The sequence below is a fragment of the Pelecanus crispus genome, chromosome 1, assembly GCF_030463565.1.
Source record: "Pelecanus crispus isolate bPelCri1 chromosome 1, bPelCri1.pri, whole genome shotgun sequence".
NCBI classification, from domain to species: Eukaryota; Metazoa; Chordata; class Aves; order Pelecaniformes; family Pelecanidae; genus Pelecanus; species Pelecanus crispus.
In genome coordinates this window covers 2,245,680-2,388,442 of record NC_134643.1, presented here as the reverse complement: position 1 = coordinate 2,388,442, position 142,763 = coordinate 2,245,680, and the positions used below count along the sequence as shown (strand labels likewise).

The 142,763-nt window shown below is 47.8% G+C and overlaps 1 protein-coding gene across 1 annotated transcript; it reads left to right on the top strand.

Annotated features, from left to right (window-relative positions):
* The first annotated feature begins 29,230 nt into the window (after window positions 1–29,230).
* LOC104037235 (uncharacterized) lies at window positions 29,231–140,087 on the top strand. The gene is made up of 89 exons (XM_075727586.1): window positions 29,231–29,296; window positions 29,725–29,824; window positions 33,306–33,486; window positions 33,925–34,084; window positions 35,628–35,721; window positions 36,803–36,976; window positions 37,961–38,121; window positions 39,281–39,410; window positions 40,890–41,006; window positions 41,516–41,671; window positions 42,202–42,318; window positions 44,488–44,634; window positions 44,845–44,964; window positions 45,602–45,760; window positions 46,938–47,066; window positions 47,378–47,527; window positions 48,233–48,370; window positions 48,815–48,961; window positions 49,921–50,040; window positions 54,317–54,463; window positions 54,618–54,821; window positions 55,159–55,298; window positions 56,476–56,599; window positions 57,935–58,078; window positions 58,390–58,580; window positions 59,071–59,202; window positions 60,396–60,470; window positions 60,763–60,843; window positions 60,944–60,970; window positions 63,189–63,233; window positions 63,974–64,042; window positions 64,159–64,245; window positions 64,926–64,952; window positions 65,123–65,176; window positions 66,486–66,557; window positions 67,146–67,205; window positions 67,404–67,439; window positions 70,782–70,817; window positions 72,199–72,231; window positions 73,488–73,559; window positions 74,388–74,447; window positions 76,377–76,412; window positions 77,540–77,620; window positions 78,503–78,538; window positions 79,095–79,139; window positions 79,418–79,489; window positions 80,172–80,207; window positions 80,333–80,368; window positions 82,459–82,500; window positions 82,776–82,829; window positions 84,207–84,245; window positions 84,428–84,463; window positions 85,228–85,362; window positions 86,004–86,123; window positions 87,574–87,702; window positions 87,977–88,093; window positions 93,424–93,504; window positions 93,616–93,666; window positions 94,672–94,707; window positions 94,820–94,864; window positions 95,605–95,649; window positions 96,297–96,332; window positions 96,690–96,725; window positions 97,283–97,342; window positions 98,019–98,144; window positions 98,732–98,803; window positions 98,983–99,018; window positions 99,321–99,380; window positions 101,264–101,308; window positions 102,810–102,845; window positions 104,012–104,047; window positions 106,520–106,576; window positions 106,752–106,823; window positions 108,224–108,295; window positions 108,768–108,803; window positions 115,483–115,563; window positions 116,752–116,805; window positions 117,176–117,229; window positions 117,988–118,050; window positions 118,497–118,559; window positions 119,987–120,103; window positions 123,222–123,299; window positions 124,510–124,563; window positions 125,928–125,976; window positions 126,841–126,879; window positions 129,434–129,601; window positions 132,483–132,554; window positions 133,190–133,360; window positions 139,930–140,087. Exons 1-89 carry the CDS (start codon window positions 29,231–29,233, stop codon window positions 140,085–140,087), a joined length of 7,755 nt encoding a protein of 2,584 aa, XP_075583701.1.
* The last annotated feature ends 2,676 nt before the right edge of the window (window positions 140,088–142,763 follow it).

Genomic DNA, 142,763 nt, shown 5'->3' with positions numbered 1-142,763 from the left:
CTTGATGCTTCTTGCAGTGACATAAGCCTGTGGTCAGTAAAAGCCCAGAGGGAGCGGGGACAGGACAGCTGGACAGTGGCGTGACTGTGTCACATGATGTGTTTGCCATGCTGGCCATCAGTAGTGGTTGGGGTAAAGCCCGCTCCAGGGCTTTCCAGGTAAATCTGTGACTGAGTAAAGTTCAGTGGGTATTGTCCATGACACCAAGGATACTAATTGCAAGCATGCTAATTACCAATTTGTGGGGTTGTATTTAGCCCTGTGACTCCTGACGCAACACCTCTGAAGGGTGGAGGGTTCTGTTCCCTGCCCCGCTTCAGGTGAAAAAGATGCTCATTTCTTCTATGCCTGTTCTCAAAATTGCATAAACTTCTGGAACGAACTTAAAATTCAGCTGAGACACAGGATTTTTAAAAAGTCTGCTCTAAATAATGAAAAATATGATCAAATTACACATGGCTTGTGTGTGAGGCAACTTGGCAGTGTATCCTGCTGCCTTCCAGGCTTGGACTGCTGATAGTTAATTTTAAGCTGACAGGTCCATTTTTGAGTGACCAGGCATGCTACATTCATTTCAACATCTGCTCATGTTAGAAACAGGGTTTCCTTCAGCCACCATTCATTTTGACATCTTGATGGAAAAGGCCAAACAGTCAGAGCTCTTACTAAAATTTGGGGCTAATTTGGTGATCTTGGTAATTGGTCCATATCTGGCTGGAGATGTTTAGAAGTTGTTTCTTTGTTTTTAATAAACTCATGAAAGTACTTCCCAGGCAAGCCATGACCTACTGCGTATTTTACCCCCTACTCTTCTGATCTGCCAGTTGCTATCATTTTTAAGACCCATGGAGCTTTGTGGATGGTGACTGCTGGGAATTGAAAGACAGTGACTTTCTAGACTTGAGGCGTCTTGCAAGATTGAGACAAGCATTTGTATCTGAGTTAGAAAGGGTCTTACTTCTGCTTCTACCAAGTGTGTCCTCCTTGCCTTGCTAAAGGCTGGATGAACAGAGTAGGTGCATACCATAACTACATCCTCATCTGGTGAAAACAGCCCAACTGCTTTCGATTAGATGTCCCTAACAGAGCACAACACCAGGAAGCACAAAATGCTGCCATCACGTGAGGAAACATCGTGTTATGCTCCCTGAATAGCTGTCCCTGTGTAGTCTTGGGATTTACCACCTCTTCACTGCTGTGTTTCTAATTTCTAACATCTGCTGTGTGTCTGATTGCTTGACGTGAGAGTGAACGGGGCTACCAAATCGTGCCAGTAATTGAAATGGGATGTGTGACCAGTACAACAGAGACTCCAGCCCAGCTTTCCCAGTCCCATCTTGCTGTGGTATCCTGATGGCAAGGCAATATATCCCGGCAGGGTATTTCCCTGTACCTCCTGCAGAGCATTCAGCTACAGTCAGTGAAATGTGTTCTGTATTATTTCCAAGGGGTAGGCATGGGGGAGGCCTCTGCTTCTTTTGATTGGGCTTAATTTCATTTATTTAGTAACCTCTTGTTTAAAAGATTTTTTTTATTTTAATCTCAAGGCGTTTTCTCCAGCCAGCATAGGCACATGTGCTTTCCACATTGTGGGATTTAACTGAACAAGTAGTTCCTAATTCATCTGGAACTTAATAAGGGGTATTTCCCCTCCATGGTGTCCCAAGTGATATTGCCTTCACTGTTGGGTTTTCCCTTCTGTCTGGTTTCTTTGGGAGCTACATGCTGATTTTTCCTGTAGGTGAGATGTTTGGGCTGAGACACTTACAGGCAGGCTGTTGATTACTGTGAAATTTGCCTTGGAATTTTGTAGGGAAGGTGGCAAAAGCCCAAAGATATAGATGTATAGACAGACTGACCATATTTGCTTTGTTCCCACAGGCAAATCATGCTGAGACTGTTTTCAAAGATTGTGGTACTGAGGAAAGACTTGGAGCCCTTTACAGCAGGAAGGGATGGATGAGACACATGAAGATGTCTTTGCAGGTGTCTTTAACAGAAAGCAAAGGGATGGTCCCTTCAGCTCCAGGTGACACTGCATGAGAAGGGCAGAGGTTGAGACAGCAAGGCTGGGATGGGGAGGGAAATGCAAGATTGCCTGTGGGAAGAGGGGGATCATGCTGGGATAGGAGCTGTAGAGCATCCTGATGGCTTCCAGGCAGCATGTGGGTACTCCAGAGAGAGCTGTGTGCCAATCTGGAGGTCTGGCTTAACATCACAAGAGTTAAATGTCCTCTTCTTCCCAACAGTAAACTCAGCAGCACCAAGAGATGCTCCAAATTGTCACTCCAGGTAATTCTCTGGAGGCCCATTCAGGCCAGTGGCCCTTCACACTTGTCATTTCTTACCTTTCCAGCAAAAGGTGTGCTTGTGGTGACACTAGTTTGAAGGCAGAAGCCGTTTCCAGATACTTCATATATGGCTCTAAGGATCTGCTTTGGTCATTCTTGGTGGTCAGTGCTTGCTGGGTTGGTACCATGGAATACCAGGCAGGGGAACATCAGTGCCCAAAGGTGTGGCCCTTTGTATCTGTGTAGGGCAAGTCTGGCACCCCGTAGGTCTGGCACTGAGAAGAAAGTTTCTTTAGCTGGGTAACTGATGAACCTGATATGCTCTAAGGAGAGAAAGTTTGCGTGTGAAGCCTACCCACAACCCCCCAAATGCTGTGTTTTAGACAGAATAAAATCTGTGCTGTGTGGTGTTAGCCTGGATCCAGAGGTGACAATCCGTCAGAGTCACTGATGTTTCACAAAGGTCTGCTTTGACCCAGCACACACTCTACTGACATGATAACACTTTTGTCTCTTCACAAGGTGCTGCACAGCCACCTGGCTCCAGACAGCATTTAGAGGGAATGGCAGGGTGAGCTCTCTTTCCCTTTGAGTGGCCCTCCTATCAGATTGGGGGACCATTCCTCCTTGGTCCATCACCTATGTGCAGGTGATTATCTTAGCTACTGGATTCCCCTTGCATGGAGCATCAAATACCTGATAGGTGCCAATGGATTTCAGTTTTGAGCAGAGATGAACTGGAAGTCCAGGGAGGAGATATTTCATAACCCCTTGGCAGCCCCCAGAGCCACGCTACAGTTGCTTTAATAGGCTGAGCCAAGCAGAAAGGTTACAAGAAGAAAGTATGTACAGGCTGTGTTTTGATCACTGCCTGTTGAAAACATCTCAGCTAGCCTGTGACCTGGCACAGGCTGGAAGTGGTTGATTTGGTTCATGTGCTCCAAACAATGCACGGGGAAGATGTGAGATATTAAAATGTTGAACCTTACATTTTTTGCTGGGTTTCATTCTTCTACTTTCAGCCATCATTTTCACTCACCTCCCTTGCTGTGCAGCTTTGCTGTGGACCGGAAGACGTGGTGCATTGCTCTGAGGTGGGGTGGGCTGTGATTTCAAACATCTGGTGCCTCCAGCCCTCTCTCCCTCAAAAGCAGAGCTCTGGGCAGGGGTTACCATGAAACTTGGCAGAGGAGTGGTAGACTTTTTGGTGTTGACGATGAGCAAAGTGGGACATGAGCAGTTGAACCTGGTGTAAGTTGCTGCTGGGGGAGGTGTGCTCAGATGCTTCCAGTGGGGACCATACCCTCAGCTGGTGAAACCTTAACATCTGTTGGTTGCAATCAGGATGCACCAGGCTGCGGGTGCTGGGTTGAGTATGGATTCATTGCATGAATTTGAGGGCAAACACAGCTGCCCTCCCCATTCCATAGGGACTGGCTTCTTGGTGAGTCACTTTCCAGCCCTTCTCCAGGGTATATGTGAAGACATGTATAATGCTTCCCACCGCTTCCATCCATATGTCTGAGAACACAAGGAAGCTCGGAGGTCTTGGAGTGATCAGGTGTTTAATACTTTCCTTTTGGGTGTAGGAATGGCAGGGTTTGCATGCTGGTGAAATGTGCGGTTTGACAAGGAAGATAAATGGACTTGCTGAGCAACATTAAATATAAAAAAGCCCAGGAGCTCCTCTGTTTTTCCCTGCATCTCCAAATTGAGTTTCAAAGCTGTAATTTTAAGCTGGCGTGGGACAGGTATGGATGGAAAGATTGTCAAGTACAGGCAGCATCTGCTGCTCGAGGGGGAAGGAGCTGATCTAAAATGTGATCTCTGTGAATGGGGAGCCCTGGGCTGAGATATAACACACCAGCACATACCTCCTTTACAAGAAATACACATTATAAGGTTAAAAAAAACCCCACCCCACAAAATGAGCAAGTAGGGGTGGATGCTGTGCTTAGCAGGGTGTCCTTGAAGCAAATAAGGCTAGTTGCATATTGGGCTGCATTAGTAAAGAGGGAAGCCAGCAGGGCCAGGGATCTGATCCTTCCCTCTGGCACTTGTGAGATGGCATTTGGAGTGCAATGTCCAGTTTCAGGCTCCCCGGTGCAGGAAGGTTATTGATATACTGGAGTGAGCCCAGTGGAGGCCACTGAGATGGTTGGGGGCTGGAGAGCATGATGTACGAGGACGTGCTTGGAGATTTGGGTCTGTTCAGCTTGGAGAAGGGGTCAGACAGTCGGTCCTCTGGGGCTCCTTTCCCAAGCTGACCTGTGATTTTTACGGTTCAGTGACATCTGACCAGTCCTTCGGCTGTGCCATATTGCCTATCAGAGCAAGCACTGAGCTCGCAGGGCCCCATACAGAAGATGAGCTGCTTGTCTGTCTCCTCTCCCACCAACTCCTTGGGCAACTTGTGCTAATGGAGTCTAGCAGGACCCCCAGCACATCCAGTGCCCTGGGTGAGAGCCGTCCTTCTCTGCCCTATAACTCCGTCTCTTACCAGCTCCCAGGCATCCCAAATTGTAACTCAGGCCACCAGAGATGATGATGTTATCTTTAAAATGATGCTTTTTTAGAAATGAAAGTGGATCTGTAACACCTCCGAGCATTAGGCTCAGGAGTTTAGATGCTGCAAAGGGAAAATTGAGAGTGCGCTGTGTGGCTGCTTTCTGAAAGGATCATTTTCATTTATTTGCTTAAAAATGACTCAAGTTTGAAGTATTTTATCAGATAGGAGAATTTCCTGGATGATGTTCTTCTTTAAGAAAAACTGAAATGTTTCAAGCTGGGTTCTGTATGCATTTCTTTTGGGAAACTCTGGTTTGCAGGTGTGGAAATTTTGAAATGGCTCAAAAGTTGAAATCCTCCCAAGGAACAGGGTGGGATACCACTAGGTAAAGAGGCTGTGGACACTGCTCCTGCATCACACACGTACACGTTTGGGGGCACCAGTGGGCCACTGCTGCCTTGCTGCTTTCTGCCGGAGCTCTCGTGTGTCGCAGCATCTGCGGGGACAGTCCTTGTGGCTGCTGCTTGGTCATTAACATTCAAGAGCCAATGGTATGGGCTTCTTGTTTTTTATTTGAATGACTTAAAGAGAAATAGTGCCCACAGCAACGTGACAGACGCCTGTGATGCATCCTGTGGCGGTCATGTAGGACATGCCAGACTGGAAGATTAGCTGTCAGCAATCCCAGCACCGCAGGGGTCAGATATGGGGATGGTTTCAGTGGCCTGAACATGTAAATATTTACTGTATTTTCAGATTCTGGATTATCTCTCTGGGCCTCCAAAAGGCTCTGCAGGAGGGCGGACATCTGCCCTAATTCCTGAGACATAACTGCAAGCCATGTACACATCTCAGCTGCCTGGTGGCACCTCTTACGGCACTAAACGCCTGTTTTTAGGCAAAGGCACTAAACCCCCTGTGTCTTAGCAAATTGTTGGGCATCAGCCAAGCCTAAATAACCGTGTGGGTATTCCTGTGTGCATGATCCTGCACTGCCCATGGCCAGTACTATTTAAAGCAGATAAGCTTGTACCTCTTCCTCTCTGCCTAAAAAATAACATTTTTTCCCCTGCATGTTCACTGGCCTAGGAGCATTTTCTTACTGAAAGGCTTCCTCTCTGCTTGTACATCGTGTTTTGTTAAACCACGGTAATTTGCTCATGGAGCTAAGCCTTTAATCTCCCCATCTGTACAACATATATCTATTTGATGTTATTTTGCTTAAAATACATAACATTTCTGCATATTTAAAGCAGATAATATTGCAGTGCTTGCATAAACGTGGGCAGAGTCAAGGGGAAGTTTTTGGCTGGGTCTCTGCACTTCATTGTCTGGCTGGTACTTCTAGGCTTAACTTATAGGTACTTACAGGCTTAACCACAGTTGAGTTCTTTGAAGGCTTTTTTTTGGTTTATTTCCTCTTTTATTTAGTAAATGGTAAAAAGGGAAGAGGCAAATTTTGAACAACATTTTTGACTAACTGTAAATGGCCTGAAATAAACGGCTACACGTGACTTCATTCTATTACAAAAGCAGGACAGGCAAAATTGCTGCTGAATTGTAAGCAAAGGGTCACCCTGCTCTGCAATTACCGTGGTCCCTAATGCACTGAATTGCAAATCATATCCGTTCCTGGAGCGTAATACTATCTGGCTCTGCGTGCCAGACTGAAATGAGCTCATAGAGCAAAGCAGCCTGAGAAAACAGCTTTCAGAAGAGATGGGAAAATGGTCTTAATCTCCAACCTGAGTGGGAAAGTAATCAGCCTCAGTTCCTTAACTCTGCAAGGAAGACCTTTGTACAACAGCACGGGGCAAAGGTACCACTTGCAAATAGTGCTGTATTAACAGCTTCTCTGCTGGGTGTTGCTGTGCTGCTGGAGGATGTTTTTGGGGACTGGTATACTGTTGGTTTCAGGATGGGAACATCTACAAATGATAGATTTCCCTGTCCTGGACTCAAAAGTGTGCTTTGAAATGGCAAGTGGAAATGTATCACGTGGATAAAACTTTAAATATTTCAACTTTTCTGATTTTTTCTCCAGCCAGAGTTACATTTTTTTTAACAGCAGAATTTTGCCCAGATTTGTCCTGCTCCCATGATGGAGTTGCCCAAACTGAACAGCAGTCCTGGCAGCAACTAGGCTCCTGAACTGGACTCCTCATTGAAATGGGATGAGTCCAGACCTCACTGCCACAGTCTGGCAGCATCAATGGTTTCTGCAACCACGATGCATAGCTGTCTCAAGAGCATAATTTTTCTTGAACTTCTTTTTTTTGGCATTTTGCTTCCCATAGGGGCCATCTTTGCTAGGAGGACTCCACTGGGAGCATGCACCAGGACTGAGGCCAGGACCTCTTGGTCTAAAAAGCATTGCATGGTGGAGAGAAGAGGGCATGACTGTTGGCTTGGAGATTTGGAGCTCAGTCTGCTTCTGTGCTCAGTTACCAAAATGAGGTCACTTTTTCATCCCTGGCAATATTTTTGCCACCTGCCCACCATGCCTACTGGGACCGTATCTCTGAATTGCAATGCAGCTCTACACCAGTATCCCCAGTTAGGTCTGGGACTGGCAGCAACATATCCCAACCTGGCAATTAGTGATGCAGATGTGCTGCTCCTGTTTCTGGAGTCAGTGTTTCTGGAGTCAGTGTTTCTGGATGCTACACTGTGATATATCCACTGGTTCAGAGCTACCAGGAGATTTGCCCTCCGGTTCTGCATGGTGTGATACAGATTTGCCTTTATTTTCCTGGACACGCATGTTTAAAGATCCCCAGTGAAGTACTGTAACAGCTATTTCTGGTTTTTAAAAAGAAAAAACACTTTTCCTGTGAGATTTATGTCATCCTAAATTTAGAAAACCTAAAAGGTACTAATGGTCAAAAGGAGATCATTTGCATGATTTTTCTTTTTCTTTTTTTTTTTTTTTTTTTTCCCAGTTGATGAATAATACCGAGTGGGAACATTTAAAGTTGTTTGCAATATATCCTGTACAGGGCACAGAATGAGGGTCACGCTTTGATAAGTACCGGTGTCACATTCCAAACCTCTGTCTCCTTTAACTAATCTGTCTGTGCACACTTGCCCTGATATCCCATGGTGAGTGGCTGCACTTGGTTTCACGCTGGAGATCAAATGCGGCTCATTGCTGCCAACTGTGCAGGGAAGTAGGTTTGGTCATATCTTCTTGTTCTTTAATTACTTTTCCAAAGAATTGAAACAATCCCTTTCTCCTCTAAAACCACATTGCTGCTTTAAGGGGGGGCTGCTTTTTTCTCCCTGGGTACTGGTTCAATCTTTCATGTTGCTACTGGCATTTTTCTTTGCAAAATGAGCAAATCTTAGCACGGTAATAAATAAATGAAAGGGTGAAACGTGTCTGCAGGGAGAACCAGTTAAAACTGCAGTGGTCAGGATGACCCACTTCATGTAATCCCATTTACAGCTGTATGTGTGTGTATTTTGTTCTCTCTGAGCAATGCTCCATGTTTCACACCTGTGTTTTTCATTAAGAGACCTTGGTGTGCGTCCAAAGGAGGCTAAATCATCTTTGTTCCACCCCTGGAGAAATCAAGGTGCAGCAAAATGAGATGGTTTGCCCAAGCTGAGACAGGGCAGGGAGGTAAAGGTAGGCTCTGCTGTTTTCCTAGCGCTTTCCCTCCATCCCCATGCTGTGTACCAGTGGAGCAGGCGCCAGACTGGCTGCAAAATCCATGGCTGTCATGACCCAGTAGAAGATGGGCATGGAGAGGAGCTGGTGCTTTCCTTCCTCTCCACCCAGCAACCCCTTCACCCCACACCGACAGTCAGTCTAACCCCTATCTCATATTTTTTGCCCTTGAGCCCCTGCCTGTGGCTCTCAGAATCTGCAGGGCGTTGTGGGACAGGGTGCATGCAGTGTCGTCTCCTGGTGAGGTCACTGTGGGCTCACTATGAGGTCACTGTGTGGTTGCAGTGAGGTCAGGCAGCTCCCCAGGCTTTCCATACACTTTTTTCAGCCTTGGTACAAACTCCAGCGTTAACACTGGGGTTATTTGCAAAAGTACATGGGCTTAGGAAAGCCACCACAATCATCATTTGTCAAAGATCTGTAGAGGTGCCCCATCTTCACCACCCACATCTGCTCAGCTGTGGACATCTGCCTCTGCTGGCTGTGTTATGCTGGCTAGTGAGACTATCACTTCTACTAAGCTGAAATAATAGGTTTTTGCTGCCCAGACTGGTTTTGCTTGAAAAGGGTTAAAATTTACTCCTATATTAGCTCCTCTGAGAGGCTGGGGACAAAGAGGACTGGTGAAAGCAGCTGGAAATTGTTCAAGGTAACAGCTCTCCCCAGTGCTGGTGGAAGAGGATGGGAGCTGAGATGCAGCTACCCTGGGCATGGTCACTATAAAAGGGCCATAACCCTCCTGCTAGCTTTGCTGATGGTATTGAGTGTCTGTGGGGTATTTAGTGCCTCTCTTGCAGAAGTCCTGGGTCACCTTATGCTTTGGAGGTGATCCCACAAGGCTTCATCCAGAAAGGAGCAGACATGTTCTCTGCAAGGTCAGATTTTCTCCATTTCTATGTCCCTCTTCTTTGCCTAGTTTTTGTTGGCCGTTCTGGAGAGAGGAGTTGAGGATGAAATAAGAAAAAGGTTTATTTCTGTCCAGATGCTTCTTAAAAAGTCTGGCTGTGCAGAGGTACAAAGAACCATGAAAGAAGTGACCAAGTCAATGTCCCAGATAGCTGAAGGCATCTCAGGTGTCATTAGATGCCACTGTGCTTTCATTTGAATCAAGCTCAGCATGCCTGATTCTCAAACAGGTGAAGTCAGTGGAGATGAGTCTCAATGTTTGCAGATGTTTTTCTCCTCATTTGGAGCTATGACATGCCATCAGTGTCCTTGTCCTGGGGAGCTATCTCTGCTGAGTTCAATGGACATGGGATCAGGTTAAAATATGATGGGCCTTTCTGGAGAACCATGCGGTTGGATGGAGATTTTGAGGTGTCCTAGGAACCTGGGGAAAGGCAGTTAGAGAAGGGGAGGGAGAGGCCAAAGAAATGAAGATGTTAAGGACCGTCATGCAAGGAGAGCAAAGTGGCAGTTAAACAGGAATGGAGGAATGGAGGGGAGATCTGCAAGGGGTGGTGGCAAAGTGGGAAAGCTCAGCAAGGAAAACAACTGGGAAGCTAATTTTGGTCAAGAGAAAAAGCTACTCCGGTGATTTTGGGGCTGGGTTTATCAAATGAGAGCATTTATCTTGAAGTGGGAGTGATAAGAAACATCCTGGGCACTGTAAGTCCTCAAGGCACAACTGGTCTGAATGAGACCTCACATAACATCTTTATTCAAGCTCTTGTTTGCCTCCAGGGACCATGTCCAGGCTCTCAGCACCATGAGGGCACTGCTGTGTCTGCACTGGCCCTGTCGCTACTTTCTAGGCCTCAGGCTAACAAAGGACAAGGGCATGAGAAACAAGGGCTGGTTTCCTTTCTATAGGTTTTTCAAGGCAGAGGTGGTTGGGGATCAGAAAATACTGCTGAACCTTTCCCAGCTTTTATCTGATGAATTATGTGTGGGTGCCAAGACATTTTGCTAAATATTAAGCCTGAACTTTAGAAAATGGAAAGTCTTTCCTCTCCAGGAAGGTTGGCATTAAGGCAAGTGACGATTGCACATGAATGATCCCCTTTGTTTGCCTTCCCTTACTCTCACTTGATTGCTTTAAAATATTGCTGATTGCTTGAGTAGCTGAGAAGACTCTCTTGGAAATCTACCAAATATGCTTCAACGTAGTTTATTTTTATGATTTGCATTTGGCTTGGGTTTGATATTCCCCGCCCCCACCTTTTTTTTTGACAATTAAAGAACCAATTTCATTCTTCACCCCTGCCCTATCCTTTTGATGGAGGCTGTTTGGCTCTAGGGTTTCGTAACAACATACAGCACCGTTCAGCTCCAGGTGTTCACATCACACCCATCTGCTGCTCAACAACGTAACATGAAACTACCATGTGGCCTGAGACTGGATCCTTGGGGAAAGGTGGCCCATCACACAAACAGGTTATGGCCTAAATGGGTCTCATCTCAACAGCCCCAACACTGAGCTGGAGATTGACCAGCCGGGTTAGCTCAGTTGGTTAAAGCATGGTGCTAATAATGCCAAGTTCACAGGTTCAATCCCTGCTTACCGCAGGGGGGTTGGGCTGGATGATCTCTCAAGGTCCCTTCCAACCCAAAGCATTCTATGATTCTATGCTGGCCACCTTTGGTTTCGTCTCATTGCTCAGGTTGGTCATCTTTGTGGATTAGGATGGAGGACCTGAATGTGGATGTGATGCAGGCGCCTGCAGAGATCCCTGAGCTAGTGCCAAAAAAATTAGGCTTGAGAATGGGAAATTTCAGCTGTCCTGGTGCAGTGCTGTGTTGGGGTTATTAACTCAGCAGTGCAGCTCTGCCACCTCAGCTAGCATCTATACATAGAGGTGTTACAGGTTTATCATAGAATCACGGAATGGTTTGGGTTGGAAGGGACCTCTAAAGGTCATCTAGTCCAAACCCCCTGCCATGAGCAGGGACATCTTCAGCCAGATCAGGCTGCTCAGAGCCCCGTCCAACCTGACCTGGAATGTTTCCAGGGATGGGGCATCTACCACGTCTCTGGGCAACCTGTGCCAGTGTTTTACCACCCTCATTGTAAAAAATTTCTTTCTTATATCTAGTCTGAATCTACCCTCTTAGTTTAAAACCATTACCCCTTGTCCTGTCACAACAGGCCTTGCTAAAAAGTCTGTCCCCACCTTTCCTATAGGCCCCCTTTAAGTACTGAAAGGCCCCGATAAGGTCTCCCTGCAGCCTCCTCTTCTCCGGGCTGAACAACCCCAACTCTCTCAGCCTGGCCTCATAGCAGAGGTGCTCCAGTCCTCGGGTCATTTTTGTGGCCTCCTCTGGACCTGCTCCAGCAGGTCCATGCCCTTCTAGTGCTGAGGACCCCAGAGCTGGACGTAGTACTCCTGGTGAGGTCTACCCAGAGCAGAGCAGAGCAGCAGAATTACCTCCCTCGAGCTGCTGGCCAAACTTCTTTTGATGCGGCCCAGGATACGGTTGGCTTTCTGAGCTGTGAGCACAGATTGCCAGCTCATGTCCAGCTTTTCATCCACCAGTACCCCCAAGTCCTTCTCTGCAGGGCTGCTCTCCTTCCTTAGCCTTGCCATGCTTGAACACCAAACACACTGATTAAAGCCAGGGTTAAGGCATGTGAGTTTTATGGCTCTGCTCCTGTGTTGAGTGCAGACTTGTATATCCAAAGCACTTAACTGGGTCTCTTTTGAGGTGTCATAATCAAATATGAGTTTACATATGACACTTAATTGTCACCCCCCCTTGATCCCTGCTGTCATAGCCTCATGGGTTAGTTAGGCTGGGAGTTCTCTGGCTGCTTGAAGGAACAAGGTCTATCTGATCAAGTTGGTGCAGTGGTGTGGGGATATGTCTGTTTAAGAAACTTCATACTTGCATGATTCTGAGAGAATAAATTGCCTGGGTTTGAGGAGAAAAATCCCGTAACTGAGGGAAAGCTCAACACTCTGCATGTTGAAAAGGAATCTGCTGTGAATGGTGCAATACAACATTGCACTGAGTGTTCACTCTTCACTAGACGACTGAGAAGCCGACCATGAGGTCTGGACACATAGGACAGCCAGCCTCATCAGCACCATGACTCTTGTTGCAGGTTGACCTCCATCATGCTGCAAACTGCCTTATCGTTAGTGATCCTGGAGACAATGAGGGGCAAGAGAACCCTTGGGGTTGCTCCTGCATTTCTACTGAACAACAAGAAGCCAAATATGCCCAGGAGAAACCCCGATGGACCCGGATTAAAACCACAACTTGGTGGCCTGCCATCACTTTGGGCACCTCCAAATGGCAATCGGAGCCCTGCTCGAGCTGGAAATGCATTTGAGCTCTGTGGCACAAACATCTGATTGCCCGGCTCTGGGGTTGTGAATAGATTTAATTGCTGAATGCAGATACAATTGCAATTAAGCCTATTCAGCCCAATAACGAGGCATTCAAGGAGTTAGGAGTTTTATATGGTTCAATTAGATTCAATTGTTAAGCCTGAGCCTTATGGAGTGCTCCTGTGAAGTCTGCGATCTGCAGGCAATCCTACTGCTTAAAACTGCAGCTTAATCCTGGAGGGCTTTGGGTGATGTTTTCAGGCAGGAATGATCTGCGTGGGGGGAAAAAATTCTGAGTGTATATGGACACGAAGCAGTTAATTCCTGAGATGTTTTGCTGGTGGGGGGAAACATCAGCCTAAGTGTTCTCCCTGCAGGCTCAAGCTGTGCGGAGGGATGGGAAGAGCTGCACCGCACCTATCCTTACTTTTAAGTCTGTGCCTAAACACCTGGAAGCAGGGGCTGGTTAATAATTTGAATATTTTTTAGCAGCCATTTGAGACTACTCTTATTTATTAATGGGGCTGTGATGGTCCCATAAGCAGTAATAAAATGTGGAGCCCTGAGGACACTTCGTACATCCTATTCGCTCCCCCATCCCTTTTGGCTTCACCTGGACCTCCAGGGTCAGGATGGGGCTGGGATTCACTTGCACTTTGCATCTCAAGCCAGTGTGCTCCTGTTCACCCTGGGGCCTCCTGTCTTTCACTCTTCCTTTCTGTCTTTGACCTTTTTGGCCTGTTTATCTCTTGGCCAGAGTATCACTAGCTGCAGGAATGGTTAGGACCCACCATGGTGAGACCTGCTGTTCGTCAGGTCTGGAATTCCTAGGACCCCCGGCACTGCAAAATAACCAGCGGTGTGGGCAGGAGGCCCAGGTGACCCCCTAGTTTGAGCAGCAAAACTGCTTGTTGTTTGGGATGTGGGGTCCCTGGTTCTTCCTCTGATTTTTTTCTGATCTGAAATATCCTCTGTGTGGTGTAAGCTCTAGGGGTGGCTGGAGGGGTTTTTCACCCCACTGCTGGGCTGCAGGAGGTGGTTGGAGCAGGGGGTCCCTGTGCCCCTGTGAGGGTGGGATGTCAGATGTGCTCCTGTGACACTCTTTGGAGCTGATCTCCCTCCCAGTAGCAGGGGGCCTCATCCTGCAGTGTCTCACCCATTCCCAGCCCCACGAAGGGATTCTGCCCATCTCACCCAGAGCTTCGTGGTCACCCTACTGTCCCTGCACCAAGGAGGCAAGTGTGGCACTTGAGTCCCTTTTGGGATCATTTCCCAGATGTTCGAACCTGGGAATTGGACACCAAAGATACCTGCATCCCCTTCACCGGCCTGTGCCTCAGTTTCTTGATGCCTGTTAATATCAATGCTAACGTCCTCCATCTAGGAGACCATCTCTTAGAAAGCTCTGTGGTGTTGTGAGATGACACAAATAAAGAGCAATCATGATTTCATTTGAGATGTCTTGACTCATGCCCCTCCATACCACTCCAGCGCCCACACAGCAGTGTCAGACCCCTGTATTTGAACCATAAATTAGTTTTGCACCCAGCTTCTGGTGTTTCCCATCCTGTCCAGGGGCTGATAACCAGCCTAGACCCTTTGGCCCCCTGGAAACAGAGATTTTGTCTCCCCCTCCCAACCCTTTCCCCAAGCTGGCCCCTTTCTTTGCAAACATCCCAGTTATTTTATTATTATTTTGTGCCCACAAGGTAAAGATTTTCTTTTTCCTCCCCTCCCTTTCTCCCCCCTCTTCTCTCCTGCATTCCTGCCAAAAGCATACGGGGTGGCATCCCCTGTCCCAGCCTCCCCTCCGCCGCCCCGGTCCCAGCTGCCGGCCCGCAGAGAAGGAGTTGGAGGTGGAGGGGGGGGATGCCCGGAGCGGCCCCTCCTCCTGCCTCATAACTTCTTCTTCCAAGCGTGTGCGGAGAGTTTCACTGCAGCCCAGCCGACGCGAACGCCCGTTTCTGGGGCCGTGGGACCCTCTCGCCCGCGGGGAGAAGCCAACGTGTGGCAGCTTTGCCCAGGTAAGCAGAACCGGCTGCCTGTAGCTAGCTGGCCATCTGTCCGTCTGCCTAGGCATCGGGTTTTGTATGCTCTGTTGTGTTTTTTTCACTCTCCCTATTCTCGGGTTGCAGTTAAATGAACCGCGGTGCAAAAAGCGTGAGAGTGGGCCATGGGCAATGGGGAGGACGAGGAAGTGGCATCCCCCAGGGCTGCAAATTGCCTCCTGGCTTCCTGGTGCATTGCACAAGCAAACCACTTGCCACTGTCTCAGAAGTGCCAGAGATGCCCAAAACCTGTCTGAAGTCTGAATTTTGGGGTGACTTTGCACATCCCATGCTGGGAGGTGGCTCAGGGGCATCAGATGGTCTCAGAGGCAGGGAGAGGTTGTGAAGAAGTGCTGTCATGTGCAGCACATGGTGGGTTGTTTTGGGGTTTTTTTAAGGCTTTCCAGGAGGAAGCGAGTTCCTGTTGCCTCTCTTGTGATGCACCCAGGAGGTCCGAGCATTGCAATGGGCAGAATCTGGCCCCAGTAAACTTCCCACCAGTGGAATAAGGAGCTAATCTTGTTCAGTTGGATTGTGCGAGGTGGATGCTGGTAAAATAGCAAGTGCTGAAAGCAAGTCCTGGATCAAAGCTGTAACAACAACAGAGCCGACCACCCTGGGACTGGTTATAACTCCAGACAAAATGAATATTTCAGCGGGTTATGGGAGAAGCAGCAGAAAGGGTTGGTCTGGAGCCATTCCTGGCTGGGGAAGTCAGATGATTTCAAGAGGAGAAGTTACATACTTCAGGGTGGGATTCTGCTTTCCTACAGCTGGGCCAGACTGGGTCTGCAATGGTTGTAGCATTGCAATGAGTGCAGTGACAGCTCAGGTGCAAACCATGTGCATGCAGCTCTGAGTTGTGGGTCTGCTCCTTTCCCGACCCAGCAACAAGTCACACAACCCAGGTTTTCCTGCCTCAGTAGCACCAGTGGTTACGGTGACTGAGATCCTTCAGCATCAGTCCACCCATTCCCTCCTCCTCCTGTAGATGCTGAAATGATGTCTCGCAGGGAACAGCGGTGATTAGCAATTTTGTTTGGCTGCTATCCATCGTAGGCCCAAAATAATGTAATTTCTGCTTACAATCAAGAATTACAAGAAAGTGCCTTTCTTCCGGGGAGAGAGAAAATTAGCCACCAGGCAGATGATTCATGGGGTGTCTGAAAGGTCTTTGTGGCTCTGACAAAGACATTGGTTTGTAGGATGTAGTCTGCAGAAGTTGCTCCATGCATCGCATTATTGCCTGCATCAGGAGGAGCAGAAGGGGGACGGATGATGCTGTTTGGACTCCCCAGTGCTTCCGCAATGTGACCCCTTCTTCTCCAGTGCCCCAAGCAACATCAGGTCAGGTTGTGCATGGGGAGATGTCTTGGGCCAGGAGGTGCTTGAGGTTGTGTTTGAAGGGTTGGCACATGAATATGGGGACAATGTCCTCACCTGCAAGTCCTGGCACTGTTCTCAGCCTGGCTGAGGGTGTGAGGTTTATACAGTGCAGGACTGCGAATTGTTAGGGTGATGTTTCCTCTCTGGAGGCTGTTTGAACAGCAGTTGCTCAGGGGTTTCTCACTGGAGCAGCTCTGTCAGCTCTCCCTGGTCTTAAATATTGGTGCACTGGAGCTCACAACTGAAAGAGGGTTTATGTGCATGAAAGCTCGTCTGCCTTTTCCGCCTAGCTTTCCCAAGCACAGCTTGTCTCATGTTTCAGCTGTTCTCAGATCTTCCTGTCCCAAATAGTGCCTCACTGCCAAATTTGTTCCTCTGACCCTGCTCATTCCAGATAGTGGACAAGGGAAAGAGGAGAAGTGCAGCAGGACATCTCCAACTCCCTCGCTGGCCACATGGACCCCTGCCCCAGGCAATGATGCAGGCATGATGTCCCCTTGCCTATAGGAAAGGTCACCCTGTCGCCACCCAAGCCTTTGCAGCCACGGTGGGGAGCAGACCTGCAACCACTGCCAGAAGGAGCCAGAGCAAAGATAGAATTTGGGGACACATTTCAGGTCTGTGCTTTGGAAAAGGGCTTCCCCTGGGAAGACCATTTCATAGCTGGCAGGGACCAGGGCTGCTCAAACAGGCAGCGCAGGTCTGTGTAAATGGGAAAGCCCGTCAGGCGAGCGAGGGAAGGATGGATGAGTGTAGCTGCAGAGTGTGACTGTTTGCTGGGATGAGTGATGTTTCAAGCTTGCTGCAGTGCCCTGGAGGTAGTGCAGGTGGTGGTGAAAGGTGGGTGATATGTTCATCTTGGGCCTCACCTTTGAGTGGAAGGAAGGCAATAAAGAAATTCATGTAAAAAGTGAGAGATTTGGGTTCAAATCCTCCCACAGATTTGAACCTGTTGGTTGGCTGCTGAGGACTCCAGCTTGGGGACTGGGTGCTCTTGCCCCTGCCTGGGGGAAGATGCTCTTGCCCTGGCTGTGGAGTAGGTGCCTCTGGCTCAGCCTCTCCAACTCGCTGTCCATAAATCCTCTTTCCCTTGTATCTTGAGGGAGCACAGATGCAGCAGCAACTTCTGGGAGAGTGTGAAGAACAGAGAGAAACATCCAAAATGGGTTTAGCTGCATGCACAGGAGCTTCGGTGGGAGCATCCTGCTGTGCCCCAGAGGAGTGTGTGGTGCAAGTGGGCCAGAGTCACCAAGACATCCTAGGGCAGGGGCCAAGTTGTGACCTTGTGCCATGGATAAGTGCTTCCTGGGAAGGTTCCACTGCTGCCATGGCCTGATCCCTCCTGTTTGTACAACTTGCCTATCAGCATACCCCTCAGGACATCATCTCTCTTCCTTAACCATTAACACCAGTTTATGGCGGGTATAAAATGTGATTGCACCAGAGGCAAGTTCGTAGAGAGGCAAAAAAAAAAAATGGCATATAGTAAAATGGCAAGTTATGCCAGTGCTGTCTGTTTAGGGAGATGTCTGTCTGTCACAACACACTTGCTTGAATGCCCCAGCAACTCAGCCAGTGCTGCACATGAGACCTGGGAGACAAAAATAGTCCAAATCAAGATGCCTATCTAGTTGCACCATTTCAGCAGCATGAAAATGCCAGGGAAATATGGGAAGGTGCATTGGGATGGTTTCACTTGCTCAATAGAAACTGAAGCTCAGATTTATGGTGGCTCCATCCCTTTCAGCGGGGACTGTCAACACAAGAGGGCAGCTGGTATTTGCATCACGATCATGTCAAGAAACTACAGGGGAGATTTATGGCCCATCCTCATCATAGGAAACTTTGTACAGGCATAGCCCCTAGGAGTCATCTTTTATGGTGGGCTTGTACGCCACTGAAGTTGACTTCTGACCAGGGCAGGGGGCATAGACTTAGGCTATAGGTCCTGGGGGGGGTCTCTGTGGGGTTGCATGGGGTTGGAGGAGCAGATTGACAGGGTCAGGCTGCCTGCAGGGGGTTCTGAGCAGGAGATGGGGGCATGCAAGTTCCATGCAGAAGCCCTTCTTCCCTTGCTCACGCCTGCCGTGCTCAGCCATGGTCCTTGTTCCTCCAAGAGTGAAGCAAATCAGCTGGGGGCAGTGAAATGGCATCAGCCCACCAGCAATGAGGATCAGCTTGGAGAATTTATCCTGCCACAAAACCAAGAGGCTCCCAGGGGATGTGAGACCTCAGGCTGGGATCTTTGTTTTCTTTGTCCCAGCTCCCAGTCCCCTCAGTCATGCTAAGGAGCACTTTGCAATGTGAATAACCTCCTGGAAAACATCCAGCCTGAGTGTGAGTAACCTGAGAAATGCAGACATGGCTGCCAGCCAAGCAGTCAATCCGTTGATCAATCGACTTCCTAACCCTTTTTTTCCACCACTCCCCCTGGCTCCATCTATTGATCTCCTTGTCTGTAGCATCCGCCTGCCCACCTGGAAATATTGCCTTTGACTCCGTCGATACATAATCCTGCGGGGCAGACCTTTCACTTTCGTTATGGGAAGACAGATTAACAAGCACTATCTCATGAATGCCCAGATGGCAGTAGGGTGAAGAAACTGCAAATATCCTTAAAACCAAGAGACCTATTCAGTGGGCAGCTCATGTCTCTGTGCCACATGTGGTGAGGGATCCCCCCTCGCCTTGCAGGCAGAAACCGGGTGGCTTGTTTCAGAGCTGAGCATTAAACTGAATGGAGGTGGCAGAAAGAAGTTGAAGTTGTTTTTGAGGTGTTCCCTGTTTCTGGGAATGTGCCAAGTGACTGTTTGACCATTATTACTTGTCTTTCTTTTAGCTTTTTCACTTTCAAGTGTATTATTCATTTTTTAAGTAGGATTCACATAGTGATGCTTCTCAGCTGGTGCATGCCCAGGTGATGCTATGAAAGGCTGTATTAGGATCAGAAGCCCAGTGGGGAGGCCGCTGGGGTTGAAGCAGAGCCATTTGTTCCATGTAGAGCTCCGACAAGCAGTGATCTCCAGCAAAACTCTCCTTCAAAGTTATCCACCCCAAACCTTCACTGCGCTCTTGGCATTTCTTGCAAGAAGGAGAGATTAGGGGTGGGCAGCAAACCCACCTTTGCTGTTTGTAACAGCTACGCAAGCAAAAACATCAATCCCCCCCAAACTGGGTCTCTTGGAGAAGAAGAAAGAGACTGGCTGGAGATGACCTTCACAACCGCAATCTGACTGTAACCTTCTGCTTGGAAACGTTTCTAAGTTTAGCTAAGAAGGTATTTTTACTATTGTTAATGTGAAAACCTGATGTGTGGGGAGTCACCGTGGTGTGGAGGAAAGGAGAGGAGGGTCTGGCTTTTGTTTCCAGGACTCATAAGGTATTTTTCTGCTTTTCTCCTTGGTGCTTCTAAGCTGAAATGCTCCATCCAGCGCTCCCAGATGCTGCTTGGATAGTTTCTGCAGGATGCGGAAGATGGCAAAACAAGTCCCGGTTGGACATGACTCTGCAAGTTGTCCCATACCAAGGGAAGAGGTGTCACCTACCAGTTATGTCCAGCTACTTGTCACCTTTTCATTGGCCTTGCTGCCCTCTCCCCAGTGGGGAATGGCCAAAAACCCAAGGAGGTCTCTCCTCCATTAAGTTTTGCCCTTAACTGGTTGTTTCCATCAGATCTGAGCAAATCCTAACCTGTGCTTTGCTCCATGTTGTATGACCCCAATGTGAACAAATGCAGGAATTGTGGAGGAGGATATTGGAGCTGTGCTGGAGCCTGATGGATGAGGAAAGGGTGGGGCAGAAACCTCCCCATGCCACATGTCCCACCCAGGAGGAGAGTGGCAGCCAAACCTTGCCATGCTCTCAGACCTATTGAGATGTTAATCCAGCTGCTTTTATACATGGCCCCCGTCTCCCTACCATGCTTCCTGGGGAAACAACAGCTCTGGGGTCTAAACCTCGAGTTGGTGGGACTGGGAGGCCAGCAGCTCTTGTGGGTCACTGCCTTTGAACAAACCAGGCACGTCCAGCTGGGTGCCGAAGCAGAAAATAGGCTTCCTCCAGCTCTCACTTCATCTTCTTTTATTGAGCAGCCTCACAAGATTTACCCCCCTTCTCTCCCCATCATTTCTGTTAAACATTACTACACAGTGCAACCCCTTTAAATCAGGAAATCAATGGTATTTATTAAAAAAAAAAAAAAAAAGACCCAACAAAACACTTTCTCAAAGCTCTTGCTCCGAGAGAGGGAGGGGAGCCATTTACCCATTCTGCAAGGAGCAGCAGTTTCTCATGATTGCTGACGCTGCTGTTTAAACAGGCTCCATGCTGCAGCGTGCGGGTAAAAATGCTTCTTGGAAAAGGTTTCCTTGATTTAAAATCCTTCCATTTCATGGCGGAATTGCCTAGAGCTGAGAGGGAGGTCCTTCAGGAGAACAAGGTGAATCAATGCATCTTCAGAAGCAGGGGGGAGCTGCAGCCCCGAGGATGTGGTGTTTGCTGGGCCTCCAAGCAGGTCTGTTGGCCACCAGAGCTGTCACCCCTTGTCTCCAACACTGTCACTGCACCACTGCCAACAGCTTCTGCTGTGTGGGCGCCTGCATGAGGGACACCCTAACCCATGCTCATCTAGCTTCTTCCTGGCTCTTCTGGCTTCTTTCTGGGATGTTCATTTTGGGCACACTTTGACCCAGGATGGTGCTGGATCAGAATTCAAGCTTTGGTCTAAAAAGTACACACAGCCAAATGCAGCCACCTGGGACATCAGGGGATGGTTGTCATGTGGGCAAAATCACATTTAGCCCCTCATGGAGAGAACTGCAACCAAAAGCCTAGGGGTGTTTGAATGTTTCTAGGGATGGGGCCTCCACTACCTCTCTTTTTTGTGGTCATCTTTGCCATGCAGGGACCATTGGCACTTTCTCCACCAAATCTGCATGATGGCTGAATGGCAGAGACCCAGCATGTAGACGACACCAAGCTGAGTGGTGCGGTTGACACACCAGGAGGACGAGATGACATCCAAAGGGACCTGGACAAGCTGGAGAGGTGGGCCTCTGTGAACCTCATGAGGTTCAACAAGGCCAAGTGCAAGGTCCTGCACCTGGGACGGGGCAACCCCCGGTATCAGCACAGGTTGGGGGATGAAGGGATTGAGAGCAGCCCTGTGGAGAAGGACTTGGGGGTACTGGTGGATGAACAGCTGGGCATGAGCCGGCAATGTGCGCTCGCAGCCCAGAAAGCCAACCGTATCCTGGGCTGCATCAAAAGAAGCGTGGCCAGCAGGTCGAGGGAGGGGATTCTGCCCCTCTGCTCTGCTCTGGTAAGACCTCATCTGGAGTACAGCGTCCAGCTCTGGGGCCCTCAGCACTAGAAGGGCATGAACCTGTTGGAGCGGGTCCAGAGGAGGCCACAAAAATGATCCAAGGGCTGGAGCACCTCTGCTATGAGGCCAGGCTGGGGGGGTTGGGGTTGTTCAGCCTGGAGAAGAGAAGGCTGCGAGGAGACCTTATTGTGGCCTTTCAGTGCTCAAAGGGGGCCTACAGAAAGGATGGGGAGAATCTTTTTAGCAAGGCCTGTTGTGACAAGACAAGGAGCAATGGATTTAAACTAAAGAAAAATAGATTTAGAGTGTATATAAAGAAGAAATTTTTTACAGTGAGGATGGTGAAGCACTGGAACGGGTTGCCCAGAGAGGTAGTAGCGGCCCCATCCCTAGAACCATTCCAGGTCAGGTTGGACGAGGCTCTGACCAACCTGATCTGGTTAAAGCTGTCCCTGCTCACTGCAAGGGGGTGGGCTAGATGATCTCTAAAGTTCCCTTCCAACCCAAAGCATTCTATGATTCTATGATTCTATGATTTGGGGAGCTCAGCTTCCTTCCCCTCTTCTGCCCAACCTACTAGCCCTGGGCAAGCTAGTAATGGGCAGAACTGGGCTGTGCGTTGCCCAGATGTTATGGCAATAGGGGACACGGGGAGGGAAACCGTGGAGGCTATGCAAAATGCTCTCCTTAGTGCACTGAGGATGCCTGTGTCCCTCTCTTAGCTGAAGTGAAGTAGGTTCTTGAATCCAACCTGCATCACTGTGTCATTCCTAGGGCTAGTGAAGGTGTAGATACAAAGATATCCTGGAGATGGAGCTTAAATTACCCAAAGTGTTATCTACATAGGGTCTGGAAAGCCATGTGGCAGCTTTGAGACTGGATGGGGGTTTCTGGAGGATCCATCTGTCCTGGTCCCTCCTCTCAGCAACCTGAGTGAGAGTCCAGCTGCAGTACTGTGCTCCATGGTGCTAGCACCGTCATGTGCCAGCAAGGGACTTCATGGCTCTGAGCTCAAGCTTGCTGCTCTTTCCTCTCCTGAGAGGTCCATGCGGCATGTCCTGGGCAGGGTTGCGAGTGGTCCCAGGGGACAGAGGTGCCTTGGGTAGGGAACACCTATCTGCAGGGCTTGCAGGTTGCTTTTGGGAGCAAACAAAAATTAGATCACTTCTTGGCAGCCCCTTCTACTAGATGGTCTGATGTTAGGGATCTCTGGAACCAGTGCCACCCAGCAATGCACCCTGCCCTGACTCCTTGGAGAGCCCAGTGCTGGGGTCAATGCACATGAGGCATCTGGCACCCAAGACCTTGGAGCAGGAGAGTTGCATGGTGTGGAGGAGAAACCAGAGATGGGAATTAGCTGGGTAAGCATCATGTTGAGATAGATGAACCAAAGGCCCACTGATTTTTCAGTTATCTGTTCATATAAGAGTTGCATGAGACGGTAGCTTGCTTTCACGGTGTTGCAAAGTTGCTTACAAGTGCTGGGCTGAATCAACTGACTCAGTGATGGGGGTATAGACCCCAAAGCATCGGCGGGTGGGCAGGAAAGACAAAACACATTCATGCACCACCTAGGAGCTACCAAAATCTCTTCTGACTACAGGACTGCTGGCTGGAGCCTGGTTTGGATGTACTGTCTTGTTGTTTTGATATCAGTTACTGGTATTTTTAAGAATTTAGGAAATCCCATTTTTCCTTTCTTAGTCATGTGGCCAAAACTTCACTGTCACTGTATAGTGAAAGGGATCTTCCAGAAAATGGTAAAAATCCTATATGAAAATGGCCCCAAAGGGGTGTGAATACCCACACGAGGGGAATGGCATGAAATGGGTGGACGTGGCCATTCCCAGCTCACACCAGCTGAAGGACCTGAATATGTTCAGCCAGAGTTAGTGCTCCTGATCCACGTAATTAATTCTGAATGGTTTGGACTGTGTTAACGTAATCCTAGTTCAGCCTGAGAGAAGGTGTCCAAGGGGCTTCCAAAAAGTCTGGGGACAATCCCAGCCCCTTTGGACTTGGTTTGGGCTCTGGTTTTCGGTACCATTTTGCACCTCTGCTTGCAAAGGGAGCATCTCCTCCCTGTGGATCAGCCCCTCCGGCTGCTCCTGGAGAGTCCCACGCAAGGGATTTAGAGAGAAATCAATTACCATAAAAATCTATTAACTCCATTAAAAAAGAGACTGTAAACTTTTGATCCCCTGAGGCTTATTTCTGTCAAGCAAGGAACAACCGGTGTTTAACCAGATTTTTCAAAGTCCAAATCTACCATTTTCCTTGAGGTTTGACAGTGTCTTTAACTCCCCTGCAGCAAATGGTGCCTAATCACAGGAGAGGAGCAGCAGAAATGCCCCGACCAGGCTCTTCCGTGTGAACATTTCAAAGCCAAAGGAGAGAACCGGCATTTCCCCAGCAGAAAATTATGAACATATTTGCTTGCAAAATGGACAGACCTTCTAATTGACACCATCTTCATCCTGTCTCCTGAGTTTTTCTTACGTTGGTGACAACATGCTGCTTTTGGATGAGCTGTCGGTACCTTTTTGGAGCTGACAGTGGTTATGACCTTTGCTCTCCACCTCTGTGAGCTGTTAGGATTTTCTCCATCCTTTGCCTCTTTGCTGGTGTATTAAACCTCGAGCCCTTGTTTTTATTTTTCATCTTGCCACCAAAATGCAATGGTTTGAATCCGTCCTTTGCTTTAGTCAGTGCAGTCTGTGCCTTGTTTTTCCCCATCCAAATACCGTGCAAAATTACATGTAGATGTGCTGGGATCTTGGTGACCTGTTAATGCTGGTACCATCAATACCTGGACCATCTCCATACCCTTCTCCTGCCAGTCTCTCTGGTGCTTCCACATCCTGAAGTTCCCATTAATTCTCCATTCAGGCCAATCTCTATATTTCAATTACACATCTCAGCGTGATCTCTTTGTGGGGCTGCTGGGAACTCTCTCCATAGGATTTGTCATAGAATCATCAAATCATAGAATGGTTTGGGTTGGAAGGGACCTTTGGAGGTCATCTAGTCCAACCCTCTCCTGCCATGAGCAGGGACATCTTCAATGAGATCAGGTTGTTCAGAGCCCCGTCCAACCAGGCCTGAATGTTTCCAGGGATGGGGCACCTACAACATCTCTGGACAACCTGTTGCAGTGTTTCACCACCCTCATTGTAAAAAATTTCTTGCTTATATCCAGTCTTATATCTATTCTGATTTTGTGATGTACCTGGCAGTGCTCCATGAACAGGAGCCGTGGGGTGCTGGGCTGTGTACAGTGATGTCTAGTAAAGGTGCGATGTAGCTGAAGCCTTGGCTTCAGCTGGAGCGTTCATAAGAAGGCACCCCTGTGGGTTCTCTGCTGGCTAAGATAAGGTTGTGCTCAGCCTGCAATCTTTCAGAGGGATATCTTTCCTCTGTCCAGCTGGCTGGTTTTGGGAGACTTGTACAAAAACATCTGAGACCTGCTTCCCTCTGTCAGATTTGGCTGAAATTGTCAAGATTTTGCTAGGTCATGAGGCAGAGGGTCTGTCTGCTTGTGTGATATGTGCTATGGCACAGTGGTGGCTGTTGGGATGTGGACCTGCACGGATCCCCTGGGAAGGCTATGCATGCCCAGACGCAGCTCTGTAATGTAGTTTTTGTGTCTGTATGCAACAGGGATAGTTATTTGGTGGATGGAGTTAGCAGCATCTGGCATGGGTGATCCTGGGGCAGGAGATATGTGAGGTCCAGCTGGAGCCACAGGCAAATGGGAGGCAGATACCAGCCAGATGAGACTGCAAATCCACTGGGTCCCATCCCTTTTAGACAGACCTTGCTGACAGGGGTTAGTTATTTATCCCAAAATTTGTTGGGAAAAAAAAAAGGAAGAAGAGTTTATTGCAAACATATACACAGGAAGAATAAAGGGAAGGGAACAGCCCAGCCTCTGGCACTACTGCAAGTATGTAAGACCTGTTTTTTTTCCTCTCTTTGCCCTCTTGCATCTTGCCAGGCTTCCCACAGCCCTGTCATCTGATCCAGGTGAGGTAAAGGGAGAACCTGGTCCGTCAACTTTATGAGATTTGGAGGCAATTTGTTCAAGGAACTGTAAAACCCATAGAAGTTGCCCCTATAAATAATTTACCAGGGGGCAGTAAAAGATCAAGTGAATTTCTGGGATTCCTTGCAAAACCCTGAAGTTTATGGGGTTTTTTCCCTGCCCCTACCAGGTTTCTCTAAAGCTCTCTGTAGCACTTTAGGAGGTCTTTGACAGGGACTGATGGCAGCCGGTGTCTGCAAAGATCAGTTAAGAGTCACTGGATTGAAGTTTTCTAATATGTAATGTATATAATAAGCATTGTGGTGGCACCTAAGTGAGCTGGTGGCTCTAAGTGAACTGAGCTGCCCTGAGTTGGGACAACAATGGTAGAGCAAATGGCAGTCCTCCATCAGCCTTGGTACCCAAAATATCATATCCTGAAAGATGGAGCACATGGAAGGAGCAAACCCAGGTGTGATCTTGGCCTGTTGGTAGGCTGTGGATGGAGGGAGATGTGGGAGTGAGTGTCTGGAAGCTGCAGAGCAGCTCTTCACCCTGATATAAATGGCCCACACTGCCTTTTCTCACCTAGGGTTGGTATTTCATACCCAGGTGAACTCTTAAATGTAGTGGGCTTTTGGAAGGAATCGGGAAGGGGAGAAACAAGAGAGAAAACAACTCATTTTCCTTGCAAAGTCAGAGAATAGTGCCCTTGAATTGGGGATCATCTGTAATCTGGATGTGCTGCAGTCATCCGTCAAGGACCCATGCTGGCAATGCAGCAGAAGGAGTTGGGTCGGTTTTCACCCCGGGTGAGCATCTGCAGCTCGCTGCTAGAAGGCAGAGCATAGCTTAAACTACAATTTTAAAAATATATGTAATAAAAATTAGAAATATTCAACATGTTCACAAATTTAACATGTAAACATTCAACATGTATGCACGTGTGCATATATGAATTAACGTCTGCCAGGAAATGTCCTTAGTTTGTGGCACCAGATTATGAAACCTTTTGCATATTTTTCCTCACCTTTGCAATGTGAATTCAAAGTGTGACTGTTCTGAGCTCAAGCCTTTCTACACCTGCAGGGTCTTTGTGTTTGCGGATATTAACATTTACTCACTGGAGGCCTGGGGCTCGCTGTGTTTTTTCTTTGCCTCTGCAGAGTCTTCTAGGATTTATTCCTTATATGACTATTTTTCTATTGCTATGTTAATGTGCATTTTTTACTGTATTTATTCCGTGCTGAAGCATTAAACAATACCAGAGCTGGAAAAAAAAAAAAAGAAGAATCACATGTCAAATATTTGTCTGCAAAAAGTGTGCTTTGGCTTAGCTGCCTGAAGTAACTGCAGAAACTTAGACCTACTTTTTGTTGCTTAGGCCTTTTTTTATTTCCTGCATATGTGTGAACTTGGGCAACAAATGCTAAAGATTCAGAGGTGCTTTTTCTTCTGTCCTTTGTCCCTTGCTGGTTCCATATCGCTCTCAAGGCATCACCACGGCAGTACGTACCCCTGCCCCATGGGTCAGCAGTCTGGCCAGTGGTGCAAGGATGCCAGTGCTCTGGAGTAGACCTGCTGTGGGATGACGTTGGCACATGCCTTGTCATAGAGGGACTTTCTTATTCTCCTTTTAGAATAAACCAGTATTTCCTTGGAATTACAAAGAGGAGTGGAGATTTCTGTTAGCATTTAAGCTTTTTCTGAATGATTCTTTTGCCATGCGTTTTGGGCTCAGTCTATCCCAAGGGTTCAAGCAAGGGTTCATCCTTGATTTAGGGCAGGAATGGAGAGGATGAGGTGGGAGAGGAGAAAATGTCATATTTGGAAAGGCAGGCGGTATGATTTAGCTTGAGTCCGACATCAAGCCTCATGTCTGAAGGTAGAGGATACTTACAAAGCTGCTCTGAAGGCAGTTAGTTTGGAGCTTGTTAATTTACTGCCTATCTTCTCTTAATTAGATGGGATGGATTAGTGACGGTGCTGAAGGCGATGAGGGCCACGAGCACTCCTGGCCTCCAGGGATGGTGTGTGTGCTAGAGGACCTTGACACCAGGCAGGACCCCATGGGGTGACACGTGGCAGTGGGCATGCTAACACATGCAGGTTCCTCTGCCCCGGGGACAGCACTTACGAAAATCAGCATTTTGGAGGATGTTCTGCTGTCTCAATGTGGCAGCTGGTATTTTTGGGGCAGGATTGGGTGAGCTGGTCACAGTGCCGTTTGCAGGAACTGGGGAGCCTTCCCTGTACAGACCAGTAAGACCATTAGGGCAGGCTTCAGTGCCAGCTGTTGTGATGGACACGTGCTCATGAAGGATCTACATTAGCTATCTCAGTACATATTATATTGCATTCCTGCTGTTATTTTAGCTATGGAAATTCTCAGAACAGTGTGTTGTATTTACAAGCTAAATTATCCTTCACTTGGATTGTATTTTGGGCAGGAGGAAGTGTAGAGGTGTGGATGATGGGAGGAAGAGGAGGAGGATGAAAGGATGCACTTTTTGAAAAACATTGAAATAAGGGTCTCGGCAGGAACATTTCTGGAGGGACATATATTTTTAATAATATTATCACAGAGCTCAGAAACCCAGTCAAAGGTTTTGCTGCCTTGCTGCTCCATGAAGGGTTTGTTATAGTCCAGGACAGACCCTGCCCTACGGAGCTGAGGATTAAATGGGAAGGGAAAACGGGATGCTGCCAGGTTGGCATTGCAAGAAGGGTGCTGGGATCTGAGGGGCGATAGGGTGATCTTGCCAAAACTCGTAACACAACTCTTGCAAAAGAGGTGGGGGTAAAACTTAGTTTTCTTGGGTCTCAGCTCTGCAATTCTCCTCCATTACTTGATTTTCTAGAAGCTTGTTTACTTCTGTTATTAAAAAGCCTTCATTGCCTTGTTTTGGTTTTTTTCGGTTTGGGGTTTTGGGGGTTTTCTTTGGTGTTTTTGCTTTGAAGCCATCTCCACAGGAACTAATGGCAGCACCACACAGAGGGTTTGACAGGAGTTACAAAGGAAGGACACAGCACAGGTTAACTGCTGCACAGCCAAGATCTTGATTACATCCAGGTAAACCCAGCAATTAGGAGAAGAGAGAGTAAAAGTAAGAAATAGAAAGAACATTAGGGGGACTTAAGTCCTGAGGGTCTCAGAGATGGGTGTAGCTACATGATGGGCAAGGTGACCACAGCCCTGGTGCCCCTGCAGTCTAGACAGGCTGCTCTAGGTGCCTGACCTTCACCTTGCTTATTTGGGAATTCTTTTGGTGGGGTTATTCCAGGCTGTGCACAGGAACCCGGCCTTGTTTTCCAAAAGGGACCTGATCTATAATGCAATGTGATTTTGAGGTTGCATGTTGTTAACTGGAAGGAACAATCCAGCCCTGGCAAAGAGCTAGGCTGGATGAAATCATCAAGCTCATCTCACATCTGTAATTTCCACCCTGGAAGCAGTCCATGTCTCCCTGTGAAATCTGCTTAGCCTGAGATGAGCAAGTGAGGCTCAGAACAGAAAAAACTTTTTATTGCCCATGAAAAAAGAATAAAACCCCTTCTGGCAATGCCACTTCTACTGCAGTTGTTGCTTTGTAGAGAGAAGTCCCTGCTTCACAGAAGGAGACTTCTGTAGCAATTTTGGGGAGTCACTAAACTGTCCATAGGCAGTAACCAGAGCTTTCAGCCCCCTTTGGCTGCTCCACAATGGTGGGCTGGCTCTCCAAGGGCAGGAAGTACAAGACAGTTGACCCTGGATTTAGGAACCTGAGGGTTAGTCGCAAAACAGGGTAATAAAGACTTGAGCACAGGTGATTGCTGTCTGCAGCCATCTTCAAGTGATCTTTCCTCCCTGTGTAATTGAGGCAGCAGATGTTTCCCTCTCTCATCACACTGCTAATATTCACATTTAGGCTTAATTGCCTAAGGTTGTTGTTGCCTGAAGAAGGGTGCTGTTAGGGAAAGGTGCTGGGAGAGCGAAGCTGAGCTCTGCCCTGTAGCCAGCATCAGAAAAGAGATGAAGGAACTAGTGGATTTATGGACTTTAATGCCAGTTGCCTAAGCCAAGATGAGCCTTTGTAGCTGGAGAAAAGATTCTCTTGTCACTGTAGGCAGGTGGGAGTGTCATACTCGGATGGTATACGTTAAAGCCTCTTTTCTCCTGCAGATGAATGACTCTCCAGGCTGTGTGTTGACTCCAGGAACCAAGAAGGAGCTTCTTCCCAAGGAAAATGTTGTATGCCCAGATCCTTGCCCTGGCAGTGGCTGTGGTGCAATACAGAGCTGTGGCCATTCATGAAGGTATGTGACAAGTGGGATACCATGAATGCGACAGCTGGGGGTGATGCTGAGACACATCAGGGAGAAAAAGACCTTTTCCAAGGATCTGTTTCTGCTAATGTCATGGATACACACACAGATGCTGTCATGGTGGAGCTGTGCTGCTGATGCCTTTAACTTCTGCATAGGGTCCTTTTAGTTTGGGATCATGTGGCTAACAGAGCATCTCAGCTGGCCCCGAAAGGCAGGCAGGACCTGACTTGTTGCACTAGGGTTTATGGGGAAACCAGGGCTCTGCTCAGTGTCCTGCCTCTAATACTGTTCCATTTCAGCTGCTCCAGAGGAAGGTGGGGAGAAGGGGAAAATGTGTCCCCTCATGATTCTTCTTCTGATCTCCAAGACCTGGTACAAGCCACCACACAGAGGATATGAGAGAAGAGACTTCAAGGAAGCTTTAAAGCCTCCTGCTACTGTTTAGAGAGTTGAGATGGCACAAGGGTTCACCTCCTCTCTGGCTCCCTGTTGCCTGTGCAAACCCACGAAGAGCTTTTGGGGAGGAGGGGCTGGAGCCAAAAGGCAGGAGACAAAAGGACCCCAGAGAAGAGTCTCATGGAGTTACAGCACAATCCACAGCATGTCTCTAGCCTCAGGGTCCTGCAGGAGGGGGAGGCTCCTTGTGAGCATCCTACAAAGCTAATCCAGAGCTCCCAGGACTGTCATGGGTCTGGGTATGAGGCAGTGGATCCTCCCTCTTCAAATTGTTCTGCAGCAACAAGCCCCCAGGCTTTGAAGGTGTAAATTCACCTGGACTAAGTTCAGTAAATTCAACAAGGAGTTAATGGAAGCTTTGGCATCAGCTACAAAATTAACTTGATTAAGTTCCTGTCCGTCAATTAAGCCAATATACTTGACTATAATGCTATTTAATTCAAAGCTGGGAACAGTGCAATAAATCAATGTTTACAGATGTCTCTGGCAAACCTGTGATTGATGAAACGTGGTAATTTTGGAGGTGCATGGAAAATTTCAAATAATATCATATCCCCCTGTGATTAATATAGCTGTCTGTGTTGGTATTTTCTCCAGAAGGTACCAATCCAAATATGCTTAACATCACATGTTTCCAATGACAGCTTCAGGTACCTGATCCAAGGAGCAAACACTCTTGGATTTCATTGCCAAGCTGGGCCCCCCTGGAAAGGTGCTGAGCTCCTGGCTCAGCATCTCACAGAATGGGCTCTGGTTGCCCCTTTATAGAGAAAGGGGCACCATCCTGCCCTTTTTAATCCCATGGAGCTCTTGCTTCTTGTCTTTCTCCTCATTATCTCTGGATGCAAATGAGGGTAGGAGCATTGTGCAGGGTGAGCAAGACTCCCAGGGGCCAGGCATGGATGGAGGAGTCTCTCTGGGGATTTGGGATGTGGAGAGATAGGTAGCAAAGGTCCCTCTGATACCAAAGGCATTTTGAGCATGTTTTCCAGATCAGGGCCAAAAATACAGATCTCCTAGGAAAAGCTGTCTGCAGTGCCTTGAGTAGCTCCACAAGGTGGATGATTTTGGGAGGGCTGGTGGATGGTCTTCTCCATCTTGTCAAACCTTTGTTGGGATTTTCTTCTGGTAATACAGGTTGTGGTTACCCTAGGAAGCTATTGGATAATTTCCACCAGTTCTGAGGTTGGAGCCAAGGACTGGCATTGCCTTCCCTCCAAGTCCTGGGAGAACAGGGCCATCAAGGTCAAAGCTAGGGAAAGGGGGTAGATCCAAAATAGAAGTGGCAGCTGGGAAAAGAGCTTATGGTGATCTGCTGTTAGCAGCTGAGCTGCCTCCAAGACACCCATGACATCTCAGCTGAAAAGCACTTACAGAGGATTGAGAAGGGAAGGGAGATCTGAACAGAGAGCTCTAGGAAGGAAAATTGAAATAATTGTCTCCCATTTTTGTCAAGGGAAAGTGCTTTATATTCCCAGCTGGGTACAAGTTAAACCAAAAAGAGCCAGTCATTATTTTTCTGCAGTAAACAGAACTGTTAAGTCATGAAGAGCTCAGTGTCAGGAGGCACAAAGAAAGATGAAGAAACCAAAAGCCTTCAGTAACAAAAACCCTTGGACTACCATCCATCCACAGCCAGCAAATGATCCTCTGTCCTGCTGTGTGGCCAAAGGGGATTGATCAGGGACACAGCAATGAAGGAGAGCATAAAACCTGCATCTTTTCAAGCCCTTTCGGGAACCTGCTTATAGAAATAGGGTAAAAGTCAGGTAAATTAAAGAGGTCAAGCTGAAACAGGATTTCCATTGCAGCAGAAGCATGAGAAACCCACCTAGCACATCTTCCCAGCAAACTGGAACAATTGCTGCGGCCTGGTTGGGTGTGAGTTGATTTCCAGATCTGCAGCTGAAAGTCAAGACAGTGCCTGGGTGAAGTCCAAAGCAGTAGTGACACAAAATGGGGAAAAAAAAAAAAAAAAAACCAAAACCAAAAAACCAATCAAAGGCGAAGAGGTTGAGCCCAGTCCTGGTGAGTAAGTCTGCAGTACAAAAAACCCTCCTCCAGCAGTCAGTGTGGTCTACTTTTTAGCAGCCCTACGGTAATAACTCAGCATCTATCTGCAAGGGAGAGAAACACTGAAGAAAATACAAATTTTAAAGTTCCCTTGTAGAGCCTTCATTAATTTAAGCATCCCTAAAAGTCATCAGATTTCTGTCCATGAAATATATTTATTGGATGCCTAAAGAAAATTTAATTCAATTGAGACTAAACACAATAAAGGGAAATATGCCTTGATGTTCGTTAAACAAATTTCCCTGTACACCTGTCCCTTTCCTGCCAGCTGTCATCAGATAGCTCTGGCTTGTGCAGAAAAAACACTGAAATTTTTCCTTCTTTGCACAAGATACTTTTCATGCTCGGGGCTGCTGGGAGCTCGGCAAGAGGGGAGCATTGCCGAGCTGAATGCATGGAGCGTCCCGAGCTCTCTCCATGCAAGACTGGAAGACTTGGTTGTTTCAGGGCTGGCAAAGCATGGAAGGCCAGATGGCCCCATGTCTGCATGGGTGTCTCACATTAGCTCTGGAGACCCTGGTGCAAGAAGTCCAGGATGATTGGTGGGGTGCCAGAGCTGCCACATTCCCAAAATTCAGTTGTGCGTGGCTCAGGTGTTGATGTCTGCCTCTGGGCATATGAAACCCCCAGGCATCCCCTTGCTTCCAGCATGTCCTACAGACCTGCATGCCTTGATGGATCTGGATCTCAGTGTCTGTGCTTCAAATGAGAAACTTCCCCTGGGTGAAAACAGAAAAATGGGGAATTAGGAGGAAATTAAAGAGAACAAAGCAGCCTGTTGCTCTAGGAAGCCTGTGATTACCCTCTTCATTGGGCCTAAGCATGATCTGTCTTCCTTAGCTGCAATGTCTTGGGGGTTCACATGACTCAGAGGGGTTTATCTCCTGGCTGGCTCATTGCATTGTGTGGGATGAGCATTCCTGCCCCTCTTCTCCCTCAGCATGCAGGACAGCAGAGGTGGCCGACATTTTGTTCCTCGTGGGGCAGTCACAGGCCATGGGAAGGGAGAGCTCCCGGCTGGCCAAGGACTTCATCAGCAGCATGGCACGTTCCTTTGAGAACGTGGTGATGGGAAAAGGAGGCATCCGGCTGGCAGTGGCACTCTACGGGGAGAAACCAAGGTGGGTCAGTCCATCCTCTACTACCACCACCTGGATTTTTATAGCTCAGTAGCTCTAGATGGGCAACCATGTCCCCATGGTTAAAGAGCTCTTGCTGCTCTGCTGAACCCCCAGCAGTGTCACCAGAGTCTAGCGGTGTTTGGCCATGGGGAACTCTTTCAGGGCAGGGAGGCTGGCATTTAATGCAGCCACAAGAAATTCCCTGCCATCCAATTTTAGATAGTGTTTTGTGGTAACAGGGCTCCGGGGCTCATAACCTGGACTCCCTTGACTCCCTTGACCACTGTGAAGAGGAGTCCTTGCCTACATACAAGCCTAGCGTGACCAGCTAAAAGTCAACATTATTGCTGGTCATTACTATTAGCAATGCGTCCTTGCTGTAACAACAGTGTTTTCTTGCTCCTTATTCACCCATATTCCCCCATTTCTCACTCCCAGGATGAGTATTGAGCTCACGGATTACGTGACCATTGAAGAAATGCTGGTGGCAATTCAGGATCTCTCCCTCAAAGGCAGCAGCTTAAAAACAGGGTCAGCTCTGGCATTTGCAGCTCACACCATGTCTCGTCTGGATACACTGCGAGAGGATGCAGCAAAGGTAAGCGACCCTCTGTGATGACTTCCCTTGTGTCATCCTTGGTAGGGATCAGACCTCTAACTTCTTTACCTGAAGGCATGAATGAGCTCGTTGGTTTTTATTCATTCCATCTGATTTTTGGCTTCCAGTTGAGGTACCTCGTTTTAGGAGCTCATTCAGCTTCAGGTCACTTTATTGATGATAGAAGGAGACAGGCAACTCCAGATTTTCAAAGGACTGACTCACTTTTAAAAAAAAAGTTCATATTTCCCCATGGATTGCAGAGGGACCCAGAACTCTAGTCTTAAATGCCTCCAGATGAGTACCCAGATTCGGGGCACTTACTGCACTTACTAACTGAGCAGGCTCAAGGCGTGATTAAGACAAGGAGACAAGTTGTGGTGCTGGTGCAGGTAGCTGTTGCTCATAGCCTGTGCACATCCGCTCTGGTTACAGAGAGTGGCAGTACAGTTAGCATCGTACTCGAAAAGCAGACACATTGCAGTGTCTTTACCTTTCAGACATCAGTTCTGGGTCATTGGTTTCTTCAGATCATTTTTTTTTAAATTACTTTCTTTGTAATTTCTAAGGGGCTCTGAGGATGCTGAGGATGCTAAAGAGAAGGTGCTGCATTCTGGTTTGCTCTGCAGGCTGCATGAAACCGTTCACTCTGCTCTGCTCCGATGATAGACAGTCTTGAAATCAAGAAGGGGGCAGCTGCATGGGGAGTGGATACACCCCATGAATCGAGTCTGAAACTATCACAGCCAGCTTTCGCCTCCCGTGGGCCTTCCAAATTTGCAGTGTGGTGCTGCACCTTCTCCTTTGCTCTGAGATCCTGCATGCCAAATGTGGTCTGTGTGATCCATGCGATCAGTGTGGTCAATGAGAGCTATTTTGAGCCACAGAGCAGGAGGGAGAACATGATGCTACAGGTGGGATGTGTTACCCACCTCAACCACCTGCTTAAAGGTGTTGCAGCAGGGTGTGTCTTCATTGTAGCATCTCATGCGCCAGCCATATCTCCTGCTACGTGATCTGACATGGGACTGCCCAAAAAGCTTGAAAGGTCTGGGGTTGCTGAGTTGACTGTCTTTTAAACTCAGGCTGTTGCTGAGAGAGTTTCTTACCACCTGATAGCACCAGCCAGGCGCCATTGGTTAAGTGTGTTCTCCAATGTGCAGCTGAGTCGTTCTTTAAGAGCTGCTCTTACAGACTTTTAGAGGTGAATCTTCTCTCTGTGCTGGCATTAATCTCCTTCTGGAGCCAGAGTTACTGCCCCAAGCAGAGGTAAGACACAGCCAAGCAGGAGGAGACATGGAGAGAAGATGCGGTCATGAGCAGCAGCATTTAATGCTCTGCTCTTTCCCAGCTCATGCTCATGAAAGCTGATTTCATATGAGTTACCCCAGAGGTGTGGGTTATTGAAGGATTTACTTTCAAGTGCCCATCCCTTTAGAGGGAGGGACTTCATCCAAGGTCAGTGTGAAAATGGTGCAACTGTCTCTGTGACCTCCTCATGTTGTGCTTTTTCATTCTCTGGGTCTTATGCCAATTCTTGTAGGTAGTTGTTTTGATCACAGATGGGAAATCCAGTGACTCAGTTGAAGATGAAGCCCGGGTCCTGCAGGATGGGGGGGTGACGGTGTTTGCTGTAGGTACGTATGGACACGCTAAGTTACGTGGAGCATTGCCACCAAATACTGTGTGTGCACCAACACACAGTCTATGCACTGGGGAAGATTCCTGATGCACGACACTCCCCTCCTCTAAAAACTGCACCCATCCCAAGGCTCAGCTACTAGCAACTACTGCAAGTACAGGCAAATCACATCTGTTCTGTGCTTGGATATTTTTTGTTATTGTAGATAGCTGATTTAGTCAGTGGAAATCTGCGGGTTTGCATCTGTCAAAACTACTTGCGAATTCAGGAGTTGTTCAATAAATAGTTCTATAAAAGTCAAAATGTTTTGATGTGACATTTTCAAAAATGAAATGTTTTTACTTTTGAAGCTTTCTTTTAATGGGATTCAGAGACCAACTTCAGCTACGTTAAAAACGTCCATCAGAATAATTCCATGGGCAAGGAAAAGTTTCAGCACCTCCCTGCCCCCAAGAGCTAAATACAGCCATTTATTACAAGTCAAATCCTTCCCTTCACCAAACATTTTAGGGGAGAAGAAGGGGACAGTGGTGGTATTTCATTATAGAGAGCAACCAAGTCGATTTGGACAAATGCGAGGTGAAAATTTGGGGGGGGGGGGCTGTTTGTTTGGGTTTTTTCCCCCCGTGTTTTTCATTCAACCACAGGAAAAGCCTGCAATTTTCACAGAGCCTCCCAAAGTCCCATTGTCTGCTTATCCATCAGAAGGGCAGAAACGCCTCTGTATCCAACAGGAAAGATGAGGCCAGATCCTGCCCTGCTCCTTTTGACTCTCCACCCCAAGAGAGCTTTCCACCTTTTGGCCCATTAGCAGCCAAATCCCCGGGGTCAATCTCTAACATGTCTCTGGAGAAAACCTTGACATCTTTTCCTTGGTGGCTTTATCTGCTTCACCACTGCCCATCCAGTTTGAGTCTCCATTCCTTGTTTCATCCTTCACCATGGGCAGCATGACTGCAAAGCTGATGTAAAACTCAAAAGCCAGCACATTGCTCCCGCTTGCTCTTGAGAGCCCTTGCCAATGCCTGGCCTGCCCCAGGGATGGTGTTTGATGACCTGCTTTCCTCTTCTTCTAGGAATTAAGGAAGCTGACAAGAATGAACTGAACAAAATAGCTTCAGAGCCCACTGCAGAGCATGTTCTTTACATTGAAGATTTCCACCTGCTCCACAACGTGGCCCCCAAACTCTCTCGAAGGCTCTGTTTCACTGCCTCAGAGCCACCACGACCCATCAAACAGACTGTGCGAGGTGTGTCAGGGCTCTCCCTTTATCCTGCTTTCCACCTGCTCAAACCAACCCCTTCCCAGTCCCTGGATGTGCCAGCCACCCAGGGAGATGGACCTCCCACATCCCCTCTGACCATCACAAGGGAGCTTTAGGGGTTGGATGACCCTAGAGGAGTAGCCAGCTCATGGAGCATCTGTTGCTCAGGGGCAGTGGTCCTGTGTATTTTGCTTGTGTCTGCATCTCCATGGTTTGTCTGGAGATACCAGATCCTGAAAGTCTTGCTGCTGGTTCAAAGAAAAGGAGCAGCAATGGGCTGTGGCTGCGTTTCTGCCCCTTGGGGGCTTTCATGATGGACCTTTCATGGTGAACTCCAGCAGCAGAGCTCAGGATCTCAGGAAGAACTTCATTCCTTGCAGAAGATGCAAGAGCAGCCAAAGAGATTTCCAAAGACATGTAGATCTCTCCCCAAACAGATACTGATGTTGCAGCAAATCCAGAGGTGGTGGCAATGAATTCCTGCCCCCTTCTTGGCACACAAACTCATGAGAAGATGAGTTAAAAGCTTGGGGCAGAGCTTGGGGGAACTTCATCCAAGTCATTAGAGGGTCTTTTTTTGCTTTCTCTGTGGTTCTGTGGCACTTCAGGGCTTCCTGTGATGTTTCATGGAGAGTTCAAGCTTTCTGGCAGACTCTTCTCTGGTGGCAGTAAGGAGAAAGGCAGGAAGTAGCTGATGCCCTATGCATTAAGCAGGGAAATGTAGCCAGAACCAGTTTTGTTTTCCCTTCTTGTGCTGTCAAGCAATTTGCCAAAAGGAAACCTGCTTGCATGGCTCTGGCCAGGAAACAGATCCCAGCTGCCCCTGTGCTCTCAACCTGACTGAGTGCCACTATACCCAAGGCTTTCTCTGCATTGAATATGTTGACTGCATCAATGAACAGCTTGCACATGTACAGCACTGGTACCATCATGGTCCAAACCAAAGGCCTTTCCTTTCTATTTTTGCAGCTGAGAAGATCATTGGCCCCCAGGATTTGCATGTCAGCGAGCACAGCCACAGCTCGCTGCGACTCACATGGATGCCAGCTACAGGGAGGGTGATGGGGTACCGTGTCCATCTGCATCCCTTGCTGCCTTCGGGGCAGCCGGTTTCGGAGGACCAGCAGCAGGTAGAGTTGCATTCCTATTTTGCAGAGCACCAGCAGGTCCCAATGTTAAGGGTTAGTCCTCTGCTGAGGCTGCTGATGGCACAGCCTGGTTAGGAGATGGCACCATGTCCCTCAGCCATCCTGATCACAGCCCAGTGCATTAGCATAAATTCCTGAAGCTGCTTGCTTGAAGTGAAGGTCTATAGGTAGACCATGAGATTTGCAGGTGTGTCGATTGCTCATGCTAACTTTGTCATGCTGTTGTGCTGAGATGGAGTTTCTGGGAGTGATAGGGGGAAGACAGGGTGGAAGAAGGATGTGGCACAAACTGGCACAAACTCCATTGGGATTGATAAGAACAGCTGAATGGGAAGAACTCTTTCTCTCCTTACCTCTGTTATACCACCTGTCAAATAAGCCCATCCAGCTTCCCTAGCGACATCCCCTGTTCGTCTTGCTGCCAAGATTTTTCACCTTGGTAAGATCTCTGAACATTTTGGTTTTGGATTTGCTATGTCCTTGTGTGAGGGATGCTGCCATGCGTGCCAGCTCACTCCAGTTCAGTTTGGTCACTGCACAAAGTTTGAGAACAAGATTGAAGGATAGAAGATGTATGCCTAAAAGTTTTGATTTCTAATAATAGAACAAAGCTATGAAAGCATAAATTATTAAGGTTAAGATTATTAATTGTATTAATTATTAAGATTGTATTTAACAAGAATGATCATCCTTGGCTGCTTCAGAAACTCATAAGAACATAGTGAAAACACAGAAGTTGTCTCCACCTCTCTTGCCCTCAGGTTACATTGAAATCTCCCTCTATGAGCTTAAAAGAAACTTTCTTTGCCAAAGATGGTTTCTTTTCCTCCATTTTTTTTAAGGGGATTGGCGACCACGCTCACCCTTATGCACACTCTTCTTTTCATGGAGTTTTTTCTGGACTAACTCATGAAACGCACCCTTGGCACTGTCTTGTGTCAGTGCTATGTCCAGTGTGAACCCAGATATCATTTGAGGATCACAGTGTTCTAAGTTAGTGCGTTTTAAGAGTTTTCTACTTATGGAACTCACCATCAGTGTGCATCAGATGTGAAGCCTTGTGCTCCTAACTTATTGCAAACATGGGGGTCGTCTACTGTCATGGAGGTGCAATGATGTCCTTTTTCCCCCTGTGTGACAGATTGTGGTGGATGGTGACAAAAGTACCGTGCTGGTGACTGATCTGAAACCCAACACCAAGTATATCTTCACGGTGAGGGCTGTCTATGCAGATGCCCTTGGGGAGTCAGCAGCTGTCAAGGGGAAAACAAGTGAGTGCTTCTTCTGCAGTCATCCCCATGTGTCCCTTGTCTGCGTGGGCACAGGAAAAAACACACCCCAAAACCATACATGCAAGGAGTGAGGGATGGATGGGTAGGAATGGGTAGGAGGAATATCTGTACAAACGTCCATGGTGTGGGGTGCAGGGTTGTGAGTGGATGCAGAGTAACCCATGTGGTTAACCCACTTCAAAGCAGAGGGTGCAGCCTGCTGGGTAGGTCACATCATCTCATTTAATAACCAGCAGGATTTAACAAATCCAGACTGGGATTCAGTTAATGTAACATCTGTGTACCTGGGATGAGAAAGCTTTTGGAGGCCATGGGTTGAGAAACACAGACATGAGTTCTATGGAGAGAAGTATATTCTAAACACCTTGTTTCAGAAGTGGATGGTCCAAAAGGTTTGGGTTGGCACTATGCATGTGCTTAGTGGTTCATTTCACTCAAGATGAACACCAAGGTGGTATGATCATGGCCTTTAGGAAATGCTCCAAGTAGTGATCTGTGGTCCCATGAAATGATCTAGGCTTCCTCTGGATTGCAGTCTGCCATGCCAAATTCCTTTGCTGTCACATGGCTGTCTGTAATGTCAAGGTTCTTGGAAACAAAGGAGCAAATTCACTCTTGGCCAAACCCAGGAGTGCAAGACAGGGGGTCAGGTGTGATGGATGGAGCACGTTTTGTCCCAGAAGTCTCTGCACTACTTTAAGGAGTTTTAAGTGTTTAAGGGGTACACTAATTCCACTTCCCTCCCTCTTTTGGATGAAGCGCCAATTCTGCTTTGCCCGAGGTGTTTTGAAAAGAATTATTCCTTTCTTCCTTGTCTTTTGTTTCTTTCCCCACCTCCCGCAATGTCTTAAATTGTTTGTCTTCTTGAGGGAAGATCTCTGACAGGATGAATAAATAAAGCTCCTCAATGAGGTTGACTCATATGTACTTGCCAGGAATAAGATGGAATGTCTTTATGGGTGGAAATAAAGTCATTTGATCTCTTCTCTTATTATCCCCAAACATGAAGCCAGAGGCAGAAGCTATAAATCTGTCTGCCATGGCTGGCTGGATCAAAATGGGCTCCTCTTTGTAAGAGTTGCATCCATAGGCACAAGTAGTGTTTGATTCATGTGTCCTTGCTCAGTCTGCATGAAACCGCTGCAGAGTTTTCTCTACTCAGGAGGAAATGTCTTGTGGGGAGATATTTCACAGTTCCCAACACCATTCAAAGAGGAAGCCCACAAGCACTCTGCCTTGGGGGTTTTCAGCTCACTTTTCAAGCAGACAAGGGTTTGACAGGGGCGGGGATGGTTGCTTTTGAGGGTTTAGATGACAAAATAGGGAGAACTGTTGCTGCTCACCTTTGTGTCTCTTTGTCCTTGAAAGCAAAAGATTTTCCAAGGGTCTTTGCCATGGCACTTTATTACAGCACTGTTGTGTGTGTCACACAACACACAATATTTTTGTACCCTAAAGCACCCGTGCCTCCAGTCACTAATTTCCGTGTGATAGAAGAAGGACTTTTTAGCTTGAAGGTGGCTTGGACACCTCCACTGGGCAAGCTGGAGGGCTACAAGATCTACATCCCCAGAGGTGAGTTCAGATTTTAGTAATTTTTCTTGGAGTTTGCTTTAAAAGGAGGAGTGACCCAAGGACAAGAAAGGTGCCATTTTGTCCAAGGAACAGTACACCACAGAGCTCCTGGCATTACTCTGGAAGGAGGCCAGGTTAGCGTCTTCCAGACAGTGTGGTTCCTCCAGGACAGAGAAGGAGAGTCCTTTGAAGGACTTGCTTTTGAAGGACAAGATGGGGATGATGCCGTGGGTGCCTTGTACCCATTTGCACTGTCACATCCAGACCTGCCCTAGATGTTTTTCATACCCAAGTGCCTACTTTGGTGTGGATGTGGGGTGAGTTCAAGCCTTCAGTATGGCTCACACTTACCTCTGTGTGATCTGGAGGGCTGGGGACAGCATGGATATGTCAAGCCTTAGCTACAGATGTAACACTCAGCAACATCACGTGGGTTGGGAGACTTCAGCCATGGGATGTGGACCTCAGGCAGTGGGAAGGCTTCACCATCACTCTTCTTGATTTTGCAGCCAACAGACCAGGAATGATGTATGAGCAGGTTCTGCGGGGCGACGTCTCTTCCCATGTGCTGGATAACTTGCAGGAGGATAGAGAATACAACATCAGCATCTATGCAGTGTACCCCCAAGGGCCGAGCCAGCGTGTGGCTGCTGTGGGGAGAACATGTAAGAGGCTTGACTCTGTTCCTGGTCCCTTCTTGCCCTGGGCGCTGCATTCACACCCTTTGCTGTTAATAAGCACCTCACAGTTAGTGAGTGCTGCAGCTACCTGTGCATCAAAGGGGCAGCGTTCAACAGGTCCTTCCTAACTCCAACCCTGAGCACTGCTCTTTCCCCATCACATGCATGGACATGGACATCCTCAAACACCATCACGCTGCTTGGGAGGAAGGGTGGGAGACCTGCCAGAGCCTCGCTTGCCCTTCTGTTTTGCACCCACGCTGCATAAAGCAAGCAAGGTAGTGCATTAGAGGCATCGGTCCTGGAAAGCAATGGTCACAGATATGGTTGCTTTCACCACTGCTTTTATGAGATGCCTTCAGGCTGTCAGGGAGGGCAGGAGCCCTTGTAAATCCCTCTTCTGCTAGCAGGCAGGCTGGAGGAACAGCGATGCAGGGAGGGCAGCCAGCAAAGTCGCAAAGTCCTCTGCTGGCAAGTAGGTGCTCTGAAAGGTTTGTTCCCTGTCCTCTTTCCAGTGAAGCTCCTGCCTGTAAAAAGCATCTCACTGCAGAATGAGACTACCAACACGCTCCAGGCAAGGTGGAGCCCCGTCCGGGGAGCAACGGGGTACAGACTCACCTGGACATCAGCAGGTAGAGACTCAGGAATGGGGTGCATGCCAGTGGAGCAGGGACATGGAGAGACAGCAGCTGTGAGATCCCCAAGGCACTGGGTGCACTGACACTTTCTGTGTCCAGACATGCAACAAGAAGCTGGAGGAAAACAGGTTTTTTGGGTCTGTGAATGGTGGAGTTTTCTGCACATGGGGATAAATCAGCAGCTTGCAACAGAGAGCCACACCATGGGTGTTGATGGTAAACTCCACCACGGATGCAAAAATACCTGCTCTGGCTCTGCATAAAGCAGGCTAATGGGTACCCAGCCCTCGTTAACATGGGATTAGTGCCGGATTTACTGGACCTGAGTAGTTCTGGAAAGGATTAATAGCTGGGGAGAAGCTGGTAACGTACTCCCTGCAGAGCTGAACATCCCACAGACCCTGAGCTCTGGGGTTACCCTCTATTTGGGGCGACAGGTACCACATTACAGACTGGAAGCCCCTGTGCCTGTTGCTTTTCTATCTGCAGTGCTAAGACCTGGCTTCGTCCCCCAGCATCCCATAATGCATCCTCATTCTCAGACAAACTTTGGTGTTTGAAGACAGATCTGCATTTGCAGCTGGAGCCTCTCCCCTGCCCTGAACCCAAACATATTTTCATTGCTGGTGTGGGGGAGCAGAAGTTAGAAATTCAGGTTTGATGGCATATTTTGGCCTTGAGAGACGGATGTTTCTGTGGTTCAAAGACTAGATGGGGGATGTCAGGACACCTGGGCTCCATCACAGGCTTTGAATAAATAGTGCACTCTCCTCCGGCTCAGTTCCCCTGGTTATGAAATAAGGAGATATCTCCCACCAGGGGCAGGGGGTTAGTTGGAAAAGAGCTCTGAAGGTCATCAGAATGGAAAATTCTTTACAGGAAAGATATAAAGCTGTTTTTATTGCTTTGTAATGAACGGTGCTCTGGAAAAAATCATGGCATGCCCCAAAACTCAGCTGTTTACCCAGCTCAATACCCCAGCTAGAAATGGAGCGTGCACGTCTTCAGCCTTCCATGTCTTTGGAATGGGGACACCCCTTTTTGAGGGGACAGTGAGGGACATCCTCAGATGATGTGGCAAGGGCACATCACCTCCGCTCCAGGTTTGCTCTTTCCAAGCAGCTCTTTTACCTGATATTGGTTCACCCAAAATCCAAGGGTGGTGAAAATCCCAAGGGGCAGCCCACCCTCACCGCTGGACCCTACGGGGTCCTCCTCCCACGCTCCATCCCATCCCAGGGCCATGCATTAGGGGTGCAGGGGCACTGGGATCGAGATACCTTCTGCCCATCCATGCGCAGCCGTCCCAGGCGCTGGAGGGGTTTGATTTTTTTTTTTTCGCTGACTTTCCAAGACAGAGAATAGATAAACATAAAAGATGTGGAGAGAAGGTCCATGGTGTGGGGTGGGAGAAGGAGGATGGTGTTCAGGGAGCTGGCGGAGCAGAAAATGGGGACATGGCACCCTCCAGTGACCAAACTGCAAATGGCAGCCTCCCCCCCACCAAACCCCGACCTGCTGCTGCCTGCATCTTTCTGCCCTTCTGAAAACGGGGTGCGATCCCCAGGGATTAGGTTTTAACTCTTCGCCTGCCATGCCTCCCTCTAGAGCCATGCCGAGAGGTTTAGCTGAGCAGTTTCTAGTCCACAACAAGGACACAGAAATGAGAAAATGTCTTTTGTGGCATTAGGTGGCTCCAGTGTCCTGCAGGGAAGGCAAGATGACTCCAGCACTGAGTCACCCAGGACTGGGCAGAGTATGGACCCTCTTACAGGACTGCTCTCAGACCCATACGTGGCCATTTGTGTGTTGCTACCTGATTTATTTTCTTTGCCTGCAAAGCCTTGAGTTGCCTTGATCTGTCGGTGATCACTGAGATCTGCCTGAGTGGCTGTGGGTTGTTTCTACCTGCATATACATTAGCTCCTCAACCAAGATTTGTGCTTGTTACACTAAGCCCTATCCCTACCATCTTTGGCTTGAGCACCTTGGCAGCATGCATGCAAGCCAGGAGGATGAAATGCCATTCAACCTCACGCAACCGTGTAGTTATCAAGTGGTTGTTTTCAGGATTGCCCACCACCCTCCCAGACAAGGAGACCCAAGGAGGGTGGTCCTCCTTGGTCTGACCCAAGAGAGCCCAGACATCATTTCCCTTTGCAGAGGGAAGCATCCAAGACGTGAACCTCAGCAACACCTACAACTACTACATGATCCAGGGGCTGCAGCCTGGCACAGAGTACACCATCACCATCAACCCCATCTTTGGGGATGTTGAGGGGCCGGTGGTGAGTGGAAAAGCAACAACAGGTGAGTGCCCTGCAGCAGGGATGGGAGCTAGCCCAAGCAGACACAGATGGGGGTCAGGCTGTGCTGGCAGCACAGGGCTGGTGTCATTTGTAGTCGCCGCCCTGTCTGTCATATGGTGCAGAAAGCACCAGCTCGTTCATCACAGCTTTTGGGGGCCACTTAGAAGCTGCTGGGACCTTGATGCAACTGGTCAACTTTGCTCTCTTGCAGTGGCATCGAGCACCGTCCAGATGCTGAAGGTGAGTGAGATATCCATCAACAGCGCTCTGGTCTCCTGGGATTCGGTTGCTGGGGCCACCGGGTACCGAGTGGCTTGGGGTCCTACACCAGGTAAGATCCTGCTCTCCTCCAGCCTGCATCACCTCCACCTCCTTCTGTAGCATGGGAGATAAGGCACTGGGAACCTCAAGGATTGTGGGTGTAGGGGCAGGTCCAGCTCATGAACTGGTCTGAGCAGCATCTCCCACAACTTCAGGGCACGAACTGAAATGAGGAATTATTCCTGGACCTGACCCACAGTGCCAGTAGGCAGGGTCCCTGCAGCAACTACATTCAGCCTGACCCCAGCCCAATGCATATCCCAGTGTGTGCAATAGTCCTACACCAACTTGCCTGGTCATCCAGCACAGAGGCTTTGCAACTCCCTGGAGACACTGGGGAGGGGTAGAGCACACGTTGGAGCCACCCTGTACTGCACCATGTTACTGTGGGCCCTGGATGTGGGAGGTGATTTGGTTCCTTCGGTTCCTCTCAGCTGATTTGGATCCCTTAGTCATTCAAATTCCCCAATAAATAACTATAGAAAAACCCTCTTCCAGCACACATATAGGTGATCTACAACAGAGATTCAGCTGGGTCAGAGGTGGACTGCCAGAGAAAACATGGTGTCTTTCCCAGTACACAACAGAGCTGCTCTCCAGACTCTTCAGTCTTTATCCTCTCCTATTTTATTTTGTCTCTCCCAAAGAGTTCTTTGGCAAAGACCGTCCTCGCCAGCTGGCCCTCAACAAGTCAATCACAGCCTACCAGCTCCGCAACCTGGCCCATGACACCGAGTATGTGATTTCCCTCTATGTGCTCTTTGGCTCTGTGGAGGGACCAGGGATCACAACCTCAGCCAAGACATGTGAGTACAGGCAGGATGTTCAAGTAGATACCACAACACACAACCCTTGTGTGGCTGGTTCAACCTTGTGTATCCCTACAAAGCCCTTACACCATGCCTTCTCACTCCCATCACCTCATGTGAGGGGCACCATGGTGGTGGTCCTTTGCCCTGCTGTGCCTGGTAGCTAAGACTGTGAATCCAAAAGGCTCTGGCTTTTCTGCCTGGGAGTCTTCAGATGCAAACTGGAGCCAATGGGGTCTGCAGTGGGTATGTTCATGTGCCAGAGGCTTTGGCAGAGCTTCAGATATGAACTGCCCAATCTGTATGCACTGAGCTTCCAGGCATCCCAAAATCCAGACCAATGGCCAAAGTCTTCAACATCGTCAAAGAGTCCAGCTGGAAAAGAGATGAGACCTGGGTAAATTCTGCTGTAGGGAGCCATAGGGAGATAAAGGGAGAGGAATACCCTAATGTGGTCCTTTCTGTGACAAGGGCTGTCCCCTGCCTCAAAGAAGGGGGGACTTCAAATGACTGTGCTGGAAGATCAGGTTGCCTGGTCAAGAGGCAGAAGATGCAAATTCTTCATGTAAAATGGGGAAGGACAGTGTCTAGTTGATGGCCAGAGCTTGTCCTCCCATGGCAAACTTTGAGGTTATACTGCATCTTGGGGTGGGGAAGGCAGCAATGCTGAGCATGGTGATCAGAAAGCAGAGGCCAGATTTGTACATTACCAGATGTGTCCTCGGAGAGGTTTAAAAGTCGCAGGTGACTAAGAACCCTGGAATACAGTATGGAGATGATGGGCTGACCCTTGTGAAGAGTGGCCACAGGCAAACACTGATGTTCAGCACCTGTGGGACCTCTGGGCGGATGTTTTACCCTGCAGGCAGTGTGGAAGTACTGGGATCTGGATTTCACAATTCCCTGGATCCCTACACTGCCTGTCCTGGGCTTGCAGAGATGCTCCCACCTGGATCTAGTGCAGAATACACTCCTCAGTGCTGAGGGAGGTAGGATGCACACACGTGGCCCAGACCTCAAGCAGTGCAAACTAGTGTCTCACAAGGTGAGGATGATCAGACACTGAAGATAAGCAGAGATACTGCTTTTAACTCTTTTACATAATTTTGGCCTCATTATACTGACAATGAGGAGTCCTGTTGGACAGTACTGTAATACTGTCTTCACCTTGCAGCTCCTCTTGGCTATGTCTCCAATTTCAAGGTGATGTCCTACACCAGCACAAGCCTGTCTCTAGTGTGGAGTGCTATGGCAGCTGCCACCAAATTCAAAGTCACCTGGAGCCCTGTGGGAGCAGGCAAAGGTAAGGAGAGAAAGGGTGCACATACTTGTTCCTGGCACAGACACATGCCATGTCCACAGAAGACACCTTTCCAAACTTCTGATCTACTGCCTGGGGTAGGAAAGAGATCTCACTATTGGGAAACATGGTCCTCAGCCTACATCTGTTGGCAATGGCTGCTTTCCTGTTTGCATTCTTGCACTTCTATTTATGAAGATAATCCCCAAAGCTCTGAAATGGTAGTACAGGAAGGAATGGCTATTTCCTTTCGAGTGGATGCTACCAGCCTTGCAGGTGAGCTACAGGCTCTGAAGTATCCCTTCTTTTTACAGAAAAACAGGTTGCCAAGACTCAGTACCTGGGCAGTAGGGTGTTGGCTTACCGGATTGACCACTTGCTGCCCAACACCCTGTATAAAGTCAGTGTTCGGGCTGTCTTCAGCAAGACCGAAGGGCCGGAGGTGACTCTGACTCACCACACAGGTATGTCCTGGTGGAACAACCCTCTTTACGTTGGGAAGCAAAGGTTGCATTCATGGTCCTGTGCATTGCATGTTGATGGTGGAGTGACACGAGTAGCCCTCGTAGCTGGTGGCAATAATCCACAGCTGTTCCCATGGGTAGGAGTGGACACATCCACTGGCACGTTAAACAGGATTGGCATAGGTAGGCAATCCTGGATGTATTAACATGCCCTCCAGTCTTTTTTATCCACAGCCATCTCAGGAAGGTAGGAGCCTCTCTGCAGGCACCACTCAGGCTCAGCTCACCAGCACGCTCTCTTGAGGTTTGCCATTCCCTGATTTGTGGCTCTGCCTCTTCAAACTTGGGGTCCTGCATCCTTTCAGTGTCTTTTTCACATCAGTTCATCTGAACTACAGTTCCCCACGGTGTTTGAAGATGCATCTGGATGATCTGTCCTCCCTTGGCCCCCTCCTTGTGTCCCTGCGTCATGTCACCAGTTTGGTGCAGGCAGTAAGAGATGTGGATGAGATCCCTCAACTTAACTGCACAGTGCTCCTCTCCATGGATTCATTAGGAAATGCAGCCAGGCATCCCTGGATAATGTCTGGAAAGTAGATATTGCATAAATACCCAAATATTTTTTCACTGCCATAGCTTAGAGCCATGAACTCTGCATAACTTGGGCTGTTACTTCAAACATAACATCCTGGTTAATTTTTTCAGCATCTCTTGCAGACTCCAACCCCATCCAGACCATTCAAGATCTGAGGATTACCGACACTGGTGTGAACAGTTTGAAGCTGTCTTGGAGGAGGCTTCCTGGCATAACTCATTATAAGATATCCTGGGTGCCATTCAGTGGTAAGCATCCTGCTCTCTTAGTGAGGTGCGGTATGAGGACAGAGCACAAGGAACCCCAGAAAATAGTAGATTAGCTCAGCTCATTCCTTTTCCCACAGACAGTCGGGGTAGATGGGGACTGTAGTGTCTACGGTAGCAGGTTGAAGCCCTGTAACCGAGCCAGGTTTTAGCTGCTAACAAAGATATCCATTGGATATAGGCATAGCTGGGATTTGGGAAGTCAGAGAAGTTGTTCCCTTCCAGCAGTGTATGTGATGCCTTTGTGACCAGATCTCTCACCTGCCCATGCCTCGGTTTCCCCATATGCAAAATGAGCACATAACATTCCTCCCTGGCAAAGTCCCATAAGATATGTGGGAGGAAACTGCTGTAACAATAATTGTTAATAGCAATTACCCTGCCCTTTCTGTTTAACAGTGGGGTTTTTTGAACGGCTCCTCTTAGGTGGCTTGGAAACCTCCAAGGTACTTGCAGCAGAGACAGTCTCCTTCACGATCCCCAAACTGAAGGAAAGCACCACCTACACCATCAGCATGTCTGCAATGATCGGGGGACGAGAGGGAAGCCCCACACTCCTCACAGCCAAAACTTGTGAGTACAGAACCACTGGGTGAGGACAAGAGCATCTCCACATTAGTGCTGGGGGCTGTCTCTTCCTAGGGGCTCTGATGGGAGTTGAGGATGGAAAAAGAGCAATATTGGCTGTTAGACACCTTACTACTTCTCAGGTGCCATCAGCCAGCATGCCAGAAAACACGCATTGGTCCTTTCTTCTTATTACTGAGAAATGTTGGGACTTTGCCTGTCTTCCCCTGCCAATAATCACTGAGATGCTATTTTTGTGACACATTATCTTGGAATCACCTCTTTAGTTACAATATCTTGACCATTTCCAGTAGATAAAGGCAAACATCATTCATGATGCTGTGGCATCATGTGACTTGACTGATGCTGCATAGTAGGTGGATTTGGAGATCAAGTGGTGGAGAAGATTGGGGGTATGGAGCCAGTGCTGTGGTTTCAGGGAGCACTGTCATCTGGCACAAGTGAGCAGGAAAAAACTTTATTGCCCATCTCAAAGGCTCAAATTTCACAATCAGTTTAGAGAAACAGCCAGCAGTCCAGGTTGAAGATCTGCCAACAGTTATTTGCTAAAACTCCACAATTCCCACCAGCTGAGTATCTGAACTGATTCAGTTTTCTGGAAAACCCCTAAAGTGCTGCACGGACTCCTTCCTTTCACCAGAAACATGGTATTTAAGGAGGCAGAAGATCTCCAAATCTGTTTGCAGGCTAGGGTGGTTTCCTGGCACACACAGCTTTGCACGCTGGGGTAGATATCATCTGAGAGATTCACCAGAAGCTGGAGCTGTGGACAAGTGTAGCAGGGATGTGCTTTATGTTCATCATTTCTATGGACTTTTTGCCTTTGATTTCAGTGGGGCCAGGATTTGGCCTCCCAAAGGATGCGTCAGCTTCCTTTCAGCTCAGGCAAGCTCTCGGTTGTAGCTTCTACCCACCCTAAGATTTGTTTCTTTCCTCTCTAACAGTGGATTTACCCAAAGTGACTGAGTTCACAGTGCAGGAGGCTGCAGAGACCAGCATTTTGCTGACTTGGACGGCTGTTTCTGGGGCATCCACATACCTATTAACATGGCGCTTGTCCTCAGGTAATGTTTTTTTTGGTGGGGGAAGGAAGGATCATTTGTAATTTGGTCTCCTCCTGTGTGAGCTGCCCCGTCACTCACAGGGATTTGAGGATGGAGCATGGACATGTGTGGCTTTCCCTGTGGTCTCTCTGATTCAGTACCTGGTCTTACAGCCAGCTGATGCTGCAGAAGATGCAAGTGGCAGGTATTAAAGAGGAAATGTCTTTCCACCGCCAGCTTTAAGTGGCTGCTGTTTCCTTCAAGTGTCGTGACTTGTGTTTCCAAGTGCTGCCCAGTTTGACCTGGGGTAAATGATGCCATCACTGATGGCACCAACACTGTTCCTTCTTTTGAACCCATCTGGACCCTGTTTAGCAGGAGGACAGAGGGTTGACCCTGGCAGCCTCCATACATCATGTCCCTTCATCTCAACTTCTCCATTTGCGTGAAGGGGAAAAAAATGGAAGCTGGCCCACTGAGGAAGCTCACAAGATGACCCATTTGGCCATTGCAAAATACTTAGGGGAAGAAAAAGAAGATGTGGAAATTGCTTAGAAAAAAGCTTTCTGGTTGGCATTATCAGTGTCTCTTCCCCTAGAGTCACTACCTGCCCATCAGGCATAGTTGCAGTGAACCAAACGAAGGTTGTTTTTTGTCATCCATACAACCTTAATTCTTATCTGTTTAAAAGCTTTGCTATATAGTGAATAGCTTTTAAAACTTTCTTAATAATTGCTCACAATTCCTAGCATGTATTTCTTTTTCCAATTGATTTGGCCTTACAAGGTTTGCCTTTTTAAAGCACCAGCTATATTACTTTTTCCTGGAGTGGGCTTAAACCTCTTTGAATATGGCAAGTTTCCTGTCACTGTTGCTTCAGCCACTAACTTTTTGCTAGGTTTCAGTTCATCTTCACAAGTCAATAAAGAAAACGGATCTGACACAATTCCCCTGCACTCTCTGCAGTGCTTTTTGAGTTACCAGGTCATCAGCTTTAATTTTTTTTAATTCCAAGGACATTTTGGTATTGGCAGCTTAAGACTTGCAGCATATGTCACTCAGGATGAAGTCTCCTGTGGTAGCATCATTTTTTTGCTCTACATATTATGGATAAGTGATCAGGGAACTGAACATTCAGTTCTCTAGGGTGATTTAAGTGATCTAATGCAACTGTTCCCCTCCTGTGCCATGCTGTTAAGATATCGATCCGTAAGTATTCAAAAATCATTGGTTTCAGAGTTGTCAGGGGCTCAGAAATGGATAATACCATGTCTGACAGTCCCCCTGTGCCCTCACTCGATCGATCCTTCTGAAATAGGTTTATAACTATTGATTTAACATTACAGTCAGATGAATCTTGCCACCACATTTCAATAGTACCAACGAGATCAAATTTATGCTCTTGAGTAATTCCAATTTCTCTTGTTTAATTATCCAGGCTGCCAGCATTAGTGTATAAAGGCAATTAAAAATTTTGTCTTTTTTTTTTTTTTGTCTCTTCGTGCCTTGATTAATTTTCTTCTCTGCAACTTGATTTTTTTCTAAATGAGTGCTCATTCATTACCCATTTCCCTTACCCGCCTTTTAAGTTCATTTAATGCCCTCCTCACTGCTGCCTGACTCTAGCCAGCCTGCCCTATAAAAGATTGGGTCCCCTTCTATGCAGCTTGAGGTAGTCCCAGCTGTAGACCTCCTCTGTCCAGTGTTACACAAAATCAAACCCATGTATGTCAATGGGGCTTCATCCAGAGCCAGCCTTACTCCCCCATGTGACAGGAAGGACCTTGGAGAAGTTCAGCTGGACGTTGCCCGCCTCTCTCTTCTTTCTACTTTCTCTTGACTGTTCTTGGAGCACCAAAGTCATGGTTTTCTTATCCACCTAATCAACAGAAGCTCGTTTAATCTTGCATTTGCACCTTGAGCCTCACAGTCTCTTGTACCTTGCAAAAATACCCATCAGCTTCATTCTTCATAGAAAATTGTCCCCAGCAAACACCATCTTCCTTTTCCAAAGGCTGTAGATTTCTTCCTGCATGTGCTTGCCAGTCTTGTGCTGGGCATCCCTCCCTGGGTATGATCCAGAGACCTCCTACCTCAGTCCACCATCAAAGTTTTCTTTCTGTCCCAGAGTATGACTGTGGTAACCATACACTGTTTCTCATTGTGTGAAAGACCCATTATGTGAAACACAGGGGTTTAGTGCTACACAATCATAGAATCATAGAATGCTTTGGGTTGGAAGGGACCTTTAGAGCTCATCCAGCCCAACCCCCCTGCAGCGAGCAGGGACAGCTTTAACCAGATCAGGGTGCTCAGAGCCCCGTCCAACCTGACCTGGAATGTTGCCAGGGATGGGGCCTCTACCACCTCTCTGGGCAACCTGTGCCAGTGTTTGACCACCCTCATTGTAAAAAATTTCTTCCTTATATCCAGTCTAAATCTATTCTTCTTTAGTTTAAATCCATTATTCCTTGTTCTGTCACAACAGGCCTTATTAAAAAGATTCTCCCCATCTTTCCTGTAGGCCCCCTTTAAGTACTGAAAGGCCACAATAAGGTCTCCCCGCAGCCTTCTCTTCTCCAGGCTGAACAACCCCAACTCTCTCAGCCTGGCCTCATAGGAGAGGTGCTCCAGCCCTCGGATCATTTTTGTGGCCTCCTCTGGCCCCGCTCCAACAGGTCCATGTCCTTCTGGTGCTGAGGGCCCCAGAGCTGGACGCAGTGCTCCAGATGAGGTCTCACCAGAGCAGAGCAGAGGGGCAGAATCCCCTCCCTCGACCTGCTGGCCACGCTGCTTTTGATGCAGCCCAGGATACGGTTGGCTTTCTGGGCTGCGAGCGCACATTGCCGGCTCATGTCCAGCTGTTCATCCACCAGTACCCCCAAGTCCTTCTCCGCAGGGCTGCTCTCCATCCCTTCATCCCCCAACCTGTACTGATACCGGGGGTTGCCCCGTCCCAGGTGCAGGACCTTGCACTTGGCCTTGTTGAACCTCACGAGGTTCACACAGGCCCACCTCTCCAGCTTGTCCAGGTCCCTCTGGATGACATCTCGTCCTCCTGGTGTGTCAACGGCACCGCTCAGCTTGGTGTCATCTGCAAACTTGCTGAGGGTGCACTTGATCCCACTGTCTATGTCACTGATGAAGATATTAAACAGCACTGGTCCCAGTACAGACCCCTGAGGGACCCCACTTGTCACCGGTCTCCATGTGGACATCGAGCCATTGACCACAACCCTCTGGATGCGACCATCCAACCAATTCCTTATCCATCGAACAGTCCACCCATCAAACCCATATCTCTCCCATTTAGAGAGAAGAATGGCATAGCTGCAAAAGGAAAAGTAGCTAAACTTGCCCATTTTGGGGTCTAGGCAGGCAGGGTGCGTGGTGGGCTGCCATAGATCGGTGTTTTGGCAGAGCTGTCAGCTTGTGTTTCCTACAGCGAATCTCTTCAGATGAGATAGCATGGCATCTAAACCAATTATTATTATTTTGACTCACCTAACCAAAGGGAGGGGAGCAGAAGAGTTTGAATCAAACTGCAAGAGGGATTTTTTTTTTTTTTTTTTTTTAAAGGGAGCAAAACCTCCGTTCCAACATTTTTGGGGAGCAATTGAGAATAATGAAAATGAAACAGATTATTTACACGAATTTAATTTCTTTCTGTAGAAACTAAGCCTTTTTTTATTTTTTAAAGGGAAAATGCTATTTCAGAATGAAAAGGTGCAAGTTTCACTTTGAACAGTGTCAAAACTCGTCACTCAGTATTTCCAAAATAAGACAATTATGCCAAAATATTATTATGACATTTTCACAGATTTTTCCTATCATTATTTTAGATCAAAACCGTCTATTGTATGCAACCAAATTTCTCAAGTAAGTTTGATTCTACTTTTCAGAAAACTTTCCATTCATTAACAAAAAATAATCTTGTTTCTGTACATGCTAAGTGCTGCAAACCATTGGTCTATCACAGAGCTTAGCCTTGGACACCACCTGGACCAGATGCCCTCTCTAAACACTTGTACAAATTCCCATTTTCTTTTCCTGTTCATGTACTCAATAACTCCCTTGTCAGATGCAACCAACCTTATTTCATCTGGTTTAGGACCTGACCATTGCAGTTTGCAAACACGTCTTGCCAAGAGCCTCCGCTCCAAAGCCCAGGACTCGTCTCATCCCCAAGCTCCTGTTTGCCAAAGGTGGTGTCAGTAGAAGACGGGATGTTTCAGACATGGGAGTTATTTTGAGTTTCTCTGGCTCCCAGTCAATGCATGTTTCTTCCTTTTCACAGCTTCTGATCTTTCCCAGGAACTGTTATCAGCAGCTTCTAGATCATATCGAGTGACAGGACTGAGCACCAAAGAAAAGTACTTGTTTTCTATTAGACCAGTCTTTGGAGATAAGGAAGGACCAGAGACAACACTCCTTGGGAAAACAGGTATGAAGGGTGGAGTCTTATGTTGCAGTTTTACCTAAGTAACTGCTACTGAGGCTAATTTCTTGCCTTCTCTACCCTTCTGATGCTTTGCTAGGTAGAGGCATCATAACTAAAAGAGGTTTCACAAACACCTTTTTTTGTTTGCCTCTTACAGTAGGACCTCACAGAGATTCATCTTCACCAATCACTCTAGTGACTTCTGCAAAATTGGATACGATGACATCCCCATCCATATCTCCTAGCAATGTGGGGACCACTCCTGTTCCACTGGCCAGCACCACAAAGCTACCACCAACCCCAGAGACCCCACTATCAACCACCGTAGTGTCTGCACTCCTGACAACTCTCCTTGAGCCAAGTGAGTGTGTATCCATGTGTGATTTGATGATGATGTAGCAGTAGGTCAAAACCACCAGGGACTATGGTCTTCTCTGATCTCAGGAGCCAAAACTAGTCTTTATTCATTGAGTAGTGAGAGTGGACAATGTCAGGGAAAGGGAAGACACAAACCCCGTAAAATGCAGTGAAGCTTTCAGCACTACCCTGTGTGGTGAAGGTGTTGCCTGCTCACTCACCGACACTTTGCATCGCAAGAGGTATTTGTGCTTGGGTTTGTTTTGTTGCTCTGAACACAAAGAAACATGCTTCTGCTTTAGGAACCTCCAGCTGACGGAGATCTTCTCTTCCCTCCACAGTTTGTGGCAAGTTCAGAGCAGACATTGGGTTCCTGGTGGACGAGTCCTCGAGTATTGGCCAAAGCAATTTCAATAAAGTGAAGGATTTCCTCTTCCGGATCGTTTCCTATTTCCCTAAGATTGGGCCTGAAGGAACACAGGCAAGATTTTGTTATTCTGTTTCCTAAAGGTGTTTTCCTTCCAAGTGTTCACCTTTTCTCACCCCTGCAATGACAGCAGTCCGCTCGCTCACATGTTGTGGCTCAGAGAGGCTAAATGCTTTGCCTAAAGACATATGTGTGTGCCCAACAAAGACATGAATAAAAGCCTCCTAAATCTCAGCCTGCTCATTGGGATATATTTCCATTTCTTGGTTATTTTTCCAAGAGTGAGTCATCAGGAATAAAGCAAATCCCAGACCTACTGAAATGCTGTCTAGATTATGGAGCCCAGGGATGTGTCAGTTGTAGGTCCCCCTCTACGACCCCATTTCTGCCCACATCCAGACTGTTAATGGGTGGAAAACCAAGGTGGGGGCACAGATGGGAGATGCAACACACGCCAGAAGCTGCATCCTCCAGACAAGCAGAAGACCAGATCCCCAGGTTGTGCTGTGAAACACCTCAAGGGCAAATGAGGCCTACAGCATTAAGCAACAACTCAGCAAAGACAATTGGAACACTCAGTAGATAATTTGGTTTGGGTCATTTGTGTTTAATCAATGTAATACCTGAACTAGCCCTTTGAAAGGGAGACCTGCATAGCTTGCTTTCAGTTGATCAGGAAATGGGGAGCTTCTTGCACTCTTTACTTACAAGTAGTCTTGAAGGTGTAGGCACAAGATGAAGTTACCCTGGGGTAACAAATAATTCTGGGGAAACAAAAACATTTTGATTTAGATGGCTATAGTATGAGCTGAGTAGCTGGCCTCCTTTTGCACTCAATGGGAGATCAATGGTTTAATTCAGGAGGGATGGGTGCTGCCAGGGGAGCTGCTGCAGCAGGACATGCTCCCACCCAACCATGAGCTGCTTGAAGTGTGCAGGTCTCCCATCAGTCCTCTGCTGTATCCACCAGCCTGTGCAGAAATCTCTGATGCCCTAGAAAGTCTGAAATAGTACCTCGCCCACGCTTAAGCATATGGATTGTGCCCTATGTGCCTGCCAACCTGACAGACATTTTTGTGCCTGTTTTCAGTTTGCAAGAAAAAACACCTTTTTCCACTCCTGTTGCACCACAACTAGTTGTATTATCTAACTCAAGGCAGTTTATTGAGTGATGGCACATTTGCTGTGTGCCTGAGCCCTCCATGGTTTTTAACCCCCTTTTCTTTGGCAGGTTGCTGTTGCTCAATACAGCGAGGAGCCCAGGGCAGCCTTCCACTTCAATCAGCACCGGGACCGCAACAGCGCCCTGAAAGCCATCAAGGGACTGCGCTATGCTGGAGGCAACACAAAAACAGGTGTGTATGGGTCAGCTGCACACATGGGGTGGACCTTCTGGACAAAGACAGAGGCTGGAGACCAGGGACAGCATTTGTCTGAGTGTTTTGAACCCATTTACCTGGTTAGAAAGTTATGGCCCAAAGTTCTTCAAAACTGGAGAATGGAGGATTGAATTTAATTTTATTTCCAGGGATGGTCTTTCCAACCTTTACATGGTGTCCTTTATCCATGTCCGAGTTTACTACTGGGTTTCTCTTCATTATTTTATAACCTTGCCTGCACTTGAGGGAGTTTTTTATACCCGGCTTGGAGACAAAGCCCATAAACATTAGGTAAGGATAGTTCATGCTGAAGCATCCTTATTGCCCACTGTATGCACATTTTAATCAGCAAATTCCAACAATTATTGCCTTGTTACCCTAACAACAAAACAATGTGGCCCATCATATTTTCATCGTGTGTCATCACATAAGTGTCCTTTGTTCACCTCTGTTGCACAAATAACACAGCTTTTCATTAGCTCAGCATCTTGGAAATTCAGACACTTTTCTTTTATAGTTAAAAAGCTCAGAGACAGACAGCACTTTCCACCTACTTATTCCCAGCAGGACAGTAGGGTATACCCAGTACCCTGAAGGTACTTGAGCAGTAATATTAAATTGAAGGTAGTTAGTTTTAACTTTATCCTTTTTAAATGGCCCACCTAAATGTATTCCCATCAGTCAACATAAAGGGAAGCCTTGGGTCACCCATGTATGTTAATTGAACGCTTATATACCTCATCCTGTCTCAGTGGTATTGGTCAGGAACACAGGAAAATGGGGCTGATCAAAATACAAGAATTTTGATGGGACTGGTTAGGGAAAGCAGGTGTGAAACTGGTCAGATTGCAAATTTCCAGTTAACCTTGCTTCTGATCTTCCTTTTTATGGAGGTTGTGTCAACAGAGGCATTTTACCCCTCATAGGAGTCTTTCCATACTGTTTTGGGGCTTCTTAACCATTTCAGTTCGGGGGAAGTTCTTTGTGAAACTTTCCTGGTCTTTCTAAAGAAATATGGAAATGAGAATTCTGTGGATTTTTTTCCTAAAATGCAAGGAAAATGCTTCAAATCTCCTGAAAGTATTTACTTTTCCTTTCCAAAACTATCTGCTCAATTCAGCCTGAACCATTTCAGCCAATCTGATTTACTGCTGTCTTCCCTCAAAAGACACTGTCCCATGCTAAGGGCTACTATCTATTTATGGGGCCACATTGAATGACCTTTTTTCTCCATCTGTGGAAGAAGACCCACAGTCCCCACCCGCAGACCTAACAGGCAGATTTACACCATCCCTCTCCATGTTTTCTCAGGTCGTGGTTTAGCCTACATGCTAAAGGAGATATTTCAGTCCTCCAGAGGGATGAGACCAGATTTCCCTCATGTCCTGGTCCTCATGACTGATGGGCGATCCCAGGATGATGTGTTGCCACCAGCCAGAGTAGCCCATGCTTTGGGTAAGAGTTGCCCTGTTGCGTTTCCCTGAGGTCTTGGTTCTCCATGAATTTCTAGGGATTGAGGGTAGTACGTTATGCTATGTGTGCACTTTGAGTTGACTTTCTTCACTCCTTTATCCTTTCTTCTTTCTGTTCCTAGCTTGAGTGTCTTAGTTTGCTATAACTCACACATGCTGCTCCAGGTGAGTTCTTGCGTGACTACTGGAGTACCTAGTCCCAGCAGAGGTTATTAATGGGAAGATTGCGTTGAGGGGTTTGGAAACTCTGATCTCAAACATTTTTGCTTCCGTTGAGTGAGCAATGTGTTTCAGGGATCCGCATCATTGCTGTGGGTGTCTCAGGAGCTGACCCCATTGAGCTCAACAGCGTCTTGCTGCAGCAGAACCTCCAGAACGTTTTCTATGTCAGCACATTTGACGACTTCCCCCAGATCCTCCAAGAGCTGATAGAAGTAATTTGTTCTGACCCTCAGCCTTCAGGGGCCCAGCTACCATCCGGGGAGGTGAGCTGCTTCACAGCCCTTTGAATATAAGCCAGCTTGCTTGGTGCAGGTCACACACAAGGGTGATCTTCTTCCCTGAACAAAATTTCAAAGCAAAGTCAGAACAGATTTAGGACACTGGGTCCAATCCTGACGTCACTTACTGTCCAACCCTAGAGATAAGGTACAAAATCTTTGAAATCAAGGGAGTGGAATTGGGGAAGCCAGAATACAGCTTTGAAAGTTTGGTTGTATAAGGCCCCTGCAGGGACAGAGTACTCGAATGTATTATAAACTCATTGCCCTTTTCTAACTCTGGTTGATGGGTCATTGGTACCAATGTGAGCTTATCTGCAGAGTATCTCCAACAGTGATATTATATGGCTGTTTCAATGAGAAGGTTGGTGATATAAAAGTGCAGTGACCTCTTGAGACCTGTTGAAAGTTGGTGTTTGATGTCTGGTTCCAAAACCTGGATGATCACTAATCTAAGCCAAACTCCATGCTGTAGGTTGCCAGACATGAAGCTGACAAGCAATTGCCATTTGGTGACACAGAGAGCAAGCCACTTGTCCCTGATCCATCATCAGCTGAACCACATATCCAAAAAGAAGAGGAGGCTTGTGGTCCCTGGTGTTTAAAGGTGAGAATTAGTTACTGGTGTCTGTTCAGGGGATTATATCTCAAAGAAACATATTGATCACTGCTCTGATTGGGTCACTTCTCATACCTGTGTGGTGTGCAGCGGAGTTGTATCAGTGTCAAGACCTTTAACTTTGGAAACCATATCCATGTTTGGGGAGGTTGTCCTAGAAGCTGCCATTTCAGCATGGGAAATGCAGCAGCCTCCTGTGCTCCTTCCCAGGAAACCAACGAAATGCAGGTCTTCGATAGATCCTGCTTCATATCTGCAGCCCGATGTAGATGTCCCAGATGTTCTGTGGCATCTCAGATAGCTCTAGACTCCATGTGAGCCACTGAACAGACCGCCAAGCTGCCACTACTCCTTACTTCACAAATAAAAATGTCAGGAGGCAAATCTACCCATTCCTCCTACCAAGCAGAAAGCCAGAGGACATGAAGAACAGTAGGACAGCCCCAGAGCCCATGTGCTGGTCTAACAAGTTTACTGATGTGGCTGTGGCCAGTAAGTCTGAACAGTCTATGTTAGCTTCACTGGAGAAAATGAGATTCTCCATAGTAGTTGGTGGACAGCTAGGCAGTGTGGTCAGCAAAGACTGGTCATGCTTCTGTTCATAGGTAGGTGTCCACATTGGCAGAATAGCTCAAATGGTGATGTTTATGCTATGGCAGTCTAAAATTAGGTGAGATGAATGTTGTCCATGGATGGTTGAATCAGGGTCTTTATTTCATCTCTGCCAAACTCCTTTCCAGTTTATCCCATGGGGGAGAAGAATTGCATTGACACTACCCTGAAGTCTTGCAGATACATCACTAAAAATATTTAGAGTCTCTCTGATCCAAAAAGAAGATTCGGAACTGTAGGTGTAACATGGGCCAAGGCTTCATGAGGCATCAATATGCTCCCTGACTGCATTTTGTCCTCACACAACTCTGTATTCTCCATCCTGTTCTCCCAATTTCAAGACACAAGCTGGAGACACAATAAATAATGCATGGCCTCCAAGGGGCTTTAAATAGTCTGAGGATATGAACAAGTGTCCTGGATGGTCAACCTTGCTTCTTTCTTCTGTTGCATAAGCCAAGAGGTGTGCTAGTCTGCGTTTCATGGTCACTCTGGTTTGGGTTTATTTGCCATTCTTTGGCAGATAATAATTTCATTATCATATGTTCTATTTTCGTTTTCCTTTCAAGAGCTTCGGGGGCTCACCAGCTCATGGAGGCTATGACCCATACAGCTTTACTACAAAGGGAGAGAAAGGAGAGAGGGTGAGTCCACCAGCATAAATGATCCACTTGGTTAATTAATATGCAGCTAAATGATTAGAGCCAAGGAAGAGATCTAGCAAAGAAGCATCTTCACGTCTTTTACGTCTGTATTTTGATATATCCTGCTCCATGCTGGTTTTGAAAATCCAGCAAAAGGGAACTGGCACATGTGTGGGTGTGCTGGCAGTTGGGGATTCCCTCAAGCAGTACAGAAGGCTAGTGCTGCATGAAGCTGTTTGGGTTTGCAGGTCTGGGGCCATAACCTGCATGCTGTTATTTTCCATACATTTAGGGTCTACCTGGGAAGGATGGCATTCCTGGGCTGCCGGGGAGACCAGGGCGGACAGGTCCTCCTGGTCCCCCTGGACTCATGGTAAGTATTTCTTTAAACAAACCTCGTCAAAGCGCCATTTAAGAGAAAAGTGAGCATGGGTCTCAAATCTCTCTCTCTCCCCCCCCGCCCTGTTTTGCAGGGTCTCCCTGGCATCCAAGGTGGTATTGTAAGTATTTTGAATGCAGCAAAGATCATTAATACAGTGGGACCCTAAAGCTTTGCTCTTCAAGCCTTTCAAAGGCCAGTTGCGCTGAGCAGGACAGGAGAACCAAGTGACCTATTTTGCCTTTGTGAGGGGCTATTGCTTTCACCGAATAGCTCTGAAAAGGTTTCCTTCTGTTCAGAGATCTGACAAATAATGCAATACAACATGAGCACGTTTCTAGCCAAGTAACCCTCAATGAACCAGAGCTGTCCAGAAAAAGGCCAAGGACTATGAACTCTGCAGTCATATATATATATATAAATATATATATATATTCAGAAAGGGACCTGGGGTTATTGGTCGACAGCCGGTTGAACGTGAGCCAGCAGTGTGACCAGGTGGCCAAGAAGGCCAACAGCATCCTGGCTTGTATCAGGAATATTGTGGCCAGCAGGAGCAGGGAATGGATTGTCCCCCTGTACTCGGCACATGTGAGGCCGCACCTGGAATACTGTGTCCAGTTTTGGGCCCCTCACTACAAAAAAAGACATTGAGGTGCTGGAACGTGTCCAGAGAAGGGCACTGAAGCTAGTGAAGGGTTTGGAGCACAGGCCTTATGAGGAGCATCTGAGGGAACTGGGTTTGTTCAGCCTGGAGGAAAGGAGCCTCAAGGGAGACTTTATCTCTCTCTACAACTACCTGAAAGGAGGGTGTAGTGAAGTGGGTGTTGGTCTCTTCTCCCAAGGAAGAAGCGATGGGACAAGAGGAAATGGCCTTAAATTGCTCCAGGGCAGGTTTAGACTGGATATTAGGAAAAATTTATTCATGGAAAGGGTTGTCAAGCATTGGAACAGGCTGCCTGGGGAAGTGGTGGAGTCCCCATCCCTGGAGGTATTTAAAAGACATGTAGATGTGGTGCTTAGGGACATGGTTTAGTGGTGGATTCAGCAGCGTTAGGTTAATGGTTGGACTTGATGATCTTAAAGGTCTTTTCCAACCTAAACGACTCTATGATTCTGTTCTATGATTCTGTGATATATCAGTCCTACTGCATAATCACCAGCAGCATCATTTGCTCACAGACTTGCCATACACAAATTGTTCACACAACAGTTCATAGCACTGCTTGGAAAACATGCCTCTGACTACACCAGCCAAACCTCATGTGCCCTTGTTTTGCTCTACTAATTGCTCCATGCTGTTGATGTCATTGGTATGGCACAGCTTTGCACACTAGATCAGCAGTCGCAAATGTCCCTCCCCTGCTTTTACCAGGGCTCTGTTAGTAGACAACTGTGTTTGACCAGCTAAATCTCCCTTGGCTCCGAGGGCTATATTGATAAGGGGCTGGTACCAGCTTGCCCAGGTCATTTGAGATGCCCTAGAATTTCCAAGGCAACCATGCAGGGCTGATAAAATATGGGACTTGCTGGACACTTCTGAAGTGAGAGCTGGAGTCCAGGCAGGTATCAGAGAGCATCATGAATGGCACAAGACACCAGTGCATGTGTAATGGAACTGAGACCCTGACCTCTGTTGACTGCAGTGGGTGTAAACAGCCAGCTCTTGTGCAGAAACAACATTTCAGTGGCACCATCTTGAACTTAACTCCATCTTTTGGGCTCAATTCAGTTGCTTAGAGAGTCCTCTCATGTCATTTGAGATGCCCTGTTATCCCACCCATCCTTCAGCTGATGCTCCAGAAGGACACAGGTCTCCTATAAATCCTGTGTCATGTCTGCCAGCCCTGTGCCTGGGTACCTGGGGATATCTCAGATATCCCATGGAACCCATGGTTGGGCATCTGGATCAAAGGTAGCACCTATAACAGTGGTTGTGATGTTTGTGAGCTGCAGTTTGCATGGGGTCCGACACAAACTACTGCAGCCACTGAATGCCCCTTCTGACTCATTTACCTTCTCCTGGTGGATTAAATAAGCAGCAACCCCTCATTCCTCACAGCTTCCCATGGTGCTTGAAGGGACTACACTGCCACTACATCAGGTGTCCATCCTACATGCACCCATCACTAGAGAGGAACATGTAACACACCCATGGGTGACACACGTATTTCTCATCATTGTTGGGACCAAAATCTGCTTCTAGGAACTTATTTTCATTACCACTTTAAAAGTGAATGAAATTTTATTAGAGACTGGTCTGTAACTTGAACATGCCACAATGATGGTCTTGGAGGTGCTTTGCTGTTTAATGCTGCAGGATTTATTTTTAATTCCAGGGATCTCCTGGCTATCCTGGACCAGCAGGGCCAAAAGGAGACAGAGTGAGTTTCATTCCTGGGTTTCATTGGGCAAAAGCTATTGTATAGCTCTGATGTCTAATTTCTAAGCATTTTTACAGTGACCTTTGGTGAATATGAACTTCTGAGCTGTATGTAACTAGCCCTACACTGCTAGTCTTGAGCCTGGGGAGCTGTCCTTCAGCTTTGCTAGGAGGAATCTAACATCTATATGGAGAAAAGTGCTCAGTCTTTATCGCAGGCTCTTGGCACATTTTCAGTTGGTTATTTGCAGAAGGAGGTATTGCTTGGTTGGGCCATTCTGCCTTTCTGAGTTTCCACTATGAACAAGCCTGTTTGCATATATTTAGGACACAAAAAGGTAAGGCTTCAAGATCAGTTGTGGGCACATCCCAGGAGCAATCGTCCTGTCCTTCCCCCATCCCCAATGCACGTTCCTTCTCCTTCCTTGCATCCCCTGAGCTGTCTCTATGGCTGCAGATCAGGGAGTGGATCCTGCTGAAAGCCAACCTCTTTTTTTTCCCCTGGGGTTAATTTTCTGCCATGCCAGTAAGCAGAGCTCATGTCATGGCCATGTGGTTTCTGCCGCCTCTGCAAAAGAGTTGCTGCAAGCAGGTGGTTTGGGTTTGCAGCATAGGCAGGGGCTGTTTGGTTTTAAAGTCACTTACACTGATCATAAAATTGCACCTAAATTATGAAACTGCCTGATTGCATCTGGACTTCCGAACTCAGCTAAGCATGTGTCTTCCTCTCCTTGTGTGCAGGGTGAACCAGGCTATGTCCTGGGAGGAGTGGAGGTGATTCCCGGCCGAAATGGGCAGCCTGGCCCTCCCGTGAGTATCATACCCCAGGTGTGGTGGACCCTTCAGCCTCTCAAGGGCTGGCAGAGAAGTGAAGGGAGCTGGGAGAGAGCCCATGTCCCTCCCTGTGCTGACTTTCATTGTTGCAGGGACAGAAAGGGCAGCCGGGGGTTCCTGGCGTAGCAGGACCACCAGGTTTACCAGGGCTACAGGGGCCACCAGGGATGTCCATCAAGGTGAGCATGGTTATTTGAAGCATGGTTCTGTAATGTTGTATCACAGAAAGAGGAGAGCCGGCATAGTCCAGGATCCCTGGATACTCTGTTCATTCAAGGGCCTGGGAACACACATTTCTTCTCTCCATCATGGGATTCTTCCATTAAGGCATAAAAGAAGGAACTCTGCAAAACATTCCCATCATCAGGGCCCTGCTGTTCAACACAGTGGGAATCAATGATGGAGCTTGAAAAGGTTGCAGTCAGCCTTGTCTGACATGGGACCTGATTCAGTGGCCACTAAGTCTTTTCCAGCTCCAGGTCCCTAGGAAGGTTGTTTGGTGACTGGAGTGAAATACCCAGGATCACTTGTGCTGTGCACAGCCAAAACCAGACTGATGGTTGTCACCAAATGTCTCCTTGCACTGAGGGTGGGTCAAAAAGTCTCAGCAGAGATCAAGACACCTAAACTCCCCTTCTCTACCCTAAGGGAGGGTTGTCATCAGATTTTGCAGGTTGAGGTGTCTGGAGCATGCAAGATAGCAGACACCTCTACTAAAGCTCTGTGTTCCCTTGGGGGTGGGAGTTTTGGTCTCTGGGCTTGTCAGCCTGTAGGATTTTTTTGCTGGGACTAAGTTTAGAGAGGACCCCCTCTCCAAATGACCACCCCATGGTAATTCTCCTTGTCTTTTTTGTTTCAGGGCGAACCAGGGGCTTCAGGTATCAGGGTAAGTACCTGAGATTGGCTTTCACTTTTGCATGTGATGAGAAGTCTCTTTTTTTTATTATTTCTAAGCTGCCCAATAGGGTCTGGTTTCCATACTTACCAGATGTCCATCAAGATCCAAAAGGACTGCTGGGGCACACAGTAAGACGGTCTGTCCTGTGCTTCATGCAGGGCCCTCGCGGGAGGAACGGCCTCAAGGGTGAAAGAGGAGGCATGGGAGAGCCGGTGAGTGGTCTACCGATAGCCAGTTGCTAAGAGCTGCCAGCCACGGTGGGAAAGGGCTGTTGGCCTTGGGATGCCCTCTGCCACTTCGGGTGGTTGTAGAGGGACAATGTCTACTGCCAGTTCTCATTAGTTGACACTTTGGGATGCTTCACTCTGCTGATGAGGGCTGGCAGATTAAGCAGGGCCAATCAAGCATTTCTCACTTTGTCAGCTTCCTCCTGTTGACCCGTCACTCAGGAATTGCCAAAAGGGAAATGTTACAAACCCAGTAAAGACATGAGATAACAGCCTTTTGTTTTGCCAAAAGGAAGGACATGCTTTTCCTCATGGCACAGAGCAAAGCTGTGAGAAGTGCATCCATCACTGTGCTCACCATGATGACAAACTCTGAGGTGTAGTCAATCATGTTGGCAGATGATAACAAATGTCGCCTGATGTAGGTTACTCCAAAGCGACAGTGATTCATCCTTGAGTCCCCACTATCTCCACCACCCATGAAGCAGCTGAGGGTAACCCCTGCTCCTTCTTACATCCCATCCCCTGGTTTCAGGAGGACAGAGAAGAACTGAGGCAGGCCCAGAGGAGGGCAAGAAGGTGGATCAAAATTGTGGGACAGCAAATGGACCAAGCTGACAGCAGATTCGAGACAAAAAAAAAAGGAGGAGGTTCTTCACAGAAGTCCCACAAGGATGTTTAGGGTGTAGGAAGTTTGAGTTCAAGGGGAGATAAGAGAAAATAAAAAGTCCATGGAGGACTACTAGGAATAAAAGAAACCATGTTTGGTTTGGGAAGTCCCTGCTTTACAAATTGCTCAAACCTGAAAGGGACTCAGGGACTATATGTATGTCCTGTTCTTGCATCCTTCCCAAGGTCCCTATTACTGTCCATCGTTATATATGGGTGCTTTTTTTGTTACCTTTGCCATACTGCAGAGCTATATTCCATAGACCAGCCATTTCCATATGTCAGTCTTCACCATTTCTGCACCAGCAGCATTACTATGCTCACACTTACAGCAACACAGCCATGAAGAGCCACTGGAGAAGGCAGCCACTGCCAAATCAACATGGGTACCCAGCCTCTGTCTTCCCTTACTGAGTAAAGCCGGTGATCCATAGCTTATTTGTGGGGTAAAAGGAAATTTGGGAATACATAAACATCTCTAGAAATCCTCAGTTGCAAAGGAACATCAGGGTATACATTTCTCTGCTTGTGTTTCTTGCAGACTTAAAAATAAACCTTTTCATTAGTATGATTGGTAACAAACAGTTTAGAAGAAAAAGATTTGATCATGTATCTTCCTTTCCAGGGGAAACCTGGCTTGCCAGGCCCTGTAGGGCTACATGGTGTTCCTGGACTGCCTGGACCAAGGGGAGAAAAGGTCATTACTCGTATCAGATGCTTGCAGGATCCATCAGCCCAAGGGGGAGCTGAGAATAGCTGAGACAAAGTAATAGCAGGGTAGACAGTGCAAATCAAGTGGAAGCATGTTGGGATTTACCTCCATTCCCCTCCACTCTCTGCTTGTACAGGTTTGAGTTTGTGCATGGTAGAATAGATGCTCCATCTCCATCCAAGCCCTTGTTTTTCTCACAGTCCTTGTGTTTCCACCCAGTGGAAGATCTCTGCAGTTCCTGCTGTCAGGAGCAGTGTTTTCTCCCAAACACAGCCCAAGCCCCTGAAGCTACTTCACTGAATCCCCCACACTGCTTCAAATGGTCACTTTAAACACCCGTAGACCCCTGTTTTTAATTCTGTCCTCCAAGTCAGTTTGCACCTTGCCTGAAGGTTGCTGGCTAGACATATGTCTTAGCTGAATGGTTGCAGAGCAAATTTTTCCCCTCCTGCTTTGTAGGATGGCTAAGAGCTCTGGTTAGGACAGATCATGCAGGTATCTGGGTAGGACATAAAATGCTCTGCAATTTTTGGGATCGGCTTTTTTGAGTGCAATGCTGTGCTTACCTTGCAGGGGATGGCAGGAACTGGCATTCCTGGTACTGTTGGCCCAAAGGGGGAAGAAGGAGAGCAGGTGTGTTGGCAATTTTGCAGTGAGATTTGCAGCTAAAGACCCCTTGGAGGGCTCAGAGTTTCTAAGGTCTCTTCCAATACCTCTTTTCTAGGTTTTCCTTGGAGGGTGTGTCCTGTGGTTACAGATGGAAAGGGTCAGAGAAGGGAAGACACTGGGTTTTAAAGTCTGAGCTTTCACTGTTTCTTCTGGTTTTTTCAGGGGGTGATGGGACCTCCAGGAGTACCAGGTCCAAAGGTGAGTACTGAAATGCTGAACCTTAGTCCCTGTGCATGGTATTCAGGTGCCAAGGAAAGCATCTAGCTCTAACCATCATCATGGGTTGGGAATGTTGACTATGGGAATGTTGACTCCTTACTCAAAAGCAATGAAAGGGAATAATTTCACACATCAGGACTCACTGGTCTGTGGAATTCATTGTGGCAGGGTGTTGCAGAGACCTAGAATGGTAGCAAGATGCAATATTTTAATAAAATAATAAATGGCATTTTTTGTGGCCAGTGAGGCTCTGCAAAACTGTAGTAGTTCACGTTAAATGGGCTTAGATTGTCTCACATCTACATTTTGGACACCTTCCTCTGAACCATCCAGGCCCAGATTCATTCCCACGTTTCTAGTGGAGAAAGACCAGCCCTGTGAAAGATGATACAGCCCATCCTGAAGTTTAAGTTTTCTTCTGGAAGTGTCCATCTTTCTCCAAATGTTGGGGGGGGAAGGAAACCTTGACTTGACCAAATCTCTCACCTTGCTTAAGAGCCTGAGGTCATGGGGAGGAAAGATTTTGGTGTCCTGGTGCTGCCAGAGGAAAGGGACTCGACAAGTGTAGCTCCAGTTCAAATCTGACAACTCTGCCATGAACCCAGGGAAGACATGGCAAGGACTGATCAGAAAGGGACTCATGGCAGGCAGGAAGATTTTCTTGTAGACTTCTACGTATCTCCCAGCTCTCGCTGCTCATGGAGACATGGGAGTTCAACTCCAGGGCTTCTCCATGTGACAGAATACCTGGAAAGCTGCAGGTGCAGGAGGAATCAGCTGATCTTGGCAGGTACAGGGACGATTGCTATAGGAGGAAGGAGACTTTCTCCTGAGCCAGGAGAAATGCCTCTCAGTTCAGGTTTGAATAGATGTTTGCCTCTTCCTGAAGCACCTGGCTTGAGCTTGTGTTGAAGTTTGACACCAGAGAAAGACTCAGGAAGCCTGAATTTTCCCTGGTATCGGGAGTGCCAGGTGGTACATAAGGCAATTCAGCATGGTCCCATGTTGTTACAGCTCTTGGAGGAGCAACAGTTTAGGATTGGGTTGTATGGCTCTCTGCACGCCCCTTTCTCCAAGTAACTCTGGATGTACTCTTTGAGTTACTGATGATGGCCAAATGGATTTGAGTCACTGATTTATTTCATGGGGTCATGTTGACCCCGAAATAAATTATTTTCATACTTTCAAGAGAGGTGTGAAATGAAAGAGAAAATAGTATCCAAAGAAATGCTTCCTTCAGCCCACAACAAAGTGGTTTGCTTCCCTTTGCAGTGGTGCTTTTTTATTTCATAAAACAGAAGAGGGTCTTAAATCTGTAAAGTCTTTGCAAGTGCTAACGGCCCGTTTGCTGCTCATGTCTTGCTCTTCGCAAGAGCAAAGACCTCTTTGAATTGCCCTGTCCCAATCCACACAAATATGGGTCTGGCTGGGTGTTTCACGGACTGCCCATGCAAAGCAATGGGGAGAAGGAGCGAAATTTGGCAGGGTGCTCACTGGTAAGGTAACTGTTGACATTGCTCGTGAGCTCTTCCTGAGTTGACAGCAGAAGGTGCAGGAGGCAATCACAGCTGCTCATTTTCATTTCGGGTGAACCAGGACCACCGGGGGAAGAAGAACGATTGGGCCAAGGGTGTGCCTCTAAATGAACCAAATCAGAATGAAGTTTTAAAGATTAAGATAAAAAAAAAATTAAATATAGAACCCACAGTAATTGGGCCCTGGACCAATATCTCGCCTTGGTCCTCTTGGTTACGCTCAGCCTCTGGGCTAAGCCTGGACCCACCCCGCAACCCCAGACCTGCAGGTATCTATGCTCAATTTTTCCAAGAGACTGTCTCATCTTCAGCTCTCAAGCTCCTTGGGAGCAAACAGTCTGATCAAGCTCAGGATAGTCCATATATACATATAGTAATATGTGTATATTATATTATACAGTAGATGATTATGATATAACTATATAGTAACTATATATTATAATATGCATGCAATTTAATATTAAGCATTATATATAAAGTATTTCTAGTAGTATGTTTGATTATACAAGATATCTTAATATAATATAGATACTATACAGATAATTAATATGCCATATACAGCATATAACCACATGGACTATATATATAACATATGCTATATTCTATATATATGACATATATGTAAAAATCTTCTTTTTTTTTTCTTTTTTATTTGCTCTCCCCTCTGCTTTCACAATCTCCAGTGGAGGGAACATGCCCAGCATGCTCTTCTGCAGCATGTGAGCCTCCAGGCTCACCCAGCTCTGCCAGCGGAGCCTTGTCTTAACTAAAGCATCTTCTGTTTTCCAGGGTAACAAAGGGCAAGGTGGTGTTAAAGGGGAAAAGGTGAGACTGGCCAGCACTGGACCGCAGAGTAGGATGGGAAGAAGCGCTGGCTCTGTTTTCAGGTTCAGGACAGAGCAGTTGAGGTATCTGGTTGGAGATCCAGAGGGAGGGAATTTGAAGTCCCCCCCCAAAGGCTTCTTCCAGTCTGCTCTGATGTAACTGGGCCACGCAGCTACGTGCCACGTAACCACAAGGTTCAGGAGCTCACTGCTGCTGAAGGAGCTCTCGCGCATGCGATAGACCTTGCGCCAATGGTAAATCCCCGGGACAGCCTGCGGCTAGCAAACACTGATGAACAAACCTTGAATACTCTTTGCCAGTCCATACTGAGCATTCACAGGTTGCTTTTATTGCGCTATATTTCATGTTTGCTGTTTTTACAGCTCCCCCAGCTGCACTTGTTCAGCACATACATTTGATTATAACCTCAAAGATCAGAAGAGGCAGCAGCATTTTTTTCCTAAGAATAGCTATGGTAGTGAAAAATGGAAATAGGCTGTCAGTCTTCCTCAAACCAGTGCACCTTGCAGGAGCAAGGCCCTGCAAGCCCAATGGGTATGTGTACTTCCAGCTTCCAGCTCTGAGCAGAGTCCTGGGGCTGGGTTAGGCAGAACATGGACCTGGTCTGGTAGCTCCCATGTATCTCATGGCTGTCTTCATACCTTTTCTTGCTTGCAAAGGCCCATCTGTCATAGCTTTACCTGGGATGAGAGCTTGCCGCTCTGCGCTTGGTCTCCTGGTAGATGGCAACCAGGTGTGCTAGAGATAGGCATGGAGTTTTCCATCTCTCATGCAAGAGCCCTTATAGCTGTCTGGCAGAGCTGTATTGTAGTTAGTGAAAAATTGGGCTGAAGGTCTTCCTCCCTCCCTCACTCTGGATGAGAGCTGCTCACTACAGCAGGGACCAGAAGTGCTGAATCTATTTTCAGTCCAGTGGAAATTCTCTTCTGATGTCTTACAGGGACTCCCAGGACCTCCAGGGCAGAAGGGAGACCAAGTAAGTCAAACAGTAAGAGAACAACATGTTTGACTGCCTCAGGTGAAGGTTTTCTGACTTTCCCCAGCTTATTCCATGTGTGCAGCTCTTGCAAGTGCAGTTGAGTGTGTTTGTGGGTGGCTTATGGAGAGATCAAGGCAGCAGGGATGCACTTGAGCTCAGCATCTCCTCTCTGTTTTGCTCTTGTGCTTCTGAAATGAGTTTTGAGCTGATTTAAGGAATGGATAGGGAGAGCAATGAGAAGAAATTTTTCATTGCCCCAGATTGTTCATTTTATGTCCTCTTGCCTTACAGGGAAACCCAGGATTTCCAGGTGCTCCAGCTATGGGGGTAACTATGCATGGATTACAGCCCTTCTTGTGCTATACCTATGCAGCATCACCACCAGTGGTGCCAGTAGACCAAGGACCAAGAGAGATGTATTCCACTGAACTGCAGGAAGAACTAATGGACCCTTTCCTTGATCCTCCAGACAACTATGTCTTCTGCTCCCTTGCTCCACTTCCTGTATTCCCAGCCCTGCACCACAGTTGCCCACTGGGTCCTCAAAGAACCTTGACTGCTGTGCAGGAAACATAAGGATAAAGCTTTCCCACCACTGAAACCCTGTAGTCCAGGCCTGTCCCCCACTCAAGCTCCCCCTTCACAATGGGGTTTTGCTGGTCCCTGCTGAAGAGGAGCTGCCGATGGGTCTTATTTGCCTCATTTCCATGTGGAAACAGGGCTTCTATAGCCTCCTTTTCATGTCCCTCCAAATTCTAGGGCAGCTTTAAGGAGAAACTTTGGTGGTGGCCATCTCTGCATACCCCACAGCATTGCTGCAAGGGCTGTGGGAGCAGCTGGAGATTGCATTAAGGACTGAGACCCACCACCAGGACAGACTGATGCATCCTGGAGGATGCTTGAATGAGCAGGGTACCTTAGGTTTCTTTCCTAGTAACGCTGACAGAATTGTGTTGGAGACACAAGGTAGGAAGACAGCTCTGTAGTCCCTAAACCCAGCTCAGGGCTGCTCTGCATGGTCATAGTGCAGTCATTAAAGTTCATGGCTGTCCGAAGGTTGGTCCTTGGTGTGTGTTAGCAAAGACGAGAGCAACTATCTGCCAATTACCCCTTGCATGTGAGTGATTGTTCAGTCCCATCCCTGGAGCTAAAACCTACTGAAGTTGGTGGGATTCCTTCACAAGCTTCACGGGGTTTGGGATTTGGCTTGTAGCCCTTGTAGCATTTTATGACCCAGTGCAGGTGATGGGTTTCCTATCCCATAACAAGGCTGAGATTCTCTTGCTTTGGAAAAGGTAACATGAATAGAAACTCCTTTGAAAGGGAGATCTTTTTTCCCAAATAAGAGAGCATTTCTGTGATTTCTTTTTATCTTCAGGTTTTGGGACCTCCAGGCAAGAAAGGTGTCAGGGTAAGTCCATTAATTAGCACTGCTTGAAACTTAGATGAGATCTTCGCCTGAAAAAGTGAGGGCTGGACCACGTTTCACCATCTGAATCATATCTCCCTTGTGATTGACTGGAGAGGAGAGCTTGGAAAAGTAGCAATAGTCTTGCCCTGCTGATACTTCTTTTGCTTTTATTAACGTTTTGTGCCTGTCATTCTCTTTCTAGCCCCAGACCATGGGGAAACTTGCAATTTCCACGTGCTAGTTTTAGAAGGTAGAGATCACTGAAGCACAGATCCAGCCCACTCACAGAAGCTACTTTCCAGCCAAGGGAGGCATTGACATAAAACCAAAGCACAGCTGAGGCTGGAAGGGACTTCTGGAGGTCTCTAGTCCCACCTCCTGCTCAAAAAGCAGCCAACTTCAACGCTGGGTCAGGTTGCTCAGGACCTTGTGTGCTGAGCATCTCCACAGATGGAGTTTTCCCCACTTCTCTGGGTCCCTGACCCAGTGTTTGTCCTCCCTGTGACTGGAGGAAATTGAATTTCTCAAACCAGGGAGGTCTCTGAGGCAGAGCTGTTCCCTGACTATGTTGTCCATATTGTACATCTGCTTTATAAGAAGGTGGATATAGTTCACTCTTGCAGAGGCCTCATGGTGGAACGCGGTCCGGAATATCTTAATTTTTTCTTTATTCTTGATAGCTTATTGCCAATCTGCAGAGAAATAAAAGATCTCCCTTATCCTTGTAAGGAGTATTTACTGCAGGGGTAACTTCTCTTGGCTTTTTGACTGCTGGCATTCATAAAATGCCCTACAGTGCTTCTTATCTCCCTCACCCCTTAGAGACAATGAGGTTTGTCCTTTTCACTGGGCTTGGATGTTGGAGCCAGCTCCCTTCGTTGGTCTTGCTGTCCAGACTGCTTAACACCAGTTAGCAAAAATGTCTCTCTCCTTTTAGCCTGGCTGCATTTAAATAGTGACCAGGGACCTAATTTTATCCTGCTTATACCACTATAAATGCACACATGGTGCTTTATAGTATATAAGTTGCATGGCTGGAGAGGGTGTAACTACTGTGATGGGTCTGGTATGGCAGAAGACCAGGTACTGCAGAGAAAGCTTAAGTGTAAATGCAGAGATGGATAGATGGTTGGATTTGGCAAGGGAATGGCTTTCAGAGTGTATTGAAAGTGCAACGTGCAGGTCTAGGGAGCCACATGAACCAGGCTTGTTTTCCTGCATGATATTTTTAGTTTTGGGGATGTCTTTATTCACAGGGAGATATTGGACCAACAGGGGCCCTGGGACCGCAAGGAGACAAAGGAATACAGGGAGACAAAGGAGAGAAGGTAATGCGCTTTCTTTTCTTGGCACATCCTTTATGGGTAGAAGGGTTTATTTTGTTTGTGTCCACAAAGGAAACTCTGAGGCAGATGGAATTCCTTGTGCTAACAAGAAGCACCCATGTGCTGTAAGCCAAGGGGAGACTTGTCACATGGAGAAGACAAAAGCTCCTTGAAAGGAAGTCAGTGAGAGACACAGAGTTACCAATGCTCAGCTCACCCAGCTGCCCATGCTTGATGAAAATGCTTAGGATCTGCTCGATCCTTTCCTGCTAGCTTCAGATGTGGAGATTTGTGTCCTGAGCTTGGAAGCTGCTCTGACAAGACACTGTATCTCCCTCTGCATCTTGCTTAGCACCAGACTTAGCAGCTAACTCCCAACAGTTACAGGAAGGATGGGGAAGCAGGCTGACCCTTGAGGGGGCTGCAAAATGGTGGTGGGGTGGAGACTGCTACCAGTGAGCGTGGCATAGGACATGTTCCCAAAAGTGAGATAATGAATGGAGCAGGGTCATGCCACCCCAGCTTTTGCATAACAATGGAAAAATTGCAGCCAAGATCTGCAAGACTGGGATGGGGAAACCGAGGCACATCCTGGATTGCCCAAATAACACTCTAGTGAAAGTTGGCTCTCCACAATAACACCTCTCAGAGATGGCAAGGAGTGTTGTTAGGAGGGGAGAGGGACCATGTGGTGGCCATAAGGACACACTGGGAGGTAGTACCAGCACAGGGTTTAGCCCTAGCTGTGTCCCTCTCATACATAGAGTTGCAGAGAGGAAAAGCTTCCGAGACGTTACGCTGATGACATGCATCATCATTGATTTTTTGCAGGGAAGCCCAGGTTTCGGCATTCCTGGTCAACCTGGGCTAAAGGGAGACCCAGGTGATAGGGTAAGTGGGGGAATATGCTGGATGTGGAAAGGGGAGGGCTAAGGAGGCAAATCAGGAGGTTCATAGACAAAAATCTCTCTGTCACCTCCATGCGTGTGAATTTGCTGGCCTTCACCCCTGAGGAAATTAATACTGGAGTGGTGACAAGGAGCTGGGCTGTCACCCTGCGTTTGATGATCCCGTGATGGTCGTGGGTGGTGGGGTAGTTAGCACCGTCTTCCACAGTCAGGTGCAAAGGGTGGGGGGGAGGTGTGCTCCTCCAAAATGCAGAGAGACGATTGCTCATGAGTCTGGAAGAAAGCACAGACGGTCAATGCTCAGCTGGTAATTCTGTGAACAGCAAAGCCAAGGAAGCCCCATTTCCAATGGCTTTGTGTCCTGAAAGTGAACTTGACCTATATCTTCCTGACTCTTGTGTCTAAGAAGGTGCAAGCTTCTGGTGGCTCCCACATGAGTTCCGCAATGTCTAGTAGAGGTTGGGTTAATGCCTTAGAATCATAGAATCACAGAATGCTTTGGGTTGGAAGGGACCTTTAGAGGTCATCCAGCCCAACCCCCCTGCAGTGAGCAGGGACAGCTTTAACCAGATCAGGCTGCTCAGAGCCCCGTCCAACCTGACCTGGGATGTTGCCAGGGATGAGGCCTCTACCACCTCTCTGGGCAACCTGTTCCAGTGCTTGACCACCCTCATTGTAAAAAATTTCTTCCTTATATCCAGTCCAAATCTATTCTTCTTTAGTTTAAATCCATTATTCCTTGTCCTGTCAAAACAGGCCTTGTTAAAAAGATTCTCCCCATCCTTCCCATAGGCCCCCTTTAAGTACTGAAAGGCCACAATAAGGTCTCCCCGCAGCCTTCTCTTCTCCAGGCTGAACAAACCCAACTCTCTCAGCCTGGCCTCATAGGAGAGGTGCTCCAGCCCTCAGATCATTTTTGTGGCCTCCTCTGGCCCCGCTCCAACAGGTCCATGTCCTTCTTGTGCTGAGGGCCCCAGAGCTGGACGCAGTGCTCCAGATGAGGTCTCACCAGAGCAGAGTAGAGGGGCAGAATCCCCTCCCTCGACCTGCTGGCCACGCTGCTTTTGATGCAGCCCAGGATACGGTTGGCTTTCTGGGCTGTGAGCACACATTGCCGGCTCATGTCCAGCTGTTCATCCACCAGTACCCCCAAGTCCTTCTCCGCAGGGCTGCTCTCCATCCCTTCATCCCCCAACCTGTACTGATACCGGGGGTTGCCCCGTCCCAGGTGCAGGACCTTGCACTTGGCCTTGTTGAACCTCATGAGGTTCACACAGGCCCACCTCTCTAGCTTGTCCAGGTTCCTCTGGATGACATCTCGTCCTCCTGGTGTGTCAACGGCACCGCTCAGCTTGGTGTCATCTGCAAACTTGCTGAGAGTGCACTCAATCCCACTGTCTATGTCACTGATGAAGATGTTAAATAGCACTGGTCCCAGTACGGACCCCTGAGGGGCCCCACTTGTCACCGGTCTCCATGTGGACATCGAGCCATTGACCACAACCCTCTGGATGCGACCATCCAGCCAATTCCTTGGTGTTCCTTCCTGCAGGGATATTAATAGTCCATTTCATTTTAAACCAGCAAAAACTTGTAAAACCTAACATCTTTGAGATCTCTACCCCTCTGTCAAAACTAGTCACCAAAGTATTAATGGCTTCAAAAGTGGGGAAGACAGATGCATCTAGACAGTGTGTGCTTACAACAACCGCTCTTCTCTTAGGACACCATCTGTTTTCCCCTTCTCTGCATTTTACTACACTGTTTCAGCTGCTAATACCTGCAATCAAAGAGCAGTTTTGCAGCACTGAGTCTGGGATTTACACCCTTTAGATACAAGAGCGGACCCTCACTTGAAATTATTCTACCCGTATCATTCTTGCCATGTGACTAACAGTCTGTATTTCTGCAGGGAAATGTAGGTTTGTCTGGAAAACCAGGTCAGAAGGTAAGTCTATGCAACGACTGCAACACATAAAGCATTATCTCATGACAGATGTCTGTGTCACCCAAAACATCTTGAGTCAGTGGGGTTTTATCTTTGCCATGGGGCTAGTGTCAAAACATGGGGAGTGTTCAAAAGCTGAGAGGTCTGAACAAATTCTGCTTTGCTGGGTTCTCCATACGACACACAGAGCCCTGCATTCTAAAACAATGAAAAGATGCTCTTGCATTTTTAATGAGGCTTTAAAAAAAACCTGCAAATCCTGGCTTGTGGGATTCCTCCTAGCAAAGGTTCAAAACTGGTCAAGAGAGATCTGGAAAACATCCCAAATGTGGTGTTTGTTCAGTGAATCTGTCTCGCTGTGTACATTTCTCAAACAACATTGCTCCCCAGGCTTGGCTGAAGCAGTGCATGGATTTGGGAAATGTTACAGCATGATACATAGCCAAGTGAACGGAATAGGTAGGCTGGATCAGCTTCATGGGCATGGAGAAATTGGATGTCAAAAGATATAAATGAGATTCATCCAAGACAGGATGTGTTAACAAGATGTGTTAATGCAGTTGCAAGGTACAGAAGGCAGCAAGAGGTATTTTGGGTTGGGAGAAGGCATGGTGAGGCGGTTGAGTGATGAGGAAGGTCTCTGTTGCACAAACATCAAGCAGAGCAGATGTGTAAGTACCCACCCATGAAAGCTCAATTGATTTTACATGGGAATAGAAGTTAAAACATGGAAGGGGAACTGGCCCTGTGTCCACACTGTGCTGTCAAGATTGGACCCATCTCCTGGGTCTCTGCTAATGGGCCACCTCATTTGAGCTGCAAAGCTTCCTGAAGGTGGAGAACCTCAAAAGAGTCTGTCTTGCAGTGTCTGCCAAGGCTGATCATGGAGCCTGGATGGATTACATTAGAGATTAATGCTTTCCAGCCTAGCCCACTAAGCAAATACTGTAAGTGCAGCCCTTCCTAGCACAGGGTAGATGCTCTGAGTCCAAGCTTCAGCCAGGATTGTGGAAGCAATTGCATGGCCATGGGGCCTGGCATGCTGTCTGAATATGCCCCTCAATGTCTAAAACACGGGGACTACAAAATGCAGAAGAGGAATGTAACAACAGTCTTGTTTTCTTTAGGGGGATATAGGTCTGAAGGGAGAGAAAGGTGAACCAGGATTGCCTGGGAAACCAGGCAAGACCGGACTAAGCGGTAAAGATGTAAGTAGAAGCTCACAATCCAGTCAAATGGTCATGCTGAATCCCTTGGTACACCACTGTACCAAGCTAACAACTCCAGGTTATGCCCTTGCAGTAGCAAGTAGGAACAAGTGACAAGATGAGACCAGTCAGAAACATGCATGTTATACAAGCCTAATTGGGGAAAAGACAGGTCACGGCACAGCAGTGGTCAACAAACAAGACTGGACAAACTTCCTTTAATTAGGCGTGATGGTTTGCTCATCAAATGATCTAACTTCTCATTTGCTCTGTCCTTTCATTGCAAGTGAGGAGGTAGATCCTTTGCATGTTGTCATTAGGGCGTGCTTTAGGCTATGTTTTGGGGCAATACTCTTTACCTTTGGTCCAGGTGGAACAAGTGCGTGGCACCGTGGTGTTTGTGTTACACTGCCTGGGCACAGCATTTCTTACTTTTTATTCAACGTCATACTCTTTCATCATTGAGTCACGTCTGTCTGATGTGCAGGGAACTAGCACAGTGCACAGCCACACCAGCTCTGAAGGGCTTGCTCTTGTTTTTAGGGCAGAATAGTTTCCTCTTACAACCAAACAAGGTGGCCCCTCAGAAAAGCATCATAACTGGCTTCAGGAAAGCCTCTCCTAACCAGTCAGTGAAGACCTTTTTTCAGTTCAAAGGGCTGAGCTGATCCCTGAACATCAAGTGGAATAGGATCACCAAGGGGAGGCTTGGAAAAAAAGCAGCAGACACATTTCTGATCCTGAAGCACTGCTGCTCAACACCCTTGACTTCAGAGTCACCAGAGATTTCAAAATAAGACCTCTTAACCCAAGTAGGAAATTAGGGTAAAAAGCTTGGTCACAGGTGGAAATGTAACCTAGCACTTTTGCACTGTGTTGTAGGGAGAACCAGGGAAGAAAGGCACCTCTGGGACCAAGGTAATCGATGGGGAGTCCACACCTTCCAGAGTTAAATAGGTACCAAACACAGCAGGCTCACTCACAGCTGGAGCTCTGGGTACAGCAGCCTAGGAGAAGGGCTGCACTGAGTTAGAGCGAAGGTCTGTCCGTCCCAGCATCTCACCTCCAAGAGTGACCAACTTCTCTGGAGGTCCTGGGAATAACACAAAAGCAGCATGTCCTGCATGAGAGGTGATGTCTTACGGGTTTGATAGCTCTTGGTAGATTTTGCTTCCATTAATTTAGTTACCCCACATAAACCTTTAACACCCTCAAACCCCCTGGGCAAGGTATTGCACAGGTTAGTTAAGCAGCAGCTGGAAAACAACACCCTTTGATTTGTTTTGAAGCTGACCCCTGCTCATTTTATTTCCTGTTTACTTGTCCTTAGGTTAGGCAAGACTATGAAGAATCCTCTTCATCTCGCCCTTGGCTTTTCTTTGTCTTATTTTAACTTTGGTTTCATCTTCCAAAGCTAAAGGCTGAAAAAGAAAGACCAAAAAATCTTTTAGAAGCTCCTACTCCTCTCTTTTAGGGAGAAGCTGGTGTCCCTGGAGAACCAGGAGAGAGAGGACTCAGGGTAATAATTTTTATTATTATAATTTTCTGCCCAGGTGAGTGGTGGGGCATCAGGGGAGGCTGCTGTGCTGCTGCCCGGGCACCCCTGGTCTGTGCAGGAGGGGAGGACTTCCTTCTCCAGCCCGAGAGTTCCCACTTAGAAACATCCATGTGCAAATATTTCTTTCCTGAGTGAAAAATCATAGAGAGGTAGCATTTTTCTTGTTTGTTTTACTTTTTTGAGCTGCTGGATGTGCTCAGAAATAATTTCTGATTGCTTCTCTGAATCCTTGCTTGCAGGGTCCACCTGGACTCCCAGGACGGCCTGGAGAGCAGGGGATAAAAGGCGATACAGGACAGCCTGGAAAGGATGTAAGGCAATCCCTAAAGGAGCAGTTGAGAGAGGGAGGATTTGGGATAGTGCAATGCCAAAGAAACAACCGTATTTTTTTCTGCCTTACAGTCTGCGAGGCATAGAAAGCTCCCTCCCTCTTTCCTGGGGAGGTGGTCTTCTCTTCAAAGGGAAGATTAGGGCTGTTTCTCCCTTCTTATTTGATTAGCTAGAGCACAAGTTAAATAGCAGGACTGTGCCGTGGGGGCTTCTGAGTGTGCAAAAACTTCCCCAGCCCCACGCTGCTGGAAACGAAATGCTTAACACTGTCTCAGTCTGGTGCAGAAAGGGAATGATGCACTTACGCTCTGTCTGTCTGTCTGATCTCCCTCTAATAACTTTGGAAAACACTGGCTAAGATCAGCTACATTGTCAGAGGTCTCAAAGACATGGTGTTTCTACAAACTTTGTGAAACTGAGCAGCTGGCTAGGGGAAAGTCCCTAATGAGCCTACCCACTGAGGAAGAGGCTAATAGTCTCACCCTTTATTAAATATCAGAGAACTCCTCCACAGGAGAGATGTTGAAATCCAGATTTCATTAGCTCAGCTGCGCAAAGACGGGCTTGTTAGTCTGTTGGATGCTGAGCTGGCAAGAAGAGGGGATACTGCTGAGACCCCCTCCTCTAACATGTTCTCATCCTGCCTCCCTCTCCATCTCCTAGGGAATCACTGGAGAGAAGGGAGACAAGGGCGAATCTGTAGGTTTGCACATTCTCATTTATAACCTTGCATGAGAGAAAGTCTTGTTTGGGGACTAAAATGCTGAATTGCACCACTCACTATTTTTTGGGGGTGGGGGTACGGTGGTGTTGTATCTTCATAGGGTGAGCCTGGGCTGCCTGGGACTCCCGGAAGCATTGTGAGTAATGCCTAATTCTGTTGTCTTACACAGTTCTTTGGGGAAGTGGTATATTGAGATTTATCATTAATCCTGGGTACCACAGAGGATGCATTGCCAGAACTTATTGCTCGCAACAGTGCATGTTGTAGAGTGGATTTCTCTTCTAGCCTTATCAAAGGTGCAAAGCAGTGCAGCTACCTCCTCTACAGATATATGCATGAATCCCACCCCAAATGGCTTGTTATTGATGGTGCAAGAAGACTGTGACACAGAAGAGACTAAAAGCTAGCTGTGAACCCTTCTGATACCTTTAATCACTACCTGTTGTGTAATCGAGGCATCTGGGCTCCTTCTATAGTCAAGACAGACAGATGGATGCCTTCTAGGAAAGGTGCTTAGGCAGATGGGATGACTCATGCTCAGGACTCTCTTGTGCCTTTGCATGGAGTTTTCCTTTGGATAAGAGGCCTAACATCAAGGTGGGTCGGATGAATAGCAAGCAACTCAACTGAGGTTTATCAAAAATAAGTCTGGAACAGATTTTGAAAGGTCATTTAGGTGGTCAGGAAAATGTTTTGGTACATAAATGTGCAAGGAGGCATTTTTTCACCCCATTGGCTTCAGTGGAGGTACAGTCACCTCAGTGTAAAACTGAACCACTGCGTTAGGACTGGGAGCCACAGCCTCTTGGGAGAGCTGTGCTAGACTTTATCTTCCATCCCTAGGGATCAGGCATTGGCCGGATCTGCTTCAAAGTGGGCAAAATGCTACGAATCACCTTCAACAGTATTATTCCTGTACAAAACAGTGGTTTCTGCTGACTTCAGAACTCAGGACAAGCCAGGAGCAAGAATCATTGCCTTCTGGTGATGGATGCCTCTCCATATATCACAGCTCTCTGCTCCCAACCCTACCAACATGCTGCTTGAAACCACCCCATTTTGTGGTTCCAGCCCCATTTTCAAAGAATCATAGAATCATAGAATCGTTTAGGTTGGAAAAGACCTTTAAGATCATCCAGTCCAACCATTAACCTACACTGCCAAGTCCACACTAAACCAATCAAGGGTAGACTAGACTAAACCATGTCCTGAAGTGCCACATCTGCCCGTTTTTTGAACACCTCCAGGGATGGTGACTCCACCACCTCTCTGGGCAGCCTGTTCCAACACTTGGCCACTCTTTCCGTAAAGAAATTTTTCCTAATTTCCAACCTAAATCTCCCCTGGCACAGCTTGAGCCCATTTCCTCTCGTCCTATCACTAACTACATGGGAGAAGAGACCAACACCCACCTCACTACACCCTCCTTTCAGGTAGTTGTAGAGAGTGATAAGGTCTCCCCTCAGCCTCCTCTTCTCTAGGCTAAACAATCCCAGCTCCCTCAGCCGCTCCCCATCAGCCCTGTGCTCCAGACCCTTCACCAGCCTTGTTGCCCTTCTCTGGACACGCTCCAGCACCTCAATGTCTTTCTTGTATTGAGGGGCCCAAAATTTTCAGATGTTATTATCTACTGGGGCTCCTGTTCACTTGTCTCTTGTGTGTTCTGCACTACTTGGACACTGGTATGTTTGGGAGTGTGACATGGGGATATCAAGCATCTCCTGTTCTCTTCAAAACTGGGAAGAGCCTTGTTGCTCCAGGTTATGGCAAGATCCTCCTCTGCTAATGCATATATGCTAATGCATAACCATCTCACTCCATCAGCCAGCCAGGTGGTCTTAGGGTTCAAAAGGCTTGTTCTCACTCATGCAGTTACCCAACTGGATACTTAAATATCCCACTAAATGCCCATGTCAGAGAAGGACACAAGCAATGCAGTTCCCTTTGAGAGTGACTTCATTGGAAATGCAGATGCTGACACCAACATCACAGCCACCCTGAATTTCTTACCTGTGAGAGCAAAGATGCTGCACCAGCTCCCTGTTGGTTTGAGTCCAAACATAGCAGGTTTGGGTTGCTGGCTGATTTGGGAGAAAGCAGCTGGCTCTGTGCCCATGGGCTAATGGGAGAAGGGCTAATGGGGATGAAAGACACATGGAAGTGAGAGTTTGTATCAAAGACATCATCATTCACTTTGTGAGCAAAGTTTCTTCCTTTTTTTTGCAGATGTCTTCTCTGGAGCACACCATCACCCTGAAAGGTGACAAGGTAAGATCTCCTCCTTGCTTGAGAAGATGTGTGTTGAAGCTGAATATATGATTATTTAAGCAGGATGTTTCAAGTGGAGCGGAGTTGCTCCAGATTTAACTTAATTATGTGAATGAATGAGATAGTTGCAAGAAAAGGCTGGTCGGTCCCTGTGGAAAAGATGTTGTTAGTCTGGGGCCAGTGTGTGAGAAATACCACAATGCATGATAAAACCAGCATCTCCACTGACAATTTTAGAGGGGATGAAGAACTAACATGCTCCTGCTGGCTTACAGGGAGATTGCGGAAAGGATGGCTTGAAAGGCGAAAGAGGTCCTCCAGGCCCAAAGGTATGTCCCAAATACATCTTTGTGTTGGTGCCATTGTGTTGGGCTGGACAGGGGGGAAGAGCATCCATCTGAGATCTCTTCTACCTGCCCCGCCCCCAAAAAAAGATTGGGTTTTAAAAGCAGAGTTTCTGAGCTGGGCTTGTAAACTTGCCGTCAGCGTGATGCTGTAGTCCTCCAACTTGATTAAGCAGATACACAACATTTAGGCAGGACGATGTTCAGGAGCCAGATGGGATAAATTTCTAAAATGTTCAGGGATGTTTCCTTCCTTTCTTTTCCTCCTGCAAGTTGAAGGGCACATCAGAAAGTGATGGAAGGAGAAAAGGTTTCTGATACCACACACATCTAGAGGTTTTTAGAGGTGGGACCAACTCCTTCACTTAATGGAGAGGAAAATGCCACAGAAGGCAGTGTCAGTGAGTACAGATGGATCTCCTGGTTGGCACAAGATCCAGGTCTTTGCAAAGGCAAGGACTCATCCAGGTGACGTGCATGGGCTGTGCCTCAGATGTACCCAGTTCAGCTAGTGCACCCCAACAACGTGGCTCCTTTGCCCTGGCACACATTGGCATGGACATGCAGCGCACTCAGGGCCTTCCTGGCGCCCTTCATTCCACCGGAATCTGTCGATACAGTAATCAGATTTCAGTGAAATGAAGCCCGTCAGAGAGGCAGGTCAGCCCCCACCTCAGCAGATGTTCCTCGCCCCACCACTGGACTTCCTAAGCCACTGCAGCTCATCTGTCATTTCATCCGTAATGGTGGCCCAGGATCACTCACCTGGAGAGCCACACCATGCTGGGCAAGAAGAGATGGACAGCCCGTCCATGGGACTTGCTGTTGGGAGTCTAACCCATTGGAGATATTTGACCTGGACTGCATGTGGCAGTATGGAGGGCCACCAGGACCACAGCCACCTCCAGAAGGGACCAGCAACCATGGGGGCACCTTGGCCATCCTCCTTCTTGCTGCTACCTCTGCATAGCTGCCACAGCAGCGGCAGCACCAGTGGCATTGAGGGGGCCTCAGAAACCTTTGCTGCTTTATACATTGTGCATTGCCAAGAAATGGCGAAGGGGATGGTGCAAAGCTCTGGTCCAAACCCCACTTTGATGATGCTCATGTCTGGCTCTGGTCGAGGCCTGCCCTACAAAATGCAGCCGGCATCTGTGTCTGATGGAGGAGCAAAGGAGCCCATTGAGCAGGGTGGGATTCAGCCCCCCTCTCTGAGCCCACAGGGGTTTGGCTGGGGTCACTGTGTGGGCTGGTAGCAGAGTAAGGGCCAGATATGTGACTTTTTCCCCTCCTCAGAGCTCCTCTTCTTGCTACTCATCAGGTTAATGACTTAATTAATGAGTTGTTCTTGTTCATCTACAGGGAGAACCCGGTCCACCAGGCAAAGGAGTGGAGATGAAGGTAAATAAAATAAAAATTATAGAGCATATTAATGTTGGAAAACACCTCCCTCTCTGCTGGGGTTGGGATGGCAGAGGGGACCCAGTGTGCGTCCCCAGGCTTAGCCACTGCCACCCCCAGGACCAGCTTCCTGGGCTGGAGGAGAGAGGATGAGTAGTTCTGACCCATCTTTCCTCTTGCAGGACCTGGAGAGGCTTTTTGAAGCAAATGGTATCAAGGTAGGTAACGCTTTGACCTTCCTTCTGACAAGGTGATTGTAATTAAGCTTTTTCATCTATTCCCTCTGGCCTTCTGTAGTCTATGTGTGCTCCCCCAGGTCCAGCACTGGCACGCACAAGAAAGCAGGGTTATTACATTTCCTTTTACAGCTTACCATATATACTTAAATGCTTCTTGGACAGCTTTTCTGCTGCTGTGTTATGGGGTGGATGGTGGCTTTGAGCCCATGTGACATTGAGGCTTGGCAAATACCCATTCAGAGCTTGGTGCTACCACCTCGGTTAGCTTGTACTTCAGCCCTGGGTCTGCACAGCCAACAAGAGGAGACCCACACAGCTTCTGGGTGCTCTGGCCATCCTGTGTGTCCTGTTTAGTGCTAAGTCTGGTTTGGGTTGTTCCTTAGCTTATAACACAAATAATAGTGAATAATCACTGTGCAATACAGCAGTGCTAGACTGGTGGCCTCCCTCTCCACTCTCGAGGTTGCCATCAAGCTCAGGAAGTGTAATGAGGCTCAGCTTTTAGTATCTACCAGGCAGGTACTTATAGTTGTGCTTGTTACCTTCAGCTCCTTTCTGTAAGCTCTGGAGATATGACCAAGGGAGCTGTTGGCTGTCGGAACACATTGCATCACCAGGTGCCCTGTGAGCCCCACTGGAAATGCATCGGTCATTATTTCAGGGTGGCTGCACTTGCACTGCTGTGTGTCAGGAACAGGAGGGTGGCATTGGGCTGCTGCCTTAATGGTCTCCACTGGTTGCAGCTGGCACTGCTGAAGGACCTCTCCAACGCGCTCCTGCGGGATGGGCTGGACGGGTTAGTGCGGCAGCTGGGTGGCTCCAGGACAAGCAAGACCTCCAGGAGAAAGCAGGCACCTCTGCATGCCACCAAGCATGGCGTGAGTATTGTCATCTGTTATCCTCAGGGGGCAGACCGACCTTGAAGGAAATGAGAGACAGAAATGAATCATTGAAGGCTTCAGGGTCACCTCTGTCATCAAGCAGGTTGCAGTGACTTGCAGCCACTGTAAGAAACAGTTAAGCTGGAAGAGGCTAATGGCTCGCACCAGGATCTTGAATCTTCAGCTTAAACTGATGGGATTTCTAAGCACTCTTTTTTTTCGTTGGAAATAAAGGAACCAGTCAACCCTTGTTGTTGATGGAGGTAGTTAGAAGCCATCTTCCAAAGCCATCAGCCTCCTTGTGCCCTTTGAGACCTGCGGGTTGCTGGAGTGGGGGGTGTGCAAGGGGAGCAAAGCAGCTGAAAGCACAAGAAGCGATCACAAGGGCAGCCTCAAAAGCAAGAGGGATCCCAGGGAAACAGGACTAGCTTGGAGAGAAGGCTTGGAGGTGACCAGCAGGGAACTGCTGACTACTTGCTCCATTCTGGTTCATGAAGGCCACCAGGTGGGACAGAGCATGCTGCAGAGATGGAGCAGTGGGCAGAAATAACCCGTCAAGATCCAGCTCTTCACTTATGTGGTTCCTGGGAGCTCAGGTTTGTCATGGCCACACTGACTCACTTTTTTTGACGTTGCAGGATTCACTGGTGTTCGATATTTCTCGTGATGCCCTGGCCAGTACCAAGGTGACAGAAGAAGCACAGAGCCTGGAGGTGGAGGCTCAGTTTAGTGTGCCGATATCTGGAAGACTCCCTAAGGTGAAAATAAACAGCAGAGCTGTTGAAATGCAGTTATGTAGATCTGTGCTCCTGTCCACCTAGTCTGCTGCAGCAATAATATTAAGAGATTGCACAACTGATGCGTACCAGCTTCCTGTGAGCTCCCAGTCCATTCTCCAGTGATGCTTCCTGCTGATCCTTGTCTTCCCTTCCTCTCCACCCAACGACAGCTCTTTCTTGTCTTCTCAGCAAAAACCAGCACAGGTTGGGTCATGTTGGTTTTCTGTTGAACTCGCCCTGCAACTTCTCCTTACTTGGAGGCTGTAATCTAGGTGCGTCTCTCCTGGGCTGGCAGGGACGGATCCAGTCCTGCTGTCAGACTGGATTGAGATTGCCCAAGAGAGGAGTCCCTGCCATGACTCCACAGCTCTCATTTTCTTGAGTAACCAGGCGAATTGTTAGAGATAATCTAATCACCTGCATCCTTTGCAATTACAAGAAATAGTTTGTGGTACAGGAATTAGGAATTTATTAGCAAAGTTAAGGCTTAATCTCCATGCTGAACCCAAGTTCCAATGTGGTACAGCACACCTCCAGAAATAACATCAGAGGCCTGTATCCAGGTCACCTCTCATAGCTGCTGGAGGAGTCATGGTTCTTAATTTGCCTGTACTAGACAGTCCTGATAAGAGATAATCCAGGAAACAGTGCCTGCAGCTGCGGTGGGGCTTTTCTAGTCCTCTTTTTATGACAGCCAAGAAGTGACTCACTCTCCATAAACCCTTGTTGGTCACTGGTAGGAAATGTTGTCTCACACTGGAGCACAAGAGCTGTGGGGGTGTTTGGAGCCAACTCCTGATGATTTTATCTTCCTCTGTGGTTGGTTCAACAATGACATGGTTGCTCAGGCACTTAGACAGGGTGAGACAGGCTCATCCCCTCTCAGTTCCAGGCACTTGCTGTGATCTCAGGTGAGACGTTGCTTTTCTGGATCATTGCAACCTGGATGATAGCATTTTAGGGGCTGAAGAGGGGATGAAGTGCTCACCTGCAGGTGTGTTTGCACCAAGAGACCTAAACTGGCTGTGTACCAGCAACCTTGGAGACAGCAATACTGGGATCTGGGGTACAGAGACACCAAAGCTGTCTCTGTTGGGCTTTGGAAGCCCAACCCAATCTGGCAGAAAGGGTTGGGGACCTCTCTGATCATCTAGGCCAGCCTGTCTAGGCTAGACTTCAACCAGAGAGCTGGCAGCGAAGGATTCAAAGCAGCCCTCCAACCCACCAGGGATCCTTGCAGTCTGCCCCAGCCCATCCTTGTTGGCACTTGCCAAGTAAGGTGCAAGAGGAGGTCTTGGCACCTCGGTCCTCCAGCCTTGTCCTGCTGTCTCTGAGCATGCTATTGAATAAATGGCAGTGGTGGTAAAGCAGTGTATTATGGATGATGTCTTGACTTAGAAAAAGCAGGAACTTTCTTTGGTCTCCATAGGGTCCGTCTGCTGATGCTGTTGAACCTGTGTACCAGCCCCTAGGAAACCCTCCTGAGTCCTTGGAGAAAACATCTGAGGAAAGAAGGAAGGAGAGAGACTCAAGAGGGTCAAACACTTCTCTCAGCAGTGTATGTAAATGTCTGTTCAGTGACTTTTCATTACTTTTCCGTTTGTGCTGATTTAAGACATGCAAAGTGGTTACATTTCTCAAAGCTCGATTGGACAAATCCTTGCAATTCTGTGAGTTTTGTCCCTATTTTACTGAAGTGAAAAGCTAGGTTAGAGAGAGGGTAAGGATGTCTGCATGAATTAGTGTCAGAGCCCAGAAAAGGGTCTTGCTTTCCATCTTACACTCTGGTAATTAGTAAGAGCGTGTTGTCGCTCACCTACCACCCTCTGCAGAGCTTGGCTGTGCCCCCACCACACCCAGAAGATGATCTGCAAGGAAATCAGTCCATGGAGCTTCTCGAGTCCTTGGAGGAGAAGGTGGAAGGACAACCACAGCAGGACACCAGCCATGTACGTCTTCCCCAGCAATGCTGGGCAGTAGACCAGTGTGGAGATAAATGATAGACTGGAAGGGACTGGGATGCACATCTCTCACCCAGTGCTCTGAGTCCTGGGACAGCCCTCCCCACATGCCCAGAGACAACTACTGCTTGGACATTGGACCTGGGCAGGAAGCTGATGGCCAAGCTTGTTCTCTGCATGCAGGCAGGGAAGTGGGAACTCCCCAGAGCCCTTGGCAAATTGTTTTGGTGTTTAATTACCCACTTTTTGAAAGAAAAAGGACAATCTCTTTCTAATCTGAATCTATCTGGTTTCAGCATCCATCCCGGCTTTTGAGCTTGGTTGATCAAATAGTTGATAGATCAGACTTGTAATACTCCAGGGACAGTGCAGACCCCAGACAGTGAATTTAAGATATGCTCCCTGACAAGATATTTGCTTTTCCTTCTTACTTTTCACAGATGTCTCAGAACATCCACAGACCCTCAGGTTTCCCTGCCCAGCGTTAGTCTTTTAGACCCTGGTATGCACTCTCCTGACCCCAGTTCTGGGTTGCAGAGCCTGACTCCCTTGAAGATTTTAGGGTCTGAGCAGGAATCTGGGGACTTCCTCCTTTTTAAGGACTCACAAACAAGAGCAAATTGTAATTAATAAGCCTTTGTGGGTCAGCTGAGCCAAGGTGACTGTCCCAGAGGAAACATGATGCAGGGTGACTCACCTTACCTCTTCCTTCAAGGTCTGCAAGACATTTGCCTCTTAAAAAGTTGAAGTGGTTTGTTACTGCACCTCAGCTGAGGGACAGTAGCAAAGAGAGAGGTTTCTTCTATTGCCAGGAGCTAGAACTGCTTTACAAGTGCCTGTGTACGTACCCGCTAAGATGTGTTATATCATTTTCAGCAAAGTTGGAGGGCACATCCAGACTGGTAGCAGCAGTTAGCACATCTCAGCTGATCAGCAATAAGTTGAGGTGTTGCTGCAGTGTGGTTGTCTGACCCCCAACATCCCATTTCACTCTTTTTTTGTTTTCTTTTTTCTTTTTTTTTCTTTTTTTTTTTTCTTTTTTTTTTTCCTACCCATCTGGGCATGCATTTTCTCCTGAAAGCCCAAACCACGCTCCGCTGCCATGTACCAAACCCAGCACCCTCCAGTTTGAACTTCATTGTAACCACAAGTGCGCAGCCCAGCCCAGCTAGGAGACCCTAACCCAACACCACGCATTGAGTGACACCAGCCTCAGTGACAGAGAGAGAGAAAATGCATTCATTCCATGCTGTTTTAACGCCTTTGCATACTAATGCGTGATGGAGGGAATACTCTTTTTGAAAATACTCAGAGACAGGATCCCTGCAGCCTTAAAAAATGAAACAAGCAAACAAAAAATTCCCTTGGATGTTTGCTTGCCGCTACAGGCACAGTTACTGCTAGGAACAGTATTAGCAAGGATAGTTCTAGGAATAGCAATAGGAGGGTAGCTCAAAGCGGGGAGGCCCTGTTGGAGAAAATCTCGCTTTGATTTGAGTAGTCTGCTGAACAGTTGCTTCTGCTCCCATCACTTTAGCCGTCTCCCGGCTGGCTCTGCAAATGAACACCGCACTGAGTCACGAAGCTGGCACAACCTTTGTTGCAGCAGCCACGAGAGGGCTCCCGGCACAAACACACGCACACGCCACACACACGCGTGTATGTGTAAGCTGCAGCTCTGGAGATTGTGGCCTGTGCCATGAGCATCCATCAGCTTTGTTTCTCCTCCTGGATGTGCCGTTTCCCTTGGCTGGGCATGGTTAAACTGGAGAGACACCTGGAAGCACAAAGGATGGAGCCCAAACCCCCTCATTTCTTGTGGGATTGGGCTGCAGGACCCTGCATGAGGTGGGAACTTTTTGGTGCTCCACTCCTGAGAGCAGGTTCACCTCAGTCCCTATGGACCTGCACCCAGCAACCATGAAATTGGGGTGGGTCTGTGTCCCAAATCTGTGGCTCCATTTGAAACTGTGGAATTTAACTGTGCTGGATGCTCTTTATGAGCAGACTCCTCAAGGCTTCACACATGCCCCTGTGTGGAGTCATTTAATAAATCAGACCCACCACAGACACAGCATCTTCTTCCTCGATGAAACGGGAGTGACCTCTATTTGTTTGGTGTCTGGGAGCTAAATGCGTCCATGTGCCCAGACACCCTGGCCATGGCACCAGGAAGGAAAAGGGATGGTGTGGCCATGCCAAATATGACATTTGGGCAGAAAGGAGAACTGTCCTCAGTAATTAGGGGTGTAAGCAATTAATTTAATCCCTGCGTCCCAATTAATTTAATCCCTGCATCCCAAGGACCAAAAGCAGTCTTCTGTGTCCCATTTGGGATGCCACTTTTTTTTTAAAGCCCAATGGGAAGTGCAGAGCAGAGCCATAAAACTGATTCCTATCTGGCTCCCAGGCTCATTTGTCATGAGAGACCTAAGACCAGACATTTTTTTACCCAAACTCAGGATGCCTGAGATGACACAGTTTCTGCATTGAAGAGCTTTCACAGGAAGGAGATACCAAATATTAAAGGGCTCTTTAATCTTGCGGTGAAAGGCAGGAGAGCTGGAGGGAGGAAACGGAAGACTTATAATTCAAATGGGAAATCAGAGCTCAAGCTGATTAACCCCGGGAGCAGGCTGGAGGGAGATGGGACAAAGCAGCGATTCCCCGTCTGTTGCTGCCTGAGTTATCAGGAGCAGAGCACAGGGGGCTGGGGGAAGGTTTGCACTTTGGGTTTATAGAGGTGATTGCCTGCCCTCTTGGGGCTGGTGTTCAAGAGCCCTGTAGATTAGTGCATGCAAAATCAGTGCCATCCGACAGTGATGGGTCTTGGGCAATAATTATTGGTGTAATCCTGCAACCGGGTATTGCCAGACACCTTTTTCTGAATGCCAGCCCAGAGGATTCCCTATCAAATGAAGAGCTGTTTGAAAGATGGGCAGGTAGCACCACCCTTCCTGCTCTCACGTCCAATGATTCCCATTTTGGTAGGGGCATTTGTAAAAGTGGAACAGCTGCCGCAAGTTTTTTAGGGCACTTCAAACCCCCCAGCACAATTAGATCTGCACCCCAGGGTGTTTTCCTCAGTTTCATTTGGCATAAAATCCCTTATACCCTCAAGAGGAGGGAAAAGTGTGATCCAAAGGCAGGGAAACAGGAGCAGCCCCTCTCCCCCTGCAGCTCCTGCATCCTCTCATCCCTGCTGGTTCCTGAAGCCGGATTGAAGTCAGCGGAGGGCAATGCAAAGGGAGCGAAATAGAGCCAGTTGTTTTCCTGTCAGCAGCAGCTGTAATCACGAATTTTACCTGTTAAAAGGTTCATGGGGCCCTAGAGAGAAGGAGCCTGTAATAGCCCAAGAGCTTAGTCCCGGAGGCGCAATTTCTGGCTGGCAGGAGTTAATGGGGGAAGCAAATTAACTGATATAGAGGCAGGATGAGCCCAGGTACACGTGCCCATGTGAGAAGCGGTGGCTGGTTACTCTTTCCATGGATGAGCTACTTCTTTGGCATTACAGGACCGTACTGGACAGTTCCTGCCTCCTCCATCTCCCAAATCCCCTGCAGTTAAGCTTACTCATTTTCAGAGTTAATTCAGATAAATGCCCCTGGTTGTCTCCCTGAGGATAAACCCATAGTCACTTAATTTTCCTACCTGATATCTTCTTGGCCTTTTCTATTTCTCTCTTTCCTGTACCTCTTTCTTTGCAGGAATATTTTTTTACTCCCCCTTTTATTTCCATTTTTCTCATTCCTGTCCTAATTTTACCTGTTCCTTTCTTCCTTTTCTCCCTTCTCTCTTTTCCTTTCTTTTTTACACTGCCACCTGCCATCCATAAATCATTCCTTTAGAAAGCAGCAGCCTCTCTACTTTTCTTTGAGGTGCCTTATTGCTGGCATCTCAGAGCAGGAAACTGCTAAAATTGCGGAGGAATTGCAGAATGGAGGAGAGTTATTACCCCCTGCAATTTCCCACCACCCTAGTAAATGGCAGCTTTATGAGATCGCATGCATATGGGTCGCCTTCAAAACCTCGGCGAGGTCTTGGCAACCCGTGGGCTTGCCTCGCCTCTGCCTTGTGACGCTATTCACACATCTGCAAATTGAACATGGACCCGTGCTAAAGAGCAGCAGCATTTTGCAGGCGGTCTGTACGCAGATGAGCTGTGACCCGGTGCAGGATGGATGGGAACGTCCACATGGTCTCACCTGATGGTGCCATCGGATCCACCCAGATCACCTCTGCGTAAGCCTGGGAGATGTTTCTGTAGCCTGTCCCACAAAAACACATAGTCTGTCCCACATCACTGACCTGTCTTTTATTCTTCCGTCTCCTCACCATGTTTCAGTAAAGAATTTCAATTTTAATTGGACAAGTATAATTTTTTTTTCTCCTTATGTATTTTGGTGAGTCAGAAACTTCCTGGGTTCATTAGCCACTAGATGAAACTATCATCCAGCTAGTTAAAATCCAGCAAAACAGGACTATCATCCCTGCAAACCTGACAGCGTAATGTCCAGAGCTGGACTAACCAGCATTTCTTGGAAGTCCTTCATTTAGGATTTACTCTCCCTTAACTTTAACCAGCTGAAAGTCTCAGCATATACTTCTAGGTGAAATTAAATGAGATGAACCCAGGTTCTGCAACAAAAAAAATGTGGGAATAGTGCTAAATAACTGCACCCCATCCTGATTTTTCCCTCTCCTTCATGTGCTCCTGGCAGGTCTCGGGGTTGGGGTTTGGGTGCAAGGAGGTGCCCAGCTTTCTTTCGTTATAAATCAATTCACTGCTTTTTTGCTTTCATATCAAAGTATTCACCAAAGCTACGCTGCCGTGCTTCCACTGTGTGGTTCAGGGAATAATTGCTGTACACTGAGATATCCACCAGCTAGGAATATTATAATTTTTACAGCAGCAAGCAGATAATTTACCGTTGCTAATATGGAAGAGAACAAACAATTTGCGATCCAGGCCAGTAACTATTTGTACAAGCTTTACTGTGTGTGCCTTAAATATATATTGGCCAAAATCATGACCACTGCAAACATCACCAAGTGGCAGGTTAATGTCTAGAGATTAACAGGCATTAATAGTTGTGTTATTCCATTCAGGTATACTGGGTACATTAAATGCATAGAAGGTGGTTACCCAGACATGGCTGGTGCAGGGAGGCATTCACAGTTCAGAGTTGCAATATTGTAGGTGGCTTTTATTTCTTTGAAATAGCAGTAAATTAATTCCACAGTGCTAAATAATATCTATATTATCACTATACATATAATATTAGGTGCTCAGCAGGATGCCGTTTCCCCTCCTGCAGGACAATGTGAATTTAGATGATGGCTCTGCACTCCCAAGGCACATTAGAGCCAGGAGATCTGCTGAGCAGAAGAAACACACGGTAAAGACCCCATTTGACCACGGCGGCTTCGGGCTGGCCTGTGTGCAAGAGCAGAGCGATCGGCATGATCCAGGAAGAAGCAGTGACCCTTCCATATTGGCTTCATCACAGGTTCGTCCCCCTGGTGCCCCGGGAGCTCGGAAATCCCCATCTGGATCCACGGTGAGTGAAGACCCCATGCAAGGGTGTCTTCAAACACAGGGACGCAAGGGGAACCCCAATTGCCCACTTGTGCAAAGTCACGATGAATATGGGGGGGTGAAAGGTTAGTGATAAATATGAATAAATAAAGCAAGAAACAGCTGCAGAAGAAGCTGTTTTTCTTGGCAGAGCAGATTGTTCTCCCTGTATCTGGCAAGGGAAACGTGACGCTCGGAAAACAAGTGAGGAAAATCAAACTTAATCAGTGAGGGAACATAATAACCTGGTTCATGGGGAAAGCAGCGTAACTGAAAGGTGTTTTGTGTCCTGAGAGTGTAGAAGACATTTGTATGTGTGTTTAAATGTGTAAATATATGTGTGTGTTTATAAACACATACGTCTGACATACCTGCACAATTACATTGCCAACTTTAACACTACGTGCAAGAAATGGAAAGTGCAAAGAGCTGATTTTTACAAAATTTAAGACAGAAAGACCCATTTCCAGGAGTTAAGGGTGAAAAATTCTGAACAACAGATTTCCCCTAAGTTTGAATTAATTTCTTTGAAAGCCGTGAGTGACCCTCACCCTGTGTTCCCAGGAGGAGTGGCAGCATTGACCTGAGATTGTCCATGCCATGAGGAAACACATCTCTTCTCATAGCCCCCCGTAAAGGGCCAGGGTTAAGGTGGGGTATCTGTGCCATTGCCAAAAGTCTGGTACTGTGGCATTTCTTGGTTCACGGACCCCGGCAGCCCATACGCAATGGACAGCACCAGCTCTCAGATGTCCTGCCTGGGCTGGAGCAGATCAGAAGGAGCCTGGAGGCCACCCTATATCCAATGAGGGGCTCTTCGATGAGGGTCTCCTGATCCCTGGTAACACACAGCTCCCCTACAAGATGCCTCCAGTCTCTCCACTAGCTGCCTAACATCTTGCTGCTTGGAGATATCTTTGCCATGGCTTAGGGGCAAAATGTTTCTCCAACTGCTCTCCCACTTTCCTCTTTTCTTTTTCAATTCAAGGCATACCCAGGCCCTCATCACCGGAGGAGAATTAAGGTACAGCCTTCGTGTTATACTCCTGTTATCGCAGCTGCGTGTGGTGAAGATCAGCTGCATCCCATCACGCCACATCCCAGCCCTATTCTGTACGTGCTTTTTTTTCTTACAGAAGGAGAAAACTGGGCCAGCAGATCCACCCTCCCACGGCCAAAAGGTCAGTGCTTTTGTTTCACCTTTTAATGCAGATACCCAACAGCACTGGGGGGAGGCAGGATAGGGATCCATTTTCCCAGAGCAGTCTCATTTGGGAGCTGAGGAATCACGGGTGAAAATTGGCTAGGCTGGTGGGTTCAAGCAGTAGTAATCAACAGTTTAGGGCATTGGTAATGAGCAGAGATCCCAGGCTTGAACCTTCCACAGCTGATCCAAACATGGGGTTTGTGGTTTAGGGTTCTTTAATCCCTCCTCTGTGAAATTCTCCCATCTCCCTTAAACTCATGGCATCTTTTAACATCCGCAGTAGCCTGGGGCAGGGAGACCCTCAGTTTACCACTCATACCTGGCCCTTACTCTGCATTTTGTGTTTTCTCTCTCTACATTTCCATGGCACAGGATAGGAGGACATCCCCAGGTCAGGGACATCCCCAATCTGGTTTGGGAATGCAAGTGGTGGAAATGAGGGGTGGAGACCCTCAGCTTACCACTCATATCTGGCTCTTACTCTGCAATTTATGTTTTCAATCCCTACATTTCCATTGCACAGGATAGGAGGGACGGGGTCAGGGACATCCCCGATCTGGTTTGGGAATGCAAGTGGTGGAAATGAGGGGTTCCTCCACAGAGGTTTGCCAAAAGCTGATGCAGGAACAAGGGCAGCACTATCCTGGTCAAAGCAGGAAGGAAAAACGTAGCAATGCACGTTTGCAATTGAAGATGTTGCCTGTTGTTTTCCAGGGAGAAATGGGAGCTCCGGGAGCCCGTGGAGACAAAGGAGAAAAGGTAGCAATATTGCTTTTCTGGCCTGAGCCTCTGAGACCAGGAGAAGGCTGTCTGTGCTAAGAGGGTGTGGAGAAGGAGAGACAGCTGGGGACGTGCTGATGGCGAGGACATTCAGGGTGTCTATGGGAGACTGTGCTGATGTAAATTGGGATTGCCACAGTCCCGCCTTTATCCCTGAACCTGGCTGCGTGTTTCTGTTCCCTCCCTTCCAGCAATGCCAACACGCATCTGCCACACACTCAGGAGTAAATGGAAAAATTCAGGGGGTTTTCCTGGTGTTCATTTTCTGCTGGATCAGTGAACTAAACCAGGTGACAGACAAGCAAAATCCAGCCCTGGCATGAGGACAGGGATGGGAGAAGGGCCACACAACACACCATTTCATGAACACTTTTGGCAGCAAAGGCTTATAGGGACCAAATGGCAGATATGGGGTGGTGGGACCCAGATATTCAGGAGAAAGGCAGACAAGGCAGGGTTGTTGTTGAAAGGCACAGCCCGATGGGGAAGCTGGGGACAGGGTACTTTGCATGGGCTACCGTTTAAACACCTGTGTGGTGAAGCATCCTGGGGACACAGGCGTGAGAAGGGAGGGATGGAGGGAGGCAGGGGAGGTGCCTGGAAGGTGGATGGTTTTTGTCTTGCAGGGGCAGCCTGGGGAGATGGGGGAACCTGGAGAAAAGGTGAGTTGTGGAGTCGGTATCAGCAGCTGGAGCAGGACAGCGTTACCAGCTAAGTGGCCCAAATCCAGCACTGGTGATTGCCATAGCAAAGTCAAAATCTGCTGGGTCAACCCAGTACTCCACCTTCTTTCTGGGAGCAGTGTGGCTCTGTGTTAGGGCGTTTGGCTCTTCCCTGGTCATGTAGCCACTGCCCATATCCTCTGGGGAAAAGAGGTGGAGGTCAGAGGGGCCAGTTGCTCCATGCTGCCGTAGGCTATGAGCACAACTGGAAACCTTTGCTCTTTCACCGGGTTGCACTGAGGTGGAACTTTGCATGACCTCTTGCACAGGCTTGGCAACTCTCTCTTCATTTCATAGGGCACCAAAGGAGACAGAGGTGAAAATGGTCAAAAGGTAAAAAATAACGTTGATACCACAGTCAAGGGTATCTCTTCTTACATTGTGAGAGCTTGCCTCCTGCTCTTCCTCCTCCTTTTGCCATACCTAACCTCCCCATCCCAGGGGGAGGTGTCCAGGTAACCTCCTGAGATGTGGGCTCAGTGTGGCCAGTTGCTCGCTGGGGACCCAGCACCTCTCTGTTGACTAGGGAGGGACTCCAGATGGCTCACAGAGACAGAACAGCCACCTTATAAATGAGTAATGTCAGAAGATGCATCTCACCCAGAGTCCTCTGATACCATCTCCAGTAATATTCCTGCAGCTCAGCTCCCTCTTTCCTAAAGCTGTTTAAATGCTCTCAGCAGCTTTGTCTCTCCAGGTCAGATAAGACTTCCCATCATCTAGAGAAGGTGTGATGGTCAGTGAGGGCTCTGTAGAAACCCTCAATGTAGGATCGGCTTTGCAGCACTTCAGCTGGGTGTCCAGGGAGCAGCATGAAGCAAGCTCTCATTTTGATGGGCCCACAGTGGAAGGATTGATCTTGATTTTTCCTGACCTTCTTCTCTTCACAGGGAGAACCAGGAATTGGGTTCAGAGGTCCCGTTGGTCAGGCTGGGCCACCTGGATTTAAGGTAAGCCTTTCTTCTCTTCTAAATAGGATCTCACTTGTTTTTTTCTAGGTCTTTCTCGTTGTAGTCCTTGCTTTCCACCTCTGGGTGTGGAGCACAAAACTGGCTGGGGCTACAAAGATAAAGCAACAGAGCCAGTCCCAGCCTGGGAAGGCAGGAACACCTTCACATGGGTCTGGGACAGAGGGAGTGCTCTGTGTCCTCCAAAGGGCCATCTCAATGCAGGTGAGGTCCAGAGGATAAATATCATAGAATGACAGAATGGTTTGGGTTGGAAGGGACCTTTAAAGGTCATCTAGTCCAACCCCCACCCCCTGCAATGAACAGGGTCATCAACTAGATCAGGCTGTGAAATATGGCTTTAAAAAAAAAAATCAGGGAATTATGGTCTCAGCAGAGATGCATTTCTGTGATCCCTTGGGATGTTGCAGATCTGCAGGGTTTGAATTCACTGGAGAGCTTTGAAGGTCTGCAGGTAAGGCCTTCCTGCTTAGCAAGCCATGGTACAGCCCTTTCTCCATCTCTAGGACCTCTCTTACAGACAAGGGCTGGAGGCAGTGTCCCCAGTTCTGTGTACTGGTCATGTGAATTCAAGGAGACACCCCAGGTTTTCTCCAGGACCTTTAGGGGGGCAGTTAATCCCACCTAAGATCCAAATTCCTTGTGATTCACTCAACAGGGTGAGCCAGGGGCCCCAGGACCTCCAGGAGCTCAGGGCATCCAGGGCATTCGCGGCAATGCCGGCACCCCCGGGTCACAGGGGGACCGAGGGGCTCCAGGTCTGCCTGGGGTGCCAGGACAGAAGGTAGGTGGTGTGTGGTGAGAGGACAGCATGTGCTGTGTTAGCCACCTCAAGGTGAGAACAACGATGGCCCTACTGAGTCACTCTACACCGGGTGTCAGCTGTGGGTCAAGCCCCCCACCTACCCAGGTCTCCAGACCCTGAGCCTATACATAGTCAGTGAAGAGAAGCAGGAACAAAGCCTGGTCGCAAAAGGAGAGGTAACAGCATTTATTAGACCAAATGATGTTGAAGAAAAAACAGGCCAAAAGATTTGGTACAGGAGGATGTCCTTCAAGTTCAAAAAACCAAAAAAGCAGTGGAGGTCCAAGCAAGGTGGGGACCTGTTGTTCTTTTAAATTTAGTGATGTGACTTGATGAGATGACTGGGAGGAAAAGGAGTGGTGATAGCACAGGGGATGTCAGCAAGGGGAGTAGCGGGAGTCACCTCTCTTCAACAACAAGAGGCCCACACAAGGAGGCTATCCCTCCTGCTTGCTGCCAGTGCAGGGAACACGTGGGGGCACCAGCTCCTGCTTTCTGTCTGGATGAGGGAAAGCAGGACCTTTCCCATCAGGTTGTTCTCCTCCTTAAAGGATTTTGTTTTCAAGGGGGAGCGTGGGAAGAGAGGCCGGCATGGATTTGCTGGACCCGCGGGACCATCAGGATCCCCAGGAAAAGAGGTGACTTTTGTACATTGCCCCTGTGTCTTTTGAGCAGCGGAGGGATGGCTGGGGGAGATGTTGAGGCCCTGGTACCTGGGGTACGTGTGCTTTCACCTTCTTGGAGCACTGGGATAGGAGAGCACTGAGGACTTGCAAAGCAAAGTTCTCTCTTCTATTTTATTTTCCTTGTCCTACAGGGGATTCCTGGGACACCTGGACCCAAAGGCAACAAGGTCAGTGCCAGCCTGCCAGGTAGGTCGCAAGTAGCTGAGATCCTGGAGTGGCAATGGGACAGCCCACTGCCCTCCCCGGCTCTTTATCCCTGACCCCATCCAGCCACTTTATCCCTCTTTCACCCTCATGCCCTTCTTCCCAATGGTTCCTGGAGCATCCTCCAGAGAGAGCAGCGGAAAGTCAATGGAAGTGAGTTTCCTGACTCTTTCTGTGACTTTTAAATCATGGTCAAACTAATCAGCAATCATGTGATGTGGTGTCCTTGCTCTGAATGAGACCTCTGGGATTCTCTGACCTGCAGGGAGAAATCGGCATTGGAGCAGCTGGCCCAAGAGGTCCCCGCGGACTGCCTGGCCCCCGGGTAGGTCCCTCCATAAATGTTCCTGGCTTGGCTTCTTGCAGCCTACCCTATTTTTGAGGCAGCTTTATATCATCACCGCCCACTCACCCGTCTTAGAAGATTTCAAAGGGCTGATTTCAGAGCCCTTGTTCATTTTTCACCAGCCAGATTTGGAGGTGATGGACACTGCTATGCCCAGCTTGAGCTGGCACTGACCAGAATCTGTCTCCACAGGTCACAATTAACATGACCTCTATAATTAGACACCCTCAAGTATTACAGATCGTACTGATCAACTGCATGGCCAAATGAATCCTGCCCCACTGATTGTGTTGGCTGTGCTTTCATTGGCTCGATGGGAGCATTGAAGGCAATATCTACACCCCCACATCTGTGTGTTTTAATCTGAGCAACTTGGTGAGGAACCACCTCATTTTTGTATGCTTTGGGGATGCTACCTGCAAGCTCACTCCTTCAGAAATCTGCCTCCAGCTTTTTTAGCCTCATTCCCCTCTTCCCTCTCGTTGTCCTGGCAGAGGGAAACCAGTCCCCATCATCCATGGGGTAGCAACATTCACTTTTCCTCATGCTGCTGAGAAATTTTGGTCTCCTTCTGTCAAAGACCCCAGGGACACCCTCTTGAGTCGTAATCAGAGGCCATATTTCAATTTGCTGCTTCTGTGGCTGTTCCACGAATAAACTGATTTTATGCTGCAATCCATTTAGACAAACTCCCCATCTGCCGGCAGAACCATTCAATGAGGCCCCTGAGATAAAACACTTAATGAGAATGTCAACAGCTGTGAAAGGTCTGGGGTAAACTTCGCTCAAGCTTCGTTATCTGAAGGAAATGATGAAATAATGTTTCTGCTCTTCTGACTCCAGCATAAATCTGGAGTGAATCACAGAATCTCAAATTACATTGGCTTTATATGAGAGATCTAAATTTGGCCTCACAGGACGATGCCTAAGTCTAGGCATCTTAAAGACAGGTAAGTCTTGTAGGATCTACCTAGGGAGGTCATAAAAGGACTTCATAGACCCACCAGCACAGCTATCTCTTGTGGCAAGGTTTATAAGGAGCCAATAGCATGCTTAAAGGGAGGCTCAGAACAAGGTCTGCAGCATCTGGAAACCACAGCTGGGCATGAAGGTCAGCCTCACATTGGTCTCCAAAAGCATGAGTTACTGTTGAGCAGTTGACTGGTGGCCTCTTCTTTCTGAAAGTCAATGGTATGAGTTCCAGGTGAATTCCTGCCTGCCTTATTTATTGTGGTGAGTCCTGCTGAAATCATGTTCAGCAATGAGTTATGAAAGTGCAGAGAAGTTGCTGAGCCCTCTAATCAGGGAGAAGTAATCACTCTGTCCCAGGAATATCTCAGACCTCTGTCCCTTCTTGCACATGCCTTTGTTGGATGTAAGTACATCTTGGGGAGGGACACACCAGGTCATCCAGCCTCACATGGCTTCTTCTGAGCTAGTCCTACCAGGGCCTCTCTATACCAACAGAGAGGAAGAGACACTTTTTTGAAGTGATTTATATGATGCTAAATCAGGTGCAGATCATATCACAAATGCCTGTTTCTCTCAGGGACTGAGGAGAAGCTGAAACTTGAAGCTTCAATCTGACCAAAGCATTATTCTTTAAACACTGCAGTGTCTACCTGCAGTGACATGTGGATGATCTCAAGCCCTTTAGACTCTTTGATCCAGATCCATAGGAGCATTAAGGCACCTAATTCTGGTGGAGGTAGACGTGAAGAGGTTGGACAACTCCTTCGAGGATCTGGGCTTCTGCATGCTTAATTCCTGTTGTCCCCAGTGGGATGGTTTGCAGAGTTGGGACTGTGCGTGTTGCATTTCTCTTTGCTGATGGCCATCACTACCCCTCTCCATCCTAACAGGGTGATGAGGGCATCGTGGGACTCCGGGGCCCCACTGGCACAATGGTGAGTGTTAAAAGCACAGAGGGCTGATTTCACGTCACGGACAACAGTGGGCCCAGGACTGGCAAAATCCCTATGAGCAATAAAAAAATTAAAACGGATTGATGCTTTCAGTGGGAAAGAGACTTTGGGAACCTGAATTCCAATGTTGTGTTGGGATGAGTGACTGTAAATCCTGTAGGCAGCTGTGAGACATAAGGTGTTAGGAATAGGTTGCCCAGAGAGGTGGTAGATGTCCCATCCCTGGAAACATTCAAGGCCAGGCTGGACAGGGCTCTGAGCAACCTGATCTAGTTGAAGATGTCCCTGCTTATGGCAGGGGGGGTGGATTAGATGACCTTCAAAGGTCGCTTCCAACCCAAACTATTCTATGATTCTATGCAGAGAACAATTGCTTTATGCTCTTGTCCATTTGGATGACTCATCTACAGACTGCTTTTGAAGTCCTCCTGAAATATCACTCCCTCTCTGTTCTTCTTTGTCAGGTTTGCTTGCCTGTATGAATTTCAGGGTCTTGTTCTGTTGTAAATTCCCTTTTCACTGATAGGGGACTGAGTCAGGGGAGACGCAGATCACAGCCGGTATTTCGACAAACAACTTTTTATTTATTAGGTTTTTATCTCTAACGGAAAGAATCTGTTATTACAAGCAGGATGGGCCTTTATGGAGTTCCTCAGAAGGCCAAGGGTGGTTGCAGTACCAGGTTTCACCCTGAAGGGCTGATTCTCAGCAAGACTGGCCCTTACCCCACGAGGGCTTGCAAGATGATGCGTCCCCATGGTCAGAGCAGCAGCGCAGGGCACAGTGCGCTGGCAAAGCCCAGGTTTGGTGCCCTCTGGGAAATGTCTGTGCTCTGTCTCCTCCTCGTCCATACTGTCCATGCCCACCCCTGTGATGAGCTGCCAGTTCTGCAGGTGGAAGGTGCCATGGCTCTGCATATTCATGGGAGGTTGTCAGTCCCCAGTTTTGCAGATGGGTTACACCTGGGCTGACCACCATGGCTTTTCAGCTCTCCACGTGTGGTTCCCATCCTGGCTCTGTCTTCAGGGGCTCTGACCCACCATGGGGGACATCTGGGGATCCCTGTCACCCCCACCTATGAGCAGCCCTCCAGGAGCAACCCTTCACCTATGCTCTCTGAGAGGTGGGGGCTGCATCCCGTTAATGTTAAGGATACAAAAATCACAGTACATGTCTTGCAAAATGGGGGATGTTGGCTAAATTTATACATCCACCAAAAGATCCTGAGTTCTGCCCGAGACCCAGTGGTGGGCAGAAGCTTAAGGCTAAATTTTCTCTTTGCACCAGTGTGATTCACTTCTCCTCAAATTGCTCTCATGGGGGTAGGAAAGGAGAGTGGAGGCTCCTGTGCCAGTCCAACCAGCAGCTTCTCCATGGTGGAGCCCATCCTTGGAGGCAGCTCTGCCTTCAGGTGGAGGCTGCTCTTTCCTAACACCTTCCCCCACTGGTATTTATCTTCACATCTTGTTTTATGTTCTTGCAGGGTCTAAAAGGCTTCCCGGGTGTGAAAGGCGAAAGAGTAAGCAATAGTCATGTTATCTACACAGTGCCAATGGAGGAAAGCACAGCTGTGTGGAGCCTTTCTCTGCAGCAGCCCATGCTGATGATGCCCCTGTTAAAACAGTGGGGATAATCCCAGCATCTTCTGGGGGCAGACTGGGAGGGGACCTTGATCAGGTGTGGAAGTGTGAAGTGGCATTACCAGCCCCCTGTAATGGCTGGGCTGAGATGAGGGTGCATGCTGTCTTTATGCACGCCTGGTTCTTTTTGGAAGGAAATATGGGAATTTGGACAGAAAGGGACTCCTGGTGTGCTCTGCTCGATCCCCAAATATGTAGGGCTGGAGGAACGGGGCTGGGGAGCAGATGTCCTGCAGCATCAGCAGGCCAATGACTGCCCACCATGCAACATATAACCTTTCATTTATGTTGGTGAGCAGGAGTCCCCTCAGGCTCCTTCTGCGACCTCCCACTTGCAATCCTTGGAAAGTGTAGTACTGAGAAAAGCAGATTTTGTCAGGGGTGTGCCATGGGACACTGGGGGAGGGATCCCCATACAGCTCTGCCACTCAGAAGCAATTCGAGTGCAGTTTTAAAGCCTGTCTCTACTCTCCTGTCCCCACCTGGTCATTGCAGCCTCTCCTTTCTCCTGCTGTCGCCACATCAGTCTTGAGCACTGGAGAAGGTTATGAGATGCCATCAGGAATGAGTCCTGCCCTTCAGCCTCATGTCCCAGCCCATTATAAAAAACATCCAGGAACAGCTAATACTTCATACACTCTCAGTAAAGCATGCCAGATTTGAGGTTGAAAGTTGGGAAATCCTGTATTATATAGGATGCCTTCCCACCCTAGGTGTAGTGTAGGCACATCCCTGCAGCGTGGAGATGCTACATCCCATTGGGAGGTCAAAATCCAGCAATAGCTTCACATCATGGATGTGCTGAGCATGGAGTCAGGCAAACCACTTCAGTCCTCTGGGTCTTTATTTTTCTGTCAATGCAATAAATTCTAGTTGTACGCAATCTCTTGTGGTAAGCTAATCTTTTTGCAGAGAGCCCAGAGGAGCTGACTTCCAGCTGTGATAGATCTTAGTGGCTTGGCATGTGAATCAAGGGACTGAGCAACACAAGAAGAGTGAGTAAAAAGGGAATCACTCACTGTCTTTTTTTCTTTCCTGTGTTCAGGGTGATCGGGGACTTCTGGGACCCAAGGGAGAAAGAGTAAGGACATTCCAATTTGTGACTTTCTGGGGCAAATAGGGTAAAAGGTTTTCAGGATTTTATAGTTACCAGTGAGCAGATGGACAATTATTTAGATGAGTCAGTGATCTGACAAGGTAGAGGCATAAATGGTAAAAAATATGCATATGTGTTTTCAAATATCTGGGGTCTTAGTGATTTTATAAGATTCATATCAATATGTGTGGGTGAGCATAGCCCACCTAGCATGGAGCACTCAGCAAGGATCCCAGATGGCAAGGTGCAAATGCTTTTCATTGAAGAGGACTGAAATCCTACCTTCAATCCATGGTGGTGTTTGCACGGCCATCCATGTGCCTGGATCAAGATCCCATTGCCAATGAAATCTTCAGGATTTGAGACTCAGGCCCTCATGTGTGCTTTCCTGTGTCCCTGCTCAGGCATCTGGCCACCCCAGGGTGAAGAACTTTTTCCTTCTGTCTAACAGGAGATTCCCTTGTTGCAACTTGTCCTTTCACTGTGTGCCTCCAAGAAGAGCCTGGATCCATCTTCTCTACATGGTACACCCATATAGGTAGTGGAAGACAACACATAGATGCCCCCTTCCTTCTCAGGGGTCTCCACCGGCTTCAATCTACTTTGTTGATGCCATCCTTGCACTGGACACACCGCTCCGGGTTAAGCTTGTGTGATAGTTTTGATGGGATCCTACAAAACAGCAACAAAAAAAGTAATTTTGGCAACTATTTGCTGGGGCGCAAAAATGCCTGCTGTGAATTAAGGGAGGAAGAAAATTTCCACTGATTTTGGTATAACCAGCTCACCCCAAAGCATACCACAATCTTGAAAAGCCTGAGCTGGCTCATAGCAGGTAATGCGAAAATAGCTCCCCGAGGGCTTCTGGAAAATACACAGAAAATGCTGAACTTCTGCCCAGTGTTTTGTTAACTTCCTTCCTGGCTGAAATGGCTTGTTAGAAAATGAGTTTTAGAAAACCTACATGACGATTCTGCCTGAGTCATGTAGTATTAAATGATTAAGGCCGATTTGTCTCTGAGGAAGCTACTTTCAAAGGGGACTCGCTCCAGAGACGAATCAATTCTTAATCTGCTTCATGAAGAGGCCCCAAAACACTTTCCAAGCTGATGGAATGTGTAATGCATTTTCCAAAGAATACCTTAATAAAATATAAGGTGGAGTGCAAGATAAAACAGGAGGGGGGAGGAATAATTGGCTTGGGTTTGTTCCACATGACTGAAGCTTAACTTTCTTTCTAACTCTCCCTTGATCAATACAGGAGTAACTGTGTGAATCCCAGGGCCTGTGCTATGTATTGGATTAAACTACAGGATCTTTATTCTCCCTTTTGTCCCCAAAATTGACTGAGCCCCATCCTGTCTCCGTTAGACACCCTCCAGAGCAGGGAAGCAGGAGAGTATATTAAGCCAGAATTTGATCAGGGTCCTATGGTGACGGTTGGATAAACTGCAAAAGATTGTCAAAGTTTGGGGAATGTTAATTGATGCATGGTTGTTAAGACTCCAGCAGCAAAGCACAGTCACCCTGAACAGGGATGTTTGTAACACTGAAGAGAGCTGGTGTTAAGGGAGTCCCTTTCAAATGGCCTACAGTTGTCCATTAGAAGGTGGTTTCAGCCCTCCTCCCTCCGAACTATGGACGGCATCACCACTTTGGGGACACAACCATCACTTTGCCAAAGCAGAGCAATTTCTGGTATGGGAGTAGCCTTGTCACAGATTCTTCACTCTGAGAAGCAAAATGTCCTTGCTCAGCTGCTGCGCTGATAAATAGACTTGGCACAGATGTGTCCATGGGGTTACTGCATGCCTGTAGCTACCATTTCTCTCAGGATGACAGTCTGGGAGTCTGACCCTCCAAAAACTACCTCTGAGGGGTACCCTAAGTGCCACTCTTCTTCCTTAGCTTCAACTCTGTGTCCATAAATCGGAACACCATGAGTAGACCAGTTCACCATCCTGTCTATGGCCAGCTCCCACACCTGTGAAAGGATGCAAACCTTGACATCCTGAGTGACATACAGTGACAAAGGAGCCAAGCCACCATGTCAGATATGAACCTGTCCCACCACTGACAGCCTTGGATCAGGAATTGAACCTCAGGGTCATGCCGTGCACAGCTCCATTTCCAGCCATGACATCTAGAATAGGGTAATGCCAGTGGGCCCCAACATTTTTTGGCACAAGAGGTCACTGTCAAACCTCAGGACTTCTTGTAGTTTTCTGTGCACATTCATGATCCACCTTTTAGTTAAGAACAGACTAACCTTACTAATTAATGTTGTGCTGTTGTGCCTTCCTTAGCATATGGACCACAGTTTGGGAAACACTTACCTTCATTGCACATGTGTGAATTACCATTTTGCCCACCATAATGAGTTCAGTTCCATCCAGTGGGACCCATGAGTTCATGTATCACCAGATGTCTACATCCATCTGTGCCTCCTTTCTCTAGGGTGAGCCCATGACTACTTTTGGACCCCAGGGCTATAAAGGCAGTAAAGGAGATCACGTAAGTTTGACTTTTATTGACATTTTAAGCTGTCCCTTCCCCACCGTGGGTGGCATCAGCACTAAGCACAGCTTGGGATAAGCACTGAGACCAGCACTTTGGTCCAGAGCTGGTGGCTGAGAGCTGAGTCCCCCCAGGAGAGAGGCACAATCCACTAATTACTCTTACCTTTCAGGGTGAACAGGGCCTGCCAGGTTTCGATGGAGACAAAGGCGAGAAGGGAGAGGATGGACCTGTAGGAGAAAAGGTATGAACCTCCCGATGCGACTAGGAAGACAGCAAAAGGTCACTGGTTGTGTGAGGAAGGGACCGATATCTCTGCAACCTCCCTTCCCACGTGCCTGCTGGAAAACATGGTGCAAGGACACACTCGCCCAGCTCTTAACACAGAAAGGGAGAGGAGGATGCCAGGCTGGGGCTTGGGAACATGATACAGATCCAGTTTACTACATGTCAAGTCTGTAGTTTTGGGACCACGTCTGCAGTACAGGATCAGTCTGGGAAAAGTGACCATTCAGTTAGCACTGTAAGAGTCCCACATCTCCTCCCTTCAAGAGCTGGCCATGCTACTTCAAACCATGCAGCTCTTGTGACATTTTGTTTAGGCTTGATTTGCTCCTCTGTTCCTGTTCTTCACACAGGGCTGGCCCCTGAGCAGTGGCAGAGCAAGTCACCTGCTCCTCCGTCTGCCTTTTTGCTCTTTGAGAGCACCCTGTGGAGGTCTCAGTTCTCAACCCATCACCACTCCACTGGGAGGAATTACGTACCTCTCCCACTCTCAGACTGAGTCACGGATTAAATCTCCATGTACTAATCATCCCTATTTTCATATTATGTTAATGCTTTTTTGCTCCAGAAGTCTGACCTGGGATCGAGACTCTGCTGAGTAAATATAAGTATCTATAACAGCAGCATCCCGACCTGAGCTAGACATCCAGCTCCTGTTATTTCCCATGGGGACCTGTATAATCAGTGTCCTTCAGGATGGGAATTGCCTGACCCAGTGGGGACATCTCCCTTGTAAAGGGGGAAATCTTGTCCTTACCATGACAGATTGCACTGATTACATCCCCAGTGGCTGTAAAGGAAACCCATGGAGAAGCTCCCATGGGTGGTACCTGTTTACCTGGGTTTTTTAAGTCAGATGAAAACCCATACGTGATATCTGTCAGATTGCTTTCTAATAAAAAATAATGCATAAGCATCTCCTAAAGCTAGAACACCTCTTGGCCCAATATTTGAGTGACTTTGTACGGAGCCCCATCATAGTATCTCCACCACCAGTAAGTCCAGCAGGGTCTTGTACTTGAGTGTTTGCAATAAGGCAGCTCATCCAGAGCCTTTGAGACCCTTTTCTGCTTGTTTTCCTCCAATCCCCATCACTGGGCACCAACTCTCTTATAGAACAGTTTGCTGAGGTTTCTGCTGAGCCGTTCTGCAGCTGATGGCTTTCTTCCCAAGCACTGGCTGCCATACAGACCTTTGGGGTCCCTGGGGCTGATGTCTTCTGTAGAAATGGTGCTTTTTGTCATCCTCTTTGCCATCTCCGTGGGTTCCTCTACTGGTGTCTCTTCGGGGCAGGGCAGAGTGTCACTTCAAGAGCAGTAGGTACTTAAAATGTATTTGACAGGGATTTTAAAATTTTAGGGAGTCAAAGGTGAAGCTGGCTCCAAGGGAGTGATGGGGCTTTTTGGAACAAGAGGACCAGTGGGACAGAAGGTGAGTACACTGAGCACCTATGTTAAGGCATCCTCTGCAAGAACTGATGTGTAAAATCCCTTCACAGTTTTCTCACAGAATATGATTCTGTGTTCGCTCTCCAAAATTGCTGATTGAAATGTTATGGGGCTACCAGAGAGCAGAAATAGTTGTACTTTTCCAGGAGAGCCCTAAAGTTTTCTCCCATTTTGTAAAGCAGCAGAGTGCTCTGGCGTCTTTCCTGGGCTAAAATAGTCAATAATGACTCGCTGAAATGTCAATATTTAGGCGTGAGGGGTGAACTGCTGTCTAAGCTCTGCTATAGTCAGTGGAGATGTAAGGCTCCATTCAGTTGCCCAGCTGCTGCTGAAGAGGGGTCCCCAAAGGTCCCCTTGTCTGCTTTTCCACAGCTGTAGTATCTCCTACAGCAATCCCCTTTTCCAGATGAAATGCAGCTCTTCCCCATGGTAACTCGTCACTGCTTTCCTTGCAGGGGGAGCCAGGAGAACCAGGCTTGCCAGGCTCTGCCGTGAGTTGGAGCATGTTTCTCTGCTTTTGAGAGTCTTGGGCGTGGAGCTGGGCTTGCACTGCTGGTCCTCTCCCCACAGCCATGTGTGTGGGTTGTGGGGTGGGATGAGGTGATGCTGGCTCGGTGCTGCTGCACAAAGCCAATGTTCAAAGAGGTTTTGCTGGAAAACCAGCCATGGGCAGGAGGGACCACAGCCAGAGGTATGTTTTAATAGGATGTTGCATTTTTCATTAAGGAGCACGTGAAATATGCATTTATTTATTATTTTTTAATGCCTTTAGTGTATTAGGGGGCATTGCAGAACACGAACAGATGACGTTTCATGTTCAAATGGCTTAAGAATTGTGACTATAGGTTGTATATCCCATTAGAAATGTATATATCCTTAAGAGACCTGACTACAAGTGGCTATTCTCAGCACTCAGGGGGTGCGTGTCACTGGCCAGAGGGAAAACAGTTATGCTGGAGGACTTGGATAATCTTTGAGTTCACCTTGTTTCCTGACAAATTGCAATTGGGGAAAAAGAAAAAAAAAAGAAAAGCAATCTTGATTTGCAAAAGTGTTTACATGCCTTTGAACTTCACCGTTTCCCCTGAAAGAAACCCCAAGTGAAAATAGTCTCCAAGCTTGTCCAAAGTGAAAAAAAGTCCCCACTGATTTCTTTTCATCTGGGAAAGGAAAGAATGGGAAAGAATAGGAGGGGAGGGAACACAAAAAGGTGACTAGGACTTTTCCGCAGGGCATGGAAATACGAGCATGTTCAATTGTTTCATTGCAATAAGAAATATCAGTATTTTCTTAACCTATTCCCCAATTATGCCTCTTTGTGTGTGAGTGGGCGATTCTCAGCAACGATCTGTTGCTGTGAAGGCGCCACAGTTGTTCAGCGCTGCCTGCTGATTGCTGTTCACGCCTGTGTAACTATTTACAAGCCCATAATCCAGACTGGCAATTGCTCACTGAGAAAAAGGCCCTCATTCAATTAAGTATTTCAATCCCTGCCTAATTGTAAACAGCCTTCTGAGCACTTCGCCAAAGCAATGAGGCTATAACATGCTGTAAGACCTCAGCGTCTGGGATTACCGCACGTAGGCATTGGATCAAGTACCTTTTTTGAAATTGCTTTGTAGTGAACACCTGAATCCATAGTTGACAACCGGTAGTACTGGAGGAGTAGAGTGAAGGCGTTTGTTGAGGCTGTTGAGTACAAAGGAAGCACAGCTGGACTCCACCATGCTGGCCAGCAACCATCCAGTCATGGCTGGATGATGTGCTGTTTTCTACCAGCACCCACAGGGATCTGCCCATAATACAGTTAACTACCAGCAAGTGGTGTCTTGTCAATCAATATTTGAGGAAAGCTAAGTAATCTTTCTTTTGGAAATATTTAGGGGTTCTGCTGGTGCAGGTTAATGCTATCTGTGCTGTGCTTGGAGCTAGACTGAGATAATAGAGCTTGCTTTTTGTCCTTCATTAAATTTCTAAAATTGCAAAAGTCAGATCAGAGCTGGGGCCATGTTGGAAGAGCCATGATATATGACATCCTGGATGAAAATCGTCTGACCTCAGGCTAGATGTCTGCCATGTTCACTTTCCAGATCCGAGCAAGCCATGCTCAGACTTGTTTTATTGGCAGCTTTAGGGTACTCTTAGAGCATGATTGACATCATTTCAGACACCTGTGTTAGGATGCAACATCCTGATGTGACTTGTTTTTCACAAACCCAGGTCTCACTTTATCTTCTAAGTGCTCACAGATACTTGGATCATTTTTTCCCCAAGTTATTCTAGAGAGGTAGGAGAGGCTGACTCATGTATCATTCCCCAAGTCCTCTTCTCCCCTTTTCTTGAAGATAGACACTACTTGGTCCAGTCCACCTGTACCCAATCTGTCCTATGCAAAGTCTTAAAGGTAATGGCTAGCAGTTCTCATTTTCCTTCAGCTCCCTCTAATTCCATCTTTCATATCCACAAATTGCCACCAACTCATTGCAAAAATTTGCTGGTCCCTTTTCGTCCTGCTGAATTGACTCTGAGTAATTTAAGCACCTTTTAAGAAATCTCATCCATTTACTCTTTTGATTTAGTGATCTGTAGGAGTTTCCAACCAAGTGACAGCATTTGTGCCTTCTCCCTGTAATCATCACCCAGATAATTTAAATGGATCTAGTTGACTTTACAACTGGACCTCAAGGCAAATGAATGCATTCTTGATATTCAAGACACCTCCTCCTTTTTCCTCTTTTCTAAAAGCACTGCAGTCTTTCACATTGATAATTCTGCCATGTTTCACCCTTTTATGTTAGTATTGCAGTCTCTGTTATGCCTATTAAGTTGTAATCTTGATCATGTATTAAGGCTTCCAGCTCCTCTTCTTTATTTCCCATGCTTTGTGCATTAATATACTGGCAGATTAACCATTATTCTCCCTAAAGCTCTATTATGAATACTTCCATTACTCCCTATTTTGGTTTTCCAGGGTCTACAATTACCAGTGTGCCTTGGCCCTCTCAATCCTGGTTTGCAGTCCCCCTCACTAAGTGTACAAGTTGGAGCTCAGAGATGTTCTTCACCTCCTCTTGTGAGCTTGGCTCTATAGTTGGCCGGCAGCCCATGGATCTTTGCCCTATAACTGAAGAAGCCAGGGTCTGTATGGCAACACCATCCACACAGTTATGTGCTTATTCCCAGGGTGTCCTGCTTCAACTTGCCTGGAGGGTGGGAGACCCACCAGATCCCTGGATCTTCTGCATTTGCTCTCAGAACCATTTCTAATGTGCTTCATTCTTCAATGCTTGCCAGAGCACATCTGCGTTGGAACAGAGCCACCAGCATGTGAGTGAGAGGAAAGATGGGAGAAATCCAGGATTTTTTGGTCCACACTGATCATTGAGAGTGGTGCAGTTCACAAGGCATGAAAGCAAAACCATACACCTGAAGACAAAGCAAGAACTGAAAGCAAGTCAGGGGATTCTGGTTAACACTGGGACAATCAGATCCTAAATATGGCCAGTCCAAGAAGGCTAAAGGAAGACTAAAGGACACTTTTTTGCTACTGTTATGCAGCACAGTGCTACAGTCAAAACCAAACATCACTCTGCAGGGTCTGAAAACTAAGTGATAATCAAGGCCCTATAACGCAGAGTATGGGAGGCATGGGCATGGTTCTAAGCAGGAATTTGACTTTACTGTAGATATTAAGAGCATAAGAGCCCTTGATATAGATAAGAGTGGCAGGTAGACAATTCTGAAGAGCTACCGACAAGAGAACCCTGCCTCCCTCCATTGGCTGCACGGTGAACCCATATGGCATCCCTGTTCTCCTGCCTGCTGAGCGGTGGGCCATTTCAAGCTAGAGGAGAGGAAAGGTGGGGGGTGGGGGTCTGCCCTGAGCTTGACAAGAGCTTCCCCTGGCCACTCAGTGTGGAAAAAGCCAACTCCTAAGAAGTTCTTGTCCTGGGAGGGTGTCTTGATGTACCCTGAGCACTTCTGATGAGTCCAGGCTGGTCAAAGGGAAGTTAGTCAGCCAGAGCTGGCCACAGGTAGAAATCTCTGCCCAGGATACTTTGGAGGCTTTGCAGTGGGGTATCAGGCTGACCCATCTCTGAGAACGTAGTGCCTGAGAACAAGTGCTCATTACGGCTGTGAGGACCAGTGGCAGCTCCCACACAAAGAACGGATTTTTTGGGGAGGATGCTCAGGACTGCAGCAAATAATTGTGAGCAGGACAGTCTAGACAAAAGGCACAGCAGGGAAGGGATAAAAACACAGATGAAACTCTGAGGTTGAGACTCCCAGCTACTTCGTATGCATCATCCCATCAAATATTGAGCACTGAAGCCCAGGAGGTGGGAAACCTTTTAGCAGAGGTCGCAGCCTACACCACGGTTTGGAAATACATTATACCTTTGATGTGTGTCTTCAACCAGATTGTTCATTTTGGGGCGTGCCGTTGGGGCAATGTTTCTGCTGATGGGTGTCACACTTTCCCAGGGTGACACAGCTAATTCCCCAGCTCGTTCATCTGAATGTCTCCTTGCCTGGAGACAAGGCAGGCTCCTCCCTGGCTCCAGCCCAAAGCTTCATGGGAATTTGTGCCTGGAAGCAGAGATCCTCGGCTGCTCAAAGACATCTTTGCATCACAGCCAGCGCTCAGGACTTATGACTAAGCCTCTGCATTGCCATGCCTTCATGGTACCTGGTGTCTTTGCAGTTAAATGAAGCCTGTTCCAGCAACACTTTAATAACAGAACCAAGTATCAAGAGCCATTTCCAGTACTCTGCCAGTAATTGCCTTTAAACTGCCATTTTACTAGCATTTATTGCCCAGCCTTTATTTGCGTGGCAGAACACAGAATGTAAATCTGAGGGAACGAATTCCCATTCAGCTTCTTTCCCTTGCCTAGTGCTCACATGTTTTCCTCTTCCTCTCTTCTTTTTTTTTTTTTTTTTTAATTCCTATTCCATCTTTTTCTTGTCCTGGGTGCAGATGGGCCTTGAAAAGCATCACCTCTCTGACCTGCTTCCCCCACCCCGAGCTGAAGCAGAGACAGACCTGCTGTCATGTCCAAGCCTTATTATAAACCTTCTAGTCCATATGACAAAGGCTCTTCAGCCCACAATGAGTAGGTGTCCACCTACAAGATAAGACCAAGGTCAAAAACTTGCTTATGTTTACTGGACAGAGTAGGCATGGCTTAGACCCAGCTACCTTTCAGCTTACGAGCACATATTGTGAGCTTAACTCTCCCTAAAGCCATTTGTGTTCCTTTCAGATCAAGAGCAGGCAAGAAGCATCTCATGATCTAAGGCAGACGGAAAAGATGAGAATTGGACATGGGCAGGTGGGGAAGCACAGGAAAATGTGGAAGGGTCTCTCCTTGATGCAGGAGACACTAGGGACAACTAAGAGGAATATTAAAGCTAATTGGGAAATCTCTAACTAGTGTCAGGTTCCTTCAGGATCAGGCAGTGCTCAAGAATAAGCTTTTTAGCCCATCCCCTTGGATACAGGTGTGTAAATCCCTGGCCAGATGGATCTGTACCCAGTCAAAGCTATCTCAAAGACATCAGGCACTTGAAGGTATCCTGGGCTTGTGAGATTTAGCCATCAAACCAAAAGGTTTATTACCCTCCAAGCAAGCAATCTCTCCTAGCAAATAGAGAAACTCTAGTTAGCTGGATTTTTTATAGTCCGTTTACTGCCTCAGACGGAACTTTATATTGATCGTGTCAATAAATAGTCAGTAGTAAATAAAGAGCTTGCACGAGATGTTTGTGCCTGATAGTGTAGGCAGTGCTTGAGGAACGTGGACTTTACATGATCCAGATGTCACCAGCAGAGCCATGGAGGAGCACCTGGTCGGCTCTCAAATACTCCTCTTACTCTGAAATGTAAAATATGTTGAGGCTTGAGGAGGGGCTTGAAGAAGCAACATGTTTCCCAGAGGAGGAGCTGAATTTTTATATCTGGGAATGAAAAGATAACAGGTTTGTCCTCGCAGTCTGACCCACCATCAGGGACAGCACCATCCTGTCCGTGTGTTTCTGGGATGTTTGCTTGCACCATGATCGTGTTTGAAGTGTCTGTTCATCACTGAGAGGAGGAATAACTAGAGAGGTGTTGAGTCTGCTTGGCATACAAATCTGGTGGCTGATGTTTTTTATTTCTTTTTTAATAAATGTGTTTCCTTTCAACAACCTACTGCAAATGAATTCCAAGTAGAGAATGCCACTTGTTCATCTGATCTGCTTAGACAGCCAATTCATTCTCCTCTGAGTGAGCTGAGCCCTGTGCAATCAGTGTCTAAAGTGGGGATAAATCCCATTTCATCTCACAGGCAGGTTCTGAAAACAGCAGTCAAAATTGGCCAGAATGGATGAGTAGACTGTGGCAGCCTTGAAAAAAAAAAAAAAAAGGGGGGGGGGGGGGAGGGGCATTTCTAGTACCTTTTCATTTGCTTTTGAAACAGTGGGAGACCACGCACAAATTGGCCGCAATGCTGGAGGTGGTCCTGATGTCCCATGCTGAGCTGAGCTGCAAAGTGGCTCCACAAGCTGAGAACCTCCAAAGTCTGGCAAAAAGGTGTCTTTTTGGAGGAGCACCTCTGTCCAGCATTGCCCACAAGTCTGGGCTGGATGAGGATCTCTCTTCTGGCTCTCAACTGCCCAGATAGGAGATCTTCTCTGAACTGCAACTGTGAGCAATCCCATGCCCGGATCCATTCATTCACGAAACCAAATTTCACCACCCTGCGCTGCTTTCCTCGACTGACTGGATCTGAAGCTACAGACCCAGTGCCCAGGGTTGTGTGCATCCCTCTAAGTCACTCACAGTATGATGCTGCCTGCTTAATATCCTTGCTCCTATTTTCAACCACAGCCATCACCACCTCAATGTTCTTGGCCCAGGACTACCCTTTAGCTGCAGTGCGCTTCTATTTCCTGAGCTGTAATTATAAATAAATAAACTCACAGGTTGCATTTGCTAGTGGCTTGCAAGCCCATGAGGAATGGGTGCTAAATCCCAGCCTCAGGTCTCGGTGCTAGTATCGGGGATAGCTTCTGACATCTTACTATTCCAGGCTCTTACTATTGAGTTTCCATCCTGATGACTGTCCTCAGCCACCTCCCTGCAAGAGCTGACACAGAAATCCATTTTTCTCCTCTTTCTGGCAGGGTGCAGCAGGTCTCGACGGGAAGAATGGAAACAAGGGAGCCAAAGGTGACAGAGGTCTTCAGGGGCAGAAGGGGAAGCCAGTGAGTAGTGGGAAAGGACACGGTTTGTTTGGCAGGTAGAAAGAGGCTCTGTGCCTTTCTCAACCCCAAGCTCATTTCTGCTCCCACACCCTACGTGCCTCATTACTGGAGGCAGGTTCTTGCTCAGGGTGAGTCTTTCCGAAAGAGAGATGAAATAACTTCCTAAACCTCCTGGAGATGTCTTTAATGTGCATCCAGCCCAATTTTTAGGAGGTGCCAGTCTCTGGATGCCAGGAGAATCTGTCCTGTCTCTAGTGATAGACTTCTAAGTTTTCCCATGTTTTTCAGCATGAGTTTTCCTCTGTTACTTACCAACGCCCAAATTTCATGTACCAAGTCCAGTTCTCCTCGATGCTGATCTGCCTGATGGAGAGAGCAGGGAACAAAGCAATCATTTCCTAAAGCCCTTATGAACCTCGCTTTCCTGGGATGAGCTTGTTCTCTGTCACGACAAGATGCCTTCCTTGCCCCCAAATAAGTTCCTGCACATGGTTGGGATTTCAGCCCCTTATTACTGAAAACGCGTCTCCAATGTGATGCTCAGTGGGAACATGTCTTCACTTTACTTGCTGGAAATAAGCTGAAATCTGCTGGTATTTTTTTCTCTGTTGTTTTCCCATAAGAGAAAAAAAAAAACCAAACAGTAGAAGACTTTGGGAGAGAGCAGGAAAGGAAGACCTCACTGAAATTAATGAACGTCGTCTAAATTGTTCAGGTAGTGCCTGAAGGATCCAGACTTTGAATGACAGACTCAATTTCCAGGGGCAGTGACCAACACAAGAGCTGAGGGAGACTATCTAACATCTCCACAGTGCAGGTCCTCATGACTATTGCCACTCCATTAGCTCCCAAACCTCAGGAACATTGACTCCAACACACAGGTCCTCAAGGGTCATTTTCCAAACATTGCCCAGCGTAAGCTACAGAGCCTGTGGCGACTCATCACAGCATTTTGTCCCACTTCACTAGCAGCCCTGTCACAGTCACCCATCTTCTGCCAGGTCATTCGCAGTCCCACCCCAGAGCTGGCTGCATTTCTGGCAGCAAGGTAACTATGATCTGCAAATTTTCAAGGAGCCTCTGGTGGTTAAAAGCACAATATAAATGCAAGGTGATGCTGTCACCAGGCCTGTATTCTTAACCTTTCAGGCTGTGCATGAATTGTTTGTCTTTTTTTTTTTAATGTAGGGAGGGAAAGGTGATCCTGGGACCACTGGCAACATCGGGCAGAAAGGAACAAAGGTAGGAAATGGGTGAGACCCTGTGAAATCTCCATCCTTGGAGATATTAAAAAGCTGTCTGGACATGGTCCTGGTCAACCAGCTTTAGGTGGCCCTGCTTGGGCAGGTGAGTTGGACAAGATGACCCCCAGAGTTCCCTTCCTACCTGAAACACTCCATGATTCTGTGAAATAAAGTTTGGGACAAACAGAGATGAGAGCTCAAGCTCCAGGCTTGGAGCCCCACTCAGTGGGGCTGATGGGGAAAGATGCTGTGGGCAAGGGAAGAGCTTGCAGCACTACATCAGGGCTAGCTCTGTGCACACACAGCATTCTTCCCTCCTGCCCTCACCTTGATTTATCATCAACGCCCATGATCTGCTTTATCTTCAGGGCTTACGAGGGCTCCCAGGACGCATCGGTGCTCCCGGAGCTGAGGGCATCAAGGTGAGCTCAGCCCAGCTTTCCATCCTGCTCTAGCTGTCCCATTTCCAGCAGTGTTTCTCACTCATCCCCAGGATAGCATCATGCATGAAGAAACCACCCTGACTTTTGCGGGAGAAGGCCCTCTCAGTGGCGCGGGGCTGCAGCACAGGGGGACATGGCCGTGCAGAGCAGGAAGCCACGGACTGAGAGGCTTTAAGTATTGCAGGGAACTGTTTGATAATCTGGGGTAAAAAAAAAAAAAAAAACAACCCAGACCGTGCCCAAATCCCCTCCTGGTCTGTGGCTTAGCAACTGCCTGGACTCAATCAGCAATTACTGCTGGGCACATCGCTCCGATTGTCAGCACCATTGGTCCTTCCTCTATAAACAGGGATAATGACCCTTAATGGTCTTTTTATGAAGGGTTTTGAAAAGCTTGATAAGAAGGGAGCTGTTGATAGCTGAGCCAATGGGATATGTTGTTATTGTTATTGTTGTTGTTATTAATATTTTCCTTCATCAGCCTGGCCTATTGGGTAAATGAAGTACTGTTCAGTGAATTTCCCACCTGCTTTCATGTAGGTGGGCTTGGAGTCAGGGCAGTCTAAAATTTATACTGGTCTGAAGTAGGACTTTGCCTATACTTAGTCTTTCTGTTACCAGGAGTGTCATCACGTTCCCACTCAAGTACCACTTAGCTTGCTATTTCAGAACCAGTTTTCCCAATATTTTAGGGGTTGTGTGGGCTTACAGCCCATCCACTGCTTTTTCATCCACAGGGAGAAATTGGCAGTCCTGGAAAACCAGGAATCCCAGGATCAGATGGACCATATGGACCAAAGGTGAATATCTAAATTATGCATCTGCCTACAAGTAGAAGGTTTCCTCAAAGCTTTGCAGATGCTGCAAATACACCTCTGCAACATGATTCTTTCTTTCAACGGGCACAAATGGGGTTATTCTGAACCTATTTATCTAAGCCAGCATAGAGCTGGGTGAAGGTGCTTGGACATCTGGGGTGGGGACCTCTTCACTCACCTCTGCAAGACTCAGCCAGGTTCATCCACCCCAGGCCTGATGCTCCGCAGGCACTATTGCATGTGCCAAGTAATGGGGCTTTTTAATGAAATTTCTTTCAGTCTCCTTGAGTACCACCAATGTGCAGGCTGAGAGACCCTGCTGGGTTGCTGTCAGAAAATGATATTGTAATCTGACGAGAGGGTTCATTCAGCAAATTGCAACCTTGCCAAGTCCACATTGGCCATGATTTTATCTTGGCTTCCTCCAGGGTGAACAGGGCGCAGCAGGAGATGATGGTGCTTCAGGGATTCCTGGGGAGAAAGGAGAAAAGGTTAGTACTTGCCAGACTGCATCAAGCTGCCATTTATAAAAGAATAAATCCCACATCCATCAGGTCGAGTTAACAAAATTATACACTTTCTGCATCATAGGTACCCTTTCCAGTGGGCAAATGTCAATTGTCTGGAGCGTTAAGGCTGGGACAGTTGGAAAGGGCAGGAGAGGGAAGTGTCCTACAATTCACCCTCTGCCGATGTATGAAACCCCAGGAGGGTGCCTGCTTGGTTTGAGGAAAAGCCATCCAAACCCTTGAAGTGGGGTTAATTGTCAGAGTTCATTCAACACCACCATGCCCAGGGTGAAGGGTGCCTGGGTTGCTGTGGAGCAGAAAAAGTGGATAATGCTGCTGCCTTCTGGGCCTGTTGGCCATGGGAGTGGGAAAGGTCTCCAAGCTGAGCTGCTCCTGGGCTCTGCTCAGCTCCCTGAGGAGTCCCCACCTTGATCACTCACCACCAATCTCTCTTCTCTGCATTGCTTAATTTTCCAGTTTCTTCCCTAAAAGAGCAAGTCTCAAATGTGTACCTTTCCATGAAGGGAAAAAAATGGTGTTTCAGATAAAACAGTAACTGTTCTGAAAAAAAAGAAAAACACACAATAATTCCAGCAGCCTCCATCAATCTTTTGGCATTTTCCAGCCACTCAGGCCCTTCTCACATTCAGCTCCACCATCTGGTCTCCAGCTGATTTGGGATCTTAAAGAATTTGTTGCTTTAATGATAACAACTCTTCTGGTCCTCATCCCCTGAATGTCAGCTGTGTCAGACACTAAGGGTTCTTTTCTTGTCAAGCAACACCTGTGGCTCACTAAGTCTCTGAGCTGCGAATGGTTGGAGGCTGGGAGATTATTTCTGGGGAAATATCACTCCCTCCCTCTCCTGTTCTTCTCCTCTCCCACAAACATCTGCTTTCAGCCACTGCTGAAGGTTGGGTGTTGGGCTGACTGGATGTCCTTCCTTCTGCTGTGTTTAATGGGAGCCTTTTCTGTTCGCAGGAGCTCCAGGAGAAAGCTCAACAGTGCAGATGAGTAGGAAATTGATAGGCCAGTTCTTGGTAACTCCCTTTTTCCTCCTCAGGAGTCACTGCTTTTTTCCAGGGTTACAGACTAAAGGACTCTCCTTACATATACGGGGAGAGTTGGACATTAGAAATTATCAGGCATCGTCCTAGAGAGGGGGACGTCCATGTCACCAAGCACTGAGGTCCCTTCTGGACAAGTGAAGGTGGAGAACAAAGCTAAAGTGATCTCTGCCATCCTACTGATGCTCTGTAAATAGCACAACAGCAGACAAAGTAGAATGTAAAGATTCTCCCCTTATCGCCAATGCCAGGAAAGTACTTGGGTAACATTTGACTGGCCCATCTCTAAAATCATTCGTGCTTGATAAAAGCTTTGAACTGCTCTCTGTCGATGATTCTCAGGGGGCCAAGGGAGTTCCTGGCTTGGGAGGCTTCAAAGGACAAATGGGATTGCCTGGGAAGACTGGAGTCGCTGGACCAGATGGACCTCAAGGGCCACAGGGTGAACCAGGGCCACAGGTGAGCAGCAAGTGGTCCGTAGCACACCCTAGACCCTGGTGAGATCTGGTCTGAGGAGGACATGAGTGATAAACTCTGATAAGCTGGCTTCCAGGAGATCTAGTTTCCTCCTTACCATTTTAGTCATATAGAATCATAGAATTGTTTAGGTTGGAAAAGACCTTTAAGATCATCCAGTCCAACCATTAACCTACACTACCAAGACCACACTAAACCAATCAAGGGTAGACTAGACTAAACCATGTCCCGAAGTGCCACAACTACCCATTTTTTGAACACTTCCAGGGATATTTTAGTTATATCGTACATCAATAAGGAAAAATCCTCTTCTCCCACTCCCTTGCAGCCAGGCCTGGACCTCTCACATGGGCAAACACCATCATAGCCCCTCCACTCTCTAGAAAGCTTTATGCTGGGGCAGCCCTAGTGAGGATTCATCCACAGTCATGCTCCTCCAAGAGCAGGAGAAGGTATGATGCTGCCCTAGACCTCACAGAATTACCTTCCCAGGGGAGCTCTGCTAGAAGTCTCTTCCCCAGCTGTCCCCCAGGTGGTTGCACCTCACATCCTCATGTGACATAGCACCCCAGATGTGTCTCCACATGTCACCATGTACACATACAACCCCCTCCTATAAACTGGCACCTGAGGTCTTTCATGTTGAGAGAGGATGGCTGCAAAGTCTGCTGTCTTTCTATGGGATCTTGGTCAACTTCATCTCTTGCTGCATTTATCACCGGAGATTTTCTTCTTCCTTTTCCTCTCTTCTTTTCCTATCTGCAGTGTAAGATGTGACCTCTCAGTGAAGAAAGGAAGGCTGATAATTTCAAGTTAGCAGGGCATCAAGTGCACCCCTCCTGTTGCTAATTATCTGGGGAGCAGGATGCCAAGGTTTCAGAAGGAGCTGGTGGCTTTCAGACCCCATTTGTGGGCCATACTTAATAAGTGACTTTGCATGCAAGACATGCTGGGCACCTTTTGAAATGTAACAAAAAGACTTGGAAATGAGACGTGCTAATAGTGTTTATGAGCAGGAACATGCTGCCCCCAGATTCTATGGTAATGAAGAGTGTCTTGCTGCTGCCAACACAATGCGGAGGGACGATGCTAGAGATTAATGCTAATCACTTGCCCTTAGACAGCATCCATTAAGTAACAAAGAACTTTTCAAGTGAAAGAGGACTGGAAATGAAAATACCCTTCTCAGTTGTGCTGGTGGGACTGGCTGAGTTTCAGGCTTGGACAAGAGAATACATAAATTAACATGAAAGAATCAAGAGCAAAAGAAAAGCTGAAGTTGGATAACTACCCAAAAGACCAACTGTTTCCCATAAGCTGTCTCAGGGATAGCCCTGTTTTAACCTGCCAGCCTGTAAGTCTGGTAGATATTTGGTGTGCCATGTTTCACCCTTCAGTGATGTATCCTTTTATAAGTATGCGTAAGAATTTAATCCTCGTGTGTGTGTGTGTATATATGTATGTGTAGAGACTGCATGCAGTCTACACATACACACATACAGTTTGTAAAATACTTGAGTTTTCTGCTACATGGGAAGTAGACTGCGCTGCTGATTTGAAAACAAGGAAAGGAGGTAGAGACCCTGGCAGGATTTTCTTCTTTAATCTGCCATGCCCTGCTGAACTATTTCAGCCAAATAATCCAAACTCCAATCACCAGTAATTATCCTTCACCAAGTGAGAAGCACATTCAACAGCACGGAGAATTTAGCTGATGTGTAGCTGCATCTGACAGTTCAGGACAGTGCTTGTAAAGACACACCAGTGAAAATTGCTTTGGCTTTTGGGGATAGAAGTTGGGACAACTTAATTTTGTACGAAAGTCTGAATGAGTCCAGACCTCATTAGATCAGCTCTCCTGGGTCTCAAAGATCTCCCTGTCCTAGAGTCCCTTGCAGGACTTCTGACTTGGGTGGTATAAAGGTATCTATGTAGGCTTTAGCGATTATTAACCTGGGTTTCCCCCATACAGAGGAACAGCATCACATGTTGGGAAAGTCTGTACCCTGCTCTTTGGAACCACAAAACAAAAAATACCCAACACTGGGTGTTAAGTCTTAGGGAAGATGTGATTAAGGAAGGAAAAATGCAAGTGGTGCAGCAAGGTCCTCATCTATTGCACTTACGGTCAGATTGCACATCTGTATTGTGTCCCGAGACGTCACCAAAAAACCCCTTGACTTAGAGCAATTTGCTCCATGGTACAAGGGCACAGAGGATGCTCTGGCCCTCTAGCATTGTTCGGCAGCCTATAGCTACAGCTGAATCCCACCCAGTGCTTCACCACTGACAGGGTGATTATAGGAAGGACTGCCCCCCAGCCTTCCCCTAAAGGGGTGCAGGTGTAGAAAGACCCTTCCAGAACAATAAAAAAAGGACCAGATCGAGCTTCAGACCATAGCAGCGACATTATTCTTCTTTCCCTTGCTCCCCAGGCTGTACCTTGCAATGAAAAATGTATCAAAAGAATCACAGAAGGGAGGAAGGAGCCGAAAGTACAAGATCCCCTCATGTATGTTTAAAAAGGCTGGAAGTTTTTATATTAGCAGTTACAAGCACTGCATGCTCAGAAAGCTGTGCATGAGATAATGAATGGCTTTTGTTTGGATGCTGATTAAAGAGAGACTGTGAGATGCCACTTTCTACATCCACACTGCTACTTGTCTTTTCCCTAAATTAAAGGAGAAAGTCCCTGGGTCTGAACTGCAGCAGCGAGGCCACCCTCACTTCTAATGTGAGAGGGTATTATCTCAGTCTGCAAACCCTTCTCCTCCTGCTGAGACTCCATTTCTTAAATTAGTGCTGGGACAGACAGAATGTCAGAGAGAGAAAACTGCCTTCTGCCCCTGCAGCATCCATCCTTGCTGCAGGGAGGGACCATAGGAAATGCCTCATGGTTGCCCAGGGCAGAGGGGGCAAAACCCAGGGCTCTGACCCATCACATCTGATCTATCTGGGGAGCATCTGAAATCCAGAAAGCTCTGAGTATCTTCTATTGATGCCCAGGTTGGGCTTTAGGGGCAAAACCCCAACCGGTGGCATGGGATATCTCTGGAGGGTGCTTGGGCACTGCTAACTGAGCTCTCCTCTTCCTCTCTAGGGTCCACGAGGGAAAAGAGGGAGAAGTCAGCTCTGCCTCAGGGGAACCCCGGGCATGGATGGGCAAAAAGGAGAAATGGTCAGTATGGGGATGAGCCAGCCTCTCCTCCCAGTGAGGTTTCTCACTACCCTGCAGCATTGCAGAGGTCTGCATTGGGGCTGGATGAACCCTGGCTGTTCTAGGTTGCATTTCCCCGCTCTCCAAATTTGGCAACAAAAGCACAGAGAGCATTTTACCCCCAAGCACCAGGCACTGGACACAGGCAATGCTGCCTACACTTCTGCCTGAAGGTATGTCCATCTGGGACAACTGCTGTGAGCCCTGTGAGCTGCCGGTTGTTTTATATAAGTCTTCTTTGGGAAAACATCATATTTTGGGCCAGCACATCCTCAACTGTGCTTGCCATGGCAGACCAGGAGTAAAACAATACTCAGTGCAGTACTTCAGTCCAGAGGGGTAATGCTCAGCCTTTTAATGCACGTCAGAGTATACAAATAAGAGCTTTATCTCAAGATCCCAACCTACAACCCATGTTCCTTATCAGTTTGTACACGCTGCAGGTCCTGCCAAAACTGACTCAAGGGCTTTTTGCATCAGGAGGTGGCATTGCATTAGCTCCATGTGTTGGTGGAGGGTAATGCAATTTCTCCTTGTGCTCCAGCCCCTATCAGTGAGCATGGATTGAGAAAAATGACCATCGCAGCTTTAATTCAGATCATTCTTCCTGTGCTCCTTTTCCTTTAATATTTTAAAGTATTTTTAATCAACAAATCCAGTTGTTCTGAGTGGAAAATTTTTCAAGGTTTTTTCTCCTAGGAGGCAGAAAGCCCTGTTGGCAAACCTCAGCATCTCCCTGTGTTTCATCTTTTCAGTGCTGGGATTGCAATCCCAGTTGCAATTGTCTACCTGGTCTCGTTCCCAGAGGTTCTCTGGAGGCAAGATCCTCTCCACGCCTCCACCTCAGCCTTTGTGGTCCCTTACAAACTGCAGAGAAACCTGACTTAAATTGTAGCTGGTAGCATCCTTATTGTTTGGATAGAACAGAGCTCCCAAAAAATCTGGAAGCCTGCACCCAGCTCTCTGATACACACTTCTGTTCTCGATTCCTTGCATGTGGATGAGTCCATTTCTTTCTATCTCATATCCCTAAAATTTATTGGAAAACGTGTGAGCTTTTTTACCCATCTCCCTTCCTAGCGCATCCTTTCGTCTCTAAGGTGCACTTATTCTCGGAGCATTTAATGGTCAATCTACTGAGCTTTTGTAATGACTTAAGTGTTTTTAACAGGGTGAAAATGGTCCAGCTGGCCAGAAAGGAGAAAAGGGAGATCCTGGTCTTTCTGTGAGTACTTTAGCCCAAGATCGCATCCTATTACACAGGCCTGAATAGAGAAAATAGGGCAAACTGCCCCTAAGAGGTGTAGGGGAGGAGGGAAATGCTGAGAAACAGATTCATTCAGAGACTATCCGGGAAATGAGAGTGTTGGCCATTACCCAGAGACGTCAGACGTGCACAGGCTGGGGCAGGAGCAGTGTTGGGCTGTACAATGCCAAGCCCAAACAACGACCCAGAGCCCAAGGCACATTTCCCCTCTCCCATCCTCCCCGTGATGATTTAAACTCCTGCTTGGCAGATAGGATCAGTGCCAATGCCACAGGGCTGATCAAACACGAAGAAAGAGCAGGAGAGAGCAACGTGTCCCATTTTCAAAGTGATTAGGGAGCTGGCATTGATGCAAAAGCTGATGCTCTGGGTTTATAAATCCTGAAGAAGAAGGAGTGGTTGACCCACATGGGTCAGGGCAAAATCCCTGTTGCAGCTCCCCTAACATTAGTGTCTCCATCCTGTTTCCTGAGCAATTGTGATTTGTGCCACTTGACTGGTACAACATGGTACTTTCATCTTTCCAGTGTGTGTTTTAATTTTAGTATGGGTGTTATGGGCAAGGGTGCCCTATGTGTGGGCTGCTGAAGAGCCCAGCTCCCGGCATAGTAAGTGGCCCAAAATTTGTCATCCCTACAAGGGATAAGAGATAGTGACCACGTGAAGTGCAGTAGGACACCAACTATCGGACATGGAAGATGCTCAACTGATGCATCAGTGGCAGCTGGCTGGCCCAAGGGTAAGGAACAGACTCAAAATCCATGATAGCAGATGTCTCACCCTGTGGGGAACATCATTAACTGATGAAAAGACAGAGAATAACAAAATGAGGTGCAGCTACATCTCGTCTAAATCTAGTGCTACAGCCCATCTCCATGGGTCAAGCCTGCAGTATGATTTAGGCAGCACCTTTGCATGAATGCAGGTGGGTTGATGAAGCTTCTCAGAGTTAAGGGATATCTGAGAGACCATGGCTTCAGGGACAGTGCCAAAAGGGTGGAGAGATTCATTGGCAAGCCAACCTGGGCTTGAGGTCCTCATGTTGGGCTGGGGATCCCAGCTCCTCATGGCAAGAGGAGCTGGCTAGAGGATGGCCATGAATTTGCAAAGGGAATCATTTCCCTGATGAGACACAAATCTTGAACTGAGGTCCCTGTGACACCAAATGTATGTCTCTGATCTTGGCCATACCCAAGCTGAGATGGTTTCACCAGAGGCCACCTTCCATGGGGCAAGCAGAGTTGGGATGGGACACAGAGTGGAAGGAGGTGGTGCCGGGGTAGAAAATCACCGCTAACCTCTGCTTTCCCTCCACGGCACAGGAGGAAGAGGTGAAGGAGGTGGTCAGGAATGAAATGAGAGGCAGATGCGGTAAGTCGGCCAGCAAGCTGTGCTCGGGGCCACCACTCTGACACCTGCCAGCAAATAAATTGGAGCAATTTGAGTGCTGGCACATGCTGGCTCGGCAGAGCAAATATCACCCCATTAGCAGCAAGTGGAGACACGTCACCTCTCCATGCTCGGAGACAAGTGCAGGCTTTGGGCTGCGAGGTCTCTGCCATAGTCCTGACCTCCTACTCCAAGTCTTAATTTTTTCCATTTAAACCCTCTCTCTTCCTATTTCTTCCCTTGTGGTTTTGACAGCAAAGCTTTCCTCCCTGGTCATCTCCATTTCCCCACTGATTGGCGAAAGGCGCTGGGTCACAGGGGAAGTTTTGGAGCTGCATTTTTCCCAGTAACAACCTTTTAATTCCTGTCTACTTCATGACAGACAGACCTCTCCTCTCCAGCAGTGAGTAACTGCCAACCAGCCCCACAACAGTAACAAAAACCGCTGCATTTAGGGGTGGTTTTACCCCAGAATCCCAACATCATAAGGCTGTCAGGCTTTTGGGGTCTTGCTTTTCTTGCCCTGCAGAGGTCCAGCTACCTGAGGGCCAGCAGAGAGCTGCCCCACTCCTGCCCCACTCCCTGGGGTCTGCCTATGGCCGAGGAGGGTTTGGGTTCACGGCCATTTGCCAAGATGCTTCAGCCATTAAGCTGGAGTCGAACTCATTTCTGCCTAGAGATGTTAGGGGGCATTTGAATGTTTTGAAGGGGGGAAAAAAAGGATCAAAAATAGTCCATGAAAGCATGTGCTGCCTGTAAAAATAATGATTCTCTTGAAAAATCTTATTTACATAGGGAAAAAAAGAAGTGGCAAACAAACTATGCCCTGTCTGTCTTTGTTTGCAGATTGTGGAGGTGAGTTGGGAAGGATGCTGATGGAAGGGGGTAAGGCTGCTAATATCTACATAGAAATAGATATTTTCTGTTTTCTAATCTAATCTAAATCTAGTATTTTCTATATGAGATAATCTATATTCTACATAGAATGTGAATCTATGAAGTAAAGAATGTTCTCCTTGCCCCAAAACAGCCTGAAACTCCAAGTGAAAAGATGTTGTTAAGAATAAGTGCTTTTTTCTGTGATTCAGTGCAGAAAATGACCCTGGATCACCGACTGCTTTTAGACCCTGGCTCTGGGGTTGGTATTTCTTGAGAGGAATCTGAGAAAACAGGGTTGAGAGGGACAGCAAGAGGTCTCCTGCTTCCACCTACTACTACAATACAGGGTCAAAGCTATTCCTAACACCCAGCTTTAAAAGCTGCACCCACCGGAACACCTCTCCATGCCTACGAAACAGATCTTGTTGCCCCACCATCCCAAACCATCAACATGATAAGCTCCAGTGAGGTGCCTACAGTGCAGGAGTCTAGTCATCATTTAAGCTCCTGTTGTGGAGATTCATATGGTCCACAGAGTCTGGACGGCCAATCTGCCAACCCCAAGGTAGACCCCCACATTCAGTCAGGGGCTCATCCTCTGTGCTTCAGGGAGGACTTGGTCCTTCCATGTCTTTGCCTACATGTGGGCAAGTGATTCAGGGTCTAGCTTTTTCCGCAGGAGATACTGAATCAGCTTCTGGATCTCAGCTGGCCATAGTAGGTTTTGAAGACACTCAGCTCATATGAAGGCACCTAGAGGAAAGTTTCCAACTCTGGATCTGATCTTCATCCCTGGGTGTTGATCGAGTTGCCCATATATAAGCCAGATTACGTATCCTGCTGGATCCTCTCTATGGGCACAGGTGTCTCCTAGGTCTGTGTCCTATCTGTCAACCCAGCTTTGATGTCTCAGTTGCCCTGGGACATCTCATCTAACCTGAACGTTTCCTACTACATTTCAAGGCCATTGTTAGACCTGTAAAGTGTCTCTCACCACAGCTTGTTTTTAATGTTTTAAACAGGAATAGACAGAGGAAGGACTTCAGAGCAGCAATTTGACTCTAAATTGCAGTGAACTCTTGTTCTCTAGGAATGGATTTGCTTTAATTTAGCCTTCATAACACATTGTTTCACACAAAGTGTACAAAAGCACAGCATTTTGCAAAGCAAGGACTTTCTAAACAGAGACGTGGGTCAAGAAGCAGCATCCTTGCCCTGGATGTAAAAAGCCAGTACAGTCGTAGGTGTCTGGAGTAGCTGGGAACTCTCTCGGTGCGGGATATTCCCAATTACAGTAGACATGATATAGTCCTTTCCAGGCTCTGTTTCCCCTCCTGCTGTGTTTAGAAAGCAAATCTGTCAGGGTAGAGATCATCTCTCCCTGATGTCTATCCATGGTCCCATACCTGGGATCCTGCCCTTGCCCCAGCTTCCATTTGCTTCTGTAATGTAAATAAAATAAAGCAAAAGAATCCTGCACAGTGAATGCTCTTGGACACAGCAGCCTCCATGCTCCTGCAAAGGACAACCCTCGCTGAAGTGTTTTGCCTTCATGAGTCAGGTATTACTCAAGGGCCCTGCCTGTTATCTGGCTGGTCAATCCTTCAACCAGGAGCATGTGGTCCTCTCCATCCCTCATGCTCAGAGCATCATTTAGATAAAATGGTAAGTTAGTAAAGGAAAGCAAAGCCAGATCAAAACCACAGTGGACACGCCACAGAGCATTAATCTGGGATGGATTCAGTCTGCTGGTCCACATTGCTTCAAAACAGGTTTCTGGGTTAACTTTGCACAGCCAGGCTCCACTAGATCTACTGTCCTCTACCTGCAAACTTTGTACATCCACCATAAAACCAGAACTGCTAAAATATCTGCTGCGCTAATGTGCTGGCCAGCCTGATCCAAATCACAGTTGTCCCTCAAGGCACTGAGCATCAGACATACCCAGTGTGAAGGATGATGGAGCTACAGCCTCACACGCATCCAGACATAAAGCTGGACATGCATAACTTAGCTAACTCTTTTCGTGGATTCTCAGCCTTTTAGTAAACAAGTCTTACCTGAGAAGACTAGCAGTGCTCAGCACTTCAGGGGACCTATCTCATGGGGATGCTGATCCAGCAGCATTTAATTAGCCATGTAGATTTGATTACGACTCCATCCCAGATGACACAGGGAACATGTCCATGCAGTCATGGAGGTCCCAAGGAAGCCCAGCACACTTCTTGGGAACCACTTCCTCAAAACCAGCTTTTATTCTGAATAAGTTTAGCATATTGCCTGCTCCCTTCCTTGAGAAGACAGTAGACATTACAATCTCTCCTTAGTTGCTTGCCCTTCTCTAGAGTATATGTGATTTAGAAATGGGTTTCCTACCTTGACCATGTACCCCAGTGATCTGTAGGCTTTGGCCAATGAAACATTGTGTTGTGACTTGTCTCCCACACTGTGTTGTGCAGTTGAAGTAACTTTGTGCAGCTACAACAATTTATCGAAGCATGGTGGGTTTCAAACTGTGGCACCAGATTTCATCCTTGCTAACCAGCAATTAAATCCACAGGTCTGGAGGCAGCTGAAATCAACAGGCAGCTCCAAGGGTATTTTCCACCTCGGGAACACACCAGAAGGGATGGTGAAAGCCAGGAAGAAATGCTTAACAAAACTCAGAGCATGACCACATTGGTGACTTCAGTGAAGCCCTTCATGGACCCACCTTCACTTATTGCAGGTAAGTGCAGCTACATGGCTGCATGCTTTCCATCTTTCCAACTGTGGCAGCCAGTATCTTCTGGAGCACCCCGTGAACCCAGTGCTAAATCCTCTTCCCTGGGACTGGGCAGAAATAAGGCAGTGATGGGATTTCCAATGAGGGCTCCCATGCTCCCTTGCCCCTTGCTGAAAAGGGCTAGTCAGCGGCTCAGAGACAAGGTGAGCCGATGACCCTGGAAGGGGTGGTGGGTGAGGGAAAAGCCAAATATGTGTGGCCTCAGTGATGATCACCACCTCCAAAAGGATGCATTTTGAAAGGCTGGAAGGAGGCAGCCGTTTTCAGGCTAGTTTTATCCCCTTCTCCCCACCATGTCCTTTGCAACTTCTAGTAAAGCTTCCTACCAGCCAGAAATTACATCTCTGAGACCAAACACTTGAGCTATTACAGACTATTTGTGCCCAGGGCCTCATAAACCCTTTAACGGGTAAAGCTACTGATTACAGCTAATGGGAAAACAACCAGCTCTATTTCTGTTCCTTTGTGTTGGCCAAGAGAGAGGGAGACAGAAGGGCCAAGGTCAGGACAAATGCAATATAGACTTGCCTGTACACAAACACCAGTGGGTTTGTGGCACCTCCTCACACTGCATCTACCACTACCCCAGGCAACTGGACAGGGAAAGAGCATGATCCAGGACTGCCCATGCTTTTAGGTATTATCAAGCTCCCCAGTAGGATCTTGAGCAGTGCTAGGCAGCCAAGGTGCAACCATCATTTTTAGGGATGAAGGCTGCTCAGCCATAGGGAGGTGAACTATGTCCTGCTACTTGCCCATGGGATGGAGGGAGGTTCATGGCCCACTCTGAAGGCACAGCCGATGGGGTGGTTCCCCAGGAGGCTCCAGGACCACCTTGGGATGCACTGGGACACAGTGTCCTGTTGGAAAAACGCAGGAGATGAGCCCAATGGATACAGGGAAATCCATTAATGCCTGGCTGAGAATGGCCATCTTTCCAGGGAGAGGACGGGATGGGGCAGTTTTAGCTGCATTTCAGATCATCTACCTTTTCTTCTGACCATGAACCACTGTAGTGAGCATTATGATGAGGGAATGCTTAGCCAGCTTCATGCAGACCTGATGAGCAATACGGTCCCCTTGGCACAGAAGAGCTACCAGTCAGATATCGTCCTTCTCCTGTCCCCATGGGATAATGGCTCATGGGTGGCTTTTCCAGGCCCTATGGGCCTGTTTGTCCCCTGGGGTGCTGATGGAGGCATCAAGCAGCCTTTGACATGACTGGCTTGAGGGGTTTCTGGGTAGCTCTGCCCTAAATTTTAGCAGCAACCTGGAAATTACCTTCACCCAGAAGGACCCACATGAGCTGCCCTCCTCCAGGTCCATCACATCTTCAAATCCATGCCACAGCCACCCATGGAACACTGACCTCCTCATCAGGGCTTGGCTTTGAATCTTGATTTATGGGAGACAGAGAGTGAAAACATGATGCAGAAGCGCTGGTGGGGAGGAATAGGGGATTATGGGCTTGCTTGTGGAGGGCTTTCTGCACTCAGTGCTCCAAGTGCAAGACAGGGCAGGACTCAAAAGGAGGGCGAGTTCAGACTCATTTCTTGCAATTGATCAAGTCAGAAATTAAGATGTGGCTGCTCAGACTTTGTCACCAGGAGGAGGGGGGTTGGGTAGCATTGATGGAGCTGCCATTGACATGGGCAAGGGGACAGCATCAGTGCTTCAGCTCAGAGAAATAGGTACTTGCAGGGCCAGATGCATCTCAGCAGAAGGGAGCCATCTAAAATGCAGCATCCTGTGCCCCTGCAACGCTCCTGCCTGAACGCTGGTCCTCCCAGCATCTATGGGGCAAAGCTTTCTGCAGACTGACCATGCAGCAGCTGAGTGGCCAATCAGCACAAAGGCTGGCAAGTCAGCTCACCAGTTGGCCTATCAGCACATGGGTTGGCCAACCAGTCCTTTTACCCTAGAAATAATTAAAAAAAAAGAATCACATTGCACTTTCATACTGAGCAAGACACCCAAATGTTGCATACATACTTTTACACCCCAAAACAAGTCATAGCCTATACAAGCTGTTGATCTACAGTTTATATGCATTGACCTTTATTACCCGTGATGGCCCTTTCCCTGAGCTTTGGGAAGAGTTTTAAGTCAAACCCCTTGATGATGACCTCCATTTTTCGCCTGTGTAATCTGCTAAGGACTGAACCAATCCCCCAAATCCAGCTAAGCCTGTAACTGGCCCCCAACCATCGCCACCTTCCTCCTGCCCACCCCCAAGCGCTCTCCTGATGTCTGTGTCGTACGTCGAAGACTTCATCCATCTGGGTTTAAACTCACTTTATATCAAGGCAGCATTTGGGATCTGGGCAGTTTCAGATCAATGGGGCATACCCCATGTTATTGAATCACAGCTGCAGCCGTCGCCAGCCGACAATCCCATTAAAGCCCAGGTCTGAGGCAGGAGGGCTCATAAATCGCTCTGCTAAGTGATGAGTGCGGATAGGCGCTCTAAATGTTAACAGGATTCTGCAGTCGGAGGGTTATTACTGCCAGATTACAATCACTCCTGGCTTTTCAAAGCTCGCAGATTTACAAAACTCTGGCCTGACATTTATCTTCTGCAAACAACTACAAATACTTCCCTTTTCTCTGACTAAACCCCAACCTTTCTGACTGAGTTGTTTAACACCATTAAGAATTTTACTGCCGCCAGTTTCTCCCTCCCCTCGCCAATTGCTCTATGACATTTATTAAGAGAACTTGTTAGCCGGCGGAAAGCCATGTAAGGCTCCAATGATCTATATTTAAATGGTGGTTAATTTGTTTGCGTGCCCTCGTTACGTGTGATTTCCATTTGCTTCCCCAGCGGCTCCCCGGGTGCAGCAGATAACAGGTCCCTCTCAGCACAAGCGCCGAGAAGCCCACAGTCAATTACCAGGTGAAATGCACTGAATTAAGTGACATTTAGGGAAGTCATTTCCCGGGTGGGAAGTGCTTTTTCGCATTGAGATTGAGGGGACGTGGCGCTGAAAGAGTTACACGTGCCAGCAAACAGAGGCTCAAAACTCAGTTTTGGATGTGGCTTAAAGCAGCTGCTTTTGCCCCAGGGTGCTGAGCTGGTGGTGAACAAACTGGAGGGTGTTTTCACCCGATCCTGATCCCATATTGTCCAGTCCCACCGGCGAAATGCTCAGTGAGAGTCTCCCAGACAACACCCCAAATGCAACCACCCCTGCAAAGACACACCCCCCCCCATGTCCCAGGGGTTAATTGTCCCCTTGCAAAGGTCAGAGACCGCCATGATGGGCACCAGAGGGGTGGATGGTGCTATGGAGCAACGAGGAGCCTTGTGCTTGTCCTGCTATGGAAATCCGCTGCCGGATGCCCACCCTTGGTCCTTGCTGCCCCTTTTGCTCTGCCAACCCCATCACTTTGGGCCAAGGCTCTGTGGGGCAGTGGAAGTCCCTGGACCAGCCCCACAGATTTGCCCGGGGGGGGATGGGGGGGTGGCAGAATGTGGCCTTTTCCCACCCGGGTCCAACACACAGGTGGTGGGGGCGTGTTTCCCTGCAGCCCCCTGCCTGCAGCCGATGGATGAGGGTTCCTGCCGGCACTACGCCCTGCTCTGGTATTACCATGCAGAAGCAAATGCCTGTCGGCCCTTTGTCTTTGGGGGATGCCGAGGGAACAGCAACCGCTTCGAAACCAAGTGGAAATGTGAGCGGCGGTGCAAAACCTCAGCAGGTAAGGCAGCCCCTGAGCCCTCCAACCCTCCTCTTCCTCCAACCAGGAGTGAGGTCAAAGCAGGAAAACCCATCCACGGTCTGCTCACCTCCACTGCCTCATGGTGCCCCACCAGGACCAAGAAAGGACTTGGAGGCATGCCTCTAGTTTGCAAGGTCTCGTTCCCCTCCCACTCCCAGGTCACTTTGGTGCCCCCAGCCCTTCCTAGGAGCTCCTGGACATCTGCTCCTTTGGGCCACATCCACTGATGGGGTGTGGGTGGACCTGTGGGTGACGAGGATGGTCCACCTGGGCACCAGCACTGGGTCCTGATAGTTTGCATGCCTTGAGCTTAGTCACCTTGTGCCTTCTGAGGGCTAGGTTTGTCAAGAATTTGGGGGCTGGTGCCCTCTGAACCCTGGACTACTCCATCCAAGCACCTCCCTGGCATCTCCAGCCACCAAGGACTCCAGGCAGAGCCCAAATCTAGACAAGCTCATAAGCAGTCCCAAACATCCCTGCATTGGGGTCACACCTCATCCAGGGGTTCAATGGGAAAAAAACACTCCTGGAAGCCCAGCTAGGCTCCCATTGCCAGACCTAGGGTTCATGGGGTCAGTCTGCATGGCTCTTCCTCATCTCCAGCTCACCACAGGGGGCAATGGGCTCCTGCCGGCCCTGACAGTAATGCAGTGCATGAGCTGTGGCTGAAACCAGCCTTCCTAGAAAGATGCTCCGCTCTCAGCCTTTCCTAGAAAGATGCTCTGCTCTCAGCCTTTCCTCTGTGTGGAGACAACCCTTCTGGGCATCAGGAGAAATGCATTAGTTCTCCACAATACATTAAAAAAACCTCTGGTGAGGTTCATCTTCTCTGGTTTTGAAGGCATTTTAAAAAAGAAAGAAATTAAAGGCAAAGATGTATAATTTCAGGTTCATTTCACAGTTTTCAAGTGGTCTGTATTTTGTTGGTTGTTTTTTAGACTGGCACCTGTTATGCATAAAATCAAGGCCATTGCACAGGCTGTTATCACCCACTTGAATCTTTCTGATATGCAATGGACTTTGCATAGCCTAGGCTTCCTATTCTGCAAGGAAGAAGGCAGTGCAAATATTCATTGCTCTAAGTCCAGTTTAGGACAGGCAATGCCATCCTGGAGAGTTGAAGTGTTCTTTGGGAAGAAGGAGTGTGTATTGACTGGTCAGGAAGGAGGGATTTGCTGCCCCAGTGCAGCCAGCCCAAACTGGGTGCCCTTTTCTGTCCCCCAGCCACAAAGGTTAGCATCAGTCCTTGGGGAGTCCATCCTTGTTCATTGACCAAAAGGGCAGTCAAGGTTGACCAGTTGGCCCATTTAGCCTGGTCAGTGCCCACATTTGGTGGCCTGCTTCTTTGCAACGTACAGCATGAGGGGAAGCCACTCCCAGTGCTTCAAATCCAGTCCCAGCACCAGGTAATAAATGAACCTCTTCCCAGCCAATGCTTTACCCCAGGGCATAAGCATTAAGCAATAGCATAAGCTTCACAAAGCAGCTGTAGATACATCCAGCACTGTGTCTGCATTCCCTTTGTGGGGAGAAGCAACCACTGGGGACTGGGAGTCATCCAAAACCAAGCCAGGTGCATGCATCCTCTATGTGCCCATATCTCCTTACTGGCCCGAAATGGTGCCTGCAGCTGGCCCAGACTGGGACATTTGCTTTATGGATGTCTGACGTGTTGTGACATGACCTGGCATAGACAATCCCATTGTGTCAGGGACCTCCCAAGCCACTGTGAGCATGGGAGGTCCAAGAATAAGCCCAAGCTGTAGCCAGCCTCCAATGTCCCCTTTGTTTTTTCTTTCCTTGCTTTCGAAAACCAGTCAGAGGGAGGTGATCGGCTGCAATCACTATGTTTAAATAAAAAAGAAATGGAGCTGTGAGAAGCGTCTCCAGGACATCTCGGAGACTGGACAAGCAAGACAAACAATTTAATGTGAAGAGACAAAGAATGTGTGAAAAAAAGATGTTGTAAAGCTGTAATTATGAGCAGGAAATAAAGTGCTTCCCAAAGTGCTCAGGAAAGCAGAGATGTCCAGAGGCTCACGACTGCACCACTCGCCCTGTAGGACTACTGTGCAAAATGCGGTGACACATACCCCTGAGTTTATTTTTGTAAAATAAAAGTGTGTTAATGCTGCTGTGTATAATTCTAGCTCATCATTCACCTGGAAGCAGTAACCCTTTGAGAAGGGCAGAGAGAAAGCTGGGAATTTCCATTGCTCCATGTCGAACCGGGTAGGCAGGTTGAGCCCCATCCCGTAGCAGATAACCTTTCAGCTCATCCCTAAACTCTCCATGGCCTTCAGCAAGTTCCACCTTCTCCTTCACTTGACCATGCCCTGGGCAGGTGAAGAGGAGCCATCCCAAGCTCTACAGTAAGAAAAAAAACAGGGTTCAAAACCAGACATGGCTTCTCCCTGCAAAATGCCACCCCCAAGACTTCAAGGCATTTGGAGTTGCTGCGCAGAGAGGTGTGGCAATCCAGCAAGTGGGAGGGTAAATCTCTGGGTTTTGGTGGCCACATGGACCCAGCTGAGAGGGATCCTGTCCAATAGCATCTCCTCCAGGCGCACATTGTGGGACAGCATGCCAGCCCCTGGGAAGGGTCACAGCAGCTCCAATGGCATGGAAGTCTCTCCTGGCTTTTTAAATATTTGCAATTTGTTGAAGAAACAGCAGAAGCAAAAGGCTCTACCTTCCCCAGGAGCAAGGAAATTGCTGCCGTGTTGCAACCAGGTAGGAAACACGGTGTCTAAAGATGACACCTCTCAGGTGTGGCGTGTTGACCACATCATTGCTGTCCATGCTATTAGCTTGGCAGGGCTCTCCCCAACATTTTGGTGCTGGTATTTTGGGCTCCCAGTCCTTTGCTGGGGAGCTCTGCTGTGCCCTGGCAATGCGAGCATCCATGGGTGCAAGCCTCCACTCCTCTCTCCATAACAGGTTCCCAATAGACATGCCCAAGACTTCTATAAATGGTGGCTTTTCTGCCCCATATCAACAAAAAATATTTTCATTGAAGAATGTACATTGCATTGTGTCTTCAAGGATTGCACTGGGAATTGCCTTTCTTCCTCCAAACACCTTTGGTGGGAACGTAATGGCTAAATGAGGATTCATGCTGGAGTGGGATTGCGGGGAGACAGTTAGGAAATCAGTAGGTTTTATTAAAAGTTTGGCTGCACAATTTGGTAAGGTTGAGCTCAGATTTCCCTGGTCCAGCAGGATTGCCTCATTGCTCCTGGTAGCATAGGCAGAAGAAAGATTGCCCTCACTCACAATATCCCAAGCCCCAAGGAGGGGCCAGCAGAGGTTTTGGGGATTTTAATTCCGCTCCCTGCCCCCAGCTAAAACTTTTTTTATTCAAAAAGGAAAGAAAAATTTGGTAAATGTTGGCAATGAGAGAAGTGCCATTTTCAGACTGACATTTCCAGCCTCTCCTCTTGAAATGCTGTTCTGTATCGAAATGTACTTTGGCAAGAAAAACATTCAGGTATTGTATCATGGCAAGAAAAATATCCCCTCGGAAAAGAAACAAAATGTTCCCATCTAAGCAAAACAGCGGGTACAGCGTTACCAAAAAGAAAGCATTTCTGCATTTCCAGGTAAGGCCACAGCATTGAGAAACAGGTAAGAGAGAAACACCCTGCATTTTCGCACTTCCCCAGCATCACAGCGATGGGGGACACTTTGTAAGGGAGGTTGCAGGATGCCAACATCGGCAGAGCCATGGCCGGGCTGCGGAGCTCACAGGGCGCCCAGCTGTGCGGGTGTTGCAGCCTCTGGCCCTCAGCAGCCCAGGAGACACGGAGTGACTTGAACTCAAGCTCCTGCATCGGCCCAGGAGAGCTGAGACCATCCAGGGCAGCAAAGCGTTTGCAATCAGCAGGAAAAACCTTCATTCCTAAACTGCATTGACAAAAGTAATCACTGTGCACAAGAAAACAGAGACCTAACAGAGTGCATGACCCACAGATTCATTTGGCACCCTGGTATGAAAACGTGGGACCTCGCCAAGGGACACAAGTCATTGAACTCCCACAACTGTGTAGAGCAAACAACATTTCAGAGCCTTATAAGAGCCGGGGCGGGGAAAGAACTCAGACATATGAAGGGCTGGGGATGTACCTCCAGAAAGGTTCACCCACGCTGATCTGATTTATGGACATCTCTGCTTGCAAACCCCCATTCCCCAAATGATCCTTCCTGATGCAAACCAGCCCACGGCTGGACTGGAGCAAAAATATCTGTATGGGCAAAAGGGGACCCACTGTAAACAGTTCTCACTATTTAATTAATACAGAAAAAGCTCATGAATAATATTTATTATTACAAGAAGAAACCCTCCTGGCATCTCCCTTTTCTCTGGTGTGGTGCTCACCCTGCCAGCACCCCTTCAGTGAAGGCATCAGTGGCCTCTAGCAGAAATACGGGGTTGTCATACTTGAGTTGCCACCACCACTTGACCCAGGTTGTCAAGCCAGTGCAAAGCCTGTGGTCTTTTACTAGCAATGGCGAAAAAATATATATATATTTATGGGGCTGCAGTAACTTTGGACCAGCTCTATTCTGACCCAGCTCCGGGTGTCCCCACAAACCAGCCTCCCTGTCCTTGTCTCCTCTTGGGATGCCCCAGACTGCGTGTTACCCAGGGTCCAGCATTTGGCCACCCCTGCCCAGAGCTGTGGGGTTTGGCCCACCAAGGTAGGGAGGTTTTCCCAAGGAGGGGGATTTGAGAAAAAAGGCTTTGGGTTGGCCATTAGAGGAAATGCCGGACTGCTCATTCCTGCCTCATCCTACCAAGCCAGTCCACGTGTGACTGCACCATCTCTGGTGATGCATGGGGCATATCTCCACCCTACCCTACAAGCCACTTTTGTGGATTTGGCGTGCAAATCACCCAATGTCCCCAGCACATGGCTCTGGGTCACCGGGTGGCCTGTCCCTATCCCACAGCTGGGCTGGCATTGCAGTGCCCTGCAGAGTGCGCACTCCCCCTGCCTCCTTCGGCTCCCCAGGACATCTCGTCTTGGGCATCTGCCCCCATGTCCTGTCTCCGCCCTTCCTGTGCGCTGCAATTTTGGGTTTCCACCAAGACAACAGAGATGCTCCCAGGAGCCTTTCTCCAATTCAGGGTGCAACAGTATCCCTCCTGGGCACCATTGCCACCAGACAACTCATGAATAACTCAAAGTGTCACTTATTTACCAAAACCAAGAGGAAAAAGCCTTCCTCCATCCCATGGTTGCTTTCCCAGGGTCCCCAGCCCTGCATTTCACCATTCCCCTCCAACTATCAACTGCACCAGGGCATTAGAGAAGAGGAGGGTGCATTGCTGTGGGCTGGTGAATCCCTTGGCAGGCATGTTAAGTTGACATCAAGCCTGAGGAGACAATAAGCAATATTAATTCCATGAAGATCATTTTTACAGCTGTGAATCATCAGCACAGTGAGGGTCTGGAGGCAGCAGTAGGTGAGCAAATGGACCTGGAGGACCTGGGACCTGGGACGTCCCAGAGAACATGAGGAATTTCTCTTTCTACCTCCTTATTCCCAGATACTAAACAAATGGGGCAACACCTTAAGTTTTCCTCTTAAGTCCAGTGTCATCCCTTAAAACAGGGCTTCACCCTGCCACATGCAGAATGTCTCGGCAGCTTTTGGCTCCAAGCTTGGTGACGAGTGCACATATCCCAAAGCCAAGACTGGGAAACAAATCTGGCCACCTGGTTTCATGGTCAAGGTATAGCCAAAGGAGAGGGGCAGAGTCTCTCAGGGCAGGATTTGGCTCAAGACCCTTCACCATAAACCATGCTTATGGCACAGGCCAAAGCAGCAACTCACCAGGGAGCCAGGTGACTTAATTCAGGTTTGCAAAGTGGCTGGAAGACTTGGAAGTGAAAACCAGTATTATGGGCAAGTATATAAGATCAAGCTGTTCAGTCCTCTGCTAGGTGTATTTAATGCAGCTTGAGTTTCCCATCAGTGCTCTGGGAGCTTAGGCATAATGGAAAATTGATAACTTGATTTTTTTTTAATACATCTAGCCTTAAATGTTTACTATTGATTTGCCATCTGAATCGCTTTGGCAGGGCCAAATATTACCGGAATGCATCCTCGGTGTTTCCTTGGAAATGTCATGTCACTCTAATTGAGTTTCTTGAAATTATTTGATTGCATGGTGGGTGAGTCTTTTAGGGCTGAATGATTTGCTGGCAAGCTGACTGCTTTCCAAGTGCCGGGAGCTGGGGCTGCTCCAAACAGGGCGAAGCCAGAAGATTCCTGGAGAATGGCCTTAGAAAGCAAAGAGCATCACTACGAACAGTCAGCCCCAAGCACGTGAAAAGCTGGGGCTTTAATGCACATAAAACCAGCTTCACAAATCCTCTTGGAGTTTGCAAAGTGGAGGGAAATTTTGGAGCACAAGTGACCCCATCACTCATTTTGGACGGATCACACGGCTCCAGAGCTGAGCCCATGTCTCTGTGTATATATATATATACATATATATATATGCACCTATAGCGTGAGCATGCTCAGCCCCTTTGCAGGAGGGGGTTTCTTGTGCATCCAGCCAGCGAAGTCTTGGAAGGAGGTGCAGAGAGGAGAAACTCACCTCATCACGGCATCCAATGTCCGCGGTCAGTTCCTTAGCAACCCTGACAAAAGAAAATGGATTGCAAGAGATGACGAGTCTGGGCCGGTGTAATTTAGTAATTTGATAATGATACAGTCCCTGAAATGGCCGCCAGCGCTGACAGCTGGGCCCCGAGCATCATCCAGCATCCTCTGGCTGTGCCCAGCAGATTGGAGCGGACAGGCTGTTTGGAAGGGAGCTGACAAAAGCCCCTGTCTTCGCTCCTGCCAGAGTCAAAAGCAACAAAAAAGTTCATCGCCATGTTACCAGCCTGAACTGCACTTAGCTAGGTTAATTAATTACGCAGTATTTTTAGAGCAGGAGTAATTTAGGCTTTGGAGATGCCACGGAGGCAAATGGCTGTGAGTTAATGCAGGGTTGGACCTGAGCACTGGCAAGTCCATTTTGCAAAACCCTCCAACACACCCTCCGTGTTCGGACTCTGTGGGAGGCAGTGGAGGTTTACACGCCATCCACAGCCCTTTTGGGTGACATCCACCACTTTTAGGAGCAATAGTAATCACTACATCACTGTATTGGTATATACAGCCTCTTGCCAGCATTGCTGGAAAGCTGCTGATGAACACTATCCCCTATCCACTGCGAGTGTGGAATTGCAACCCAATGGTCACAACACCCTTGAGAAGGAGAGAAAATGTTGAAAAAGCCTGAAAAACCTTTTGTGCCAGGAAGGCAGCTCTGCCCATCTGAGCTGGGACAAGCAGGAGCAAAAATGGGGACAGACTTGCCCCTGACATCATTGCTGTGTGGGTTAGGAGGAAAACCAAGGAGAAACTCTCCCCATCCAGGTGCGGATGCTCCTGTGGGAGCTGCCTCAGGCTGTCTGTCCTGCCCCATTCTGCACCCCAAACCACCCTGTAAATCCCATTTGATCCCTCAGGCTTCCTCTGGATGGCTCCTCGCCCATCCCCTGCCTTGGGCATCCCTTAGTGCAGCACCCTGAGCCCCACTGGTGGGGCCTGCATCCCCCAGACGTGTCCCACGCTGCCCCTGAAACCACCCCAAGCACCTCCCCATGGGTCATGAAGCCAAGATCCCAGTGACAAAGAAATGCTGGGTGAGCAATATAACCCATCTGTAGAGAAGCAAAGATAGCATTTCTTGAGCAATGTCTCTCCCACTCACCTCATCCAGCTGCTGCAGTCTCACCAGTGGGAGCGATCCCTGCTTGCGGAGGCAGGAAAAAGGAGAAGCAGCTCTTTTTATACTTCACTCCATGGGGTATAAGCAGATTTTATGTGTAGACCCATTGTTAGGATTAACACCCCGAGGCCAGTGTCACTCCTGTGTGTGGATCCAGGCTCCTGCTGCCTCCCTTTAAATTTTTTCTTGATTTTAGATGTTTCTTTCCAACTGGAGATGCGATGCCCATGTAGCTGCAGGCACATGCCGTGTGTACAGGCAGGTGCAAACACCTCTTTGGAGGAGGGGTAGGAGGTGCAACAGAGAGATAGCAGATAAGAACATTGCAGCAAACACTTGAGGAAGAAATCTGGAGGATTTAAGACTATTTTTTCTTCTCCATTGCTTTTTTCTTTTCTTCCTTTGGAGGGAAAGCATCAAGAACCAAGCTTTATTTCATGCCTGAAGGCTGTCAGTGGTGAGGTTGGTCTTTGGGTTTGGCCCAAGCGATTCTTGGAGAAGCATATGTAGCAATCTGCAAAATAACCCCAGCCTATTTTATCCCAAAGAGGCTTTCTGATATTACATTTGCATCAAAAGCTCAAAGCAGAGCTAATTAATTGCCAGGAACATGAAACACTGAAGGTGGGGTGGGTAACTGGTCATTACAGGCGGCCAAGTTCTTTGCATATGACTGGGGCTGTAAATCCCCTGTGACCCTGCAGCAGCAGCAAGAGACTCAGGACCCAAGAAGGTGAAAAAAGGGCAAGAAAGGCAAAACAGTAACTCAGCCCCTGCAAAACTAACAAACTCCATGTCCCCAGCTCCTCCTGAGGTCCTGGCTCAAAACTTTGCAAGCCCTCAGCGCCTGCTATACAGCCACCTTGGAGAGACATTCAGGGACTTGCTGCTGCTGAGCTGTTGGAAGGAGTGAAAATCACCCCCAAAATGGGGTTATGGGGAAGAGAAACCCACCAAAAATCAGCCTCAGGGGAGAGGAAGGGCCATTCACTGTAGGGTTACAGAGACATGGGCGCTCTCATATCACAGCGCAGTCCTCCCTCTGCACCCTTGAAAATGCAAATTGAGTCTTAGAGATTATTAAAGAAGGGACAAAGCAAACCAGAAAACTGCCTTCTGCCCCTCTACGGACCTACAGTGCATCTGTGTCCGACTCCTCCATGCAATTCTTGTGCTGGAATCGCAGAGCCTTGCATCGCATTGCCTTTGCCTCCCTGGGCCAGGCAAAATTCCTGTACTGGTATTTGGGGCATGCTTTTTGCTTTCAAGGCTTCTGGTGTGATACGACCACAAGTCGCTGTGTCTTATTTTTCCCAGTAGCGGAATGGTTGTAGTGATGAAACTTTAATAAGATCCTCTTCAGCTGCCCACATTTGGGCTTTAAACGATGATTCACAGAAAGAAATTGAGCTCGGCGAGAGCAAGAGCAGGCTGCAGAGAGGTGGGAAGGAGTCCTGCTCCTGGAGAGACAGACGCACGAGGGAGACGCATGAAGACGCTCATGACAAAGCCTGCATTTTTCATAAGTTTGGTAATTTTCAGAGAAACTTTTTAGGCTTTTTAGTCCCCTCTGCCGCCAGCCAG

Coding starts and splice junctions, on each gene's coding strand:
- LOC104037235 (XM_075727586.1), top strand. CDS start 29,231: ATGGTGGGCTGGCTCTCCAAGGGCAGGAAGTACAAGACAGTTGACCCT. Junction 80,369..82,458: donor CTGGGACTCCCGGAAGCATT/GTGAGTAATGCC, acceptor TTTTTTTTGCAG/ATGTCTTCTCTGGAGCACAC. Junction 84,464..85,227: donor TTGAAGCAAATGGTATCAAG/GTAGGTAACGCT, acceptor CACTGGTTGCAG/CTGGCACTGCTGAAGGACCT.